The sequence below is a fragment of the Thunnus thynnus genome, chromosome 1 (assembly GCF_963924715.1).
Source record: "Thunnus thynnus chromosome 1, fThuThy2.1, whole genome shotgun sequence".
Taxonomy (NCBI): domain Eukaryota; kingdom Metazoa; phylum Chordata; class Actinopteri; order Scombriformes; family Scombridae; genus Thunnus; species Thunnus thynnus.
Genome location: NC_089517.1, coordinates 3,180,413 through 3,324,591, shown reverse-complemented (window position 1 = coordinate 3,324,591; position 144,179 = coordinate 3,180,413). Strand labels below are relative to the sequence as shown.

Sequence of the window (144,179 nt, the reverse complement as noted above, 5' to 3'; positions counted from 1 at the left end):
CTCTTTGAATTCCTTGCGCAGCTCAGACAGTTTCTTCCGTGAATGTGTGTTAAACTTGAGTTTCATCCACTTAAGGAAAAAATCTCTTTTCTCTTTGTCACTTGTGGATAAGGTTTTAATAAAACTCTTCATTCCTTTGGACAGTTTTTGTTTGCTTTGCTCCTCCCTAATCTTTTGTTTTTCTTCCTGTAGCTGGGTTTTATACTCTTCAAGGTCTGAGTCACCAGAGTTCAATCTACACTCCTCCTTCTCTAACTTCGATAATCTTTTCCACTTATCTCCCTGCAAAGGAAGTTGTTCTTTCTTGTAGTCTGGTATACTTCGCCCCTCAATGTCAACCATGATCTCCTCAACTGCTTTCTTTTGTTTTTCACTTGTGTTTTCATCCACAGATAGACCAAGTTCAACAGCTTTTCCAACCATATTGACAATGTTCAATGTGAGTGTTTCTTGTGGCAGTGAGGTCTTGATGGACACACAAAGTTTCTTTGAAAACTCTGCAACATTTACCTTTGGGTCTTTGATTTTCACGCTGCTTTTTGGTAGCTTTAACTCTTTCACTGTTGTCTGGACAGACATCATGTCGTCTCTAGAGTTGTCCTTGCGATTAACAACAAAGAAGAGTTTGGATTTCACATCTTGAAGAGAAGTCAGAATCTTGTGCTCATTTTCTTCAACTTTGTCCAGGAACACAAAGGTCGCAGTTGACTGTTGAAAAAGAAAATTGAATTGTGCGAGTGACTCACAAATGTCTCCTCTCAAATTGGCAAAGGCAACTGGTTCTGGAAATATGTCAAGATCTTTTTTGCCACAGGGAAGGTACCAGCAAACCTCGACCAAACCATTGGCTATTTCTCTTTTAAGTGTTCCTCCTTCCATATCTCTGTGTATGAAGGTGTTGTGATTCTGTTGGCCACGACTGAGAATATGATTCAAAACCTGTGACTTGGACAAACTGCAGTTTTTCAGCCTCACAAAGGTAAAGAATGGTATATTTGCTTGGACAATGTTGTCTTCAACAAATCCTTTTGATTCAGACAAATCATGTGGACACCACTCTTTGACGATGTCTCTCAGAGCCCACAGCATCAGGGAACACTGACTGTTATCACCATGAGGCAACAGCAGTGGGACAGAAAACTGGCACATTGACATCTTGAGAGCCATTTCCTGTTGCAAGAAGCTGTCAGCACAAAGAAAGAGTGCGACTATGAGGTCGAGAGGGTTAACCTTGTTGTCTGCAGAGTCATCTGTGTCTTTGTCAAAGTCACTGTTTCCCTCATCATCATCATCATCATCATCATCATCATCATCATCATCATTGTTTGATAATTGTGTACAGTTTCTGCATTCTGCGTTGATTTGAAAGAGTTTCCTGAGAAAGCACCATGGTATTTTCTCCAGTGATTCAACAGTTTCATCATAAATGCTGTTTTTGTTGATTTCCAGAAGAGACTGAAGAGTGAGCTTGTTGGGATAAAATTTCTTCAGTCCAAGTTTGGAGAGAAAGTTGAAAAAGACTATGAGAGAGAAAAAAAGACCACTTTAAAAATAAACAAAATACAAATCAGCAACCCTTTATAACTATATGTTTGACTCTCTCTCTCTGTGTGTGTGTGTGTGTGTGTGTGTGTGTGTGCGCGCGCGCGCGTGTGTGTGTCACTACCGCAATGTAAAGGATTTTGTTGACATTTTCCTAAAAAATATTTTCTGTTTTTAGCATTATAGGTCTCAAAGAATTCTGTTGGTGGTGTTAGTCTGTGATCTGTATTTTTTAATTAATTAATATTTTTAATTAAATTGTCAGGTCTTGTTGGTAGAACTGTAGCAAAAGTATTTTTGGTGACTTTTTATAGTGACTAAAACTGACTGTTGACACAGGACCAAAATACAGAGTGACTGTAAATATTCTCCCTGAGACTTTGTTAGTCTGAAATAATGTAAACAGTTTCAACCCGATATAATTACACACATGAAACCCTCTTTGTTCCCTCTGGACAACACATCCACTATGTTTTATTGTGTGTGTGTGTGTGTATGTGAGTGACTGATAGCACAGTGAGAGGACATGCACTCTAATGAGAGCACATTTTTTCCATACAGCAGCAAATATTTCTGAATTTTACAGTTAACTATTCAGCTGTAGAAACCAACTTATTTAGACTTCTAGACATAACTTAGTGTCAGTTTCAGTTTGAGTTGGATTTTATATTTAATTACTTTGAATAAGAGGATACATGGCTACATATAATTATCTCTGTAATGGTTAAGTGTATACTACATGACAGAGAATTCAGTTCTCTCCAGGAGAGATCTAGCAGGGGAAATCAGGTTTCTCTTGCCTAGCTCTGATTATGGAAACCAGGTTTCCCAGATTTCTGTGAAAATCAGATTGTAACCTGGTTACGTTAGTGTATGTCATATTACAAAATATTACAGTCTAAATAAGCAGTCTTCTTTTTTTATTTTACGTATTTGAAGAGTTTTGTCTGATGTCATGTATTCATGCACAGTTTATTGCATTTCATCAATGTCTATTCAATTATTTTATGGATTTTACATAAAATTACCATATTGTGATATTAATATTGTGATAAAATATTCAAATTAAAAGTATCAGTAAGTGTCAGGGAAAACTGAATGTAATCCTCTTGTCCTTAAAGGGTTAAACAATATCTTATCAATTTTATCTAATTTTTGCACATGCTAACACAATGGAGGAGAATGGAATTTAGTTTTTGGTGCTTACAGCATTGAAAAACTACTTTGAAATAATTCAGAAGTAACATTTCTTTCAAGAGACAAATATCTCAAAACCTGAACAATAAAACTAAAGTTTTCTGCACTGCTTGATACCACTAGTGGTGAGAAAATATGATGCTTTGGTCCTTTCAATTACTCAATGTAAAATGTTTTTGAAAATGAAAAAAAGAATTACATAAAAGTCATGTTTTGGGCAGATTGTATAAGCAAATGTTTCACAGAATGAAACTGTTTCTACTGTGTGTGTGTGAGAGAGAAGCAGATGCACACAGAGGGCCACATTTCCTGTGGCTTTTGTGTCTGTTTTTCATGTGCAGATGTGACGCATTTGGTCCTAAACATGTGTTGTATTTATCAGTCAGTCATACCAGACTGAAACTGCTGTTTGCAAGTCATTTGTGTGAGTGTTTGCAGTGTGTGCATCTCTCCTTATTGTATATGCATTTCAGGGAAGATTGTGTAAATAATAGGAGACATTTTGGCAGAGGTTGATTATGTATTCTGCTGGATTTAAGGTCATGTAATATGCGACTGTCAGTTATGTGGGGAAAATTCTGGCCTCTGAAGGCCAGTGCAAACACAACACAAATATTTAATTAAACATAGACTTGTATATCTAAAAAGCAACTATTACAAACAAAAATTAAGCAATTAGGCTTTTATTAATGAACACAATATAATTAATAGTTTTTTGTTCATTAAACTTGAATTTGAAATCGATCAAGAAACTGTAAAATCACTACATGCTGCACCTCCACCTGCTTCACTCTGAACTGATGCTGCTCCGTATTTCTCTCTCTCTCCACCTGTTGCAGTGACTTATGTTTATTTTTTGCGAATTTCATTTGTCTCATCACTTCATTTCCTTTTTGTTTCCCAGTGTTGCAAGCCATGCCTGCCTCCTTTAAGAAGGTGGCTTTGTGGGTAATGTGTGTGTGTGTGTAACGTAGTAGTGTAAACACTGTCAATCGGAAGTATGTGTGTGTCTAGCCGCAGCCACAGAGAATAGGTGTACGCCGGTAGAGGAGAAATAAGTTACCACTGTTAGTGAAGCAAGAGTCAAATGCATCACAGAGAGGCTATGTATTAAGTCTGCTGCAACGCTGGAATAAAGTGCCCCGTTCTCCACCGCAGAGTTGGTCCAGACTCTTTGTAAAGCTTGTTACCAGCTACGAGTTAGGCTAAGCTAAGTGAGCTAATGTCAGACCAGTGGCCGCCCAACTACGGTTCGGGGCCGTGAAACTGGATAGGTAACACCATGAACATGTTTATTTCATCCCAATTTATTAATAATTAGATTATGATAAAGATTATAATATCATAATTAAGATTTAATAATTGATCAAGAAAATGGCAAGTAAACTGAAAGTAATTTGTTTCTTTTATTACACGAGCTGAATGTTTCTCCGCACAATATACAAACAGTGAAACCTTTTTGTAAGTGTTTTAGGTCCAGACGGCATTTCGGCCAATGAGTATCACCTCTTATGCTCCCCACATGGACTGTTTACGGAAAACTAGGAACATAAATGGAAACCAGAAAGCTATCAAATAAGATATCAAATCTTGTCCCTTTCCTTCAGATTCTGCATTCGTATGCCGATATCCGTTTATAGAGATTAAGAGTTTGCTTACCTGGTTGCTGCTTGTGAAGAAAGGCATGGCCAAATTCCTGAGCAATGATCTGGAATGAGTAGAGAATAAATGTTTTATAACTGAACACAGTCTGCTTTATGTAAATTCAGGTTGTATCAAAGACAACTAACTGTGCTCTCCACCTGTGGTGTGAGGAACTTCTGTATCCTACAGGAGAGGAAAGGTTCTTCCAGTATGCTGCTGACTGAGGGCCTCTCTGTGGGGTCGGGTTTCAACAGCTGTTCCAAGAGAGAGCGCAGTTCATGGGAGTAGTGATCAGACACTGGAGGGTAGAGGCCACGGACAATCTTCACCTCTAGGTGCATGCTATTGTCAGCATTAAACTGAGAGGAAACACATTTAGTACACAGTTATAACCACTGCAGAAAAAATGAAGAAAGGAAAGACGACCCATTCTTGTTTGTCAACTATTAGACATACAGAGAAGAGATCTAAATCAGTATGTGAGCATTATAATGCTGTGTAAGATACATTAAATCTACATGAATTAGTAAACAGCTCACACACAGAATACTTACTGCAGGCTTAAGAGTGCACATTTCATACAGGACACAGCCGAGGGACCAAATATCACTGCAGAGGAGAGAAAGTCAGAGGAGAGAACAAACAAATAGACAAACTAGGATCAGTTCTGAGGGTAGATTTACATTTATTCAATAACAGTGGCTTCCAAACATATCAGACTGTATCAGCTATTCAGCAATAAAGTCCTAGACTTATTTTAATTTTTGTCCCTGAGTGTCTGCTTAATTTACTTCAGTTAACTAAATCAGGATCAGGTTACATTCATACTTAAAATAGTTTAAGAGGAAATCAATACTACAGTAGCTTCCTGTTGTAGATATGAACAAGCAGGTTCATTCAGTAAAGAGGAGACATGATACCTTCACATCTCCCAGAAACCTTCACCTAATCCTGCATGACTCACAGTCAGTTCAGTGGGGAGAGAACTTGTCTGCTGGATTACTATTAAATGTTAATTTACACCATAAATGAGACAAACACAACGTAGAGCATCAAGTTAGTACCTTTTGTTGTTGTATGGTTTCTTTTTGCAGATCTCTGGTGAAAGGTAAAGTGGTGTTCCTGCGAATGTTGTTGCCAGTTCTTTAGTGCTGGAAATAAGAAGAGAATAGAAAGCAGACTGTATTATGCTTTACTATTTCCATTTTAATCTTGGCTTTATAGAGATCTACAGATTCATTCAGATGACATTTTACAAACCTGTTCAGCACCCTTGAAACTCCAAAGTCCCCGAGCTGTACAGTCCCATCTTTTGTCAAAAATATGTTCTATGCAGACATCATGAAAAGACATGTAATGTCATTATCATGAGTTTATACAATACAAATAAAAAATGCATCATCACTGAGGCAAGATCATGTGCTGCATGAAGCAATACCTGTGGTTTAATGTCCCTGTGGAGGATTTTTCTATCATGGATGTGCTTTAGTGCCAGACAAATCTGCACAAACCAGTCCAGGATCTATGAAAGGCAGAGGAACGTAAAGATACACTTAAGAGTATCAACTTTCACTATATACATCATTTGTAATTCTAATGACAGAAAAAGCCCAAAAAAATAATATAAAAACATTAAAAATAGTCTAAATACATGTTAAAGAAGAGTACAGTGAAGTGGAATAGTGAGTGTTATATGATGAATTCTATCCACATGTTGCACAGTTTCATCCTAAAGATTAATAGTGTAGGAGAACCAGTTGATCTTTGTTTTTCTTGCAACCCCCAAGAGAGCCCAAAGAAGGTCTGGGCTCAATCAACAATAACCCCTGTTGGGCTTCAAACCATGAGGTCACACAGAGATAGCCTACATGTACCCGCTGAGGCCTGACCATGAAGTGCTTTTTTCCTTTGTTCTCCCTGAGACAAAGGAACAGCACAAAAAACGCTGCTCACAGACAATGGGAGTCTATTGCAAACTCCATTTCTAGTGATGCTTTGCAAATTTCACACCTTGACAGGAAACATGCAACATACAGTCTCTCATTGGCAGAGACGCTCCTGCGTAGCGGAGTCATGACATCAGCGCCCCTTTAAAGTCAGAGAACGCCCTGAAAAATACGCAATCCATGTTGAACTGAACTTGGGGGAACTCCTGTCCCCCCTGTGAGTCAGCTTGACTAACGGAGGCAACACCGTGCACGTGTTTTCCCCTCACCGAAGTCTTTCCCCTTGCAGGACGAGACGAGACGAGACTTTGCCTGTGTTCACCCAAACACCATCCCTGGATCCCAGAGAGACCGTAGCTGCAACCAGCGCTCTCAATTTCCCTCCAGAAGAAAGAAACGGAGATCCTTCAGGATGACGCGGAACTTCTCTGCCCTGCTCTTTTTCCACTGAGTCGACTGCTGTTTTCCTCTGCCACGCCGCCGAGGACCAGCTTGCTGTGAGATTTGCAACACCGCAAGGACAGGCACTGTCTGCATCCGAGCCGAGGACAGAGCCGGACAGAACCGGACAGAAAGACGGACTTCACACACGCCCTGCTCGCTTCATGAAGTGACCAAGTAAGAGGCTTAAGTCTGGGCAGAGACAGTGTTAGTGTGTGTTAGTTTCAGCATCAGTGTTGTTGTTTAGCTTTTAGCTTTTTAGCTTTATTGCTATTGATTGTTGTGTGGATTGACAGATCTCTTGATTTCATAATTTATAATTATCTATGTTGGGACTACATGTGGACCACAGTTTACCACATGTTTCAAGACTCCAAGAAACCTGAGCCCTGGGGGTTCGCACCCAAAGTGTGAAGCTCCACCCATGGATCCAGGTTATCAAAACTAGAGATTCCCCTCTTATCTCTCTTTTCTCCACGAGCTGCAGCAGGAGCAGCTCCTTGCTCTTTCACACCTCCAGAGCTGCTGGAGCAGCTCTCTGCTCTCTGGTGTGGCCTGCTCACAGCAGACACACACAGTCTTCTTTACGGCAGAAGACGCGAGAGCCTGCCTAAGACTCAGAAACTAAGTTTCCTTGTGCCAGCAGCTAATACACAAGTCTGCTGGCCAGTTTAACAAGTACAGGAGCCGCGAAATGGAGTTAGCTTGCCGCTAACTCTACACCAAGGAGTGACCTGGGCCCTCTGCACGACCGGAGTGCTCTCTCCCCAGCAACGCCTGCATCTTTCAGCTTCAGAGCCAAAGCCTCCTCAGCCTGACTCACCCACGGATTCACCGGCTACAAAGCAGGACACCACAAAGCATCTCTTCCTTCATGGACTGGTAACAACTGGGCATAGCCTAGCAACACAGTGAAGCATAGTACGGCTAAGCAAGAATGTTTAACTCAAACAATGTACTGTACGTGTATTGATTTGGTTAAGGTTATACATTGAACTGTTGTTGTGATGTCCTTGTTGCCTATAGTCAGGTTACTGCATAGCCACACCGTTAGGTTAATGTTAGCATGCTTAACACATGTTACATCCAGTAACTAGGCCTTGCATGCAACTAACCTTGTTTTAACCTAGCACCTTTAGCATACACCAATTGGCCTTGAATAGAGAACCACACAGTTAAGAGGTTAAAACCTAGTTTGGCAAACTTTGGTTCAGGCAGCACATGTGGTTCAAGACACCACATGGTCTGGCCTTTTATCTCTGTAGTTCCCTTTATCAGCCAAAGTGTCGGCATGCCATGTGCTCAGTCACCAGGTGACTACAGCCATCTTGCTATTGTCTTCCCTACACACACACACACACACACACACACACACTCACACACTCACACTTGTATATAGGTACACTTAGCTAGATTAGTATTGTGTGTTGCTTTTACCCTTTTGTTAAATAAATGCTTTTGGATATACCTGTTGTCTGTTTTAATGTTGCACAAGAATGAGTTTTGCCAACCTCTGCTCTGTAAAGAACTCCAAATCCTTCAACCTTTACTAGCTATTGATATGGTAATTTTGTTTATAGTTATTAAATTAATTATTAATCAAAGTCCCAAATTCATAGATTAGTACACTTTGAGACTGAATTGGCTATCTTTTTCCCTGAGTCCAGGGTGGTGCCCCGTTATTATTAATTCTTATTAATAATTTTATTGATTTTAATAATTAACGATTATCTTTGATAATCGTTAATTATTGCTGATAGCCAAACTTGTAGCCACGGCCCAACAAAATGGCGCCCCGCGTGAGGCAGAGTATTGTTGGCAATTATTCATAATTGTGCAATATTAATTTCAGCATAATTTTGGCCAGTACCAAAATTCTGGAATCTAAAACCTTTAGACTATCCAAAAGTCTTTATATTTAACACGACCAGTCTGCCACAGGAGAAGATATCTAGCTGTACTTACAAACAAGTGAAGTGTTGGGAGAATTGATTTTTTTTTTCAAATCAATTTTAGCAAAAGCAATTGGTAACCCAAATCTTGAGTTGTTGATAACTACCACCTTAAGCCCTCGTAGTGTTAAACTAAGAGATTGCTGTTGCTGCTAGCCACTCAGGTTGAACCTACTCTGTAGAAAGTGTAAGAATTTTGGTTCAGCATTCGAATAGCACACATTCAATGCCATCCAGTCAAGCTGTCAGAATTAGTTGTTAATTCAAGTGCTCCCCTTGTTAATTAAACCACAGTGTGCCACCGGCCCTGTGACACATAGAGAGTTTGTACCTGGCTGTTACTGCCATGCATTCCAGCCTGAGTAAGAAATAGAGCCTGTGAGATAGAGCCACAGTGTGCTACCTGCCCTGTGAAACTTAGAAGTTATCCTCTAGCTGTTACTGCCATGCATTCCAGCCTGAGTCAACTTTAAGAAACAATCCTCTAGCTGTTACTGCGCTGCATCTCAGTTAGTGCATGTTGAAATCTGTTGTGCCCACTAGAGCCACTAGACGGTGTCGTAGCTACCCCTCCTCCACAGGAAGTTACTCCCCATAGTGTAAGCCACAACATTGTTTGGTTAGGCTAGTGTACTGCCCAAACTACACTACAAAGTGTCTGCCACGCAACACCATAGCCAACCACATTGTTTTGTTGTACTAGTCAACTGCTAATCTAATCCTCCGTACCGGATACAACAATGGAGAACCCCTGTGTAGAACAGTTTATTTCTTCCCTAGCACAGAGCCTAGAACCTGGCTACCCAGAATTCATCAGCAGGTTGAATTTCAGTGAGTGCAGGAAAGAGATAGACTCGCTACTCAAGGACAGGAATGATGCACAGACCTCATCCAAAGATCCATTGTTATGCTTGCTTCTGAACTTCCACAGGCAAACCAGCCTTGCCTGTCAGAGCAGAGCAGCCCTAGAAAAGGAGGTAGATTTCCTTAGAGCGCAAAATGCTTGCCTCCTCCATGAGGTTCAGACGGCCAATAAGAAAGCCATGCGCTATTTAGAAGACCTGTACTCAGCAGAGTTAAATCTCTGCTCACACAAGGAGGAATTGTTAAGGCTTAGGTCAGAATGTCCTGCCCCACTACAGTCATTCAGCCAATGTGATTCCGGTTATTCCGATTCACACTCCTCCCATAGTGAAAGGTTAACTCCCTCTCCACTCAGAAGATTGGAACAATTCCCAACTGACCCTAAGTTCTTGGGAATGAAGTCAGCTTCTCAACCTCCACTGAGAGACAGAGCTAACAGCTACCTGAGTTCCCATCTCTCTGAAACAGACACTGAAGAGACATGTAGTTTATCCTCTAGAAGATATTCTGCCCAGTGTTTTTCTCAGCCACTGATACATGACACATTCATCCGTGCTCATCCTTCCGAAGGGGGGACTAGATCATCCCAGAACTGTTCAGCCTCTCCTCAGCACTATCAGGAAAGTGATAATAGTTGTTCAGCCCCTGCCCTTCAACCAGAGAGAACTGTAGCACGTGATGCACATGTCCATGATAGTGCTAGTTTAGTCTTGTCTTCACCAGAAATGACTTCACAGTGTCCCCGCCTTAAAGTGCTTGAGCTCATAGCTAAGGACATTGATCATTTTGACCCAGACAGCTGTAATCACCACATTGAAGATTACTTTAGAGAACTAGAATACAATCTAGTTGACCTGCCCCATGCAACCCAAAGTGAGAAAGTTAAACTTGTGTGGAAAACCAGCTCTAAAGCTGTACACAAGTTTATACAATCACAACCTTCCAGAGTCAGAAATGACTACCAAGAGCTCCGTCAAGCACTAGTAGAAGAATTCTCTTTTACTGCTGACGAGACCACATCAATGGTTGCAGCCCTCCAAGTTAAACATTCCCGTCGTGAGCATCCCAGGGATTATTACCAACGTTTGAGGCATGCGTACTTCCAGGGCAAGAATGCACCAGGCTTAGAAGAAAACCCCACCTTCAAGTCCTTATTCTTGCAGAACCTTCATCCATGCGTACGCACTCACGTTGTACTTATGACGCACCAAGGTAACCCTTCACTGCGTGAGATAAGAAAGATGACACAGGTGGCTTGGGAAACTGCTGTCACTTCCAAAGCAGGAGGGAAAACAATTGAGCCTGCCAGCTCAAACACTGAAGCGTCATACAGGTCTGCTGCCTCAAAAGATCACCCTCAGAACAGTCCAAAGGGGGGTGACAAAAGGCAGCATAGGGACACTGAGCGTAAGCGCCATGTCCACCAACTGCGTCGAGATAGGCATTCACAGAGTAGAAGCTTTAGAAGGCCATACGCAGAGATTCTGGCCCAGAAGTGTGACCAGACAATGGACAGATCAGATGATGACCACAGCATCTCTGACCACAGTTCAGTACATGGTCACCATCTATCAGACAGTGACAGTGCCTCTGAATGTCTCTCTCCCTCTGGCTACACGGAGCGTTACAGCCCTGAGCCACAAGTTAGAAACTTAAGGCACAAGAGCTCTAGAGTTCGCTTCTCACAATTCTAGACAGCAACACAGTCCACCCCTGTACTGACAGTAAGACAGATACCAGTGCCTTACCTTTCCTGCAGTTACATAGGTAAACTTGGGTTCGTTAGCAACAGTAGCAACCTGAGTTATTCTAAACTCAGTAATAGCCAGACAGCCTGCTATTAGTTGAGGAAGGCCTAAATTCTGATTCAGCTCAGACACCACTGTCCTACTTTGCAAGTACAATTGGATCAACTCTTTGGTAGTATTTTGTCAATAGGATCACGTTGCAAAACACTAGCTTAGGACACTCCATTATGTACTTTCAGAAGTATTTATACACATGTCTTCATCCATCACAAGTTTAGGACATAGTGCCAAACAAACAATGATACAGCCATTAGGACTTTGGGATTTTTGGAAATATGATGACATCCTTCTGCAGCTACACTTGCCTGAAGGACAAAATTGTAAAGTCTGCCAAGATCAGACTGAGTACTACATTGAGTAGTCAGTATTGTCATCAGATCCAATGAGTGAAACAACAAACACTCTTGGACACTCCAGAATTGGCTTTATCATTTTAGGTGCCACTCTCTCTGCATCTCACCTTAACAAAGTTACACCACTAACATTCCTGTTCTCACTAACCCAAAGACTAATGAGAAATCCAGGTTATGTTATTTAGGACTATGCCTTTGTTGTTGTCTATCATGCTGTTGTTTTGTAATTCTGACTGTTCTTGCTTAGCCAAGATAGATAGTGTTAACCACTGCCCAGATGTTACAAACTTGAATGAACTGACAAATGAACTCTTGAACTCAACTGTGGACCATACAGTACATGTATGTTTGTGCTCCCAGGATCACACATCAGGTGCAATCCTAGGACCAAAGGGGGGATGTTGGGACTACATGTGGACCACAGTTTACCACATGTTTCAAGACTCCAAGAAACCTGAGCCCTGGGGGTTCGCACCCAAAGTGTGAAGCTCCACCCATGGATCCAGGTTATCAAAACTAGAGATTCCCCTCTTATCTCTCTTTTCTCCACGAGCTGCAGCAGGAGCAGCTCCTTGCTCTTTCACACCTCCAGAGCTGCTGGAGCAGCTCTCTGCTCTCTGGTGTGGCCTGCTCACAGCAGACACACACAGTCTTCTTTACGGCAGAAGACGCGAGAGCCTGCCTAAGACTCAGAAACTAAGTTTCCTTGTGCCAGCAGCTAATACACAAGTCTGCTGGCCAGTTTAACAAGTACAGGAGCCGCGAAATGGAGTTAGCTTGCCGCTAACTCTACACCAAGGAGTGACCTGGGCCCTCTGCACGACCGGAGTGCTCTCTCCCCAGCAACGCCTGCATCTTTCAGCTTCAGAGCCAAAGCCTCCTCAGCCTGACTCACCCACGGATTCACCGGCTACAAAGCAGGACACCACAAAGCATCTCTTCCTTCATGGACTGGTAACAACTGGGCATAGCCTAGCAACACAGTGAAGCATAGTACGGCTAAGCAAGAATGTTTAACTCAAACAATGTACTGTACGTGTATTGATTTGGTTAAGGTTATACATTGAACTGTTGTTGTGATGTCCTTGTTGCCTATAGTCAGGTTACTGCATAGCCACACCGTTAGGTTAATGTTAGCATGCTTAACACATGTTACATCCAGTAACTAGGCCTTGCATGCAACTAACCTTGTTTTAACCTAGCACCTTTAGCATACACCAATTGGCCTTGAATAGAGAACCACACAGTTAAGAGGTTAAAACCTAGTTTGGCAAACTTTGGTTCAGGCAGCACATGTGGTTCAAGACACCACATGGTCTGGCCTTTTATCTCTGTAGATCCCTTTATCAGCCAAAGTGTCGGCATGCCATGTGCTCAGTCACCAGGTGACTACAGCCATCTTGCTATTGTCTTCCCTACACACACACACACACACACACACACACACACACTCACACTTGTATATAGGTACACTTAGCTAGATTAGTATTGTGTGTTGCTTTTACCCTTTTGTTAAATAAATGCTTTTGGATATACCTGTTGTCTGTTTTAATGTTGCACAAGAATGAGTTTTGCCAACCTCTGCTCTGTAAAGAACTCCAAATCCTTCAACCTTTACTAGCTATTGATATGGTAATTTTGTTTATAGTTATTAAATTAATTATTAATCAAAGTCCCAAATTCATAGATTAGTACACTTTGAGACTGAATTGGCTATCTTTTTCCCTGAGTCCAGGGTGGTGCCCCGTTATTATTAATTCTTATTAATAATTTTATTGATTTTAATAATTAACAATTATCTTTGATAATCATTAATTATTGCTGATAGCCAAACTTGTAGCCACGGCCCAACATCTATGATAATTATGAATTATTATACTAATAACCAAATGCACTCCTACCCGTCCCAACACCCCTAACCTCAACAGACATAGATGTATATTCAACTTCGTCTGGATGTGCCCTCAGGTAAACTGAGAACCCTTCCTTCACATTAAAGTGTCAGTTTTGACTCCTCACAGAACCATCTCCTCACCCCAAACTCTCTATAAACTGTGTGGGACAATCCCAAGTGGAATTTATGACACCAATGCTGCTACATGCTTTATCAACCCAAGTTTCAGAGGATACCAGATTAAAGGACCTTCCCTTGGACAAATACAGAGAGACTGTTTATCATAGTGAAACCTCATCGATTTGTTTGATGAGTTTGGACAACTCTATCTACATTTTATGTTTTCTTTTCACCTTCTGAATATTGAAGTAAGACCTAAATATAGACCATATATTATATGATGTTTTCTTATTGTGATATATTAAATTATCATTATACTCTACATAACTTAGTAGGATATATCATACGTATGAAGGGTTACTTTGATAAGCAAAGAATTAACACTAATAGTTATAATGTATGTTAGCTAGTAGGAAGAATAAGTTTGTTAAATAACTATAGTATGTTTTAATTAAGCTGCACTGATGATTGTTAACTGTGTAAGGCCCTGTTAATGGTTGTATGGCCAAAGAAGATTGGCCATACATCATTTTAACCAAATCAAAGGATCTAACTCAGGTGTTGTGACAGTGGTTATATCATAGAGGTGTGTCTCTGAACATTTGAGTAAAGTATCGTGCATATGCAATTCATATTTAAATGTGGATGTCCATGGTGAGATGTTTAGTTGAAATTTAATCAACTCAGAGAAGATCACGTGTTTTCTCTTAGACAAAGGATTTTCTGTTTTGAGCGGGAGAACATCTATCTCCACCCACACACGCCCATTTTAGCGCCAGCCAAATAGAAACAGTGTACTTGCTACACTCATTCTGCTTTTTCCTTTTCAGCTCCAAGGAGACGCACATCGCATCCCGAAGACTTCCGCCATTTTAATTTCCTCCGTACTTTACTTTTGTATCACGTGATCTTCTAAGTTAACTTTCTCTTTTTCTTTAAGCTATGTGCAGTATTGTTACTTCAATAAAACAAATTTCATGTTGAAATTCTTTCACGCTTTTTATTTTGAAGTATAGTTTCATTCGGCCAGCAAGATTATTTTCGAGTTATTTAGTAAGAAAGTCAGACGGTCAGAGACTTCAATTAAAACGACCTGCTCTCTACGGATCAAGACCTCTTCAAGAATGTGTATCAGAAACAACCACTAAGACCAGCCTTTATCCTTCTTTGACATCACTGTTCCTTAAAGGCTCCTGCAATGCTCACGAGAAGAAACTCCGCTGGGAAACCCGCAGCAGAACAGCTGATTTTCTGACCTGACGATATGGACAACAGCTGAGCCCGCTGAGACATTTGAGAACAACACTACGCAAAGTAGGCTGAACAACGTTACTCCATCTACCTCATGATTAAGAGTTGCTGTCGTTTAAATTGAACTCTCTGGTTAATTCTTTGGAGAAGTTGGTCAGTTAAATTACCTCTACCTTAGTTAATTCTCTGTTAATTACGCTATTGTAAACAGTTCACCATCACTCATTCATAACTTCTAACATGCCATTTTGAACATTTATCCTGGTTGATTTTTTTTTATCTGTTTGCACTGACATTTCATTTATTCACTGTTCATCAGTTAGTTCAATAAATATATCTTTATTAGCATGTTGTTGTCTGTGACTTCAATCTGAGCAGAGAATTAGATCACTGTATTGTAACACACTACATCAGACGTGAGACTGATAAAGTTATTTCTGTGTTTCTTCCCGACACAGTTAATTAGACTAATAATGGGAAGTGGTGCCACTTTTCAAAGGAGGATTTTGTGTTAACAAAGGTGATGTTCCTACAACAGGTTTATCCTAAACATTCATGATTGTCTTGAAGAGTCAGTAGCTTACTTGATCTTCTGAGAAAAGTTCTCCTTTCTGAGATTTGATCTTCTCTAAGAGGTCTCCTCCCTCACAGTAGCCCATCACAATACACAGACAGTCCTTCACTAAAAAGATTTTTATACAGCATAAGGAACATGCATGAAAACACGTGTATGCATCAGGATATCATTGCAGTAGATGATCTCTGTGATTCTTTGAGGTTACAGTTAAGATCTTGGATCATTTATACCTTCAAAAGACTCTTTATACTGGACAATGTTGGGATGACTCATCTTGGCGAGGACTTCAACTTCTTTTTGAGCTTTCTGCCTCTCTTCAGGTGACATCTGTCAAAGTGAGAGGGACAGATAATGTGAAAGAGCAACGTAGTAAAGAGGAGCTCAAATGAACACTGATACTGTGGAACATTATGCAAAGGGTTCTTACTCTAGATATGCCAATCTCCTTGATGACATATTGGTGTCCATCCTCTTTGGATTTGACAAGGATGGCCGTTCCAAATCCACCTTTCCCAATTCTCTTCACCTTTTTGTACTTCTCCATGTTAGTGGAATGACTGCCACCTCATGCTGGTTTTGCAGAGATGAAGGAGCATATTGTAAAGCTATGCTTGAGCTGATCAGGCTTTGATAACAAGAACTTAGGAGACTGTAAAAATGTAATTTAATACACTGCTGTTAACTCCAATCATTTGGACTGTGTATCATCCTGTAACCTATCTTTGGGTTGGCTAGAGTCCAATGTCACAAAGATGGTTCACTTTAAACTGGCATAGATAACCACAGTCATGTTAGCACATGAAAAAGCAAGGAAAACGTTGTTTCCTTCACAACTAACTTTATTTGTCACAACAGCAGCACCATAGCGTGACAGTTTTTACAACACTTTCTGTCTAACTGGGCACTCACACCAAGAGATTCATCAGTTTGGTTATGACCAATATAAAGTTTGTAGTAGAGCTGTTCAGCAGACCGGCCATGAATTTGACAAGGATAATAAAATATACAATTTTTCATGTTTCAGTTGTGTATTATTTAGTAAGAAAAATGTGACTAGTCTATATTTCTGTCATTTAAAAAATAAAAATGCCATTTTATGTTAAAAATCACATTATTGGCCAAGTAGCCTATGGAATAAAGCATTATAGGCTAGTTATGGAATACATCTAGAACAATAATTGTACAAGTAGCCTACTATTAATGCAGTAGTAACAGATGTTTGCTAGGATGTTTAGTACAGCGGTTGCTGCAGGAAAAAAATCAAATCCCAATCTGCAATTGGTTGCTGCGTCAGCGGTGTCACTGCTAATTTGCATAAAGTTAAAGCTCTGCTCAACTTCAACTCGTCACTCTTGGTGCTGGCATCATGCTGCTCACTGCTGCCAAGGCCTCTGCCAGCTTTTGTTGAAAATTAATGACTGCCGGTTGCTTTTGTCACTTATGAATCTTGGGTGTGAGTGCATGGTGAGAGGGAGGGAGGAAGGCCATCACAGAATTACTAAATAGATCAGCTGCAGCAGCAGCACTGGCTGTGACACACTGCTCATGGAGGCAATTAAGGTTCCTGAAATAGCAAAATAAAATGATTTATTGATACAGGACTATTGTAGCCTGAAACTATGGGGGATAAGCCAAAACATTGAAAACATGATGAACGGTAATTTGAGCTGAGTTTACTCACGGGAGCAAACAAGAGAGAATGGTGGGCGAGCGAGCTAGAGAGAGAATGAGAGAGAGGGACAAGAAAACTAAGTGAGTAAATAAGAGAAATATAACATAATTTGCTGATAGTTTCACAGTAGTTTTGTTTTCAAAGAAGAAACAAAGAAACATCAAACACATCAGATTATTCACTGCAGAGACAGATACTCCAGAGTTTTATGTCTCCTACTTCTGCAGGTCTCCTTCTTCATTCATTACATGCAAGTCCAACATTAGTCACACACTTAAGACTGTATAAAAGAAGTTGACATGGACACCATGACGTTGCCCATTGGTTTGCATTAGAGCTGGTTTTCTAGCCCAGAGTTGCTGCTTATGGTGAGAGCATTTTAACGGTGTATATGAGCACATTTTACTAGTATGTATGAAAGCTTTTCAATAGTTAATATAAACTGTTTTCACAATACTATATGGGAGCATTTCAACTGTGTTCATGTGCACACTTTAGTAGTATGAGTGAAAGCTTTTCAGTAGTTTTAATGAGAGAGTTTCAGTCTTGTATGTAATGTACATTTATGTATGTGTGTGTGGTTTTCAGTATAGTATGTGAATGAGTGTGGTTTCATATATGTATGTGACAGGAAAAGTACATGTTTATCCACGGTAATTCTGAATAATGTTCCTAACGACCACTCATACCTCACAGCTTGAAAATGTCTGGTGTAAACTAGTGTAAACTTTGATTTACTGTTCCTTTTTATTTAGAATTCAAAGTTTTGTTTGAATGTGGGGAAAAGTTAAATATTTGAACTGTATTCATATCAAAAATTCAGCTTAATATTGCTACTAAGTAAATTTATTTATATAGCACCTATTTTAACATTGGCACACAAAGAAAAGAGGACAAGAAAACCATAAAAGACATATTCAAGAACACATAGAGACATCACACACAAATGAACACAGAAAGTATACAGGCAGCAAATGTAGTGAGGCTAAAAACAGGAGTGATGTGAGATCTGCAGTCCGTCCAAGTTAACAGCCTAGAATAGAAAGCTGCATTTTGTACAAGCTGAAGACATGACAGGGCAGCTTGGCTAAGGCAAGTGAAAAGGGAATTGCAGTAATTGAGGCGGGAAAAAACTAAGTCAGAAACCGACAATAATGGTCTCATTTCTGCAATGTTCCTGAGTTGAAAAAAAACCAGGATTGAGACAATTTATTGACATGGTGTTCAAATTTCAATTTGCGGTCAAATATAATGCCACTATTACTGCTGTTAGTTTTGACATATGGGGCAAGTGGGCCAATACGCTGAATGATGCCTTTAGCAGTATTTTCAGGGCCAAAAATGAGAAGCTCAGTTTTGTCCGAATTCAGTTGAAGAAAGTTGACAGACATCCAGTCCTTTATTTCAGCTAAACGGTCGTGGAGAGTTTCTGGTTTTACTGAAAAATATAGCTGAGTGTCGTCCGCATAGCAATGGTAGGATACACAACCAAAGTGACTCATTATCTGGCCCAAGGGAAGCATATACAAAGAGAAGGGAATAGGACCGAGGATTGACCCCTGGGGCACCCCATATAGCAGAGGAGTGAATGAGGACACATAGTTACCCATGAAGACAGAAAAACTTCTATTTGACAGATTTGACATGAACCATTCTAGAGCTTTCCCTGAGATACCAACACATGTATTTAGTCGATTAATGAGGATGGAGTGATCAATGGTATCAAAAGCAGCGCTCAACTCAAGAAAGACCAAGATGGAGAGTTCCCCCTTATCAGCCTGCACAAGGATGTCATTCATGACTCGTAACAAAGCAGTTTCAGTACTGTGGTTTTGACGAAAATCAGATTGAAATTTATCAAAGATATTATTCCCTTCAACAACTTGAGGAAGCTGCTAAGCAACAAGTTTTTGCAGTATTTTGGAAATTAAAGGTAATTTTGAGATTGGTCTGAAATTGTTTAAAACAGCTGGATCAAGGCCACGTTTTTTTAGAAGGGACTGGACACTGGCTGTCTTAAACTGATCAGGGACATAAGCAGAGGTGAGGGACATGTTTATAATAGTGAGTACAGCCAATGACAGGAAGGACCTCTGAGAAGAGTTTGTCGGGTAAGATATCAAGATTGCAGGAAGACAGGCGCAGATGAGAAATTGTCTATGGGGTTTTGCATGGTAATGGGGGCAAAATGAATTGATACATTTAAAACACTAGTAGGTGGATCAAAAGCGGTGGATGGGAGCACAATGTTGGATCTAATTCTATTGATCTTGTTGACAAAAAAATTATAAATGCAATTCAGTCTTCAGTTGAGGTGGTAGAGATAGTGACGAGAGTGGGTTGTACAAGCCAATTGATTGTGCTAAACAGAGCTCGGGGATTGTGTTTATTAGCAATAATTAAATCTGAGAAATAAGCCGTTCTTGCATCCTTGATTTTTTGATTGAGCAAAGTTAAAAGTTCTCTCATGTATAGAAAGTGAACACTGAGTTTTTAACATTGAAAATATGACTTTGCTGGGAAGAAAACAGCATAGCAGAAATTATAACATTGCAAACAACACAACCTTACAGAAGACACTCAATTGCAGAAAATATGACATTACTGAACATGTAACGTTGCACCAAACAAAACCTTTGTGTTTTCTGGAATTGTTGTATTGTCTGCAATGTTAAGTCTTTTGTGATCTTTTGTTGTGCTTTCTGTTTTTATAAGTGTCTTGTTTACTAGACACTTATAAAACAGACATTTCTAATGTTGTGCATTGCTCCTCAGAGTTTATACTAATTTGTATAGAAAATCAGCTGCAATGGCCCGATGCAGTTTAATGGAAAATTATTATTCCTCAGAAAACCATTCTGTCTGTCTGCCTTTCTGTCTTTTTTATTCTCTACCCTGTGTTTTTATCACTGAGCCTGATAGCATCTTGCTACACAACACAAGAGCAACAGACTCTGAACAACAACCTAAATTAAATTTCCTGCTAAAATCTCCTCTTATCTAGCTTACAAACATGAACACACGTCTTGTCCTGCAGTTTAGCTTGTTGAACGAGCCACCAAACAAACATTTACCGCAGAAAAGTGTGTTAATTAGCAGTTTATTACATTACATCAACATGAATTTAATTACATTATGTAATTTTGCATAGAACTGCCATATTTTGATATTAATTTCTGAAAAAATGATTTGTATTAAATACCACAATGTTGACTGAAGCTACATCACACAGACCTAGTATGCAGTGTAACAGCCCTCTGACTTTGCCATGACCCTCAGGTTTGTGTCTTGTGTGCTGTGTGTGTGTTTTATCTCTCTTCAGGTCCAAGTAGGCAGAGACTATATTAATGCAACTGGGTGCTGCTGGTACCTCTCCATCCAGAATGCATTCAGGATCAGTCATCCTCATTCCTTTCCCTCTCACCTCATCACTGGCTCTCCCCCTGCACCACACCTTTTCTTTTCTTTTGTTTCACTTCTCTTTAGTTTACACCACACAACATTACACATTCACACATCCACTCACCAACACCACTGATATACTGACTGACTATTTCATACATTTGATTAATATATTTTGATGCAGTTTCTAAAACATAAATGTAAAAGATCCATTTTTCAGTACAAACGTGTATTTCTCTTCATTAGTCATGGCCTAAGAGCCGGGTCATGACAGCAGGAGAAACTGAATGTAATCCTCTTGTCTTTAAAGGGTTAAAACAATGTCTCATCCATATCTCATCTCATTTTATTCATGCCAATACAATGCAGGAGAATGGAGTTTTGTATGTGGTGCTCACAGGTGCATCACTAGTTTCCCAGAAATGGTGTCCACAGACCTCACTGTCACTGATGATATGCAAACTGTTAACTTTGAGGTCTGTGTGTGTGTGTGTGTGTGTGTTGGTGAGAGAAAGAGAGAGGGAGAGAGAGCACGAGAGCAGCAGCACAACAAAGGGTCAAAAGTACCTTAAATGTAGGTAATGTGAGTGGAAGCGTACCTGTTGACGCTCATCTATCTGGGTCCGTTATTGTCATCTTTTCTCTTCATTCCCCCGCACAGTAAAACCTAGAGACACAATATCATCTCTTATGTTTGATAGAACCAGATTTATTCAAAAATATAAATACTTAGCAAGCTATTAGTCAGTCACAACTACACATATTCTCTCATTAACTGGATACATTCATGTGCAGCTTCAAATTATATTTCAAAAACTTTATGCAACATTTCAAGTCCAACACAGAAGAGTTAAATGGTTCCAGCATACTAAAGTTCACTGTAACTTACCTGACATCAGGTTGCAGGAGACTCTCAGACTGTCTGCATCTGCTTCTGTATTTATACTTGATATAGAAATCGAAAGCATTTTATACACATGACCAACTGGTTTCTGTTGACCATTTCTTATCTTGATTTGCTTTTGTAATCAGTAAATTCCAGACTGGGATGTACTCAACTCTTTCAACCATATCGATTTGATGATAGAATTCTAAATTATTATTGTTTTCTGGCACGTCATTGACGATACATTCAGATTTTATTTGTTTATGAAGGTAAAATCAGTTTGTCTAAAAAATAAGGTTAAGATTAACAAAATATGGGGGTGAGTAAGTTTTTAAAACACCAAAGAGCCATATATTATCATCTAAACACAATAACTGTCATCAGCAATGTAAGTTATGTTAAGGGGTTAGTCTATCCCACTATATACCTGTGGAAAAATTCACAAGCAGTTTTGCTGTAAACAATTAATTTATCAGAAATCGCTGAAACATTTCTTCTTCACTTCCTTGTAGTTGACCAGAATCCTTCTCAGTGTACAGACAGATTGACTGATATGAAATATTTTTACATGCTGTTGAAAATCACCACCCATACACTGGAATGTAAAGGGAGATAACAGTGTTTTGGATGTTTTTGTGACAAGCAGGTTTGTCTGGTTTTATGTTTCAGACTCAACAGTGTAGTGAGTCACGCAAGACGCCTGTATGAGCCACATTACACATTAAAAACGGTTCATGTCTGTGGCTTAAATCTCATCATCTCATTCCTCAAGGTAACTAATGACCTCCTTTTAGCAGCTGACAGGGGGAAGAGCGCAATTTTAATTCTTTTAGATCTAAGTGCAGCTTTTGACACAGTAGACCACACTATTTTAGTTGACCATCTTAAGACCTGGGTGGGCATCAAGGACACTGCACTTGATTGGTTTTATTCTTACATTTAGAAAGAACCTTCTTGATCACCAATTTTATTTTCCATCTACATTCTTCCACTTGGCCAAATCATTCAACAACACTACGTTTCTTTTCATTGCTATGCAGACGACACACAGATATACCTTCCCCTGAGACCCGGTGACCCAAGAAGCCTAGCTGCTGCTGTAGACTGTCTCAGCGATGTCAACTGTTGGATGGCACAAAATTTCCTTCAACTCAACAATTCAAAAACAGAAGTCATACTGTTCAGTCCCCCTAATCCAAATAACCCCATCAGTCTTGGTCCCCCATCCACCTACATGAAGCCCACCACCAGAAATCTCAGAGTACTGTTCGATTCAGGTCTCAAACCACACATTAACAAAGTTGTCCAGTCCTGCTTCCTCCAAATCAGAACCATTTCCAGAATTAAGCCAATGCTCCACCACTCTGACCTTGAAAAAATCATCCACGCTTTCATTTTCTCCAGATTAGATTACTGCAACTCCCTCGGCCTCTTACTGGTTTTAACAGACAACATCACATCACCCCGAGTCTGGCTTCTCTCCATTGGCTCCCTGTTCATTTTAGAATTAATTTTAAGATTTTACTGATCACTTTTAAAGCACGTCTGGTTCTGAAGCTCCAAGCTACATAACAGATATGCTGACCCGGTACGAGCCAGCCCTTAGATCCTCAGGTGGGGCCCTTCTGGGCGGTCCAAAGTCGAGGCTTAAATCTAAAGGTGACTGTGCTTTTTCCATCAGGACCCCTCGAATTTGGAACGACCTGCCTGAGGAGATAAGGTTCGCAGAATCACTTCTTTTAAATCACTTCTTAAAACCCATTTTTGCAGACTTGCTTTTATGTAATGTTGTCTTTCGATCATCTTTGTATTGTCTTTTAATCTTTTTATCATCTCTCTATTGTTTTTCTTTGTCTTCTGCTGCCGTCTTCTTGAGGTCAGACCTGTTATTGTTTTCCGTGTCATGTCTTTGCTTTGCATTGTACTGCTTTTGCTTTGTCTGTCAAAGCACTTTGTAAACTCTGTTTTTAAAGTTGCTATATAAATAAAAATATTATCAGTCACTTTTCTGAACACTGATGGCACTTGGGATGAGGCTCTTCTTAAATACATGTTTAGTTGCCAGAGGGACTCTATAGCGCCTCACAGAGCTCAAAGGCTCAAACTGGCTGAATAGGATAGTAGCTCTCTGCCAGGATATTCCTTGCTTTCTTCCTTGTCCTTTCCATTAAGAATTGAATCAAGGAATTTTGGGGTTTAACAACTATTCTGCTGGCCCTAAGAACAATCCTGGATATTCTGAGAACTACAACTGAAGTGACTGTACCAGCCCAACACCCTCAAGAAAAATTCTGTACACTAGTTTTTACATTTACTATATTATATCAGTCTCTCTTCCTAATTTTTTCTCATTAGAAATTTTACAAACACAAAAGTCATGTGCAGGTGATATTCATGGGTGGTGGCCTGTGATGACATCACTGCAGTCATGTCAAGTCTAGATTCGTCTCATGAATTGCTTACAGTATCTTAAGTGACTGACCAAGGAGAATGTTACAGTGGATTTGATGGAGACAAAAATCTATGACTTGATGTAAATGACAGGACAGATATGAAGCAGTTAACAAACTGCCAGTTTTGTTAACTGCAGGTTTGAACTTATGATTTGATGCACTGTGTCAAAAAAGATTATATGTCATTATGCTGTCTGAAGTGAGTCTTTTGTTCCACTTTTCTTTTTTAAACACCACTATGTCCTTTTCATGATTGTATGAAGAGTTCTTAGAACACAACAGCTTTTGGGACGTGCATTTGCTGTTGTGCAAATGGACACAGATTTTTGGTGTAGCAACGCAGAAAAAGTATCTTCTGCCTTGCTATTTGCGGCCATTACCAAAAAGCAAGAGGTGCATTACTACCAACCTCCAGACTGGAGTAGAGCCTGGGAAAACCAACAGGAGAAGCATATAAATAAGGGTAAATGAAAGTTTATTAAATCAAGTACAATTTGAGGTTCTAGTATTTTAAGCTTAATTTATACTTCTGAATTAAGGTGTACCAAGGGCGGCTACATGTGTTGACTCTGTTGCTTCCTGCAGCTAACATGTCTCTTCTAAAATATAACTATAGGTTGAGCCTCCAGCGGCTACAGTGTGGAGATACCACAAGAACTGTGATTGCTCAGCATGAGTTGTTTGTGCTTTCTCCTACAAGCGTCTGACACCTGAAGTGATTGTAGAGAGTAAAGACAATATAAAGCAAGCTGGAAAAAAGGCTTAGTTATCTTCTTCTTTTTCTCTGTCTTCATCACAGTCAAAAAAGTAGTTTGGAAACATTAGTCTGCTCCGTAGACTGTATCTGTTTGTGATATTAAATGTAATATCATTCAGTGTGCTCGAGTCATTTCTCTGACGTTTGCTGTTCCTGGTCTTAGAATCACCTGATTCTGCTGCATATTGCTGGGAGATCTGCAGAGAACTCCTTTTCACTAAAATATCAGTGGTAATGCTTGTTGTTATTCAGACAGATACAGACACTGATTAACAGACCTGTCAGTCTGGGTCGACTCACCTCAGTTCAGCTTGGACTTTGTCCTGATTATCACTTAAGTATCACTTTTGGGAGACTTTCTTCTTTTCCTCCACTACATCCCAGAGGTTCTTGCTCACTTTATTACACTGCGTTTATTGAAGGGCCGGAGTTATTTAGCAGGTCCCTTTAATGTAAATCATTCATTTTAGGGTGAAGACTTGGTTTAAAGTTAAGGTAAGTTTAGGGTTATGTTAAGGTTATTGTCAGGCATGTGTTGGTTAGGATTAAGGTTAGGATAAGTCTCCAGGAAATGAATGTAAGTCAATGTAATGTCCTCTGAAGTGATGGAAAGATAACATGTCTGTGTGTGTGTGTGTGTGTATGTGTGTGTGTGTGTGTGAACACATATCTCAGCGGAGCTGGTTTTGCTTGTCCTTGAATCACAGCAACAAAAAAAGACAAGCACACACACACACACACACACACACACACACACACACACACACACAAAGACAGAAAGAAGTGAGGAGAGATGACAGCCTTCCTGCTCCCCAGCAGCAGATGTCACTGTGCTTAACATAAATGTTGTTCTGCAGTGGAACCACTGGATGGCAGCGTCTGACATGCAAAATGTGCAGCAATGAAATGAACTTTATATCAAAGTTTCCACCTCTCAGGTTTAGCTGTTAATTTGTCTTGCTCACATTCAAAATCCAACTGAGAATCAGATCCAGTGGAGTTAGTAAGTTAAAATAGGTGTGGGTATTATTCGAATATTTCAACTATTATAGTGAACATTACACCTCAAACAAAAAGCTACTTTTAAACATTACTTATGTTACATGTGTGGAATTCATATTTACTGCTGGTGTTTTTAAAATCTTTTTAAGTCAGATGATGATGAATTGTTTTTATTTTTAAAATATACGGAAGTTTCCCCTATGACACCTGTACATTTAGCATAAGTGGTGCTCAAAAAACTGCAGCATTTATTTCTCTGTCTGTGTTGCATGTGTCCCACTGCATGGACTCATTTATGGTGGTGCTACTAAAAATATCAGTTGCCAGTTTACTACGTCCACCTGGGTAAAATAAAAAAAGTAATTGCATCTCTGATGAAAGTTATAATGTTGAGTTTTTGTTGAAACTGTTTAGAGAGGTGATGATTTGTCTTTATGGTCATGTTGAGACTGCATTAGTACTGATGTTGGCTTGTATTGTCTTTAGAGGAGTTTCTACATTTTTGTCTACCTTATTGTTCTAAATGGAGAAGAAAAAATATTTGAAACAGAAAAACTCAACATTATAACAGTAATAAAGGTGGATTTATTGCAGGACTGTTGAATTAGCTGCATTAGTTTTAGCAGGTGTGTAAATTGTAGACAGCAGTATTTTTCTCACCTGAAAGAGTGAACAAGTTAACAGGATGTATAGTTAAAAAGTCAAAGAGAAGATTCCATGTTTTCATTGGAGATATGGAGGCATAATGACTACATGTGCAATACAGCACAATATATGCAACATGCAGCACTGTTATAGACACTGTATAAAACAATGTGATGAGACAGGACTGACTGGAGAGACTCTGACATGCAGAGTCATGTTATATAATATTTGAAAATGTATATACATGTTTATTTTTTAAACACACAAGTTGTTTGTACTTACAGCCTGTTGCAAATAGTTAATTGGTAAATATTTGTTTATTTTAGGGCTGCAACTAGTGCATTGTTTCATTATTGATTAATCTGTTGATTATTTTCTTCATTAATCATTTAGTTGTTTTGTCCATAAAATGTTAGAAAATGGTGAAAAATGTTGAAAAAAGTCCAAATTGACGCCCACAAATGTCTTCTTTTGTCTCAACCAACAGTCCATGATGGAGGTGATGGAGTTTCTTCTTCCTCAACATTTTTTCAAATAACATATTAAAAATGTTGTTTAGTCATTGTTGTAGCGTTAATGTTACATCACCTGAAAAGCCAGAGAGCTGGCTGAAGGCAGCTCAGGAAGGTCTGCATGTCAGAACCAGAGGAACTAATTACATTCCAGAGACTTCCTGCAACTTATTTCAACAGTTCTGTTTTAATCAGACGACTAATTCAACACACGTCAAATCAACAATAAATCAAGTTTATATTCATTTATTTCCTTATATATATTTTTTATATTTATTATCACAAAATGTATTTTGATCAGACTTGGCTGTGAGGGTCGGTGAGTGATTCAGATTCAGATTCAGATCAACTTTATTATCCCACACAGAGAAATTCATTTGGTCCAGTGCTCCAGACATAAAAACACCAAAGAATCCACAATAAAAACAATAGATACCCAATAAGACCTCAATATAATCATAATGAAACACATCTGATCACACTGAGACACAATAAAATCAAATAAAAACAGTCAATCCCAAATCATTAAAATCACATTTGATATAAAAGTGTAAGTAATATGATAATGTTGGTGGGTCAGTGCTGCTCAGACCCATTACTGTCTACACACCTGGTTGAGATTGAACACATTAGTCTATAAGTGACAGAGACTGACAGGCAGAGAGGTGAAGGAGTCAGTTAAACTGTCCCTCAGATTATTTGTCATGTTTTCATCTTGTTGGATCAAACACAGACAGGAGTTATTAATATATGAATAAGACTGTGCAGTTTCTGATTTCAGACACTCTTAATTTTCCATTTAGAAAGCTGCAATAAAGTGTAGACTCCACACAAGGTGGACTTATCACTACTTCACTACTTCTCTCTTGTTCTCAATATTTGCTCTTTGAACTGTGATTCAGTGTTTCACTGTGTATTCATACAACAGATAGACTTTAATCCTCTTCAGATTTCATGAAGAACTTACTCCAGTGCCAAATTAACAGCATCTACTGGTGTCTAGTGGTTCTATTTGTTAAAGGACCAGTTCACCCAAAACTGCAGAAAAACATTTTGTGAGTAACCTCTTGTGATATGTGTAGTCATGGAGATAGTTTTGGTTTTATTTGTCCAGTGTTTGAGATGTCTGTCATCACACCAGTTCAATGGAGTTTCATTTGTGGTTCTCACAGCACTGAAAGGTTACATTAAATTAAAATCAACAGCAGTGTGTTTTTCTAGAAAGTGTGACTGTTACTGTGGAGAATCCACAGAAAATACTGTAAAAAGATATCAGATTAGTTTAGTAGAAAGTCTTTCCACGCAGAATTGTTGAGAATGTGTCCTGTGGATTGTCCAGAGTAAGTGGGGACATTGTTTTTAGAAAGATGTGATACTGTTGAAGTCTTTTAAATGTCACTTTTTAATGCACCTCCATTGTATTGGGATGGTGGCAGAAAACTCAGAGACAGATATCTCAAAAACTGTGAAGATAAAACCAACAATAGAGAATAATCCTCAAAATACCTGTAAACCACTCTGTGAATCATATTTTATAACAATGGGTCATAATTTTATACAATTTGAATCTAAACATGTTCTGAGTCTGTAGTGTTGATTAATAATTGATAACTGCTGTTGATAGACACTGTTGTCCCATAATGCAATGCACAATTGAAATAAAGGAACTACTAATAGCTGGTAAAGAGTGACACCATTGTTGTCAGTAGTGCAGCAGCTTTGATTACAGCTTTAAAAACATAAAACTAAAGTAATACATTTGTAGAAGAAAACTTTATACCCAATATTTGTGAACTTATCAATTTTGAAATTGTCAATATTGATCTCAAGTTGTAGTTTGGTATCAAATGTTGGAGATAAAGATATTTAGCCACATGATCTTTGTGCATACAGTATATTATCACCATCACTTATCATTATACACATAAGTATACTTTATGTCAACCTGTAAAAATGAAGAAAAAAACACTGACAAAGCAAAACTTGTTTGTATCTTGTTTAATTCATTGTGTCAGAAGTTGAACATGATCAACAGAGCAGAAGATGCCACATTATTCCCACAGTTGGCTTGTTTAGACAATATTTAAACATGAGCTAAAAGGTCAGTTACAACAACATAAAGACTCTTATTCACTGACTTTTATCAAACACACATCAAAAGATCAAATGTTTTACATGTTCCTATTAGAGATGAAACTGTAAAAATATTAAAGAATAGTGATGACATGTTAGAAAACATCTGTTTCACATGAGCTTTGTTCTCCATCATCATCATCATCATCATCACCATCATTATCAACAACAGCATCAGCATCATCATCTTTAGCTCATGTCATTACGTATATAGTTGTGTTACAAGATGAATAAAACAAAAACTTTTGTACTTATTAAAAAGTAAAATGCAAAAATAAAAGAATACAAAAAATAATGTTTTTAAAAGATAACAAAACTGTTTTCTAGTCTAGTTCAACACATAATATCTAAAAGAAAAAAGTTACATTAACAACACATGAAAGGACGTCTCAGTATTTGTTCATGAATCAAAAAGTAATTTGCATCAACATGCAAACATTTGAACTGATGACAATTTATTTACTTTAATCTCCAAGAAAACATTAATAACTATTTTCATTGTAACATGTCACATTTTGCAAGAAATGTTGAAGAATAAAACTAAAAAAATGTAAAAAGTAGTAAAACATGTTACAAAACAGCATCTCATTATATGACCATTGAACTACGTAGGCCTTCATCATCATCATCATCATCATCATCATCACATTATATTTAAAATAATAAAATAAAGAAGAAAAAAAGGTAAATATTTAAAAGTCTGAGTGATTGTTTCTGTGCTTTCTGCCTCTTTGTTTCATGTTCAGCTTCAGAAAGGCGCCAAAAGTCAGTTGTATCAATATTTGTTATTGATTGACTGGTAGTAACCATTAGAAAGCCAACTGCAAACACTGAATGAACCATGCTGACATCTTCATCATCATTATCATCATTATCTTGCACACTGGTTACTATTCACATAATCATATATCAATATGAGCAAAGAAGAAAAAAAAAAAGAACAAAAACAAAAAAACTAATATTATAAATCATGACCTTTTTTTCATGTGGTCTTTGTAGAACATTATAATTGTCATCATCAGCATCATAATTGTGTATTTACATGTATGCAAATGAAACTTGAAAAAAGAAAACTAACTAAACATTTGTAATGATCACAAACCAAAATATAAAGATAAAAACATAAAACATCATCTCTCTTTTACATGATCTTTGTTGTCCGTCATCATTTTCTTTATCATTATCATGAACACCAGTCATTAATCATGAGAGAAGAAAACAAAACATCTGTAATCTCCAAAAAAATAAAAACACAAAATAAAAAGTAAAAGGAATATTATAGAAAAAGTTGAACAGTCTAACAACTATTTCCAGCTTTTCAACTTCTCAGCAACTTGTTCAACTCATCATTTGTTCATCATGTTCACCAAAGGACGCCACAGTTTTCACTGTCAGCAGCTGCTTCAGTCTGTTTGAAAGTCATTTACATTAAAAACAAAACAATATACATTAAAACAGTATTGATATATTTTGAATTTAACTAATTGAATTTGACTGATCTGATCTGCTGAAAGCTCTCATGTGTTTAGTCCTCGTGTCCTTTTGCCCCTCTCCAGTGTTCGTTTTTGTTAGAAAAAAACTTGCAACTTTAAAATTTGGTTTTGTTTAAACCATTTGTACGTTGTACACTTTATGTTGAAGGCATCTTTTAACCCCTTCAGTGCTTGTTCCTTTGTGATTCTCCTCCAGGCCTCTGGAACATCAGCTGGCTTGGCCTCGTATTCTTGAGCAAATCTGTCATTGTATTTTACCAGTACAAACTTCCAGTAGTCAGATGCCTCTATGCTGGGATCTGGAGGAATGTGCCAGTCTGGATAGTACTTGGTGTAGTCTTTGTAAGGATGAGGCTCCCAGTTAGTATCTGTGTTTTTGAATGTAGTTTCACTTTGCACATCAGTTGTACACAGTGTTGCAACCAGCTTCTGAGTTTGTTCATTCCTGTATCCACCAAGACCTTGTGGTCGATGAACAGCTGCATGATGCTGCTTGTGATCTTTGCCTCCAGCCTCACAGGGAACTTTACAAAATGGACATTGTTTTCCACAACCAAACACTCGCTTGAAAAGCTCATCCTGTGGTTTGATTGGAAGTTTGTTCAGAGTCTCAGTGATGTTTTCAGACTTTGAGAATTCCTCCTGAAGCTGTTCTTTCAAGTCTCCTATTGACATTTTGAGGCTGTTGATAAATGGATGACATGTGCTTTGGATTTGAAACAAGGTTCTTTTTTCATCCTCCACTGAAATTGAGATGTCTTTAATCAAATACTTCCGCATGTTGCTGATGAGCTCTGTGATGCTTTTATTGTTGTCTGGCAGTTGAAAACCACCTGGTCCTTTTGTGGCCTGCTCTAAGGCTGCTGTGATTTTGTCAACTATCACCTTCAGATTCTTTTGTTTCAGTTTGCACAAAGTTTTGTTCTTTGACATTTGTTGCTGGATTTGCTGAAATATCCAATCTTTAACATATATTTCATAATTCCGAATGTACTTGACAAAACTGGCAAAGTCATCCTTTTGCAGCAACTCCTCCTGAATGTTATACTGGAAAGAGGAGCGGGAACTGAACTCTGCTGAATGACAACCTGTCAAAATTTCATCCACAATGTTTATCCCCAGAGATCTGTTGATGTACTCTTCCACAGCAGGTTTGATACAAAACTGGACAAAATCATTTGCTTTGCGCTGACAATCATCTCTCTGTTTGTATAAATCAAGAAAATCTGTCAAGTACTGAGTCTTGTGCTTCTGCAGCTGAATTTGAGGATCATTATCTGACAAGAATTTTTGGTGCATTTTGAGGAATTCCCTCAAGGCAATGCCACACATGTGAAGTTTCAGGTCAAACTCAAACTGTGTATTTGTTTTGTGATGCTTATAGCTTTGTTGAAGGTATTCATCCATTTTTTCAAGAAGCTCCCTTGTAAAAGACTCGTGGTAATCTGTGTATGTCTTTGCTTTATCAAACACAAACCGTGTGCAAGACTCAATGACGCTGTCAGCAAAGTTCTGCAGATCTCCTAGTCGAATCACATGTTTAAGCTTCTCCATATAGGAGTCTGTATGTTCATGTCTGGCTTTAAATGGATCCTTCCCAATCTCCTTTAGGTCTTTAATGTTTTGGAATTTCTCATTAACATTCTGATTTGAGAAACTTTTTCTCAACTGTTTCAGGACACATGCTGCGATATCTCGGTCTTTCAGGCCAGACACATTTTTAGTGGCTTCAGTCCACATCTTTTCAAACTTATCTCTAAGCTGTTCATCAGACAGTTTATCAGAGTTTTTACAGGCACTCAGGAGCTTCATGACCTCGTCTTCAACCCCACCTCTGTATTTTTTCTGAATGTCTTGAACTTTTTTTGAACTTATTTTCAGCTCAAGTGCACAATCCAATTTATTGTTCACTGAATGTTTGATTTCCTTTGCGAGACTACTGATGCTGTTGAAAAAGTCAGTTTTGTATTTTTCTATCAGATTTACATTCTGGCCTTTCTTTTCATAGTAGTTTGTAAGTTTCTCCTTCATTTTTCTTCCTTCAGATGCTATTTTTTTTGACACCTCTGATTTTTTTGATTCAACCAAAATGCTCCAAATTCGAATATCAGCTTCATTGTCAGAATTTGAGATTTCCATCTCTGCTTCTGTTTGCCAGGAGAGGATTTCTTTTCTGAACTGCCATTCCCATTGACTGAACTCTTTGCAAAGGTTGTCGTAGGCCTGAGCCACAAGAGTGTTTCTGAAGCTAAAGATGAAGTTCTCATATTTCACTGCTTTCCAGAGACTTCTCATCCATTCTAGAAACTCTGGGATCTGTGAGACGTCATTGATTCGGTCTGTTTTCACTCTTGCCAAAAGATTTTTCTTTAAACCTGCTACAGCTTCACTGTAACCTGTGTTCACTGGTGCCATCGGAGGTGTTCCATGCCAGAGTCCTGGGATGTTCCAGTTGTTTTTGTCCATGTCATAGTCCAGGATATTTATGAAAGCTGTAATAGAAGGCTTCTTTTCCATTTTAGCTGCAATTTGTGTCATTTCATTGAGCTGGTCCAAGAGATGTTTTCTGTCTGTCATGGTCTTTGCATGAGCTGAAACTCCAGAAACATTTTGATGCACAAAATGACAAACTGGCTTTTTCCCAATATGTCTCATTCTCAAGAAGGCGTGAACTGCAATTTGCAGGATGTCTTTCATTTCTGTTGCATTTTCCATTGCAAGGTTGATAATGGTGACATCACTTAAACCAATCACAAAGGTTGCCAGCTGGTTGTCATGCTCATAACTTTCCTCTAGGTCTGCCAAATCAGGAGATTTTAGACCCTCTGTGTCAATGAGAACTATATATTCATAATTCAACTCATGTTTCATGTCCTCTCCAACTTTGAGGAAAAGCATATAAGCTCCTCTTGTGCATCTGCCGCTGCTGACAGGAAACTGCACACCAAACATGGTGTTGAGGAGTGTTGACTTCCCTGTACTTTGAACACCCAGCACAGTCAGTACTAACAGTCTGCTCTTCCCTCCAACCTTCTTGTGAAGCTCCATCAGCACATCTGTCACCCATTTCTCTGGGATGTTGGAAGCATCTCCATCCAAGAGCTCTAAAGGATATCCATCCAACAGCATTTCAGCTGCCAAACCAGGGAGACGAGATATTTCATCAGCAGTGTTTCTGGAGCCAGAAATTGAGAACTCATGGATGAGTCCCATCTCTCTCATGTAATGCTCTACTCCTAAAGAGCTCTCCATCAAAGCCTGTTGTGACTCTGCAGTGAGATTTTTATCTTTCTTCTCACATTGCTCTTTGAATTCCTTGCACAGCTCAGACAGTTTCTTCCGTGAATGTGTGTTAAACTTGAGTTTCATCCACTTAAGAAAAAAATCTCTTTTCTCTTTGTCACTTGTGGATAAAGTTTTAATGAAACTCTCCATTCCTTTGGACAGTTTTTGTTTGCTTTGCTCCTCCCTAATCTTTTGTTTTTCTTCCTGTAGCTGGGTTTTATACTCTTCAAGGTCTGAGTCACCAGAGTTCAATCTACACTCCTCCTTCTCTATCTTCGATAATCTTTTCCACTTATCTCCCTGCAAAGGAAGTTGTTGTTTCTTGTAGTCTGGTATACTTCGCCCCTTAATGTCAATCATGATCTCCTCAACTGCTTTCTTTTGTTTTTCACTTGTGTTTTCATCCACAGATAGACCAAGTTCAACAGCTTTTCCAACCATATTGACAATGTTCAATGTGAGTGTTTCTTGTGGCAGTGAGGTCTTGATGGCTGCACAAAGTTTCTTTGAAAACTCTGCAACATTTACCTTTGGGTCTTTGATTTTCACGCTGCTTTTTGGTAGCTTTAACTCTTTCTGTGTTGTCTGGACAGACATCATGTCCTCTCTAGAGTTGTTCTTTCGATTAACAACAAAGAAGAGTTTGGATTTCACATCTTGAAGAGAAGTCAGAATCTTGTGCTCATTTTCTTCAACTTTGTCCAGGAACACAAAGGTCGCAGTTGACACTTGAAAAAGAAACTTGAATTGTGTGAGTGACTCACAAATGTCTCCTCTCAAATTGGCAAAGGCAACTGGTTCTGGAAATATGTCAAGATCTTTTTTGCCACAGGGAAGGTACCAGCAAACCTCGACCAAACCATTGGCTATTTCTCTTTTAAGTGTTCCTCCTTCCATATCTCTGTGTATGAAGGTGTTGTGATTCTGTTGGCCACGACTGAGAACATGATTCAAAACCTGTGACTTGGACAAACTGCAGTTTTTCAGCCTCACAAAGGTAAAGAATGGTATATTTGCTTGGACAATGTTGTCTTCAACAAATCCTTTTGATTCAGACAAATCATGTGGACACCACTCTTTGACGATGTCTCTCAGAGCCCACAGCATCAGGGAACACTGACTGTTATCACCATGAGGCAACAGCAGTGGGACAGAAAACTGGCACATTGACATCTTGAGGGCCATTTCCTGTTGCAAGAAGCTGTCAGCACAAAGAAAGAGTGCGACTATGAGGTCGAGAGGGTTAACCTTGTTGTCTGCAGAGTCATATGTGTCTTTGTCAAAGTCACTGTTTCCCTCATCATCATCATCATCATCATCATCATCATCATCATCATCATTGTTTGATAATTGTGTACAGTTTCTGCATTCTGCGTTGATTTGAAAGAGTTTCCTGAGAAAGCACCATGGTATTTTCTCCAGTGATTCAACAGTTTCATCATAAATGCTGTTTTTGTTGATTTCCAGAAGAGACTGAAGAGTGAGCTTGTTGGGATAAAATTTCTTCAGTCCAAGTTTGGAGAGAAAGTTGAAAAAGACTATGAGAGAGAAAAAAAATCACTTTAAAAATAAACAACATACAAATCAGCAACCCTCTATAACTATATGTTTGACTCTCTCTCTCTCTGTGTGTGTGTGTGTGTGTGTGTGTGTGTGTGTGTGTGTGTGTGTGCGCGCGTGTGTGTGTGTGTCACTACCGCAATGTAAAAGATTTTGTTGACATTTTCCCAAAAAATATTTTCTGTTTTTAGCATTATAGGTCTCAAAGAATTCTGGTGGTGGTGTTAGTCTGTGATCTGTATTTTTTAATTAATTAATATTTTTAATTAAATTGTCAGGTCTTGTTGGTAGAACTGTAGCAAAAGTATTTTTGGTGACTTTTTATAGTGACTAAAACTGACTGTTGACACAGGACCAAAATACAGAGTGACTGTAAATATTCTCCCTGAGACTTTGTCAGTCCGAAATAATGTAAACAGTTTTCATTGGAATTACCTCTCAGTGGTCAACTTCCAACCCGATATAATTACACACATGAAACCCTCTTTGTTCCCTCTGGACAACCCATCCACTATGTTTTATTGTGTGTCTGTGTGTGTATGTGAGTGACTGATAGCACAGTGAGAGAACATGCACTCTAATGAGAGCACATTTTTTCCATACAGCAGCAAATATTTCTGAATTTTACAGTTAACTATTCAGCTGTAGAAACCAACTTATTCAAACCTCTAGACATAACTTAGTGTCAGTTTCAGTTTGAGTTGGATTTTATATTTAATTACTTTGAATAAGAGGATACATGGCTACATATAATTATCTCTGTAATGGTTAAGTGTATACTACATGACAGAGAATTTAGTTCTCTCCAGGAGAGATCTAGCAGGGGAAATCAGGTTTCTCTTGCCCAGCTCCGATTATGGAAACCAGGTTTCCCAGATTTCTGTGAAAATCAGATTATAACCTGGTTACGTTAGTGTATGTCATATTACAAAATATTACAGTCTAAATAAGCAGTCTTCTTTTTTTATTTTACGTATTTGAAGAGTTTTGTCTGATGTCATGTATTCATGCACAGTTTATTGCATTTCATCAATGTCTATTCAATTATTTTATGGATTTTACATAAAATTACCATATTGTGATATTAATATTGTGATAAAATATTCAAATTAAAAGTATCAGTAAGTGTCAGGGAAAACTGAATGTAATCCTCTTGTCCTTAAAGGGTTAAACAATATCTTATCAATTTTATCTAATTTTTGCCTCCATGCTAACACAATGGAGGAAAATGGAATTTAGTTTTTGGTGCTTACAGCATTGAAAAACTACTTTGAAATAATTCAGAAGTAACATTTCTTTCAAGAGACAAATATCTCAAAACCTGAACAATAAAACTAAAGTTTTCTGCACTGCTTGATACCACTAGTGGTGAGAAAATATGATGCTTTAGTCCTTTCAATTACTCAATGTAAAATGTTTTTGAAAATGAAAAAAAGAATTACATAAAAGTCATGTTTTGGGCAGATTTTATAAGCAAATGTTTCACAGAATGAAACTGTTTCTACTGTGTGTGTGTGAGAGAGAAGCAGATGCACACAGAGGGCCACATTTCCTGTGGCTTTTGTGTCTGTTTTTCATGTGCAGATGTGACGCATTTGGTCCTAAACATGTGTTGTATTTATCAGTCAGTCATACCAGACTGAAACTGCTGTTTGCAAGTCATTTGTGTGAGTGTTTGCAGTGTGTGCATCTCTCCTTATTGTATATGCATTTCAGGGAAGATTGTGTAAATAATAGGAGACATTTTGGCAGAGGTTGATTATGTATTCTGCTGGATTTAAGGTCATGTAATATGCGACTGTCAGTTATGTGGGGAAAATTCTGGCCTCTGAAGGCTAGTGCAAACACAACACAAATATTTAATTAAACATAGACTTGTATATCTAAAAAGCAACTATTACAAACAAAAATTAAGTAATTAGGCTTTTATTAATGAACACAATATAATTAATAGTTTTTTGTTCATTAAACTTGAATTTGAAATTGATCATCAAGAAACTGTAAAATCACTACATGCTGCACCTCCACCTGCTTCACTCTGAACTGATGCTGCTCCGTATTTCTCTCTCTCTCCACCTGTTGCAGTGACTTATGTTTATTTTTTGCGAATTTCATTTGTCTCATCACTTCATTTCCTTTTTGTTTCCCAGTGTTGCAAGCCATGCCTGCCTCCATTAAGAAGGTGGCTTTGTGGGTAATGTGTGTGCGTGTAACGTAGTAGTGTAAACACCGTCAATCGGAAGTATGTGTGTGTCTAGCCGCAGCCACAGAGAATAGGTGTACGTCGGTAGAGGAGAAATAAGTTACCACTGTTAGTGAAGCAAGAGTCAAATGCATCACAGAGAGGCTATGTATTAAGTCTGCTGCAACGCTGGAATAAAGTGCCCCGTTCTCCACCGCAGAGTTGGTCCAGACTCTTTGTAAAGCTTGTTACCAGCTGCGAGTTAGGCTAAGCTAAGTGAGCTAGTGTCAGACCAGTGGCCGCCCAACTACGGTTCGGGCCGTGAAACTGGATAGGTAACACCATGAACATGTTTATTTCATCCCAATTTATTAATAATTAGATTATGATAAAGATTATAATATCATAATTAAGATTTAATAATTGATCAAGAAAATGGCAAGTAAACTGAAAGTAATTTGTTTCTTTTATTACACAAGCTGAATGTTTCTCCGCACAATATACAAACACTGAAACCTTTTTGTAAGTGTTTTAGGTCCAGACGGCATTTCGGCCAATGAGTATCACCTCTTACGCTCCCCACATGGACTGTTTACGGAAAACTAGGAACATAAATGGAAACCAGAAAGCTATCAAATAAGATATCAAGTCTTGTCCCTTTCCTTCAGATTCTGCATTCGTATGCTGATATCTGTTTATAGAGATTAAGAGTTTGCTTACCTGGTTGCTGCTTGTGGCCAAATTCCTGAGCAATGATCTGGAATGAGTAGAGAATAAATGTTTTATAACTGAACACAATCTGCTTTATGTAAATTCAGGCTGTATTAAAGACAACTAACTGTGCTCTCCACCTGTGGTGTGAGGAACTTCTGTATCCTACAGGAGAGGAAAGGTTCTTCCAGTATGCTGCTGACTGAGGGCCTCTCTGTGGGGTTGGGTTTCAACAGCTGTTCCAAGAGAGAACGCAGTTCTTGGGAGTAGTGATCAGACACACGAGGGTAGAAGCCATGGACGATCTTCACCTCTAGGTCCATGCTATTGTCAGCATTAAACTGAGAGGAAACACATTTAGTACACAGTTATAACCACTGCAGAAAAAATGAAGAAAGGAAAAATGACCCATTCTTGTTTGTCAACCATTAGACATACAGAGAAGAGATCTAAATCAGTATGTGAGCATTATAATGCTGTGTAAGATACATTAAATCCACATGAATTAGTAAACAGCTCACACACAGAATACTTACTGCAGGCTTAAGAGTGCACATTTCATACAGGACACAGCCGAGGGCCCAAATATCACTGCAGAGGAGAGAAAGTCAGAGGAGAGAACAAACAAATAGACAAACTGGGATCAGTTCTGAGGGTAGATTTACATTTATTCAATAACAGTGGCTTCCAAACATATCAGACTTTATCAGTTATTCAGCAATAAAGTCCTAGACTTATTTTAATTTTTGTCCCTGAGTGTCTGCTTAATTTACTTCATTCAGTTAACTAAATCAGGATCAGGTTACATTCATGCTTAAAATAGTTTAAGAGGAAATCAATACTACAGTAGCTTCCTGTTGTAGATATAAACAAGCAGGTTCACTCAGTAAAGAGGAGACATGATACCTTCACATCTCCCAGAAACCTCCATCTAATCCTGCATGACTCACAGTCAGTTCAGTGGGGAGAGAACTTGTCCACTGGATTACTATTAAATGTTAATTTACACAACAGATGAGACAAACACAACGTAGAGCATCAAGTTAGTACCTTTTGTTGTCGTATGGTTTCTTTTTGCAGATCTCTGGTGAAAGGTAAAGTGGTGTTCCTGTGAATGTTGTTGCCAGTTCTTTAGTGCTGGAAATAAGAAGAGAATAGAAAGCAAACTGTATTATGCTTTACTATTTCCATTTTAATCTTGGCTTTATAGAGATCTACAGATTCATTCAGATGACATTTTACATACCTGTTCAGCACCCTTGAAACTCCAAAGTCCCCGAGCTGTACAGTCTCATCTTTTGTCAAAAATATGTTCTATGCAGACATCATGAAAAGACATGTAATGTCATTATCATGAGTTTATACAATACAAATAAAAATGCATCATCACTGAGGCAAGATCATGTGGTGCATGAAGCAATACCTGTGGTTTAATGTCCCTGTGGAGGATTTTTCTATCATGGATGTGCTTTAGTGCCAGACAAATCTGCACAAACCAGTCCAGGATCTAAGAAAGGCAGAGGAACGTAAAGATACACTTAAGAGTATCAACTCGCACTATATACATCATTTGTAATTATAATGACAGAAAAAGCCAAAAAAATAATATAAAAACATTAAAAATAGTCTAAATACATGTTAAAGAAGAGTACAGTGAAGTGGAATAGTGAGTGTAGTGTAGGAGAACCAGTTGATCTTTGTTTTTCTTGCAACCCCCAAGAGAGCCCAAAGAAGGTCTGGGCTCAATCAACAATAACCCCTGTTGGGCTTCAAACCATGAGGTCACACAAAGAAGGCCTACATGTACCCGCTGAGGCCTGACTATGAGGTGCTTTTTTCTTTTGTTCCCCCTGAGACAAAGGAACAGCACAAAAAACGCTGCTCACAGACAATGGGAGTCTATTGCAAACTCCATTTCTAGTGATGCTTTGCAAATTTCACACCTTGACAGGAAACATGCAACATACAGTCTCTCATTGGCAGAGACGCTCCTGCACAGCGGAGTCATGACATCACCACCCCTTTAAAATCAGAGAACGCCCTGAAAAATACGCAATCCATGTTGAACTGAACTTGGGGGAACTCCTGTCCCCCCTGTGAGTCAGCTTGACTAACGGAGGCAACACCGTGCACGTGTTTTCCCCTCACCAAAGTCTTTCCCCTCGCAGGACGAGACGAGACTTCGCCTGTGTTCACCCAAACACCATCCCTGGATCCCAGAGAGACCGTAGCTGCAACCAGCGCTCTCAATTTCCCTCCAGAAGAAAGAAACGGAGATCCTTCAGGATGACGCGGAACTTCTCTGCCCCGCTTTTTCCACTGAGTCGACTGCTGTTTTCCTCTGCCACACCGCCGAGGACCAGCTTGCTGTGAGATTTGCAACACCGCAAGGACAGGCACTGTCTGCATCCGAGCCGAGGACAGAGCCGGACAGAGCCGGACAGAAAGACGGACTTCACACACACCCTGCTCGCTTCATGAAGTGACCAAGTAAGAGGCTTAAGTCTGGGCAGAGACAGTGTTAGTGTGTGTTAGTTTCAGCATCAGTGTTGTTGTTTAGCTTTTAGCTTTTTAGCTTTATTGCTATTGATTGTTGTGTGGATTGACAGATCTCTTGATTTCATAATTTATAATTATCTATGATAATTATGAATTATTATACTAATAACCAAATGCACTCCTACCCGTCCCAACACCCCTAACCTCAACAGACATAGATGTATATTCAACTTCATCTGGAAGTGCCCTCAGGTAAACTGAGAACCCTTCCTTCACATTATAGTGTCAATTTTGACTCCTCACAGAACCATCTCCTCACCCCAAACTCTCTATCAACTGTGTGGGACAATCCCAAGTGGAATTTATGACACCAATGCTGCTACATGCTTTATCAACCCCAGTTTCAGAGGATACCAGATTAAAGGACCTTCCCTTGGACAAATACAGAGAGACTGTTTATCATAGTGAAACCTCATCAATTCGTTTGATGAGTTTGGACAACTCTATCTACATTTTATGTTTTCTTTTCACCTTCTGAATATTGAAGTAAGACCTAAATATAGACCATATATTATATGATGTTTTCTTATTGTGATATATTAAATTATCATTATACTCTACATAACTTAGTAGGAATATCATACGTATGAAGGGTTACTTTGATAAGCAAAGAATTAACACTAATAGTTATAATGTATGTTAGCTAGTAGGAAGAATAAGTTTGTTAAATAACTATAGTTTGTTTTAATTAAGCTGCACTGATGATTGTTAACTGTGTAAGGCCCTGTTAATGGTTGTATGGCCAAAGAAGATTGGCCATACAACCATCATTTTAACCAAATCAAATGATCTAACTCAGGTGTTGTGACAGTGGTTATATCATAGAGGTGTGTCTCTGAACATTTGAGTAAAGTATCGTGCATATGCAATTATATGCACGTTTAAATGTGGATGTCCATGGTGAGATGTTTAGTTGAAATTTAATCAACTCAGAGAAGATGACGTGTTTTCTCTTAGACAAAGGATTTTCTGTTTTGAGCGGGAGAACATCTATCTCCACCCACACACGCCCATTTTAGCGCCAGCCAAATAGAAACAGTGTACTTGCTACACTCATTCTGCTTTTTCCTTTTCAGCTCCAAGGAGACGCACGTCGCATCCCGAAGACTTCCGCCATTTTAATTTCCTCCATACTTTACTTTTGTATCACGTGATCTTCTAAGTTAACTTTCTCTTTTTCTTTAAGCTATGTGCAGTATTGTTACTTCAATAAAACAAATTTCATGTTGAAATTCTTTCACGCTTTTTATTTTGAAGTATAGTTTCATTCGGCCAGCAAGATTATTTTCGAGTTATTTAGTAAGAAAGTCAGACGGTCAGAGACTTCAATTAAAACGACCTGCTCTCTACGGATCAAGACCTCTTCAAGAATGTGTATCAGAAACAACCACTAAGACCAGCCTTTATCCTTCTTTGACATCACTGTTCCTTAAAGGCTCCTGCAATGCTCACGAGAAGAAACTCTGCTGGGAAACCTGCAGCAGAACAGCTGATTTTCTGACCTGACGATATGGACAACAGCTGAGCCCGCTGAGACTTTTGAGAACAACACTACGCAAAGTAGGCTGAACAACGTTACTCCATCTACCTCATGATTAAGAGTTGCTGTCGTTTAAATTGAACTCTCTGGTTAATTCTTTGGAGAAGTTGGTCAGTTAAATTACCTCTACCTTAGTTAATTCTGTTAATTACACTATTGTAAACAATTCACCATCACTCATTCATAACTTCTAACATGCCATTTTGAACATTTATCCTGGTTGATTTTTTTTATCTGTTTGCACTGACATTTCATTTATTCACTGTTCATCAGTTAGTTCAATAAATATATCTTTATTAGCATGTTGTTGTCTGTGACTTCAATCTGAGCAGAGAATTAGATCACTGTATTGTAACACACTACATCAGACGTGAGACTGATAAAGTTATTTCTGTGTTTCTTCCCGACACAGTTAATTAGACTAATAATGGGAAGTGGTGCCACTTTTCAAAGGAGGATTTTGTGTTAACAAAGGTGATGTTCCTACAACAGGTTTATCCTCAACATTCATGATTGTCTTGAAGAGTTAGTAGCTTACTTGATCTTCTGAGAAAAGTTCTCCTTTCTGAGATTTGATCTTCTCTAAGAGGTCTCCTCCCTCACAGTAGTCCATCACAATACACAGACGGCCCCTCTCTAAAAAGATTTTTATACAGCATAAGGAACATGCATGAAAACACGTGTATGCATCAGGATATTATTGCAGTAGATGATCTCTGTGATTCTTTGAGGTTACAGTTAAGATCTTGGATCATTTATACCTTCAAAAGACTCTTTATACTGGACAATGTTGGGATGACTCATCTTGGCGAGGACTTCAACTTCTTTTTGAGCTTTCTGCCTCTCTTCAGGTGACATCTGTCAAAGTGAGAGGGACAGATAATGTGAAAGAGCAACGTAGTAAAGAGAAGCTCAAATCAACACTGATACTGTGGAATATTATACAAAGGGTTCTTACTCTAGATATGCCATATATCTCCTTGATGACATATTGGTGTCCATCCTCTTTGGATTTGACAAGGATGGCTTTTCCAAATCCACCTTTCCCAATTTCCTTCACCTTTTTGTACTTCTCCATGTTAGTGGAATGACTGCCACCTCATGCTGGTTCTGCAGAGATGAAGGAGCATATTGTAAAGCTATGCTCAAGCTGATCAGGCTTTGATAACAAGAACTTAGGAGACTGTATGTAATTTAATACACTGCTGTTAACTTCAATCATTTGGACTGTGTATCATCCTGTAACCTATCTATCTTTGGGTTGGCTAGAGTCACCAATGTCACAAAGATGGTTCACTTTAAACTGGCATAGATAACCACAGTCATGTTAGCACATGAAAAAGCAAGGCAAACGTCGTTTCCCTCACAACTAACTTTATTTGTTATAGCATAGCATGACAGTTTTTACAACACTTTCTGTCTAACTGGGCACTCACACCAAGAGATTCATGAGCAGCAGCAGGCACTCTGGTCAGTGGCTGCTCACTGCTAGTCCTCTAGCAGTTGTCTCCAGGGGGCAGGTCGTTCAAGCAGCTCTGCGGAGATCAGTTTGGTTGTGACCAATATAAAGTTTGTAGTAGAGCTGTTCAGCAGACTGGCCGTGAATTTGACAAGGATAATAAAATATACAATTTTTCATGTTTCAGTTGTGTATTATTTAGTAAGAAAAATGTGACTAGTCTATATTTCTGTCATTTAAAAAATAAAAATGCCATTTTATGTTAAAAATCACATTATTGGCCAAGTAGCCTATGGAATAAAGCATTATAGGCTAGTTATAGAATACATCTAGAACAATAATTGTACAAGTAGCCTACTATTAATGCAGTAGTAACAGATGTTTGCTAGGATGTTTAGTACAGCGGTTGCTGCAGGAAAAAAATCAAATCCCAATCTGCAATTGGTTGCTGCGTCAGCGGTGTCACTGCTAATTTGCATAAAGTTAAAGCTCTGCTCAACTTCAACTCGTCACTCTTGGTGCTGGCATCATGCTGCTCACTGCTGCCAAGGCCTCTGCCAGCTTTCGTTGAAAATTAATGACTGACTGAATCTTGGGTGTGAGTGCATGGTGAGAGGGAGGGGGGAAGGCCATCACAGAATTACTAAATAGACCAGCTGCAGCAGCAGCACTGGCTGTGACACACTGCTCATGGAGGCAATTAAGGTTCCTGAAATAGCAAAATAAAATGATTTATTGATACAGGACTATTGTAGCCTGAAACTATGGGGGATAAGCCAAAACACTGAAAACATGATGAACGGTAATTTGAGCTGAGTTTACTCACAGGAGCAAACAAGAGAGAATGGTGGGCGAGCGAGCTAGAGAGAGAATGAGAGAGAGGGACAAGAAAACTAAGTGAGTAAATAAGAGAAATAAAACATAATTTGCTGATAGTTTCACAGCAGTTTTGTTTTCAAAGAGGTAACAAAGAAACATCAAACACTCATCAGATTATTCACTGCAGAGACAGATACTCCAGAGTTTTAGGTCTCCTACTTCTGCAGGTCTCCTTCTTCATTCATTACATGCAAGTCCAACATTAGTCACACACTTAAGACTGTATAAAAGAAGTTGACATGGACACCATGACGTTGCCCATTGGTTTGCATTAGAGCTGGTTTTCTAGCCCAGAGTTGCTGCTTATGGTGAGAGCATTTTAACTGTGTATATGAGCACATTTTACTAGTATGTATGAAAGCTTTTCAATAGTTAATGTAAACTTTTTTCACAATACTATATGGGAGCATTTCAACTGTGTTCATGTGCACACTTTAGTAGTATGTGTGTGTTAGGACTACATGTGGACCACAGTTTACGACATGTTTCAAGACTCCAAGAAACCTGAGCCCTGGGGGTTCGCCCCCAAAGTATGAAGCTCCACTCATAGATCCAGGTTATCAAAACTAGAGATTCCTCTCTTATCTTTCTCTTTTCTCCACGAGCTGCAGCAGGAGCAGCTCCTTGCTCTCTTTCTCCTTCAGCTGGAGGAGCAGCTGCTTGGTCTTTCACACCTCCAGCAGCTGCAGGAGCAGCTCTCTGCTCTCTTATGTGGCCTGCTCACAGCAGACACACACTTTCTTCTTTACGGCAGAAGATGCAAGAGCCTGCCTAAGACTCAGAAACTAAGTTTCCTTGCGCCAGCAGCTAACACACAAGTCTGCTGGCCAGTTTAACAAGTACAGGAGCCGCGAAATTGAGTTAGCTTGCCGCTAACTCTACACCAAGGAGTGACCTGGGCCCTCTGCACGACTGGAGTGCTGTCTGCCCAGCAACGCCTGCATCTTTCAGCTTCAGAACCAAAGCCTTCTCAGCCTGACTCACCCACGGATTCACCGGCTACAAAGCAGAACACCACAAAGCATCTCTTCCTTCATGGACTGGTAACAACTGGGCATAGCCTAGCAACACAGTGAAGCATAGTACAGCTAAGCAAGAATGTTTAACTCAAACAATGTACTGTACGTGTATTGATTTGGTTAAGGTTATACATTGAACTGTTGTTGTGATGTCCTTGTTGCCTATAGTCAGGTTACTGCATAGCCACACCGCTAGGTTAATGTTAGCATGCTTAACACATGTTACATCCAGTAACTAGGCCTTGCATGCAACTAACCTCATTTTAACCTGGCACCTTTAGCCTACACCAATTGGCCTTGAATAGAGAACCACACAGTTAAGAGGTTAAAACCTAGTTTGGCAAACTTTGGTTCAGGCAGCACATGTGGTTCAAGACACCACATGGTCTGGCCTTTTATCTCTGTAGATCCCTTTATCAGCCAAAGTGTCGGCATGCCATGTGCTCAGTCACCAGGTGACTACAGCCATCTTGCTATTGTCTTCCCTACACACACACACACACACACACACACACACACACACACTCACACTTGTATATAGGTACACTTAGCTAGATTAGTATTGTGTGTTGCTTTTACCCTTTTGTTAAATAAATGCTCTTGGATATACCTGTTGTCTGTTTTAATGTTGCACAAGAATGAGTTTTGCCAACCTCTGCTCTGTAAAGAACTCCAAATCCTTCAACCTTAACTAGCTATTGCTATGGTGATTTTGTTTATAGTTATTAAATTAATTATTAATCAAAGTCCCAAATTCATAGATTAGTACACTTTGAGACTGAATTGGCTAACTTTTTCCCTGAGTCCAGGGTGGTGCCCCGTTATTATTAATTCTTATTAATAATTTTATTGATTTTAATAATTAACAATTATCTTTGATAATCATTAATTATTGCTGATAGCCAAACTTGTAGCCACAGCCCAACATGTGAAAGCTTTTCAGTAGTTTTAATGAGAGAGTTTCAGTCTTGTATGTAATGTACATTTGTGTATGTGTGTGTGGTTTTCAGTATAGTATGTGAATGAGTTTGGTTTCATATATGTATGTGACAGGAAAAGTACATGTTTATCCACGGTAATTCTGAATAATGTTCCTAACAACCACTCATACCTCACAGCTTGAAAATGTCTGGTATAGTGTAAACTTTGATTTAGGCCTACTGTTCCTTTTTATTCAGATTTCAAACTTTTGTTTGAATGTGGGGAAAAGTTAAATATTTGAACTGTATTCATATCAAAAATTCAGCTTAACCTATAGTAAACTAATCTCTATATAAAGCAAGGAATCTCTGTCTGTATGTAAGTATGTATGCATGAATGGGGGTTTGTCTAGTTCATACCTGGCAGGTGGATTGCTGGGGAAACAGGTAAGTATAGTGTCAATATGTAAAGTTGTTTAGAAGAGTGGTTCTCGGGAGATATATAAAAAAACCCTCAAAAATTACGTAGATTTGCTTCTTCCTCTGTCCGTAAAATCAACAAGCTTAAATACGGACAGCACCATTCTGCCATTGCAACCCACATTGTGGTCATAAATGGGATTACACCCATAGTCTTAATGACTTGAAAACATTTAAGAGACTTAAGCTCTACCATTGAACTGTACACTGTGAACAAAACTTGGCATGTACGTCCAAGACTCAGTGCTGGATGTCCCAGGCATGTTCAGAATTATATAAAAATACTACCTAAACAACGTTGCTTCTGCTTCTTCTTCTGCACATAGATTCAACAAGCAGAAATACGGACTGCGCCACTCTGCTATTGCAACGTATACTGTGTTTCAGGCACGTTTTGAACGGGCACTACGGTTCATCTGATCAACTTCAGCTCAACTCAAAATTGTAGTCTCCATGTGAGGCATTTAGCAAACATAGGTAAATTGTAGAGTCTACCAATAGTCTACATGAGAGGCGTTTAGGGGAGGGGCACAGCTCTCTCTAGGTATTGAAAAATCAGCCCATTCCGAACAGGCATGGGCACTACACTAGTCTCCCTCTATAAAGCAAGGATTCTCTGTATGTATGTCGGTTTGTCCTTTGCATATTTTGAGAACCGTTCACCCGATCTACTTCATACCTGACAGGTGGATTGCTGGGGAAACGAGGAAATGCAATGTCGACGTGAAATTGAGGACAACACAACACCATATTGTTTCAGGTTTCTCTACCAGTCAAATAACCTGATTGTAGTTATATCTCCTCTCCCCCCACTAAATCTTTGTACTTGCTTTTTCTTAACATAAAATCTACTCAATGTTCAATCATTGAGAGATAGTTATGATATAAAAGCATTAGAGTCAAAATTGAAGAACTGGAATCAGAAACTCTCCAACTCAGCAGATGTCATGTTGAGAATCTTAGTTTGTCTACCTAACCCTGTAAGGCCCACTGTTGCAATATTACAACAATCCCTTTTAGCTATCCTAAAAAAAAATCTGTAAATCCTTTTTTTAAAGACCACATTTACATAGTCAGTGGGTCCTATTGTTTATCCTTTCAATGCTATTGGATAGTAAATGTGTTTATAAGTCCGGCCATCTGGCCATGAACTCACACTACCTGCAAACTTTCCATAAAGCTTATCTTCTTGTTTTATTGGACCGGATTTGTCAAGAAATAAGTAAGTAACATGCCTTGGATATTTTTTTTGTGATGATCACAATGTCTAGAACATGAAGATACTTAGTTATTGTGGAATACATTCATCAAACTTGATTTTGAGCTTGTTATGTCTATGTTGTAATTCTACAACGCCGGGTCAGAGCGGTAGTCAAAATAGCATGTATACCTTACACATGACATGAGGACACTGCATTTCTCACATGTTCACATATGGAAAAAATACTTATAGAAATATAATGTCTTTGATGATTCACTATAACTAAGTTCTAAATTTGTTTTCTCTGTTAAAATTTTGAGTTTAGACAAGAATTGAACAAATGAATAAACTGTTCCTGGTTGCAGTATTTGAAGCTCTAACTGTATCAGAAACTGCATCTGTAACTTTTCAGTTAAAAAATACATTTATCTGATCCTGGGCTTTTTTCTGGGCTTTGTTTGTTTGCCCAAATAGTTGCCTGTTACATTAGTTAGAAATAGGTTCTGACTGTTCCGAATGTTTTGTGGGATGGTTGTTGCATTGTTCAGGGGCAGGTGTGAATGGTCATGGTGTAGGGATGTAAATGTTACGGGGGGATGGAAGTACTTCTTTAGGTATGATAAGTAGAGAGCATAATAGGCTAGTCAGACAGTATTGCGTGAATTTAGTGGAATGTGTAAATGAATTAGTATTAATTTGCACTGATATTATTCAGCCTGGAAAATACTTAGTTCTCAATCCTGAACACTTGGTCCACCACCCTATCTATTCCTTCAGGTTATCTCATACAATGTAATACTTATATGTATCATTAATACATATATTTATTATTTGTTTTTACTTTTTCCATTTCTGAATGCAACCAGCAAAGAGAGGTCTTGTATACAGTGTGCAGGAAGTGATTGTTACCAACCAAAATGAAGAGAGTGATTTTGAAATGGAATCAGACTGAACACTGATGCGAGTGACGAAGAGGCAGATAAAGTTGCCAGTAAAGTGGACAAAAAAACCAACAACCCACTGACTTCCCAGCCAGTGATTATCATCGAGCCCCAACCAAACAAACACACCAAGCCCCGTGACAAGGTATCACTTGCTGAAAAATCGCACATTTTCCAGTGAAGACGAAGAGAGGACGCTGCAGACACTGCAATAAAGGATAAACCAACAAGCTATGCAGCAAGTGTGATGTTCATCTTTACTCTTCAGAAGAAAAGAAGTGTCTTTGGGAACATCATTGCAAATGAACATGGCTGAGCATTTGGAATGGAGATTAAATTCAGTTTTGTAAATACAATTTTTTTCTGTTTTTTTAATCAATAAATGACTATTCATAAAAAATTTAAATATATTTGGGCTTTACAGGGGACAACAAAACGAGGACGACACAACACCGTATAGTTTCAGGTTTCTCTACCAGTCGAATAACCTGATTGTAGTTATTTCTCTTCTTCTCCCACTAAATCTTTGTACTTGCTGTTTCTTTACATAAAATTGACTCAAGAAAATGTTAAATCATTGAGAGACAGTTATGATGTAAAACGATTACAGTCAAAATATAAGAACTGGAATCAGAAACTTTCCAACTCAGCAGATGTCATGTTGAGAATCTTAAGGGTTTGTCGACCTCAACACACCTCCAAACCATAAATATTAAGTTCTCCAAATATTCCTAAAACAATATCTCTGCTCATCTAAATGTGTGTCATGTGAGTCAGAGGACATTTTTCCATATTTTCTTGTCTCACTGCTCATATATTTATTTACAATACTTACAAACAAAAAGCAGCTCTCACTACATCTCACAATACATTTCAGTTATATAAACTTTTCTTTTAGCATACATTGTGAATCATCTTTATACTTGTTTTAATTAATGTAGAAGCAAACAACACGTCAAAATGTCTGAAGTTCAATAATACAGCAACAAGTAAGAAATTGTTGCTATATTTTTTATATTCTATTTTTATCCTATAATTTTTGTACTTAAAACTGTACTGAAGAATAATGCTGATCTCAGAAACCTAACACAACTCTAAAAATATTGTTTTCAATATGTGGTAAGTATATATTCTTATTTATAAAATAAACTGATAAAATGGATTTTATAATAACAATCAACATTTATTATTATTTCAGTAGTGACAATGGAATGATACAATAAGTTGAAAAAGTGAATAATTATAAAATAATGTGTACATTTGAAACAAATGTTTGAAACAAATGAACCTTTTTCTAGGTCCTAGACAAAGGTTCTGTAAATAAAGATTGAAAACATTGAAGTTATATTTCTACTATATTGTATTTTGTAAAGTATTTGCATTCATTAATCAATGAGATAAACTAATTCACATAGTAGATGAACAGTTTTATGCATATTTTTGTTACAATCTTAGTTATAACTGGTATGCAAATACTTTGGCATCGTGTTTTTATAAATACTCGTCTGTATAATGTGTGTGTCTGTGGTTGTTAAGTGTTTGTTTGCTCAATTTTCTTCTCAATGAAAGTATTTCAGAAAATCTTGAAAAGCTCATACCTGATGATATGATTCTTTTACTTTGGTTGATCATAGTGAACCAAAGTAAAAGAATCAGGTTTGTCAAAAACATACAGAAAACAGTTGTAAGAAAAACATTTCCTCTGTGCATGATTCAGCACGTAAGGCTGAGGTTGTCACAAGGTTGAACAGACAAGTTTACAGTGGAGCCCTGAGTATCACATTAATTATAATTAATAATCTGTTGTATAAGTAGCTGTGCGTTGTTTGACTTGTAAATAACAGAAAAATCACTGACAAAACAAAAGTACAACCAACCTTTGCGGCAGAGACTCTCAGTTGTTAAGGCGTCTATCTGTCCTGCAGATGCAGTGCAGCATCTCCCTGCATGTGCCAAGGTGGTCCTGCATTACAGCCCTTTTATTCTGTTGGTGAAGCTACTTTCACTCTCAGTTTGCACGTAATAATCATGTGGTTTCTGGGAAACAGAACGTCCATTTACAGTAAATCACCTGATAAAACTTTAACCCATCTCAGTGCACAGAGTTGTTTTCTCTGCTGTGTTGCAGAATTAAGACAATTTAGGAAAACTATGTAGAGACCATGAGAATCACGCGATGCTGATTTCATCTCAGTTTCTCCATAAAATTAAGTTATGGTGCAGTGTAAGATATTAATCAAAAAACTCTTCAGACATTTTAAAATACATTTATTTTGCAGAAGACTACAACATAAATGAAAAAAAACATTCAGATTTATCCTGAATCCTTAAAAAGTGCTGTTTGGACATGAATGAATTTTTAAGTAATTAAGTCAAAATGAAATTGACTAATTAATATAGGCCACTCAGAATTTCGGGGCGGCTGCCTGTGTCAATTTCCAGGCCACCTCCATCAAAATCAGGGTCCCCACCTAAAAAGTCTTAGAACATTAAAATATTTTTTTCTAATTCAAGGTCCAAAAATGTCTTAAATGTCTTCATCTTTAAGAGGGGAGGCATTGAATTATAAGGATATAATTATGAGGATAAATACTGTGACGTTTCTAATTAATCTACTTAATGCTTTCAGACAGAAAATGAGTTTATGTTTGCATGGTTCTGTAACCATAGAAATAAAAGATTTAAATAAATATTGATTATATGTGAAGTACTACATAAAAAACTGCATTCTCACTCCCCAGAATATAATTGCATTATGTACATAATTTCCTGCCAATTTGCTACGTATGTAATGAATGACACTCAAACAGCCTCATTACAAGTGCCCTCTAAACTTCTAGAACAAACACCATTTCATTCTATAATACTAGGTACAGCATTGCTATATTGCATGAAATATAATTATTCCTGCATGCTTATTATTGCCATATACCTAAGCACCAGCTCATGCTCCCAGTAGATGCAGAGCTAACCCTGCTAACTAACATGAGCATGAATTACAGATGCTAAATGTAGCAACTTAGACTCATATCAGTAACCAGAACATGAAACTTACTTCTCAGTGGATGCACACAGACTCTCACTGCCCAAACTATGCAATGCTAACTACGTTTCAACTCAACTACAATAACAGATCACTATCCAGCAGTAGATTTCACTAGTGATGCACTCGCAGACATGCATCATTCTGAATCAACTGAAAAGGGATACAACTTAAATCTATCTTACATGTATGCATACATGTATCTTTTGTTGTCCCCCCCGCCCCCGCCCCTTTCTTTCTCTCTCAACTCAACTGGTCAAAGCTGATGGCCGCCAGGAGCCGGGTTCTGCTTGAGGTTTCTTCCCGTTAAAGGGGAGTTCTTCCTTACTGCTGTTGCCAAATGCTGCTCATGGGGGCAGGGCAGGCCCTAGGATTTTGGTGTTCCTAAACTAGATTTTGTTTGTGGCCCCAAAACACTCCTAGTGCAATCACTCAATCTCATAACTGAATGAACACAAACAAAACAATTTCTATTAAAATTATGTTAAAATTTGAGAAGTTAAGATACAATCAACAATTACAAAGTACTCTAAATAATAAAGTTAATATATTTAAACTATAAAAAGCAACAAACTTGCACATAACAAGGTCTATATAAAAAGACAATGACAAATGAACACAATAAAACCAAAAATATTTTGCCAAATAAAAATCAATATAAGAGTGCAAAAATATTCTAAATAAAGTGAACACTACAAAGGTCACTGGCAGGGTACAGGCAATCCTCAGGGATATAAAAAGATTTGGATACAATTCTGTCAGTTCCTTATTCTGGACAAAGTCCAGCAGTTCAAATGCAGTCATCCTGTTTGTAACTGAGGAAGGTCTCTGATTTCTTTGGCCAGCTCTCTCCCATAAATGTCAGCTTCCTCTCCGCTCCTCAATGTGTTCTCAAGTTCCTCACATTGTTTCTCCAGTGCTTCATCATCCAAGGTTGGGAAGTTTAGCAGTACTCCAAACTTGCTTTTAACTTTTCAAACACTGCAGACACAGTCTTGTCGGAGGTGGATGTAGAAGGCTGTGGTACGTCTGTTATGACCTCTGCAGCTGCAGTCACATCAGAAGAGGGAGTAGATGCCCCCGAAGTCTCTGATGATGTCCCCTCAGCAGCAGTCATGTCAGCTGATGATGTAGATGGTCCTGGTTTAGTGGAAGTTCCTCCAAAATATTTCAATAACTCCCCTGAAAAGATTATATATTAGATTATTAAGATTTTTTAAATGTAGGCTGTAAGACATTACATAGATATCTTACATGTATCTTCCAGGCCTATTTATTAACCATACAACAAACGCAATTTTATCCAATTATGCAAATTATCCAATTAATATATGTATGTCCAAATATGATCTACAAAGATACAATTTAACATAGCTAGAAAGCTAATGTTTAGTCTGAAACAATTTAGGATAATTTGGACACTTGATATTTTATATATTAAAATAATAAATAAAAAACACCAATTTAATGTTGCAAGAAAACATTGGTGGGTAGTTAACAAGGAAAGATGGCCTATAAATGATGCTTGCAATCCTACTCATGTTAGCTAGCAATAGCAAGAAATCAAGCTTGTTCTAATGAAAAACGTCTCAGCTAAAATTAATAATACTACTATATTCATTATTTTCTAGTCAGCTTGCCAAGTTAAATGTTCAGTTTAATCCCTTCAAGAACATGACTTTTATGTTGCATAGGCATGAATTGTTGGGTCTCTGTAAATTAAAGAGTATGGTCTAGACCTGCTCTATGTGAAAAGTGCCCTGAGATGACTTTTGTTGTGATTTGGCACTATGTAAATAAAATTGCATTGAATTGAATTGAATCTGTTACAAAGGACTGATTGACAGGCTATTTAACCAATAGAAATACACAGTTAGCGGGACTTAGCAAAATGATAGGCAAGGACATGAAACTAAGGGGTAGGATATGAAATCTTCTTTACAGTTGTAATAATGTGTGTTTGAAGCTGAAACTTTCTTTTCATTAATGGTGTGTGCTTCAATATAACAAACACACTGGACCGTTCACAACTAGCCTCATTTTCATGTTACACAGTCTCCTCTTTATTTGTTGGAGCCCTGTCTATAATCTCCCAAGTCATCAGCTTCACCTAACACCCATCTGAATGCTAACACACAGAAATGCTCACTTCACAAGAAATACACATTCTCTTAACCAAATTTATATTACAACTGTATTTTCACTTTTGTGCAGACTAGATTAAACCTGTATCACTAGATAAACTTGAATACTCTGTGAGCACATATTATTTCCCTTACTGTATTTATCCTGACGTACCTTTGTATGTGGTTTGCAGGGGCAGATTTTAGCATTAGGCAAGGTAGGACACTGTTGGGCCCCGACTGCTATAGATTTATTACGATGTTTTGATATGATAACATATACAATTATGTCACTATTCTTAGTCATTATATCCTGAAATTACTTACAAAAGGTCCCCAAAGCATATGGTCAATGTGCTTTTCATTCTACTACATTTATCTGACAGCTTGTTACTGGTTACTTTACAGATTCAGATTTTATGCACAAAATATATGATCATCAAATTAGGTATGTTGCATTTATTAAAGATGAAACTATCCATCAGTATGTATACATGTTTCCACTTGGCCAAATCATTCAACGGCATAACGTTTCTTTTCACTGCTATGCAGACGACACACAGATATACCTTCCCCTGAGACCCAGTGACCCAAAAAAGCCTAGCTGCTGTTGTAGATTGTCTCAGCGATGTCAACTGTTGGATGGCAGAAAACTTCCTTCAACTCAACGACTCAAAAACAGAAATCATACTGTTAGTCCCCCAAATCCGAAAAACCCCATCAGTCTTGCTCCCCTATCCACCAACGCGCTGGTGGAGGACCATTAGGATAATGAGAACACATTAAAAATACCAGGTGTAAACACAAAGGAAAGATGGGATCGTTTATCATCCAGATAACTTCTCTGGATACAGATTTTAATACCAGGTGTAAATGGGGTGTGTGTGTCTGCCTTGGTATTTCTACTTGATACAGAATCGAAAGCATTTCATACACCTGAACAGCAGATTTCTGTTTACCTTTTTCTTTGGCTCTGAGGAGGAGTGCAGTAAACCTCAAAACACAATAACTGTAATCAGTTATGTTGAGAATGTGGGGGATAGTCAACCCCAGTATATCCGAGAAATAATTCTCTAGCAGGTGTAAAGACCCATGATTAATCACTGCCAGTCTGTTCAATTCATTTCTCAGAAATCACTGATTCACTTTCTTGTAGGTATCAGGAGTTTTTTTTTCATTGTGCTGCCAGCTAGATAGATTAGAAGCGATTTTCCACATGCTGTTGAAAAACACCTTTACTACCTTGCTGAAGGGAGATAACAATGTTATCATAAGTCAAGAAGCCCTTGAGTTGAATCTCATTTTGTCTGTTGTCACTGAACCTTTTTTAATTTGCAGGATAACAGCATGGTAGAATATCAAGTTTTGCAAACTTGTCTCAAAATTACTTAACTGCAAAGCTAACTGTGATGGAAATGGAGATAGGTTTTTACATCGCAGATGATGATCAAAAGGCAAAATATGAGTCTTATAGGTAAAACACAACAATAGGTACGTAGTCTCTTATGGAATGTGAGTGTAGGGCAGCTGCTCTACAGGTGCACTGGACTGTATTGTAATCTGATGTCACCAGTGAACCTAGTGAGCGAGCCTGCTACCTGAGTTTAACTCTTAGATGGTTACATTCATCATAAAGGTTGCTCACATTTAACTGGAGCAGATAACCACAGTAAACTGTGCAAGGTCAGCTCTAGCCATTTTGGTGCCCCAGCCCCCCCCCCACCACATTCCACCCAAATTACCCCACCGGCACTGCCTCGTCACCACCTGCTCATTCTACAGTAAAAATATGGACAACAAACATCAGACACCACAATGGTTTCAAGACAAAAATATATTTTTTTATTTTTATGAATTAAAATTACTTCTCAAACAAACAAATCACATATCAAGAAGAATGAATAAATGGTTAAATATTACCAACTACCTGTTAGTAACATACAAGACACTGGCACTTCGTTATTCATAAATTAGGGTTAGAGATGACTCCTTCCACGATGTCATGTGCCTAAAATGTTCTGGACTCTTCTCATGGCTTTTGAGTATTTCACTGTGATTTTTCATGTCATGTCATGTCATTGAGTCCATTACTGATTCATTTGTAGTTTTTTGTGAGAACAGGTTGCAGCAGAAGCAGTAAAGACTATTTTTTTCTTGGAATATACCACCCAGCTTCTCTTGATTTTCTCTCTATTCACTAATTTTCTGTAAAGTGGTGGTGATGGGAACTTCTCCCATCCTGTCATTTTGTAAACGTAGAGTCTTATTTTACCTGATATGGCCTCTGCTGACTAACTCCGTCCTCACCATATCAGACAGGATCTATAGCTGCTGCCTTGATGGACTCACTTACTTCAGGATCTGTTCCAGTTGATGGTGTCTGCAGGCTGTAGAGTAACAGTGTATGTTGTGTCTGTAGTTCCTTCACCTGCAGGCAAATCTAAACATACATGCAAATATAGTTATTAATCCTTTTGTAAGAACACACAATGATTCATAAATTACAAAACATCAGGCAACAAACACATCTGAAGCATTAATTATAGATAACAGTTGACCAGAACTGTTCAATTACATGAGTGAAAAAAGAATCCAGGTTTAAATTATCTTTGATGGGAATAAGTTATTCCAGCTTTAATGTGTCCTGTAGACATCTTGAATAAATATAGATGGTTGCAGTCTAATATTGATTATTATTTAAGTTAGCTGTGTTCCCTTTCTTACTATAGAAATTATATTTATGATTCAATATATTTTATTGTGCTACTGTTGCCATGATAATGCAAGTATGTAAGAAACCATTTAATAATAGATAATAAAAATGAAAAAAAAAGAATAAATGAATGAAAATAAAAGAAATGAAATGTGTGTGTGCAAGATGCAGTTCCCATGGCTTTCTGTCATCGTTAAGGGTTAGAAAATGGTCAAAGGTTTGGCCAAAGTACTGACATAATAAAAATAGATTCCCCAGCATCCGTTTGTGGACAAAACATTCCAGATGTACAGGATGGGTTATGTATGTCCATAACTGATTGTGAATATTTGATAGAATTAGAGTAAAATGTGTTTGGAATTTGTCCATATTTACATTAGTTACATAACTGCAGCTGTAACATACAATGAACAGAACTCACCTACTGCAGGCTGTGTTTCACTGCAGGTAGCTGGAGTGTTTGATATGATGTTAGATGTTGTTGACCTGCAGCTGTATTCAAACATACAGAACATCCAGACTGTTACACCACTGCACCAAGTCCTTTGTGTCATTCTACTGCATATGAAGAAGCACTGTACAAATAAACTTTATTTAATTTGACTAAGACCTACATTTAATTAGTAACAATGTGTAATTGTAACATTGTACAACAACAATAGTGATAATAATGACAACGTAGCAGTGAATGATCAATTACACAGACCACATATAACATGGCTGAACTGTCCTGCTTCAGAGGGTGGTGTAGATGGGAGATCAGATGTAACTTCTCCAGCAGCTGGAGGTTCTGCAGATGTTTCCTGAGAGCATCTGGACAGTTATAGAGTAGATATTAGCCTGTTACAAGCAAACACATGTGGCTGCAGAGTAGACAAATAACTGCTGCAGCCTGTTGCACCAGCTGTGTGTAAATTCAAGCTTAGTTATAAGGTGAATTATTACTAAGTTGTAATTTATGCATTAAAAAATGTAAATCATAACATGTCACATGACTCACTGATGGTAAAACAGCAGTTTTTCTGCCACACATCATCATTTTCTCATCAATTGCTCCCATTTCACAACACAGTAATCCAGTAGAGATGTGTGTTTGTGTGGTTGTAAACTGCTTGTTTGCTAAATTTTCTTCTCAATAAAATTTCAGAGAATCTTGAGAAGCATGTGCTTTCTTTTTATTAAATAAATGTTGAGTGACTTACTGAGTTTTTATAGTTTGTCCTACAAATGATGCTCATAACATATTCAGGCAGTAAAACTTTATTTACATACAGTGCATCTAAACCAGATTCATCTTCAGACATATTCATACACTGTAGTTAATTTATAAAAAAGAAAGAAAGAAGGGATTAGGTAGATCAGTTTGTCAGTTGCTCCCAATTGTTGCTGATATGTAGTTTGGATACCGACCGCCCTCACTGCTCTCACATCTCATCCTACACTCAACATCATTTTTCCTACAGATAGTGTGAGGTATTTTTAGCAGCTCGCCGTTCTGCCTGTTTTCTGAGAAATCAACTATTTCTCACCTACATGTTAAAACACTTCAACTCAAGAAAAAAATCACAAGCTGGTCATAGCAAGATTTTCTAATGAGCAAAGTGAAAGATGACTAAAGTGTTCATTTCTGGTGACATTTACTTGATGAATTAAATTCAACTAATCTGAATTATAATGATATTTCTTTTTTAAATTATTGATTAAAGTGGGTTTAACTGAGTTGTATCTGTTTTTTCCACTTTGCACAACTGAGTATTACAGTTTATATTATCTTTATGAATAAAGTTCATCTTCCTTTAGGTTAAAGAGTGTGAGTCTACCACATAACAACAGGAAATCAACACTCTGTTCTCGACAAACTGGGGGTCTACGCCCTGCAGAGGAGTAGAGAGCGGCAGCAGAGGGGAGGATGTGATAACAGAGCAGTCTGTACATAATGTTCTGTGCTGAGAAAAGACAAAGGCGTAACCTTCCACTTTTAACGTCTTCATAAAGCTGAAAGTGTTCATTTATTATGTCCAGTTCATTTTGGTTCTTAGTTATAACAGTAACATCATCAGCATTTGCCAGAACAACCACCCACTCCCCACTACTGTTTCTGGTGCCACTCAACCTGTCATTATCCGTGATTCTCTTCAATAAAATATAGAGCTGATGAAGGACAAACTTGTTTGACATCTCTCTTAATTTAAGATTGTGCGTATGACAACTGAACTACATCAGTTAGCTTTTAACACCTCCCACACATATTCCTGAGATATCAAATCAAAGGCTTTCTTTTGGTTTAGACTTATGATGGAGAATTCATCCACTGCAGAATTACTGGTTATACATCTCAGTACGCCAAAGTTATTCCACATCAGCCTTCCCTTAATAGCACATGTCTGTTCTTTGCAATTATTTTTTCCAGGTCATCATTTAATCTTTTTAATAATCTACATTCATCAGTGTGATATGTCTCCAATTATCTATTTTATGAGTGTCTCCTTTCTTATAAATAAATGATATGACTCCATGATAAGAGGAGCTGTGTAGTTTGTCTATCTTGATTCCAGCATTAAACACAGAGGTTTGCGTGCACCTGCATCTGTGCACCAACCTGCCTGCACTGCACATCTCTGAACAAACTGAGCAACTGAAGCTACAGAATGAACATGAGAGTGTTGTAACACACAACAGATGTTCACTGTGATCTAGTGCAGAAATTTGAATTTAAAATTTTGAAGGTATGAATTTTATTGCATTCAGAGAGATCAAAACTGTATCAGGTTGACATAAACGTTTGCAACTTTGGGGTTGCTGGAGTCAGATTAACAGGAAGGCCCTGTTCACATCTGGTATTAACATGTGTCTCCACATCCACTTGTGATCCGATCTCACTTCCCTGCTCTATATGAAAATAAACACGGACATCATTTCCGTTTTCAAAGACCAAATTCGTTCGTTATTAACCGGACTGGGTGTCCGCCCTATCCAAAGCTGTGTTCAACAGAGAGAGAGAGAGAGAGCGAGAGAGAGCGAGATAGGGCGAGTGAGAGCAAGAGAGCGAGAGAGAGAGAGAGCGAGAGAGAGAGAGAGAGAGCGAGAAAGAGAGAGAACGAGAGAGAGCGAGAAAGAGAGCGGGAGAGAGAGAGCTAGAGAGAGAGCGAGAGAGAGAGAGATAGGGTGAGAGAGAGCAAGAGAGAGAGAGCGAGAGAGAGTGAGAGAGAGCGAGGGAGGGAGAGAGCAAGAGAGAGCGAGAGAGACAGAGAGAGAGCGAGAGAGACAGAGAGAGAGCGAGGGAGAGAGAGAGAGAAAGAGAATTTGAATTTTTAAAACACCTTTATTTATCTAGTCATCAGATCAACAATGCATTAAAAAACAACAACACCAGATTCAGCCCAGCATGCGTCCAAAGCAGAGCTCCTCCTCATCAATGGAGCACAGAACATTTCTATAACACCACACAGAGACAAAACAGTCCAGATCATTCATCAACCTGTAATAGTTGTGATCAATTTTCAGTCTGCTTGTTATCATTCTGGAACCATTTATCTTGTTCTTTCTGCTGATATAAATGGCCATCTTAGCTTGGCCCAACAGAAAGTTGAACAACTGGCACTTGTCACGAGTCCTCCTCGAGTATTTGTAACTCAGGATGAGTTACTGTTTGGAGAAAAATTCCCCAAACTCACCAAAGAGCCTCTCCAAAAACAGAAACAGAGGAGTTAACCTCACACATTCCAAAAAACAGTGAAAAACAGTTTCTCTCTGAGGACAGAAAGGACAACACTCAGAAACACTTGGATTTAAAACAGAAATAAAAGCATTTACAGGCAGGACACCATGTAAAACCCTCCACTGTAAGTCTCCCACCTTCCTGGTTAACAGGGTTTTATAAAGTGCTCTCCATTGAGGCCTCACCTCAGCACTCAGACCCCAGTGAGACCTCCATGGTGTGTCAGCACGCCCCCTCAACTTGGCTTTGTTCACCATCTTTACCAACAGCTGGTACATCATTTTTCCAGTTAAACCATTCAAGTTTACACCTCTGGGTACACCAGAGCAGTCTTTAAAATCAGGAGTCAGTGTGATTGCTGGAAAAGGATCAGAGTCGGTTGGTAAAACAGAGCTCTGGCAGTATGAGACCAGGAGGTTCTGTTCAGTCTGTGAGAGCTGGTCTCTCCACACTCTGAGCTGGTTGGTTAGGAGTCTCTCTGAAAAAACTCCCAGCTGAGAAGCCAGAGCAGAAACCATCTCTAGCTTAGGTCCACACAGTCTCACCAGCTGACCCAGTGTGACGACTCCGGAGGAGACAAACCTCTCCATCATTGAGGTTCCCAGTCCACAGAGTGTTTTAAAACGTAGTCCATAGACGACAGGTTCCTTTAAAATCCAGTACAATGAGCTTTCACTCAGCGGCCTGTGCTTCTTAAACATGCCCCACACCCTGAACAGCCCCTGATAAAAATCAGAAAGTCCACTCAGTCTGCGGTTTTGTAGATCCATTAAAAACAAATTCTCAGTCAACCCTTGACCTCCACCTTGGCCCAGGATCGCCCGAGCCACAGGCCTCCACACCAGATCAGCAGGGCCGGTCAGCAGTCTCTGAATGTGCTGGAGGCGGAAAACAGCACCCCTACTGGCCAGGTGAATCAGTCCTTGTCCTCCTTCGTCTTTAGATAAGAACAAGACACTCTGTGGGATCCAGTGGAGATGATCCCAGAAAAAGACCACGATCACCCTCTGGATGTTTGACAGAAGATTAGCTGGAGGATCAACACAGTACAAACGGTGCCACAACATAGAAGCAAACAGATTATTAATAACCAGAACACGACCTCTAAAAGACAACTTCGGTAAAATCCACTTCCATTTTTTCAGTTTGCCTTCAGCTTTCTCTAAAACATTTTCCCAGTTCTTAGAGACAGTGGTGGGATCTCCGAGGTATACCCTGAGGTATTTGATGCCTCCTTTTTTCCAGGTGAGCCTCCCAGGTAAGCTGAGCTGCTTTAAACCATCACCTATCATCAGAGCTTCACTTTTTTCCCAATTAACTTTTGAAGAAGAGATCAGACCAAAGTTTTCCACACTGTCAACTAAAGAGTCAATGTCACTCTGTTTTTGGACCAGCACTATGACATCATCAGCATAGGCAGAAAGCTTAACAAAAGAGTTGGAACCAGGGAGATTAAAACCAGAGAGTCGTGTTCTTAGTTTGTGTAAAAAAGGCTCTAAGGCCAGTGAGTACAACATGCCTGAGAGGGGGCAACCTTGTCTAACCCCCCTCCCCACCTTAAAAGGAGCACTTCAACCACCATTTATTTTAAGTACACTTTCAATGTCTCCATACAAAGTCTGGATCTGGGCTATCAGACCTGGATTGAAACCAAAAGCTCTGAGTGTTTGCCACAGGTACATATGTTCAACCCGGTCAAAAGCCTTTTGTTGATCTATGGATATCAGCCCAAGATCTAACCCCAAAGAACTGGAGAGGTCCACAACATCTCTAATTAAAGCTATGTTGTCTGTTACCAACCTGCCAGGTACACACTACGTCTGATCCACATGAATGACCTGCTCCATCACCTTCCTCATCCTGTTGACCAGAACCTTGGACAGAAGCTTATAGTCGGTGCAGAGGAGAGAAACAGGACGCCAGTTTTTAATATCCTGTAACTCTCCTTTTTTAGGGAGGAGAGTCAGGACTGCTCTTCTGCAACTTTGAGACAACTGGCCCTTCTTCAACTGTCATTGAGGACCATCAGGAGGTCCCCACCAAGCACCGACCAGAAAGTCTTATAGAAGTCGGCGGGCAGACCATCAATGCCCGGGGATGTTCCACCCTGCAAGCCCTGCAGTGCAGCATACAGTTCTTCAGACGATATCTCATTCGCCAGCTCTGCGTTGGCGTCCTCCGAGACCTTTGGCAGATCTGCATAGAAGAACTGAGACACCTCCGGATTGTCGGTGTACTCCGACCTGAACAAGTCACCATAAAAACTCGCTGCAAACCTGCGAATGTCAGCTGACTCCTGCAGCAGCTGCCCAGTATGTGAGCGTATTGACATCATCTGCCTCCTCTGCCCATTTTTCCGCTCCAACCCAACAAAAAAGTGAGAGGGAGCGTCCATCAAAGCCACATTTTGAAACCTACTGCGCACCACAGCGCCCCTTGCAGAGGTACCCAGCAAGTCACCCAAGACAGACCTTTTAGTCTTGAGGTTCTCAATGTGTCCTCTTTCTCCTGTGGAGTCTGCAAAAGCCTGCAGCTCCACCACTTCTCTCTCCAGAGCTCTTATAGACCTGGCCATGTTTTTGGAGACATTGAATGTGTACTGTAGACATAGTTTTTGGATCTGACTTTTCCCATTATCCCACCATTGTTGCAAGGAGCTGTAGAGGGATTTTGTTTCACTAAAATTTTTCCAAAAGAAATTAAAAACATCTTTAAAATTTCCATCTGATAAAAGCGATGTGTTAAAATGCCAATAAGCACTGCCAGATTGTATCTGCTTGATAAAAACAGAACACTGAACCAAAGAGTGGTCGGAAAAACCAACTGGACTTATAAAAGAACTTCTAAAAACATTTAAGTGATGTTTAAAGCAATAAAACCTATCAAGCCTGGCCATGGACAAAAGGTTGTCCTTAGTGTGGACCCAGGTGTACTGATGGTGGCTTTTATGAAAAAATCTCCACACGTCACTCAGCTCATGAGCTTCACTTAACTTTAAAATGCAATTCTTAGCAGCCACGTGTGGCTCTGGATGGTTCCTGTCCATTTTTGGGTTTTCCGTACAGTTAAAATCCCCTCCAAGGAACAGAAACTCATCAGGATGACATTGTTTAATTACATCACTTAAAACATCATAAAAGTCAAGTCTTTCAGACCCTACAGTTGGTGCATAAAGGTTGATAAATACCATTTTAACTTTTCCAAAATCAGCTCTTACTTTTAAAATTCTTCCTGCCACAACTTCCTCAACATCAATGTTAATGGGATTAAAACTTTGGTTAAATAAAGTTCCAACCCCACCACTCATGCTGCTTCTATGACCGAGAAAAACCTCCCCCGCCCACTCTCTCCTCCATTCAGCAGCAATTTCTTCAGTACTGTGAGTTTCCTGAACAAAAGTAACATTCAAATGTTTCATACCAATCAGACTAAACAGAGAGGCTCTCTTGGTGATATCCCTCGCTCCATTCAGATTTAAAGTGCCAATATTTAGTGCACATGTGCAAAATGGGCCAAACCTGGGATAAAAGCACACAAAATAGAAAACTTACAAACATATTGTTCATCAGTGCGTCACCTTCAGAACTATTTTTTTCAGTCTGAAGATCTCTTGATCAGAGAAAACAGGCTGCCTAAACTCTTCTGTGTTTTTCATGTAAACTTTTACTGAGTCTGGAAAAAGTTGCAAGTCTGGAAAATAATTGTCCACCTTGACTTGTCTCAGCCCCTTTGTGTCCTGTAAAAACTTTTGTATTCTAATGAAAGAATATCCACTCTCTAAGTTCTCAGAGGTCTCGTTTTCACAGTCAGAGTGGAACCTTTCCTCTGGTTGAGAGGATGGACACTCTGTCACTGACTTTGACACCTTTTTTACTCCGCCTTCAACTTGTTTGGTTTCTGTATTCTTCCGTTTCACTGATGATTTCACAACATCCTCATCCATGCACTCTTCCTCCTCCTCCTCTAGTACAGACTCTGCCACCCTGGCAGCAGTCTGTCCCACCCTGCTCACTTCCTTCCTGACAGTTTCCTCCTCCTGATTCCTGCTGTCATTTACCTGTTTGACACCTGTCTCAGCTTCCAAATTGGTTTGTGAATCAGGTGACCCCCCGTCAGCTTTCTCCTTTGTGCTTGTATCATCTTGTATGTCCTCATCCTGAGACGCTGCCCCGCTCGACGCAGCACGGACCGGCGACCCAGGCGGCTCCGCGCCAGGAGCCGGACCGGCCGTCCCTGCCCTCTCTGGGCATGAGCAAACGAATCAAAGTCATCTACCTTGAACTTGAAAGTCAGGTGTAAGTCTTCCTCATTTCTGTTGAGAATCATGAAACCCTGTCTGCGGAAAGACATGACATGTTTTAAATGAAGGGATTTACATCCCAGAGGAATCAGTTTTATGGGCGATACGAGTTCCCCGTGCCTGGACAACTCTTTCGCCAGCACTCCATTTCTGATGAAAGGTGGAACATTTGAAATGATGACTTTTTTAGCGAGGTTCACCAACGAAAACACCGGAGTGAAGGTGTCCTGAATAACCACGCCGCTCTCAACCACACGGTTTACTTTGTCCACGCTGTCCAGAAATACAACCACAGAGTTGTTCATCCGGGAGGCAGATTTAATGCTGCCATACCCAACAACCTCCCCAACAAGCCAGACTACACTCCTCCACACTGCATCTAACCGCCGGAGCCAGCTTAATGGCATGCTGGCGAGTTAGCTTCTCCAAGCCGGAGCCTCCACCTGCTGTCATGCTGACCAGCAGAGCTGGCAGCTGACGCCACCTACACCACCCAAACCTCACCCAGACACAGTGAAAGACTCACAAAACAACACAATCAACAGTGACTTTACATACACAAGAAAATACACCTAAAAAGATAGAAAAAACTCAGTCACTCACAGAGCAAACTCACCACCACACTCACCACGCTCACTACCAGCATGCACTCAGAGAGAGAGCGAGAGAGAGAGAGCGAGAGAGAGCGAGAGATAGCGAGAGAGAGCGAGATAGGGCGAGAGAGAGCAAGAGAGAGCGAGACAGAGAGAGCGAGAGAGACAGCAAGAGAGAGAGAGAGCGAGAAAGAGAAAGCGAGAGAGAGAGAGTGAGAGAAAGCGAGAGAGAGCGAGACAGAGCGAGAGAGACAGAGAGAGAGCGAGAGAGAGAGAGACAGCAAGAAAGAGAGAGAGCGAGAAAGAGAAAGCAAGAGAGAGAGAGTGAGCGAGAGATAGAGAACAAGAGAGAGAGCAAGAGAGAGAGCGAGAGAGAGCAAGAGAGAGAGAGCGAGCGAGAGCGAGAGAGACAGCAAGAGAGAGAGAGCAAGAGCTAGAGAGACATTCATTCAGCGATCTCCCTGCAGCTCTCCATTCAGAGACACTGTGCGCATTTACGCACAAGACACAGCAGCATAACTTCCCAGGTCATCATTTAATCTTTTTAATAATCTACATTCATCAGTGTGATATGTCTCCAATTATCTATTTTATGAGTGTCTCCTTTCTTATAAATAAATGATATGACTCCATGATAAGAGGAGCTGTGTAGTTTGTCTATCTTGATTCCAGCATTAAACATAGAGGTTTGTGTGCACCTACATACAAGACACTGGCACTTGGTTATTCATAAATTACACTTGATAGATGACTCCTTCCACGATGTCATGTGCCTAAAATGTTCTGGACTCTTCTCATGGCTTTTGAGTATTTCACTGCAATTTTTCATGTCATGTCATGTCATGTCATTGAGTCCATTACTGATTAATTTGTAGTTTTGCAGCTTGGAATATACCACCCAGCTTCTCTTGATTTTCTCTTCATTCACTAATTTTCTGTAAAAGTGGTGGTGATGGGAACTTAAGATGCAGAAAAACTAGTCCCTGCATTTGTTACTTCTAGGCTGGATTATTGTAATTCCTTATTATCAGGCTGCCCTAACAAGTCTCTAAAGACTCTCCAGCTGGTCCAGAATGCAGCTGCACGTGTATTGACTAAAACTAGGAAAAGAGACCACATTTCTCCCATTTTAGCTTCGTTACATTGGCTTCCTGTAAAATCTAGAGTAGAATTTAAAATCCTTCTCCTAACTTACAAAGTTCTTAATGGTCAGGCACCATCATATCTTGAAGAGCTCATAATACCGTATTATCCCACTAGAACACTGCGCTCCCAGAATGCAGGCTTACTGGTGGTTCCTACAGTCTTTAAAAGTAGAATGGGAGGCAGAGCCTTCAGCTATCAGGCTCCTCTCCTGGGGAACCATCTTCCAGATTCGGTCCGGGGTGCAGACACCCTCTCTATGTTTAAGAGTAGGCTTAAAACTTTCCTTTTTGATAAAGCTTATAGTTAGGGCCGACCAGGCTCGCCTTGGATCAGCCCTTAGTTATGCTGCAATAGGCCTAGACTACTGGGGGACTTCCCATGATGCACTGAGCTCCTCTCTCCTCCTCCTCCTCTCCATCTGTATGCATTCATGTAACATCAATGCATGTCACTAACTTTGCTTCTTCCCCGGAGTTTTTTGTGCTTTCTCATCTCGCAGGAAACCCTGAGATGCAGGCCGAGCCTTCGTGGTCCTTCGCAGTCCTGTTGGCATCCTTTCCTGGCTATTGCTACTTATACTTATTGTTATTGTTATGATTGTTGTTATTCTGTCCCCCTTTCCCTCTTTCCCTCTTTCTTTTTCTCTCTCAACCCAACCGGTCAAAGCAGATGGCCGCCCACCAAGAGCCGGGTTCTGCTTGAGGTTTCTTCCCATTAAAGGGGAGTTTTTCCTTACCGCTGTCGCCAAGTGCTGCTCATGGGGGAATTGTTGGGTCTCTGTAAATTAAAGAGTACGGTCTTGACCTGCTCTATGTGAAAAGTGCCCTGAGATGACTTTTGTTGTGATTTGGTGCTATATAAATAAAAATGGATTGATTGATTGATTGATTCTCCAGGCGCCAGAGTTGCTGGGTTGCGGAGGGGAGTTTGGTTGGCTGGCTGGAGGAGATTCTCAAAGAACGGTCAGTACAGAACATGTATATAGTTAAGGAGTTAAGGTTAAGTTAAAGCAGTTAAGACATATTATTAAACTATGTAGCTGTCCACAAATTATTTTGATTTTTGAAATGGCTGTTGTCTGCCGGTATTCCTGGTGGGAATCCCGTCTTTATGGGGGAGGGGTGTGACGACCCCTCCTCTCCACTAGGTGCTCCTGCGATCCGTTTGCTGGTTTCCTTTTGTCTTGCAGGCTCCAGTGCAGGGCAGAGGTTCATCATCGCCATCATGAGCCACACCTGGGCCTGGTGTGGTCGAGAGTATGAAGCTCGGCCTTCTACAGAGTTTCTCTCTCCTCCTTCATCTCACCTCTTCCTCTCCGAGCGCAGCACAGCACGGCTGTTTTGTCTTTTGTTTGCTGACACACACACACACATCCACACATGCCTACACCACTGATTACTGACTTCCACGTTTTTTCCGTTCTCATTTATTATTTTGTAAATAAACAAACTTATCCTAACTGGCAAACTCGTCTGGTCTCCCATATTTGTCGCAGCCTAGGAGCCTGGCTGTGAAAATGTTAACATAAGATGACATATCTCTATATTGGGCTTTCTTTCCTCCTCCTCTTTTGTCCGTTTTCTTCCTTGTGCACCTGAAGGTTTGGAGCTTTTCATAATGAAATAAAATGTGAATATCTGCCTCTTGACATCTGGTCACAGACTTGGTCTGTCTGTGATGCATCATCCCTCTTCTTCAGTGCGCACATTACAGGTGCAGGGCAGATGGAAAACTGTGAGGAACAGGGGTGCAAAGTGTATTTCTATCTTTCTTTGTGTATTTGTTCATATTTTATCCCAAGGCAGAAAATAGGGAGGGGCGCCCACTGGGGAATTTTTATTGATCTATCTTTTATTTATTTAATTCATTTTTTTCTTTGAGGGCAATCAGACAAGGTGGCGCCCTAGGCGACCGCCTATATGGCCTATACGTTGAGCCGGGGGGGGGGGGTATCTGTATGGTATCTATAAAGATACAAAATCAATATCATATTCATAAAATAATGTCACAATTGAGTGGGCAGATGCACATAATTATCCTATATATCACACAGGCATAACAACAAACTGAGATCTGAGCTGCAGCCGGAAAAAATGAACTTTCAGAGATTGATTCTGTTCATTTCTGTCAATAAAGATAGAAAACATTGAAGTTATATTTCCACCATGTTGTATGTTGCAAAGTATTTGCAGTCATTACTCAATGAGATGAACTAATTCTGCACAGCGTAGATGAACAGTTTTATGCATATTTGTGTTACAATCTTAATGTTATAACTGGCATGCAAATACTTTGACATCATGTTTTCATAAATACTTGTCTGTATGATGTGTGTTTGTGTGGTTGTAAACTGCTTGTTTGCTAAATTTTCTTCTCAATAAAATTTCAGAGAATCTTGAGAAGCATGTGCTTTCTTTTTATTAAATAAATGTTGAGTGACTTACTGGGTTTTTATAGTTTGTCCTACAAATGATGCTCATAACATATTCAGGCAGTAAAACTTTATTTACATACAGTGCATCTAAACCAGATTCATCTTCAGACATATTCATACACTGTAGTTAATTTATAAAAAAGAAAGAAAGAAGGGATTAGGTAGATCAGTTTGTCAGTTGCTCCCAATTGTTGCTCGTATGTAGTTTGGATACCGACCCCCCTCACTGCTCTCACATCTCATCCTACACTCAACATCATTTTTCCTACAGATAGTGTGAGGTATTTTTAGCAGTTCGCCGTTCTGCCTGTTTTCTGAGAAATCAACTATTTCTCACCTACATGTTAAAACACTTCAACTCAAGAAAAAAATCACAAGCTGGTCATAGCAAGATTTTCTAATGAGCAAAGTGAAAGATGACTAAAGTGTTCATTTCTGGTGACATTTACTTGATGAATTAAATTCAACTAATCTGAATTATAATGATATTTCTTTTTTAAATTATTGATTAAAGTGGGTTTAACTGAGTTGTATCTGTTTTTTCCACTTTGCACAACTGAGTATTACAGTTTATATTATCTTTATGAATAAAGTTCATCTTCCTTTAGGTTAAAGAGTGTGAGTCTACCACATAACAACAGGAAATCAACACTCTGTTCTTGACAAACTGGGGGTTTACACCCTGCAGAGGAGTAGAGAACGGCAGCAGAGGGGAGGATGTGATCACAGAGCAGTCTGTAGATAATGTTCTGTGCTGAGAAAAGACAAAGGTGCAACCTTCCACTTTTCCATTTCTGTACTTGCTATCTCAGTTTTTTCATAACAGCTTTTATTACTCATGTCATTTCTATCATGAACATTAATCACAGGTCCAAACCAGACTCCTTCTGTTTTGCTATGGTTTAATTTTACACCCGATACCTCTTCATAAAGCTGAAGGTGTTCATTTATTATGTCCAGTTCATTTTGGTTCTTAGTTATAACAGTAACATCATCAGCATTTGCCAAAACAACCACCCACTCCCCACTACTGTTTCTGGTGCCACTCAACCTGTCATCATCTGTGATTCTCTTCAATAAAATATAGAGCTGATGAAGGACAAACTTGTTTGACATCTCTCTTAATTTAAGTTTGTGCGTATAACAACTGAACTACATCAGTTAGCTTTTAACACCTCCCACACATATTCCTCAGATATCAAATCAAAGGCTTTCTTTTGGTTTAGACTTATGATGGAGAATTCATCCACTGCAGAATTACTGGTTATACATCTCAGTACGCCAAAGTTATTCCACATCAGCCTTCCCTTAATAGCACATGTCTGTTCTTTGCAATTATTTTTTCCAGGTCATCATTTAATCTTTTTAATAATCTACATTCATCAGTGTGATATGTCTCCAATGATCTATTTTATGAGTGTCTCCTTTCTTATAAATAAATGATATGACTCCATGATAAGAGGAGCTGTGTAGTTTGTCTATCTTGATTCCAGCATTAAACACAGAGGTTTGTGTGCATCTGCATCTCTGCACCAACCTGCCTGCACTGCGCATCTCTGAACAAACTGAGCAACTGAAGCTACAGAATGAACATGAGAGTGTTGTAACACACAACAGATGTTCACTGTGATCTAGTGCAGAAATTTGAATTTAAAAATTTTAAGGTATGAATTTTATTGCAGTCGGATCAAAACTGTATCAGGTGGACATAAGACTACTATCAACAGTTAATTTAAAAAGAGTGGAAGCGTTTGAATTTAATAGTAGTCTCATTATCTTCATGTGAAGCGCTGTATGGGATACTGTAAGCTATGTGACTATATTTGAAGTATGAAGCTTTTTCAAATTATTAAATGCTTCTGTCCCAACAGTCCCTCATAAAACTAAAAATATTTTTTTACAGTGGAAATAAAAACATTTGTTTGCTTACAGAGGGGTGTTCCATCAACGCAGCTAAAGAAAGCTGCGCTTACTAGAAAAAGCCTGGCTAGAATTAACGTCAACTTTCACTTGAGGCTCAAGTCGTTCCACTAACGCAGTTTGTCTGCCTCTGGTCAGCACTAAGTCTAGCCAGACTGGAATAAGCTTGAAGTGTGCACATGCACAGAGTATATAAGCAGCCCAGAACAGTCGATTGTAGAAAAGACGATACTATGTCACAAAAAGAAGAGAAAACTAGAGCGGCGTTCTTCTCCGCAGCAGAACAAACCTGCTGATGAAAGTATATAAAGAATATGAAGGGGTTTTCACCATAAAGGCCAATACTGCTACAATTAACAAAGTGAAGGAGATGGCTTGGTACAAAATTGATGACAGTTTAAATGCGTACCTGTAGGTAGGTAGTGATGGCCTAAAGGTTAGAGGAGTGCTATTTTTTTTATTTCTATCTTTCTTTGTGTATTTGTTCATATTTTATCCCAAGGCAGAAAATAGGGAGGGGCGCCCACTGGGGAATTTTTATTGATCTATCTTTTATTTATTTAATTCATTTTTTTCTTTGAGGGCAATCAGACAAGGTGGCGCCCTAGGCGACCGCCTATATGGCCTATACGTTGAGCCGGGGGGGGGGGGTATCTGTATGGTATCTATAAAGATACAAAATCAATATCATATTCATAAAATAATGTCACAATTGAGTGGGCAGATGCACATAATTATCCTATATATCACACAGGCATAACAACAAACTGAGATCTGAGCTGCAGCCGGAAAAAATGAACTTTCAGAGATTGATTCTGTTCATTTCTGTCAATAAAGATAGAAAACATTGAAGTTATATTTCCACCATGTTGTATGTTGCAAAGTATTTGCAGTCATTACTCAATGAGATGAACTAATTCTGCACAGCGTAGATGAACAGTTTTATGCATATTTGTGTTACAATCTTAATGTTATAACTGGCATGCAAATACTTTGACATCATGTTTTCATAAATACTTGTCTGTATGATGTGTGTTTGTGTGGTTGTAAACTGCTTGTTTGCTAAATTTTCTTCTCAATAAAATTTCAGAGAATCTTGAGAAGCATGTGCTTTCTTTTTATTAAATAAATGTTGAGTGACTTACTGGGTTTTTATAGTTTGTCCTACAAATGATGCTCATAACATATTCAGGCAGTAAAACTTTATTTACATACAGTGCATCTAAACCAGATTCATCTTCAGACATATTCATACACTGTAGTTAATTTATAAAAAAGAAAGAAAGAAGGGATTAGGTAGATCAGTTTGTCAGTTGCTCCCAATTGTTGCTCGTATGTAGTTTGGATACCGACCCCCCTCACTGCTCTCACATCTCATCCTACACTCAACATCATTTTTCCTACAGATAGTGTGAGGTATTTTTAGCAGTTCGCCGTTCTGCCTGTTTTCTGAGAAATCAACTATTTCTCACCTACATGTTAAAACACTTCAACTCAAGAAAAAAATCACAAGCTGGTCATAGCAAGATTTTCTAATGAGCAAAGTGAAAGATGACTAAAGTGTTCATTTCTGGTGACATTTACTTGATGAATTAAATTCAACTAATCTGAATTATAATGATATTTCTTTTTTAAATTATTGATTAAAGTGGGTTTAACTGAGTTGTATCTGTTTTTTCCACTTTGCACAACTGAGTATTACAGTTTATATTATCTTTATGAATAAAGTTCATCTTCCTTTAGGTTAAAGAGTGTGAGTCTACCACATAACAACAGGAAATCAACACTCTGTTCTTGACAAACTGGGGGTTTACACCCTGCAGAGGAGTAGAGAACGGCAGCAGAGGGGAGGATGTGATCACAGAGCAGTCTGTAGATAATGTTCTGTGCTGAGAAAAGACAAAGGTGCAACCTTCCACTTTTCCATTTCTGTACTTGCTATCTCAGTTTTTTCATAACAGCTTTTATTACTCATGTCATTTCTATCATGAACATTAATCACAGGTCCAAACCAGACTCCTTCTGTTTTGCTATGGTTTAATTTTACACCCGATACCTCTTCATAAAGCTGAAGGTGTTCATTTATTATGTCCAGTTCATTTTGGTTCTTAGTTATAACAGTAACATCATCAGCATTTGCCAAAACAACCACCCACTCCCCACTACTGTTTCTGGTGCCACTCAACCTGTCATCATCTGTGATTCTCTTCAATAAAATATAGAGCTGATGAAGGACAAACTTGTTTGACATCTCTCTTAATTTAAGTTTGTGCGTATAACAACTGAACTACATCAGTTAGCTTTTAACACCTCCCACACATATTCCTCAGATATCAAATCAAAGGCTTTCTTTTGGTTTAGACTTATGATGGAGAATTCATCCACTGCAGAATTACTGGTTATACATCTCAGTACGCCAAAGTTATTCCACATCAGCCTTCCCTTAATAGCACATGTCTGTTCTTTGCAATTATTTTTTCCAGGTCATCATTTAATCTTTTTAATAATCTATATTCATCAGTGTGATATGTCTCCAATGATCTATTTTATGAGTGTCTCCTTTCTTATAAATAAATGATATGACTCCATGATAAGAGGAGCTGTGTAGTTTGTCTATCTTGATTCCAGCATTAAACACAGAGGTTTGTGTGCATCTGCATCTCTGCACCAACCTGCCTGCACTGCACATCTCTGAACAAACTGAGCAACTGAAGCTACAGAATGAACATGAGAGTGTTGTAACACACAACAGATGTTCACTGTGATCTAGTGCAGAAATTTGAATTTAAAAATTTTAAGGTATGAATTTTATTGCAGTCGGATCAAAACTGTATCAGGTGGACATAAGACTACTATCAACAGTTAATTTAAAAAGAGTGGAAGCGTTTGAATTTAATAGTAGTCTCATTATCTTCATGTGAAGCGCTGTATGGGATACTGTAAGCTATGTGACTATATTTGAAGTATGAAGCTTTTTCAAATTATTAAATGCTTCTGTCCCAACAGTCCCTCATAAAACTAAAAATATTTTTTTACAGTGGAAATAAAAACATTTGTTTGCTTACAGAGGGGTGTTCCATCAACGCAGCTAAAGAAAGCTGCGCTTACTAGAAAAAGCCTGACTAGAATTAACGTCAACTTTCACTTGAGGCTCAAGTCGTTCCACTAACGCAGTTTGTTTGCCTCTGTTCAGCGCTAAGTCTAGCCAGACTGGAATAAGCTTGAAGTGTGCACATGCACAGAGTACATAAGCAGCCCAGAACAGTCGATTGTAGAAAAGACGATACTATGTCACAAAAAGAAGAGAAAACTAGAGCGGCGTTCTTCTCCGCAGCAGAACAAACCTGCTGATGAAAGTATATAAAGAATATGAAGGGGTTTTCACCATAAAGGCCAATACTGCTACAATTAACAAAGTGAAGGAGATGGCTTGGTACAAAATTGATGACAGATTAAATGCGTACCTGTAGGTAGGTAGTGATGGCCTAAAGGTTAGAGGAGTGAATTTATTACCAGAAGGTTGACGGTTCAATCCTCGCATCCGGCTGGATGAGTCTGGGTGGAGAATGTGAAGAGCAGCACTTGCCCCTGTTCATGGTTTTATCTTTATTTGTTCATAAATGAGCATTCAGTAGTATTGCCCTTCAGATCAGTGTGGTTATATTATCACTAGGTTAGATAATATCAGATGTATAATTAAAATTACAGTGTCGGCAACTTAAGAGAATCAACTTACCAACATTATCGTACTCTTTGACACATTTTCTCTTTCACAAAATGTCCATTAACAAGCGTCAATGAAAGTTAAAAATTAAGTTGCAGTTGGAGATAAAGAAACTGGAAAAGGATATAAGTACAGTGGAAACTGCTTATTGATCACGTCTGTCCAGGTCAAATATCACTATAATATCATAACCTTTTTTTTTCTTTATTTCTCATGCAGAATACCATCTAACTGTGACAACGCTGAGAGATCTGCAGAAATCTCCTCGTTAAGATACAACAGTGATAGAAAGAACATAATGGCATTTGTTTGTGTGCACGTGTTCACTCCAAGCTCCTTCTGTCTGCTTCCACGAGCTACCTGTCCACTACAGACATGGAGTTGAACCGTAATGAATGAATGAAAAAGGAGAGATGCAGAGGAGAAAAATGACACAGAAACTAAGAGTTTAACAGTTCTAACTGAGGTTACAGGTTCTCTAATTATTCAGAGGAAGCATTTGAAACTAAAATCATCATTCAGTCCAGCAGGTGTCATTGTGTTGAGTGTCGAAATCCAGTAAATCTCTCTCTGAGAGAGTGTTTTGGTAGATTGCCTCCTCTGGCTGAAGGAGTTACATGTTCAAGTCCAATTAAAGCTGCGAGCAGCGTTGAACGGGCCTTCGCACCCTTGCGCATGTCGGGGTGCGGTGCAGTTCAAGGGCTTCTGTCACGGGCATGCAGATGTCTCCAGACCTGGGCTGACAGGTCTGACTTTACAAACATGTGAAGTTTGGTGCAGACTGGAGCATTTACAATAAAGTTATAGCAACTTCCTCTGTCATGGCGAAACATCAAAACTCAACGTTGTGAGGATGACAATTTTCTGCAGGGTGAGACATGTCTGTCTTGCTCACACCTGTGGCATCAAAATTATGCAAGTTTTGGGCCATTTCACTGTAATTTCAATTAATAATTTGAAAACTTTTGATGAGTTTGTGTGTAAAAGAAATTCCTAATTTTCATCAAGTCTATTTTTTAGAAAAGTAAAGACTTTTAACCCACATGACCTGGTCAAAGTTTGATTGACATGTGTACTGTCAGGTGTGTAGAGACAATAAGAAACTGCAGCTGGACACAGAAAAATACTCATATATTTGAATGGAGAGTGTGAGCGAACCTCTAGGTGCTCGGGCCCTAATAAAGGAAGAACTGCAGTACAGAGCTACAAATTTTAGTTTTGATTTTATTTTTCTGCAGCACTTTATCACTAAACTGTCACTCTCACTGCATTTTTCCCTTCTCCTCATAGATCATCCCCACTACTGAATTATACATATAAGACTCATGATTATTGTAAAATAAATGATAATAACACCAAACTTCATACAAAGTTTGTATATAATGTACTGTATGTATATAGACCTTTCTGCTGTATCCTACAAAAATGAGCTGCATTCAGACCCATTACTGTCTACACACCTGGTTGAGATTGAACACGTTAGTCAATTAGTGACAGAGACTGACAGGCAGAGAGGTGAAGGAGTCACTTAAACTGTCCCTCAGATTATTTGTCATGTTTTCATCTTGTTGGATCAAACACAGACAGGAGTTATTAATATATGAATAAGACTGTGCAGTTTCTGATTTCAGACACTCTTAATTTTCCATTTAGAAACCTGCAATAGAGTGTAGACTCCACACAAGGTGGACTTGACTCTTGTGCCCTCAAGTGGTAGAAGACTGAACTTATCACTACTTCACTACTTCTCTCTTGTTCTCAATATTTGCTCTTTGAACTGTGATTCAGTGTTTCACTGTGTATTCATACAACAGATAGACTTTAATCCTCTTCAGATTTCATGAAGAACTTACTCCAGTGCCAAATTAACAGCATCTACTGGTATCTAGTGGTTCTATTTGTTAAAGGACCAGTTCACTCAAAATTGCAGAAAAACATTTTGTGAGTAACCTCTTGTGATATGTGTAGTCATGGAGATAGTTTTGGTTTTATTTGCCCAGTGTTTGAGATGTTCAATGGAGTTTCATTTGTGGTTCTCACAGCACTGAAAAGTTACATTAAATTAAAATCAACAGCAGTGTGTTTTTCTAGAAAGTGTGACTGTTACTGTGGAGAATCCACAGAAAATACAAAAGATATTTAGCCACATGATCTTTGTGCATACAGTATATTATCACCATCACTTATCATTATACACATAACTATACTGTATGTCAACCTGTAAAAATGAAGAAAAAAACACTGACAAAGCAAAACTTGTTTGTATCTTGTTTAATTCATTGTGTCAGAAGTTGAACATGATCAACAGAGCAGAAGATGCCACATTATTCCCACAGCTGGCTTGTTTAGACAATATTTAAACATGAGCTAAAAGGTCAGTTACAACAACATAAAGACTCTTATTCACTGACTTTTATCAAACACACATCAAAAGATTAAATGTTTTACATGTTCCTATTAGAAATGAAACTGTAAAAATATTAAAGAATAGTGATGACATGTTAGAAAACATCTGTTTCACATGAGCTTTGTTCTTCATCATCATCATCATCAACAGCATCATTATCTGTAACTCATGTCATTATGTATATAGTTGTGTTACAAGATGAATAAAACGAAAACTTCTGTACTCATTAAAAAGTAAAATGCAAAAATAAAAGAATACAAAAAATAATGTTTTTAAAAGATAACAAAACTGTTTTCTAGTCTTTAACTTGACTTGTTCAACACATAATATCTAAAAGAAAAAAGTTACATTAACAACACATGAAAGGACGTCTCAGTATTTGTTCATGAATCAAAAAGTAATTTGCATCAACATGCAAACATTTGAACTGATGACAATTTATTTACTTTAATCTCCAAGAAAATATTAATAACTATTTTATTTTAACATGTTGTGTTTTACAAGTAATGTTAAAGAATAAAACTATAAGAAATGTAAAAAGCAGTAAAACATGTTACAAAACAGCATCTCATTAGATGACCTTTCAACTACATAGACCTTCATCATCATCATCATCACATTGTATTTAAGATAATAAAATAAGAAGAAAAAAAGGTAAATATTTAAAAGTCTGAGTGATTGTTTCTGTGCACCAAAAGTTATTGATTGACTGGTAGTAACCATTAGAAAGCCAACTGAAAACACTGAATGAACCATGCTGACATCTTCATCATCTTCATCATCGTCATCATTATCTTATCTATTCACATAGTCACATATCAATATGAAGAAAGAAGAAAAAAAAAGAACAAAAACAAAAAAACTAATATTATAAATCATGACCTTTTTTTCATGTGGTCTTTGTAGAACATTATAATTGTCATCGTCAGCATCATAATTGTGTATTTACATGTATGCAAATGAAACTTGAAAAAAGAAAAAAACTAAACATTTGTAATGATCACAAACCAAAATATAAAGATAAAACCATAAAACATCATCTCTTTTTTACATGATCTTTGTTGTACGTCATCATTTTCTTTATCATTATCATGAACACCAGTCATTAATCATGAGAGAAGAAAACAAAACATCTGTAATCTCCAAAAAATAAAAACACATAATAAAAAGTAAAAGAAATATTATAGAAAAAGTTGAACAGTCTAACAACTATTTCCAGCTTTTCAACTTCTCAACAACTTGTTCAACTCATCATTTGTTCATCATGTTCACGCGACCAAAGGAAGCCACAGTATTCACTGTCAGCAGCTGCTTTAGTCTGTTTGAAAGTCATTTACATTAAAAACAATATACATTAAAACAGTATTGATATATTTTGAATTTAACTAATTGAATTTGACTGATCTGATCTGCTGAAAGCTCTCATGTGTTTAGTCCTCGTGTCCTTTTGCTCCTCTCCAGTGTTCATTTTTATTTGAAAAAAACTTGCATGTTTAAAATTTGGTTTTGTTTAAAGACATTTGTATGTTGTTCACTTCATGTTGAAGGCATCTTTTAACCCCTTCAGTGCTTGTTCCTTTGTGATTTTCCTCCAGGCCTCTGGAACATCAGCTGGCTTGGCCTTATATTCTTGAGCAAATCTGTCATTGTATTTTACCAGTACAAACTTCCAGTAGTCAGATGCCTCTATGCTGGGATCTGGAGGAATGTGCCAGTCTGGATAGTACGTGGTGTAGTCTTTGTAAGGATGCCACTCTCCTTTAGTGTCTGCATTTTTAAATCTACGTTCACTTTGTATATCAGTTGTACACAGCGTTGCAACCAGCTTATCACTGCTATCATAACTGTACCTACCAAGACCTTGTGGTCGATGAACAGCTGCATGATGCTGCTTGTGATCTTTGCCTCCAGCCTCACAGGGAACTTCACAAAATGGACATTGTTTTCCACAACCAAACACTCGCTTGAAAAGCTTCTCCTGTGGTTTGATTGGAAGTTTGTTCAGAGTCTCAGTGATGTTTTCAGACTTTGAGAATTCCTCCTGAAGCTGTTTGTTCAAGTCTTTTATTGACATTTTGAGGCTGTTGATAAATGGATGACATGTGCTTTGAATTTGAAACAAGGTGGTTTTTTCATCCTCCTCTGAAATTGAGATGTCTTTAATCAAATACTTCCGCATGTTGCTGATGAGCTCTGTGATGCTTTCATTGTTGTCTGGCAGTTGAACACCATCTGGTCCTTTTGTGGCCTGCTCTAAGGCTGCTGTGATTTTGTGAACTATCACCTTCAGATTCTCTTGTTTCAGTTTGGACAAAGTTTTGTCCTCTAACATTTGTTGCTGGATTTGCTGAAATATCCAATCTTTCATATATATTTCATAGTTACAAATGAACTTGACAAAACTGGCAAAGTCATCCTTTTGGAGCAACTCTTCCTGAATGTTGTACTGGAAAAAGGAGCGGGAACTGAACTCTGCTGAATGACAACCTCTCAAAATTTCATCCACGATGTTTATTCCCAGAGATCCGTTGATGGACTCTTCCACAGCAGGTTTGATACAAAACTGGACATAACCCTTTGCTTTGCGCTGACAATCATCTCTCTCTTTGTATAAGTCAAGAAAATCTGACAAGTACTGATTCTTGTACTTCTGCAGCTGAATTTGAGGATCATTATCTGACAAGAATTTTTGGTGCATTTTGATGAATTCCCTTGAGGCAATGCCACACATGTGAAGTTTCAGGTCAATCACAAACTGTGTATTTATTTTGCGATTACTTTTATCAAGGGATTCATCCATTATTTCAAGAAGCTCCCTTGTAAAAGAGTCATTGTAATCTTTGTTTGTCTTTGCTTTATCAAACACAAACTGTGTGCAAGACTCAATGACACTGTCAGCAAACTTCTGCAGATCTTCTAGTCCCCGAAACAGATTTCCAACCTTCTTCATCCAGGAGTCTGTATGTTCACGTCTGGTTTTAAATCGATCCTTCCCAATCTCCTTTAAATTTTTAATGTTCTGCAATTCCTCATTTACATTCTGATTTGAGAAATTTCCTCTCAACTGATTCAGGACATATGCTGCGATATCTCGCTCTTTCAGGCCAGACACATTTTTAGTGGCTTCAGTCCACATCTTTTCAAACTTCTGTGTCAGCTGTTCATCAGACAGTTTATCAGAGTTTTTACAGTCACTCAGGAGCTTCATGACCTCGTCTTCAACCCCGCCTCTGTATTTCTTCTGAATGTCTTGAACATTTTTTGAACTTTTTCTCAGCTCAAGTGCACAATCCAGTTTATTGTTCACTGAATGTTTGATTTCCTTTGCAAGACTACTGACGCTGTTGAAAAAGACAGTTTTGTATTTTTCCATCAGATTTACATTCTGGTCTTTCTTTTTGTAGTAGTTTGTAAGTTTCTCCTTCATTTTTCCTTCTTCAGATGCTATTTTTTCTGACGCCTCTGATTTTTTTGATTCAACCAAAGTGCTCCAAGTTTGAATATTAGATTCATTGTCAGAATTTAAGATTTCCATCTCTGCATCTGTTTGCCAGGAGAGGATTTCTTTTCTGAACTGCCATTCCCATTGATTGAACTCTTTGCAAAGGTTGTCGTAGGCCTGAGCCACAAGAGTGTTTCTGAAACTGAAGATGAAGTTCTCATATTTCACAGCTTTCCAGAGACTTCTTATCCATTCTAGAAACTCTGGGATCTGTGAGACGTCATTGCCTTGGTCTGTTTTCACTTTCGTCAAAAGATTTCTCTTTAAATCTGCTACAGCTTCACTGTAACCTGTGTTCACTGCTGCCATCGGAGGGGTTCCTTGCCAGAGTCCTGGGATGTTCCAGTGGTTTTTGTCCATGTCATAGTCCAGCACATCTGTGAATGCTGTAATAGAAGGCTTCTTTTCCATTTCAGCTGCAATTTGTGTCATTTTATTGAGCTGCTCCAAGAGCTTCTTTCTATCTGTTATGGTATTTTCATGAGCTGAAACTCCAGAAACATTTTGATGCACAAAATGACAAACTGGCTTTTTACCAATTTCCTTCATTCTCAAGAAGGCGTGAACTGCAATTTGCAGGATGTCTTTCATCTCTGTTGAGTTCTCCATGGCGAGGTTGATAATGGTGACATCACTTAAACCAATCACAAAGGTTGCCAGCTGGTTGTCATGCTTATAACTTTCATCTAGTTCTGCCAAATCAGGAGATTTTAGACCCTCTGTGTCAATGAGAACTATGAATTCATAATTCAACTCATGTTTCATGTCCTCTCCAACTTTGAGGAAAAGCATATAAGCTCCTCTTGTGCATCTGCCGCTGCTGACAGGAAACTGCACACCAAACATGGTGTTGAGGAGTGTTGACTTCCCTGTACTTTGAACACCCAGCACACTCAGTACTAACAGTCTGCTCTTCCCTCCAACCTTCTTGTGAAGCTCCATTAGCACATCTGTCACCCATCTCTCTGGGATGTTGGAAGCATCTCCATCCAAGAGCTCTAAAGGATATCCATCCAACAGCATTTCAGCTGCCAAACCAGGGAGACGAGATATTTCATCAGCAGTGTTTCTTGAGCCAGAAATTGAGAACTCATAGATGAGTCCCATCTCTCTCATGTAATGCTCTACTCCTAAAGAGCTCTCCATCAAAACCTGTTGTGACTCTGCAGTGAGATTTTTATCTTTCTTCTCACATTGCTCTTTGAATTTTTTGCGCAGCTCAGACAGTTTCCTCCGTGAATGTGTGTTAAACGTGAGTTTCATCCACTTAAGGAAAAAATCTCTTTCTTCTTTGTCACTTGTGGATAAAGTTTTAATAAAACTCTTCATTCCTTTGGACAGTTTTTGTTTGCTTTGCTCCTCCCTAATTTTTTGTTTTTCTGCCTGTCGCTGGGATTTATACTCTTCAGGGCTTGAGTCACCAGATTTCAGTTTACACTCCTCCTTCTCTAACTGTGATAATCTTTTCCACTTAACTCCCTGAAAAGGAAGTTGTTGTTTCTTGTAGTCTGGTATACTTCGCCCCTCAATGTCAACCATGATCTCCTCAACTGCTTTCTTTTGTTTTTCACTTGAGTTTTCATCCACAGATAGACCAAGTTCAACAGCTATTTCAACCATATTGACAATGTTCAATGTGGGAGTTTCATCTGGCAGTGAGGTCTTGATGGCTGCACAAAGTTTCTTTGAAAACTCTGCAACATTTACCTTTGGGTCTTTGATTTTCACGCTGCTTTTTGGTAGCTCTAACTCTTCCAGTGTTGTCTGGACAGACATCATGTCCTCTCTAGAGCTGTCCTTGCGATTAACATTCAAGAAGAGTTTGGATTTCACATCTTGAAGAGAAGTCAGAATCTTGTGCTCATTTTCTTCAACTTTGTCCAGGAACACAAAGGTAGCAGTTGACACTTGATAAAGAAACTTGAATTGTGCGAGTGACTCACAAATGTCTCCTCTCAAATTGGCAAAGGCAACTGGTCCTGGAAATATGTCAAGAGTTTTTTTGCCACAGGGAAGGTACCAGCAAACCTCGACTAAACCATTGGCTATTTCTCTTTTAAGTTCTCCTCCTTCCATATCTCTGTGTATGAAGATGTTGTGATTCTGCTGGCCACTGCTGAGAACATGATTCAAAACTTGTGACTTGGACAAACTACAGTTTTTCAGCCCCACAAAGGTAAAGAATGGTATATTTGCTTGGACAATGTTGTCTTCAACAAATCCTTTTGATTCAGACAAATCATGTGGACGCCACTCTTTGACGATGTCTCTCAGAGCCCACAGCATCAGGGAACACTGACTGTTATCACCATGAGGCAACAGCAGTGGGACAGAAAACTGGCACATTGACATCTTGAGGGCCATTTCCTGTTGCAAGAAGCTGTCAGCACAAAGAAAGAGTGCAACTATGAGGTCGAGAGGGTTAACCTTGTTGTCTGCAGAGTCATCTGCAGTGAACAGGCCAAAGTCAAACGCATCATTGTTTTTTTCCTCCTTCTTATTGTCAGCATCATTGTTTGATAATTGTGTGCAGTTTCTGCATTCTGCGTTGATTTGAAAGAGTTTCCTGAGAAAGCACCATGGTATTTTCTCCAGTGATTCAACAGTTTCATCATAAATGCTGTTTTTGTTGATTTCCAGAAGAGACTGAAGAGTGAGCTTGTTGGGATAAAATTTCTTCAGTCCAAGTTTGGAGAGAAAGTTGAAAAAGACTATGAAAGAGAAAAAAAGATCACTTGTAAAAACAAGAAAAATTAACAGAAAAATGAGTAACCCTCTATGACTTAGCATGTTATATAACATTAATTTTATTTGTATGCTATTTTTAAAAGTGTTTTCAGTATTGTATTGGCATCTATGGAGGACCTGATTTGATTCAGTTCTGCCTTGTGATTAGCTTGTGGAAAACAGGCCCAAGATTGTGTTTTTTGTGAAATATCTTGTTTTCTGAATCATTGATGTCTTTAATTAACATGTGTTATGAAATGCAGTTGTGTTTCTGGTTTGTAACTGTGTTTTGTTCAATGTTGCTCTTCAGGGTTTATTCTTATTACAGTACAGAAAATCAGTTGCATTGGCCTGTGTCAATTTAATGTAAAATTATTGTTCTTTAGAAAACCTCTTTCTTTCTTTTTCTTTCTTTCTGTATTCTCTACCATGTTTTCAATTTGTTATGTGAAGGATTACTTCAGGCTATAGCACTCACATATCTGTTTCACTTCTTCATGCAAACTCTCAGTGTGCTGTGTATTGAAGCACTTACTTGGATTTAAAATATAGTGCAATGTTGTGTTGCATCATTACAAATTCACTGATATATATTCATTTCAGTCAATATATGATTATATTTTGAATAATTTCTTATTGAATGAATTGAAATTTTATTCAAACACCACATGATTGGACACTTTATGGTGACAAAATGTGCTTAAATCAAAAAAAAATCAAACAGAATCTGGAAAACATTAAAACGGAGCTCATAAGGCCCTACATGACCTCTACTGAGAACACTTTTTTTTTCCATCCAGTGGAAAACAACTTATTTAGACTTCCAGACATTACTTAGTGTAATGATAGTGTTTCAATTTGAGTCTGATTTTATATTTAATTATTTTGAATATGAGGATGCATTGTGCATGTATGTAATTTATTCATGTATTAATTTATTTATTTGACTCTCTTTAAGCTCAAGTCTATATAAAATATTTAATTAAAAATAAACTTGTATATCTAAAAACTGATTATTACAAACAAAAAGTAAGCAATTAGGCTTTTATTAATGAACACAATCTGATTATTAGTTTTTTTGTTTATTAAACTTGAATTTGAAATTGACCATCAAGAAACTGTAAAACATGACATTTTGTCTCAAGTGGGTGTTTGTTTGAATTTATCTCAGTATTAACATCTATATCAACACCATCTTCACCTCCACCTGCTTCACTCTGAACTGATGCTGCTCCGTCTTTCTCTCTCTCTCCACTTGTTGCAGTGACTTGTGTTTATTTTTTGCAAATTTGATTTGTCTCATTACTTCATCTCCTTTTGTTTCCTTTGAACATTTTTGTTTCATACTAAAGTATCAATAATTACATTACACTGAAGATCATGGTATCATAATTCTACGATAATTACATTAATATTTTGAGTTTATCTCAAACATTGGAGTTGAACTGTGGCCAAAGTAAATATTTTATGATAGAGTTCATGTTATCGTTTCTTTTCTGGTGATTTCACATAAATCCCATTGTTGAACTGCATCTATGAGTTCTCCTTCCTGGTTCAGACCTTCATAAATGTCTCTTGGTTAAAACTAAATCTACTTCAATAAATGTAGGTAATGTGAGTGGGAGTGTACCTGTAGGCTCTCGTCCATCTGTATCCATTGTAGTCGAGGTCAGTGTTTTCTCTTCATTCCCCTGCTCTTCAACATCTAGACACACAATTATATATCATTTTGTTTGACAGAACCAGTCCATCTTAAAAAATATATAAAATGCAATCCATTAGTGCGTTAAAATACTGCACATATTTCAATCATCACTAACTAGATACAGTTATGATCAACTTCAAATTATATTGTGAAAAAATGCTTTGTGTCACATTTCAATACAAAACAGTCAAATGGTTCCAGCATACTGAGGTTCACTGACACCTGACATCAGACTGCAGGAGACTCTGGGACGGTTTCATGCATCTGTTGTATTTATACTTGATGTAGAAATCAAAAGTATTTGATACAACTGAACAACAGGTTTCTATTTACCTTTATCTCGGGTTCTGAGGAGGAGTGCAGTGAAGAGATATCTCAAAACACATTAACTGTGATAAGTTATGTAACAAGTTATGTTGAGAATGTGGGGGATAGTCAACTCCAGCATATCTGTAAATTCATTCTTAAGCAGGTGTAAACAGCCATGATTAATCATCTGTCTGTTTAATCACTGCTTCACTTCTTCATAGTTATCAGGACTTTTTTTCATTGTACTGTCAGCTACATTCATTAGAAGTGATTTTCAACTTGCTGTTGATAAACACCTTTACTACCCTGCTGAAAGGAGATAATAATGTTATCATGAGTCAAGAAGCCCTTGAGTCGAATCTCATTTTGTCAGTTGTCACTGAACTTTTTCTAGTTACAGGACAACAGCATGGTAGACTATCAAGTCTTGCAAACTCTCTCTTGTTTCAAAATTACCTAACTACAAAACTAATGTAATGGAAACTGAGATAGATCATAGGTTTTTACATCACAGATGATGATCAAAAGGCTGTAAAATACGAGTCTTAAAGGTAAAACATAACGTTTGGCATGTAGGCTGTAATGGGAGGTGAGTGTAGGGCAGCTGCTCTGCAGGTGAACTGGAATGTTCTGTAATCTGATGTGAGTACAGCTCTACTCAACAGTGTAGTGAGTAATGCAAAGGGTCTCTACCACAAAGTGAACCTAGTGAGCTAGCCTGCTGCTAACATTGGAGCTAATATTGGAGTTGAACTGTGGCCAAAGTAAATATTTTATAACAGAGTTCATGTTATCATTTCTTTTCTGGTGATTTCACATAAATCCCATTGTTGAACTACATCTATGAGTTCTCCTTCCTGGTTCAGACCTTCATAAATGTCTCTTGGTTAAAACTAAATCTACTTCAATAAATGTAGGTAATGTGAGTGGGAGTGTACCCATAGGCTCTCGTCCATCTGTGTCCATTGTAATCGAGGTCGGTGTTTTCTCTTCATTCCCCTGCTCTTCAGAATCTAGACACACAATTATATATCATCTTTTTGTTTGACAGAACCAGTCCATCTTAAAAAATATGTAAAATACAATCCATTAGTGCGTCAAAATACTGCACATATTTCAAATCATCACTAACTAGATACAGTTATGATCAACTTCAAATTATATTGTTAAAAAATGCTTTGTGTCACATTTCAATACAAAACAGTCAAATGGTTCCAGCATACTGAGGTTCACTGACACCTGACATCAGACTGCAGGAGACTCTGGGACGGTTTCATGCATCTGTTGTATTTATACTTGATGTAGAAATCAAAAGTATTTGATACAACTGAACAACAGGTTTCTATTTACCTTTATCTCGGGTTCTGAGGAGGAGTGCAGTGAAGAGATATCTCAAAACACATTAACTGTGATAAGTTATGTAACAAGTTATGTTGAGAATGTGGGGGACAGTCAACTCCAGCATATCTGTAAATTCATTCTTAAGCAGGTGTAAACAGCCATGATTAATCATCAGTCTGTTTAATCACTGCTTCACTTCTTCATAGCTTTCAGGACTTTTTTTCATTGTACTGTCAGCTACATTCATTAGAAGTGATTTTCAACTTGCTGTTGATAAACACCTTTACTACCCTGCTGAAAGGAGATAATAATGTTATCATGAGTCAAGAAGCCCTTGAGTCGAATCTCATTTTGTCAGTTGTCACTGAACTTTTTCTAGTTACAGGACAACAGCATGGTAGACTATCAAGTCTTGCAAACTCTCTCTTGTTTCAAAATTACCTAACTACAAAACTAATGTAATGGAAACAGAGATAGATCATAGGTTTTTACATCACAGATGATGATCAAAAGGCTGTAAAATACGAGTCTTAAAGGTAAAACATAACGTTTGGTATGTAGGCTGTAATGGGAGGTGAGTGTAGGGCAGCTGCTCTGCAGGTGAACTGGAATGTTCTGTAATCTGATGTGAGTACAGCTCTACTCAACAGTGTAGTGAGTAATGCAAAGGGTCTCTACCACAAAGTGAACCTAGTGAGCTAGCCTGCTGCTAACATCGGAGCTAATATTGGAGTTGAACTGTGGCCAAAGTAAATATTTTATAACAGAGTTCATGTTATCGTTTCTTTTCTGGTGATTTCACATAAATCCCATTGTTGAACTGCATCTATGAGTTCTCCTTCCTGGTTCAGACCTTCATAAATGTCTCTTGGTTAAAACTAAATCTACTTCAATAAATGTAGGTAATGTGAGTGGGAGTGTACCTGTAGGCTCTCGTCCATCTGTGTCCATCGTAGTCGAGGTCGGTGTTTTCTCTTCATTCCCCTGCTCTTCAGAATCTAGACACACAATTATGTATCATCTTTTTGTTTGACAGAACCAGTCCATCTTAAAAAATATATAAAATGCAATCCATTAGTGCGTCAAAATACTGCACATATTTCAATCATCACTAACTAGATACAGTTATGATCAACTTCAAATTATATTGTGAAAAAATGCTTTGTGTCACATTTCAATACAAAACAGTCAAATGGTTCCAGCATACTGAGGTTCACTGACACCTGACATCAGACTGCAGGAGACTCTGGGACGGTTTCATGCATCTGTTGTATTTATACTTGATGTAGAAATCAAAAGTATTTGATACAACTGAACAACAGGTTTCTATTTACCTTTATCTCGGGTTCTGAGGAGGAGTGCAGTGAAGAGATATCTCAAAACACATTAACTGTGATAAGTTATGTAACAAGTTATGTTGAGAATGTGGGGGATAGTCAACTCCTGCATATCTGTATATTCATTCTTAAGCAGGTGTAAACAGCTATGATTAATCATCAGTCTGTTTAATCACTGCTTCGCTTCTTCATAGTTATCAGGACTTTTTTTCATTGTACTGTCAGCTACATTCATTAGAAGTGATTTTCAACTTGCTGTTGATAAACACCTTTACTACCCTGCTGAAAGGAGATAATAATGTTATCATGAGTCAAGAAGCCCTTGAGTCGAATCTCATTTTGTCACTTGTCACTGAACTTTTTCTAGTTACAGGACAACAGCATGGTAGACTATCAAGTCTTGCAAACTCTCTCTTGTTTCAAAATTACCTAACTACAAAACTAATGTAATGGAAACAGAGATAGATCATAGGTTTTTACATCACAGATGATGATCAAAAGGCTGTAAAATACGAGTCTTAAAGGTAAAACATAACGTTTGGTATGTAGGCTGTAATGGGAGGTGAGTGTAGGGCAGCTGCTCTGCAGGTGAACTGGAATGTTCTGTAATCTGATGTGAGTACAGCTCTACTCAACAGTGTAGTGAGTAATGCAAAGGGTCTCTACCACAAAGTGAACCTAGTGAGCTAGCCTGCTGCTAACATCGGAGCTAATATTGGAGTTGAACTGTGGCCAAAGTAAATATTTTATAACAGAGTTCATGTTATCGTTTCTTTTCTGGTGATTTCACATAAATCCCATTGTTGAACTACATCGATGAGTTCTCCTTCCTGGTTCAGACCTTCATAAATGTCTCTTGGTTAAAACTAAATCTACTTCAATAAATGTAGGTAATGTGAGTGGGAGTGTACCTGTAGGCTCTCGTCCATCTGTGTCCATCGTAGTCGAGTGTTTTCTCTTCATTCCCCTGCTCTTCAACATCTAGACACACAACTATGTATCATCTTTTTGTTTGACAGAACCAGTCCATCTTAAAAAATATGTAAAATACAACCCATTAGTGCGTCAAAATACTGCACATATTTCAAATCATCACTAACTAGATACAGTTATGATCAACTTCAAATTATATTGTGAAAAAATGCTTTGTGACACATTTCAATACAAAACAGTCAAATGGTTCCAGCATATTGAGGTTCACTGACACCTGACATCAGACTGCAGGAGACTCTGGGACGGTTTCATGCATCTGTTGTATTTATACTTGATGTAGAAATCAAAAGTATTTGATACAACTGAACAACAGGTTTCTATTTACCTTTATCTCGGGTTCTGAGGAGGAGTGCAGTGAAGAGATATCTCAAAACACATTAACTGTGATAAGTTATGTAACAAGTTATGTTGAGAATGTGGGGGATAGTCAACTCCAGCATATCTGTAAATTCATTCTTAAGCAGGTGTAAACAGCCATGATTAATCATCAGTCTGTTTAATCACTGCTTCACTTCTTCATAGTTATCAGGACTTTTTTTCATAGTACTGTCAGCTACATTCATTAGAAGTGATTTTCAACTTGCTGTTGATAAACACCTTTACTACCCTGCTGAAAGGAGATAATAATGTTATCATGAGTCAAGAAGCCCTTGAGTCGAATCTCATTTTGTCAGTTGTCACTGAACTTTTTCTAGTTATAGGACAACAGCATGGTAGACTATCAAGTCTTGCAAACTCTCTCTTGTTTCAAAATTGCCTAACTACAAAACTAATGTAATGGAAACAGAGATAGATCATATGTTTTTACATCACAGATGATGATCAAAAGGCTGTAAAATACGAGTCTTAAAGGTAAAACATAACGTTTGGTATGTAGGCTGTAATGGGAGGTGAGTGTAGGGCAGCTGCTCTGCAGGTGAACTGGAATGTTCTGTAATCTGATGTGAGTACAGCTCTACTCAACAGTGTAGTGAGTAATGCAAAGGGTCTCTACCACAAAGTGAACCTAGTGAGCTAGCATGCTGCTAACATTGGAGCTAATATTGGAGTTGAACTGTGGCCAAAGTAAATATTTTATAACAGAGTTCATGTTATCGTTTCTTTTCTGGTGATTTCACATAAATCCCAATTGTTGAACTGCATCTATGAGTTCTCCTTCCTGGTTCAGATCTTCATAAATGTCCCTTGGTTAAAACTAAATCTACTTCAATAAATGTAGGTAATGTGAGTGGGAGTGTACCTGTAGGCTCTCGTCCATCTGTGTCCGTCGAGGTCGGTGTTTTCTCTTCATTCCCCTGCTCTTCAGAATCTAGACACACAATTATGTATCATCTTTTTGTTTGACAGAACCAGTCCATCTTAAAAAATATATAAAATGCAATCCATTAGTGCGTCAAAATACTGCACATATTTCAAATCATCACTAACTAGATACAGTTATGATCAACTTCAAATTATATTGTGATAAAATGCTTTGTGACACATTTCAATACAAAACAGTCAAATGGTTCCAGCATACTGAGGTTCACTGACACCTGACATCAGACTGCAGGAGACTCTGGGACTGTCTCATGCATCTGTCATATTTATTTTTGATATAGAAATCAGAAGCATTTCATACACCTGAACAACAGGTTTCTGTTTATAAATTAATGGCAACTCTGCTGCCAGTTCTTTACCGTTTTTGTTGGAAAAATCTATAACAGTATAGGCTGGCTGCTTACTAATCCACAACAGTTTGTTTTCTACGTCACATATTAAAATAAAATTCTGGGTGTTGGGTAGTTGCCAAGTTTCTCTGGAAGTAGATCCTTATGCAGTTAGCTACAATAGCTAATGCAGGGACATCATTTCTGTCATTATTTTCAGTCACACTGAGATAAACATTTGAAATAATTTGAATCATGAATCATAACATCTAATGATTAAAACTCTAACTTTTCAAATACTGTGCTGTGAGTCCGGCCTGTCAATCAAACATGCCATTAAAGGCACAAGTCCCAATGAAACGAATGTGGCAGCAGTAAATAAGCCCATAATTAATTAATGACATTGCGACATCTAGTGGTGAAAGCTAGACGTCAACCTAAAGACCTTAAAATAAAAAGGTTGGAGTTGCATTTAATTTATATGGAGGCTCTTTTTTGGACTCTTTTTTGTGGCATAGCAAAAAATGTGAAAAGCAGAGTTTTAACTGAGCTAAACATCCCTGTATTAAACCGTTTTCATGTCCTAACAGTCCTATGCAGGTTTTGACCCCAGTAATTTCTTACAATATAGTGACATTAAATTGGGTCATATTGTCATGGACCACCGCCATGTGACATGCACACAATTTCAAACCAAGATGGAACAAAAGAGAAAAGGTCTCAACTACCAAATAATTATTTATTTTTCACATAGAGGTGTTTGCTTTTGCCCACATTATTCCTAGTCAGGGGGGAAATGTGCGTCCATCTGTACTCAGGGATGACCTAACCTTGAACTAAACAACCATGAAAAACTATTATCTTCACAGGGGGGCTGGGCTCTAAGAACACAGCAATAATAATAATGTTGATAATAAAACTACTTTGAGACTGCACAGCATACAGTGCATTTTCTGCTGAATGATAGATTGTTTAAAGCTGACCTTTACCACTTGCATCATTCTATTGACACTCACCCTTGCAGCCAGACTGTGGTGTTGGTGGAGTGTCCTCTACTTCTGCACTGTGTAGATCAACAAATGAATCTTCATCACTGACGTCCTTAACAAACAAGAATAAGAATATGCATGTTCAGGTGTGTTAAATGAACCCATCCACTAATGAACTATTTTGTAATTTTATTTAAATTTATCTTCTGAAGATGTACAAGGAGCAATTTACCTCCATTGTTGATTTTATTACCAAAGTATTATAAATATCCCACAAAGTTTAAAATACAATGCTGCCTGCTTGACTATGGACCAAAACCAGAAAATCCTAGCACAAACCCGACCCAGAACCACTGCACACATGGACATATATGGACCATTTATACCACTGGTGGACTCGGGAAGGGGGCAGGGGGTCAACCACCCACTCCCCCCACCCCGACCCCCACCACCAACCCACCCCAGTGCCCCTGAGGACAAAAAAGTATCACAAAAGTGCCCTCTAAGATGATCCTACTGTAAAGCAAACCATATAAAATGCCCCCTAAGGTGCCCACGCAGGAGGAAACATACCAAAGGGTAAATCAGGATTAAGTGCCCTATAGAGTGTCTCTCTATATGTGACAATCTGGAATTAAGTGCCCTGTAAAGAACAGCCACAAGATGTAATGCAGTGTCCTATAAGTTGCCATTATAATAGGGGTGAGCTGGGGCCTCTCCCGACTCCTTGCCCTCCGGAGGTAGCTGGCTGTGGTACCTCCACCCCTACCCCTCTTATAGTAAAAAAAAATCTATGGTCACCTTCCACTGGACAAACTCTCTCCCAAAGGCTCTGAGAGTGGTCCAGCTGGACTAGGTTTGGACCGTCTCCAAAACAGACAAGCAAACAAACAAACAAATACTACAGGAGGAATACCCCTTAGCTGGTCTCAGCTGGTCTGGTCCCTGGGCTGTGGCTGTGTTGCTGTGTGGGGGCGGCTGTCGTGTGGGAGGGTGATGGTGTCCTCCCCTCCTTGGGCTCTGTGTGTTTGGCTCCACCCCCCATATCCATATTAATTTAATTTAATTGATATAAACTCAAATAGATATAAATTGATATAAATTAATATAAATATCTAATTATTTAACCCATTTTGTATTATTATTGTGGCTGCCTCTGCCACTACCGCCGCCACAGTATACTATCAAACAAGACTATTATCATTATTACATTATATTGTTGTATTGTTATTATTATCATTATTATTATAATAATTATTCACGCTCTCACTTTTTCTTTCTCCCCCTCCCTTTCTCCCCTCCTCTCTCTCTCTCTTCTTTTCTCACTTTCATTCACTCACCCCCCCCCCTTCCCTTTTCCCACAATCAATCCATATTGCTTAGTTGTTTTCTACATTTACTATCTTTTTCATTGTAATATGATGTTGTCATTGCTGTTGTTTGTCATTGTTTTTGAAGCTTGAAGCTAACCCTAAACCTAAAAAGCCTTCTTTAAGTGTGTTTTATTTGGATCTAGACTGTTCTGTCTAAAAAAGAAAATAGAGAAAAAAAATCAATATCTGATCATCTGAGAAAGAATTGGGATCGATAATAGTGAACCAAAGTAAAATCAGGTTTGTCAATAAAAATACTGAAAACAGTTTCAGAAAAACATTTTCTCTGTGCATGATTCAGCAAATGCTAGGCTGAGGTTGTCACAACATGCCAAGGTTGAACAGGAGGAGCCCTCCATATCACATTAATGATGATTAATAATCTATTGTACAAATAGCTGTGCATTGTTCAACTTGTTTTTCAGGCACATAACAGAAAAAACACTGACAAAATAAAAGTATAACCCACCTTTGTAGAAGAGATTCTCCCATGTTAAAAATACATTCTTCTATCCAGGAGTTGGTTTCAGTCATGCAGTCTTCAGTTGTTAAGGCGTCTATCTGTCCTGCAGATGGAGTGCAGCATCTCCCTGCATGTGCCAAGGTGGTCCTGCATCACAGCCCTTTTATTCTGTTGTGAAGCTACTTTCACTTTTGGTTTGCACATAATGATCATCTGGTTTCTTGGAAACAGAACGTCCATTTACAGTAAATCACCTGATAAAACTTAAAGCCGTCTTAGTGGACAAAGTTGTTTTCCCTGCTGTGTTGCAGAATTAAGAAAATTTAGGAAAACCATGTAGAGACCATGAGAATCACAATCATCTCAGTTTCTCCATAAAATTAAGGAATTTAAAGTATCAAGGTAAAATAAATTCAGGGTTACATTTTGTTTTATTTGCCTTATATGTTGACATAAACCTCCAGTAACTACTAGCGGTGTGCCCAAATACAAATACGTTATTTGGCAAAGCACAAAGAGTGGATGTTTTTACAAATATTTGTTTCATACAAATATTTTAAAAATCATTTGTTTTCAGGGAGAAAAAAAAGACATGTCAAATACCAGCGCACAGGTTGATTAGATCGCTATCTCAGTCTCTCTCCTCTGCTCCCTGTTACATCTATCAGCAGGTCTCAACGAAGGGAGTCACATCCACCTGCTACATGACGCACATTTCCTTATTTGGACATCACTCCCAGAGATGGGGGTGTTCCCCAGAGATAAAGCTGAACTACTGACACACGCAAAGTGCTCCCAAGGGACTCTCCATAACTCATTGTTCCACGTCTCCTTTCCCCAAAGTTCGGTTGTAAAAAATAGAAAATAAATGAAAAGTGCAAAGCAATAATCGCCTTTGAAGTTCTTCCCTACACGTTACACGCTGTGCTGTCTCTGTGTTATGGGTGTATAAATAGGTAGAGGTCTGTCTGCAATGAGGCGATGAGTAAAGTTTTAGATCAGTAGTCAGCGCAGTCGTCTATGATCTGGGAGACTCCAGTTCAATACTCGGTGTGGGGACCTCCTTCATAAGGTAGTTTATTCATGAACACTTATTGTAACACTTTAATTTTCTAAAATTAATTAATTTTGCTGCCTCAACAAATACAAATACAAATACTAATACTGGGCCCTCTGGACATCCCCAGTAACTACAACAAGTTTTTGGTGATGATGTTGGGTGGGTGTAATTTGTAACAACTTATTGAGCCAGTTATCAGCGATCTTGCTAGCTCAATATTAGCTCGTAGCTAATGCTTGTGGTACAGCTGGCAGCAGCAGCGAGTAATTAATTTTGTTTTGTGTCAATGTATATTTTCTGCAACTTCTGCTGTGAGAGTTGGCTGTGGAGAATGCCACTGTGTTTGTTACCAGGCCAGAATAAATTTAGATCAGAGCCAAAAAGTGACAGTGTGCGTATTGTCCTTAACACAAAGCAAGAGAGAGAGTACACCACTGCTACACACAGATACACCCATTGTCTTTCCCAACCCAATCACCAGAACAAAACATTTCCATTGTACGTTTCTGCAAAACCACAGATACATTGAATGTCTTCGTTTCAATGTTGGCCATTATCTGTTGAACAATGATGTTTTATGATGTGACAACACAGTGGTAAAGGTCTGGTTAGATTAGACACAAAAACCACTTGGTTAGGGTTAGGGAAAGATCATGCTTTGGTTTAAAATAAAAAAACTAAATAAATAAAAATGGCTGCAAATGCCCTGGCATCTCACTAAAAACACCTAGTTTTGTCAGTTGAAACGGGCAGCAGGCATCGGTTTTGAGGTGGTCTTGAAACGTGCTCTCTGCTGATTTCCAACTTTCTGCCAACAAACTTCCTAATCATCCACCGACCCCTCCTCCTCCTCATAAGAAAGTCGGGTCATATAGATCTCATGTGAATAAGTCACTTTAGAAATGTTGATATGACATGTATTCTGGAAATGTTAAAATGTTGATAGAATACGTATTGTTGAAATGTTAATATCCTACGTATTATATGTGTTGAAACGTATATATTTAATGTATCTGTGGTTTGCAGAAATATACAATGCCAACATTTTATTCTGGCGACCAGGCTGGTCTTTCCATTGTAACTGTGCCGCAGGAAGTTCTGCTTTTCCCATGAGCCAGTTTACTGAAGGAGGTAACCAGCTTTCCGTACACGTGTATTTTCCCCTTGCCAAGTTTGAAGATCCTCCCCTCGCAGAACGAGCTGTGACTTTTCCCTGTGTTCAGCCGAGCATAATTACTGGATCTGAAGAGGAGACCGCTGTTGCAACGCAGCGCTCTCCTATTTGCCTTCTTGAAGAAAAGGATTTCTTCAAGAAGACACGGATAACTTCTGTGCCCCACTGCCTTCCGACTGAGTCGACTCTCCTGTGTTTTCTCGCTGCCCACCGAGAAACCAGCTGCTGTTAACCCTCAAGGAAACGAGGAATGGCACTGCCAGGACCCACGCATCGGAGGACCCGAGCTGGACCCCACTGATGGACACATATCTGATCACCTTCTGAAGCGACCTAAGTAAGAGGCTTACGTCTAGGCAGAGACAGTGTTGCATTGTGTGTTTTGTTAGCTTTATAGCTTGTTAAGCTTTATTGCTACAGTTGTTGTGAACTGACAGAACAGCGAGTCCTTCCTTCTGCTAAGCTCCAAGGAGCATTGATGTTTGCTGCTTGTTTAGTTGTGTTCACAACGCTTAGCTAATTTGTGTTGTCCCTGCTGTTATATTGTGCCACTGCAAGCAAGACAGCAGGTTGGTTTGTTGGTCCAAAGTCCAGACAACATGTGTTACAGACTACCATCCATACGCGTGCTTTTCTGTGTGACAAAGCAACTACTGCTCTCTCCCCACGGTCGTGGGACTCCACCATGAGCTGGCGTTTCTTTCTCTTTTCTCTCTCTTGTTCCTAACCCTGTTTACATGCACATAAACACTCACGCCTCTTTGCACATCTGGTGGGCAGATAACGTGGGACACAGTGGCGCTCTGCTGATAGCACACACGGCAAATTGGGTGATTGCAGAGTTGCCGACCTCCGGCTGGTGCCATCGTGCAACTAGAGACCTGTGCTGAGTAGGCGCCACCATCTTAGCCACTGACTCTAACCAAAACACTGTGGTCACATCCGCCATTTGATTCTCCCATGACATGACTTCCTCCTATAGTCACGTACACCATCTTGTCTCTCACGTGACGTCCTCATCCCAGATTACGTCCGCCATCTTGTCACCCACACACACACTCACTCACATACACAAAAACACACACACATGCATTCACCTGCATGTGTGTTTAACCGTGTACAGCTGTTGTTTTATGTATGTTTTGCTCCGGTAGCGCTAGTTGTACAGTAATTTGATCACTAAAGGATTTGTTGATTGCATTTATTCTTCCTGAGGTTAATAAATTCTATTGTACATTTGTCTGTTGTGATTATTGTGTTTACTTGTTGTGATAAGAGGCTGGTTGAGAGAGTCAGAGCTCGGATTCAAACCTTCTCCATTGGTCCTGGTTTCCGGGTGGTGCCTCGTTATTAATTTGTATTCACAAATTTATTGATTTAATAATTAATAACTACCTTTGATGATTATTAATTATTGCTAATAATCAAACATGCTCCTCTCAGCCCCGACAAAGGTATCAAGACTAAATGTAAAAGCAACATAAGGCAATATAAAAACATTAAATAGAAATGAAAGTGTTAAATAGAAAACAAAAATAAGTTTAAATAGAATAAGACCGGAGAAACAGGAGAATAAAAATTATAGTGCAGTCTAAGATATTAATCAAAAGCCTCAAATTTGATTTAATAAAAAACATCAGCAAACAGAAGTCTTCAGCCTTTTTTTTTTTTAATAAGTTTATTTTGCGGAAGACTACAACACAAATCGAAGAAAATTCCACCTGGATTTATTCAAAATTTTAAAATAAAGCGCTGTTTAGACATGAATGACTTTTTAAATTACTAAGACAAAATTTAATTGACTAATTAATATAAGCCACTGTAGAGATGCCTTCCATTATTCATGTTTTCTACCTTCAGATTTATGTTCATACTTTACCTACATGGATCTGGTTGCCCTGCTTCAGGCATCAGTTCAGAATTGCCTCCAGAAAGACTGTTGTTAGTGACTCATATCTAAACCCAAACTTTTTTTTTTTTTTTACAGATTTCAGCGGTGATCCGGAATGAAAATCTACAGAATTTAGCAGAATGTTTTTTGCTTGTCATGTGATAGACAATATTCATTTAAGATAAGAAAGACTGTTTTTGAGCAAAAATAAGCATACACAATGCATTAAACAACCTAAATTTACCTCAAGCAAGCTGAAAGAAATATTTAGTAGATTTTGGTAGAACCTTTGAATTTCAGATTTTATTTCATCACAAACAGTTCAAAACAAAACATGAACATTTGTTGGAAAAGTCGACCAGCATAAAATGCAGGAAACATGGCCACTAAATGTTCAATGTGGAGCAGAGAGAGCAAAAATGAATTTATATAATATAATTAATTAATCAACTCCCATTAACACTTCAACACATACTCAAACAAATACATGAATAAATAACTGGTAAGGTGCTTGACCTCAACTTCACCAAATATCTTTTGAGAACCTTTAAAAACGGCACAGAAAACTTTCTTTGATACTCTAAAATAATGCATCTGCGTAAAATTTAAAACTCTTTGGATACTCATAATATCCACATATCCAAATTGTCCAACAAAATTAATTTTGTCAAGTAAGTGAACAAATCAACAGTACAGTAACGGAACAAATGACTCAGTGAGTGATATGACTGAGTTAACAGGTTTTGACTCGTGGTGGAGATTAGTCTTGGGGTCTGCATGCAATCAGCATCATCATAATGTTGTTTTCAGTCAGGCTCCTTCTGTTCTGTGTCAGCAGCATCGTGTAGTAGGGGAAAAGTCTCTCTACATCCACTGAGGTAGTAGGGAGGTGGAGGTGGAGGAACAAAGCTGCTATCAAGGCTAGAGTGTCCTCCCTGGAGGCCCAACACTGCACAGGACTGATCTCCACAGTGTCACTCTTGTTCATGTGAATGTAGTGGTGCCATTCCTCAGCTGACAGTTGGATTAGGGCAGGTATGGCCTGAACATAATCATCCATGTTCTTTCTAAGCCCAGTCGCCTTTGCTGGCTCAAACACTGGAAGGGATTTGAAAAGCTCCATGCAGGGATGCCTTTCCATCACAGCCTGCAGCTTTGCAGAACATTCAGCCATGGTCCGCTGGAAAAGCTGAGAGCAGGCAACCTTCTCCCCTTCATCCAGCACCCTAGCTGCTCTCTAGTCTCAGGACGCCAGTCTTCAGCACCTGCAGTGCTTCTGTACTCAAACAACATATACAGGTCATCCAACTCTCCATGGATGATGGCAGAGGACAGTCTGAATGTGTCTTGCAGTTTGGTGAGGGTGGCCAAGATCTCAGTGGTGTGTTCAACAATGAAGATGGCCTGGGCTTTTAACACGTGTATTTTTTTTCCGCTGGGAGTGCTATTAGGTCCCGATCAACCTTGGAAGACAGTGGTAAGGTGGATATAAAGTCATATAAAATGTCAAGGTTCTCCTTCAGGAATCGCACAGCATCAATCCAGGAGCCCCATCTAGTCAGGACAGCAAACACTGGCATGACAGGAGCCAAGCCTAGAGCCTGCATGTAGGCCCGCAGCTCCAGGCGACGCTGGGGGGCCTTACAAAACACCCTCTTCACAAGGCTACACACTCGATTAAGGTCCTCAAAGGTGTCAGGAAAGACCTCGAGCACCAAGTTGAGCAGATGTGCCAGGCATGTGATGTTTGGCGTTGGGAAAGAGGCTTTGAAGAACTGTGTTGAAGGCTTTCTCCATGTAGCTTGTTGAATCTGTGACAAAAGTCCAGACATCGCTGAAATTGATGTTGTAAGTGTAAAGGCAAGGGATGACTGCCTGAGACACAGTGGAGAAGTTAACTCTCTCAAGGAGAACACGATCTGCAGCTAGAGGAAGTCTGTCCACAGACTGCAGAAGAATGGCAAGGACACAGCGACCACAGACATCTGTTGTCTCATCCAGTATAACACAGACAGCTTTTCCCTTCACTGCACGCTGGATGTCCTCCACATACTGAGGGAACAGCCCTGGCAGGTAGTCATATCGGAGATGAGATGGAGCTGGACTAGATCCTCTTTGCTTGCAGTATTTTTGCAAAAAAGGAGCCAGTTTGGGAGATTTCTCCAGGGGAATATCTGCCTCAATAAAGTCCAGAAGAAACTCCTTCCTCTCAGCTGTAGATGGGGTTTTAGAGAGGCAAGAACCCAAAGTTTGATTCCTAGATTGTACTGAAAGTAAAGGAAAAAGACAGATATTCACTGTACATTGAAAATACATTTTACATACCATACATAACATATATTTACTTGAAAAACATTTATTTTGCAATTTTTTATTTTTTCAATTATCTAATCTACACAGTTTAACAATGTTTCCCACAAATGTCAGTAAAAACACATAGACTATGTTTGGAACTGCATACTGACATACTATCCATACTAAATATGTCAAATTGAGTGTGTAGTGCATTCTAACTGCACAGTATGTGGATTTTGTGTACTCAAAAAATGCCTCTATGTATACTAGATTAGCAAGAATTTCTGAGTATGCAGCATTATTTGGATAAACTGACCACATATTGGGAATCTATATGGTTACTTTCTCATCTAAAAAAAAAACTTAAATAAAAAAATAAAACTTAATAAAGTGACATATTAAGAGTTCTAAAGTGAAAATTACAAAAGCTTTTAGCCTGGTTTAAAATCTCTGCCATCACTGCCAGTTGGTGTGAAATGCATTCTGGGATACTTGGACTGTCTTGCCTGAGTATACTTCAGTGTGAACAGTCTGCTTGTAATGGCATACTTAATTGATCATTAAGTAGGCAGACTTAATTGATCATTAAGTAGGCAGTATGCAGTAGGCTATATACTGATTGAGTATGTAGCAGGCAGTATGTCAGTACGTGATTTCAAACACAGCCATGGCCTACATGGAACAATTCAATGAGGTTGACATGTAAGTATTGAATGTGTAAAATCCACACTGTTGTCATCCTGACACACACACACACACACACACACACACACACACACACACACACACACACACACACACACACACACACACACAGGTCTAAAAGTCAAATCCTCACAGAGACAGACATCACAGAGCCGAAGCGCAAATCTGAGTTTTGCTATCTGAAAAGTCTATTCTGATTCATTCTCCCTTTCCCACTGTCACCATCATAACTAGAGTTGTTACCAGTGGAAATGGACACTGGACTGGAAATGGAGCATTGATGGAAGAAGTATTCAGATCCTTTACTTAAGTAAAAGCACCAATACAGCAGATTCCATTTCTGAATGACTGCTGAGTCATTGTTGCTATTAGCAGATTCTATTTTCGTCCTGTAACTGCTGAGTCATTGGCTGCTGTGGCAACAGGGGGAGGGCATGAAATTGACAAACCTGACTGTGGTTGGCCAATTCTAGGCTTTTACTGGGTGGAAATGGAATCTGATAATAGCTATTGGCTAGTCAGACTCCTTGTCTGTTCTGGACACACACACACACACACACACACACACACACAGGGATACAGAGACAAAGAAACTTGTCCATTACCTTCTCTAGTAATTTTTATATGAAGGCATTCTAATATCTTTCCAAAAAGGCCACAAAACTTTATCCACACACTACCCCATAAGGCAATGATTTATAGAGGTTTCCAAAACTGCCAGTACCCAAATGCTAGCCTGATTTCAGCTAGCTAGCTTTGCTCTATTGGTAGAGGATTATAAGTATCATCTTGATGAGAATATTAGCTAGCTGTTAGCTAGGGCAGCTCATAAACATTGCTATTTGAATTGGTAAATTGGTAACATTTTGAGAAGAATTTCAAATGTTAGAAAGCTAGTTAACAACTTGCTTTTCTGTTTTTATGCCTTAGGGACTTCAGATGCTCCAGCATGGTCTGCCTCCTCAGGTAGACCACTGAGTGCTGACACACTTTACAAAACAACACTCCTTCGTCCGCATAAAAGTCACTGGAGAATTCATTCGCCCGATCCCTCGCAGTTATCCATGTTGACGATGGCGCCTCCCCAGCTCTTCAACAGTAAATTTAACCACTAAGTTTGATCTTACAGTCCCAGTGAAATTTAATATTTGGGTGGTGTACAAGCAATCCAATCAAATCCTTTGCATTTGATTGGATTGCTAAAAAAGCGGTTAGGCTTAGACACTTAGATAAACACACACACAAACAAACAAATGCACACACACACACACATACGTACATGGGTCTAAAAGTCACATCCTCACAAAGATAGACTTCATGGAGCCAAAAAGCAAATCAGAGTTCTGCTATCGGAGGAGTATTGACACTATTGATACAGATGAATCGGTTCACATAGATAATCACTCTGAATGTCAATATAGTTATAATTAGTAATTAATTCTCTCTCAGATCAGCTATAAATTAATATTTACAGGTTTCCATTAACAGTCACACACTCACCTGGAGGATACAAGCCCGGTCTGACTTGTTCCCACGGTGATGCTTTATAGCTGCATCATTACCTTGGATACTGTGTAGCCAAGTATTAAATATGAAATTTAAATGAAATATACAGCAAAGAAATATGAAAATAATACAAATATGTACACCTTACAACTATTAAATAAAGGTAAAATTTCTGACAAAATTATATTCTATATTACAAGATTTTCAACTGATGTATTTAATGTAACATGCAAGAGGCATATGTTACATGCACCCTCACACACACACACACACACACACACACACACAAATACATGCATAGCATGTACTGTATATATAAAATGTATACATATCAAACTTAATGTTGTGTTAATGTTCATATTACTGTTATTTTGAAATGTCAAAATATTTGGACAAATTGTACTTTGATGTGTTGGCAACATTGCTCTTGAAACTTTCATCAAATAAAGCCCATTGAATTGAATTGAATTGAATTGAATTGAATTGAATTGAATTGTATTGAATTGAATTGAATTGCATTGATCGGCTCCACACACACTTCCTCACTTGTTGTTAGATCAGGAGGACGAGGGAGAGATGAATGAATTAGACCTCAGCCACATTGTTTTGGAAATGAAAACAAAGTTTTTGCCCACTGATATCCAACTTAGATACATCTCTTCCTATCTCTCTCCATATTGTTCTGTTAGCTATTAGACCCACAAACAGTGAAGCGTGGTTTTATATGTCCGGTGTGATTAGCCCCTCTTCACATTTGATTGGGTGAATTTTTGTAAACGTCTTTGAGTGCAGGACGAGCAAACATTTGAAACTACTTTACAGGAAGAGAAAAGACTTGGATTTTGATGTAAAAATACGCTAATACTGATTTAATGACACATATTTGGCATGGAATGTAAGAAATAAATTAACATTAACACAGGGACACAGGATTAAAACTGGGAAAATGTATTTTTAATTTCACTGGGTCTTAATGGAAAACAACACACGACTGTCCCACAAATGCACAAAGGGATGGAGATGTGTTAACATTCTGAGTTTTACAAGCAGCATCTCTATTGAATACTCTATGAGCACATATTCTTTCCCTTACTGTATTTATCCTGACATACCTTTGTATGTGGTTTGCAGGGGCAGAATTTACCATTATGAAAGGTAGACCACTGCCAGGCCCAGACTGCTATAGATTTATCATGATGTTTAGATATGAAACATATAAAATCATGTTATTATTCTTACTCATTATACCCTGAAATTACTCACTTTGTTTGTTACTGGTTACTTTACAGATTAAGATTTTATACACAAATATATGATCAGCAAATAAAGTATGACGCTTTTATATAGATTAAACTATCCATCGGTATATATAGAAGTTAACATGAGCTTCACCTTGAACAGACGTTAAGTAAATGTAAGTTCATTGTGCTAATAATACTTCTGCACTTTTGCGTAAGTACATTGTTGAATGCAAGACATTACTTTACTTTTAACAGACTATGTTTAGTGTGGCATTAATATTAAAGTTTATTAAAGTTTTGAGTAGACTACTTCTTCTACCACATTCTCAATTAGATCCATGACTGAGTTTGCCCAGGGCCCCCAAATCACTAAATCCACCCCTGGTCAACTCCAGCATATCCGAAGCCCTTGAGTTGAATATACAGCTGGATACATTGATATAAAATATTTATCACAGGTTGTTGAAAAGCATTTCAAAAGCGTTTGAGCATTGGACATTTTTAGAACAAGCAGGTTTGTCTGGTTTTATGTTTTTTTTAACCAACAGTGTAATGAGTCACACAAGGGGCCTGTACCATGAAGCAAGCCTAGTGAGCTACCTATCTATCTTTGGGTTAGCTAGAGTTACCAATGTCACAAAGATGATTCACTGTTATCGAGTGTAGATAACCACAGTATCCTGGGCTACACTGCCAACCTGCTCTGGACCAGGTTCAGTCCGGAGAAACATATCGTGGCTATCGTAAGCTTTTGCATTTTAAATTTCACTATTTTCATCATCACGTCACATTTTCAAATGATCATTTTACATTTTAAATTTGATTTTTTAATTTCCTTTTTCTTTATAAGTTTAATTATGGCTTGATTATTCCTAATAGTGTAATAAAATCATAATCTTTTTAATTTGATCTCTTTTAATTTTCTATTTGGACTTTTAATTTTCATTTTGACCAAAAATATCCTCCACATTTACAGATCAAAACACAACTAAATATTTCAGCAACATTTTTTTCAAGTATTTTCAAAATGACCACATTCACAAACTCTGTTCCTTGATCTGTCAGTATCCTTTTCAGAGCCTCCAACTGATGGAAAAATGTAATTATGCATTCAGTCACCTCAGCTGCTGTTTTGGTACAGAGATTATAAGCTTGTGGCCATTTTGTCAAGTCGTCCACCAAGACATAGATGGACTGATTCAGTTTACCTATCAGGTCCATGTCAAGTAGCTCAAATGGATGTGTAACCTGAAAAAGGCAGTACAACATAAAAATATACATGTCATTCTGGATATAATGTGTCTGAACATGTTTAAAGAAAATTAAGCTTTCTTCCTTTCCACAGGCTCTGCTGAGAAGTATGTAAAGATTTTATGTATTTATATCTGTAAGGTAAATATGTTCTCTGGTAAAACAACAGACATTAATTGTGAGAACGTGTCAACAACAGCTACCTTTATGGGGGTATACTCCACCTTTAATAATATGACCAGCTGACTGGCACACTGCACATTCTTACACTTGTTTAAAATACATATACATGAAGAAGTTAACTATCTGCTGGCATTTAACACTGAAGTCAACCATGTAGAACAGGTTTAATTACTGTAATTTAATGAAAATATACATATACATACCAGTAAAGTATAATATACATTATACCTCCACACCTGTGGAGCTGTCATGAAAATCCCTAAAAATGGCATCAGCCTCCTCTGTGCCTCTGACCACTTTGGTTTTGATGACCTTACCAGGACCTTTCAAGTAGTACAGTGTTCCATCTAGGAAATAGACTGTAACACATTTACATCAGCAAACACAGCACAGCTGGAATATTAGTTCATTAGCGGATGAATCAATATTAGTTTATTGTTTCACAAGGCACACAAACTGAACTCTTTGACTGAAGTTAAATAAAATGGTAATTCACTCAGTCTACAGGCTATAGGGTGAGTTTCTTATACATTGTTTACAATATAGCTTTATTTTAATAAAAATAATAAAATTCAATGCAATACAAATACAACAGCTCTGCAATAAATTCAACCTTTACAAAGATAATGTTCAGTTGTGATTGACACTGTCAGAGATTGTTAATTAAACTATATATTTATTATTGAGGTTGTAGTGGACTGCTATATATTTAGAGAAGCTTCTAATATTTTACTCCACAGAGAGGAAGAAGAATATTAGAAACACATTTCAATATAATGCTGTCCAGTTCAACATCACCACTATGACCTCAGTAATAAACATAGAGATCTAGTTGAATTATCACTTCTGACAGTCTCACCTACAACTGAACAGTATTATCTTCCTAAATGTAGAATTTATGGCAGATTTGTTGCGTTGGACTGAATTAAATTGTATAGATGGACCAAATAAAAGTTGCCAATGAGTGTATATGAAAGGTGGCAATAGCTGTTTTTGACAGTTAACAGTGTAAAAATAATAACAATAATCATTATTTATTCATATAGAAATATTTAGGCCTATTGGTACACATGTCTGAAATAAATTGTAACATACATTTACATCAGCAAATATATTTAACATTACAGCTCATGTACATTAATGAGTGGACAAAATATTAGGAACACCATTCAATATAATGCACTCCAGTACACAACCAACCACTACGACCTCAATAATAAACATAAAGTAGAATTATCATCTTTCTGACAATGTCAACAACAACTGAAAATGTAAAAGCTTCATAAATGTAGAATTTATAGCAGAGCTGTTGTATTAGTTTGCATTAGATTTCACAGGTGTTCCTAATAAAGTGGCTGATGAGAGTATTTGTAGCTCCGGGGAGGGTAAAGATAAAAAAAAGAAACAAAGTCACACCTCAGCCACCCCTCTCCCTCTGATAAATAACCAACAGTATCATATAAATCTTTAAAATGTTTTAGCTATATGTAATATAGTATAACTCTTCACTCTGACCCTGAGGCTGGAACACATAACAGGAAGTCAAAAGCAACTTTAAAGTCTTGTTTTGTTTTTACAAAAAGCTTTTTTCAGTTGCTTATTTTTGAAAGACATGTGTAGAGTTTTTAGAGATTTTAGAGATTTGAGGCATTTCTGCCAACTGTGATCCAAAACTGTCAAAGCAATAATGAAGAAATGCATTGTCTTCATTTTTTTAATAACACACAAATTTTGCAAAATATTGAACACAAGCACAGAGACTGACTGCAGATTTCATATGAAAGTCTTCTGAACAATATTTTCAGTCTTGTTCCTAATAAAGAGAAATCTGTTGTGTCAGTTCATTCAATGTGAGAATATACAGACAAAACTTGACTATAATCAGTATGACATCACATGTAAAGAGACACATTAGGTTGGTTACCTGGTGTTTGATTTTAAAATGTAGAAAAAATAACTGTGTTGTGAGTGTGTGAATGTAAGGTGGGGAAATCTTTTAAGGGACAACAGTCGACCTCTCTTCCTCAAATCCTAAATCTCATGAGAAAGAGAGAGAGAGCTGGAGAGAGAGAGAGTATATGTGTTGGTGCTGATGATGAACAACTCTGCAAACTCTGATGCAAAAAACATACAAAGACAGAAAGAAGTGAGGAGAGATGACGGCCTTCCTGCTCCCCAGCAGCAGATGTCACTGTGCTTAACGTGAATGTTGTTCTGCAGTGGAACCACTGGATGGCAGCGTCTGACATGCAAAATGTGCAGAAATGAAATGAACTTTACATCAAAGTCTCCACCTCTCAGTTTTAACTGTTAACTTTGTTCACATTCAAACTCCAATCAGTTAGTTAGTTAAAATAAAGGATTCTGAATATTTACTATTACACTGCAAACAAAAAAGAACAAATAATAGACACATAAACACTTAATTATGTTTTATTTTATTGTCTTTTGGCTAATTTATACAGTGGCTTTTGATTTTAAATGTAAAGCAGTATGTTAAACATTACTCATGTTTTATGTGTGGAATTCATATTTACTGCTGGTGTTTTGAAAATCTCTTTAAGCCTGATGATGATGATGATGATGATGATGATGATGATGATGATGATGATGATGATGATGATGATGATGATGATTGTGACATTCACAAAACTGTTTTTATTTCTACAACATAAGGATGAAGTTTCCCTCATGACTCCTGTTCATTGAGCAGAACTGCAGCATTTATTTCTCTGTCTGTGTTGCATGTGTCCCACTGCATGGACTCATTTATGGTGGTGCTACTAAAAATATCAGTTGCCAGTTTATTACATCCACCTGGGTAAAATAAAAAAGTAATTGCTCCTCTGATGAAGGTTATAATGCTGAGTTTTTGTTGAAACTGTTTAGAGAGGTGATGATTCGTCTTTATGGTCATGTTGAGACTGCATTAGTGCTGATGTTGACTTGTATTGTCTTTAGAGGAGTTTCTACATTTTTGTCTACCTCATTGTTCTAAATGGAGAAGAAAACAATATTTGAAACACAAAAACTCAACATTATAACAGTCATAAAGGTGGATTTATTGCAGGACTGTTGAATTATCTGCATTAGTTTTAGCAGGTGTGTAAATTGTAGACAGCAGTATTTTTCTCACCTGAAAGAGTGAACAAGTTAACAGGATGTATAGTTAAAAAGTCAAAGAGAAGATTCCATGTTTTCATTGGAGATATGGAGGCATAATGACTGCATGTGCAATCCAGCACAATATATGCAACATGCAGCACTGTTATAGACACTGTATAAAACAATGTGATGAGACAGGACTGACTGGAGAGACTCTGACATGCAGAATTAAATTATATACTATTGAAATTTTATATATATGTTGATTTTTTAAGCACACAAGTTGCTTGTACTTACAGCCTGTTGCAAATAGTTAATTGGTAAATATTTGTTTATTTTAGGGCTGCAACTAATGCATTGTTTCATTATTGATTAATCTGTTAATTATTTTCTTGATTAATCATTTAGTTGTTTTGTCCATAAAATGTTAGAAAATGTTGAAAAATGTTGAAAAAAGTCCAAGTTGACGCCCACAAATGTCTTCTTTCATCTCATCCAACAGTCCATGATGGAGGTGATGGAGTTTCTTCTTCCTCAACTTTTTTTCAAATAACACATTAAAAACGTTGTTTAGTCATTGTTGTAGCGTTAATGTTACATCACCTGAAAAGCCAGAGAGCTGGCTGAAGGCAGCTCAGGAAGGTCTGCGTGTCAGAACCAGAGGAACTAATTACATTCCAGAGACTTCCTACAACTTATTTCAACAGTTCTGTTTTAATCAGACGACAAATTCAACACACACATCAAGTCAACAATAAATCAAGTTTATAGTCATTTTTTTCTTTATATGTGTATTTTATGTTTAGTGTTACAAAATGTATTTTGATCAGACTTGGCTGTGAGGGTCGGTAAGTGATTCAGATTCAGATCAACTTTATTATCCCACACAGAGAAATCCATTTGGTCCAGTGCTCCAGACATAAAAGCACCAAAGGATCCACAATAAAAACAGTAGATACCCAATAAGACCTCAACATAATCATAATAAAACACATTTGATCACACTGAGACACAATAAAATCAAATAAAAACAGTCAATCCAAAATCATTGAAATCACATAATTACATCACATAATATGATAATGTTGGTGGGTCAGTGCTGCTCAGACACATTACTGTCTACACACCTGGTTGAGATTGAACACATTAGTCTATAAGTGACAGAGACTGACAGGCAGAGAGGTGAAGGAGTCAGTTAAACTGTCCCTCAGATTATTTGTCATGTTTTCATCTTGTTGGATAAAACACAGACAGGAGTTATTAATATATGAATAAGACTGTGCAGTTTCTGATTTCAGACACTAATTTTCCATTTAGAAAGCTGCAATAGAGTGCAGACTCCACACAAGGTGGACTTGACTCTTGTGTCCTCAAGTGGTAGAAGACTGAACTTATCACTACTTCACTACTTCTCTCTTGTTCTCAATATTTGCTCTTTGAACTGTGATTCAGTGTTTCACTGTGTATTCATACAACAGATAGACTTGAATCCTCTTCAGATTTCATGGAGAACTTACTCCAGTGCCAAATGAACAGCATCTACTGGTGTTTAGTGGTTCTACTTGTTAAAGGACCAGTTCACCCAAAACTGCAGAAAAACATTTTGTGAGTAACCTCTTGTGATATGTGTAGTCATGGAGATAGTTTTGGTTTTATTTGTCCAGTGTTTGAGATGTCTGTCACCACACCAGTTCAATGGAGTTTCATTTGTGGTTCTCACAGCACTGAAAAGTTACATTAAATTAAAATCAACAGCAGTGTGTTTTTCTAGAAAGTGTGACTGTTACTGTGGATAATCCACAGAAAATACTGTAAAAAGATGTCAGATTAGTTTAGTAGAAAGTCTTTCCACTCAGAATTGTTGAGAATGTGTCCTGTGGATTGTCCAGAGTAAGTGGGGACATTGTTTTTAGAAAGACATGATACTGTTGAAGTCTTTTAAATGTCACTTTTTAATGCTCCTCCATTGTATTGGGATGGTGGCAGAAAACTCAGAGACAGATATCTCAAAAACTGTGAAGATAAAACCAAAAATAGAGAATAATCCTCCAAATACCTGTAAACTTCTCTGTGAGTCATATTTTATAACATTGTGTCATAATTTTATACAATTTAAATCTAAACATGTTCTGAGTCTGTTGTGTTGATTAATAATTGATAACTGCTGTTGATAGACACTGTTGTCCCACAATGCAATGCACAATGGAAATAAAGGAAGTACTGACAGCTGGTAAAGAGTGACACCATTGTTGTCAGTAGAGCAGCAGCTTTGATTACAGCTTTAAAAACATAAAACTAAAGTCACACATTTGTAGAAGAAAACTTTATACCCAATATTTGTGAACTTATCAATTTTGAAATCAGCAATATTGATCTAAAGTTGTTGTTATATTTATTACAAAAGATACTTTGTCACATGATCTTTGTACATACAGTATATTATCACCATCACTTATCATTATACACATAACTATACTGTATATCAACCTGTAAAAAAGAAGAAAAAAAAAACACTGATAAAGCAAAAACTTGTTTGTATCTTGTTTAATTCATTGTGTCAGAAGTTGAACATGATCAACAGAGCAGAAGATGCCACATTATTCCCACAGTTGGCTTGTTTAGACAATATTTAAACATGAGCTAAAAGGTCAGTTACAACAACATAAAGACTCTTATTCACTGACTTTTATCAAACACACATCAAAAGATCAAATGTTTTACATGTTCCTATTAGAAATAAACTGTAAAAATATTAAAGAATAGTGATGACATGTTAGAAAACATCTGTTTCACATGGCCTTTGTTCTTCTTCATCTTCATCATCATCATCAACATCATCATCATTATATTTAGCACTTTATATTTGTCATTATGTACATATTTGTGTTAAAAGATGAATAAAACCAAAACTTTTGTACTCATTAATAAGTAAAATGCAAAATCTAAAATAATACAAAAAACAATAATATGTTTTTAAAAGATAACAAAACTGTTTTCTGGTCTTTAACTTGACTTGTTCAACATCATCATCTGTCAAAAATAATGAAAAAAGTTACATCAACAACACGTCTCAATATTTGTACATGAATCAAAAATTAATTTGCATCAACATGCAAACATTTCGACTAATGACAATTTATTTACTTTAATCTCCAAGAAAATATTAATAACTATTTTCATTGTATCATGTTACAATTTGTGAGTAATGTTAAAGAATAAAACCATAAAAAATGTAAAAAGTAGTAAAACATGTTACAAAACAGCATCTCAATATATGACCTTTGAACTACATAGGTCTTCATCATCATCATCATTACATTTTTATTTAAAAGAATAAAATAAACAAGAAAAAATATGATAAATATTTAAAAGTCTGAGTAATTGTTTCTGTGCTTTCTGCCTGTTTGTTTCATGTTCAGCTTCAGAAAGGCGCCAAAAGTCAGTTGTATCAATATTTGTTATTGATTGACTGGTAGTAACCATTAGAAAGCCAACTGCAAACACTGAATGAACCATGCTGACATCTTCATCATCATCATCATCATCATTATCCTGCACACTGGTTACTATTCATATAGTCATATATCAATATGAACAAAGAAGAAAACAAACAAACTGTTATAATCATAAAATAAAAATAACAACAAAATACAAACATTGTAAATCATGACCTGGTGGTCTTTGTAGAACATCATTATAATTGTCATCATCAGCATCATAATTGTGTATTCACACAATTCACAAATAGAAACTTGAAAATCAAAAAAACCAAAACATCGCTAATAATCATAAACCACAAAATAAAGATAAAAACAAAAAACATTGTCTCTTTTTTACATGACTTTTGTTGTACATCATCATATTCTTTATTATTATCATTGTCAACATCATTATTATGAACACCAGTCATTAATCATGAGAGAAGAAAACAAAACATCTGTAATCTTCAAAAAATAAAAACACAAAATAAAAAAGTAAAAGAAATAGTAAAGAAAAAGTTGAGTAGTCTAATATAACTATCTGCAGCTTTTCAACTTAAAAAGTCAGTTACATAAAAAAAGGAGTTCATTTTTGTTTGAAAAAATCTTGCATGTTTTAAATTTGGTTTTGTTTAAAGACATTTGTATGTTGTTCACTTTATGTTGAAGGCATCTTTTAACCCCTTCAGTGCTTGTTTCTTTGTGATTCTCCTCCAGGCCTCTGGAACATCAGCTGGCTTGGCCTTATATTCTTGAGCAAATTTCTCATTGTATTTTACCAGTACATACTTCCAGTAGTCAGATGCCTCTATGCTGGGATCTGGAGGAATCAACCAGTCTGGATAGTACTTGGTGTAGTCTTTGTAAGGATGCCACTCTCCTTTAGTGTCTGCATTTTTAAATCTATGTTCACTTTGTACATCAGTTGTACACAGTGTTTCAACCAGCTTCTGAGTGTCTTCATACCTGAATCCAGCTAGACCTTGTGGTCGATGAACAGCTGCATGATGCTGCTTGTGATCTTTGCCTCCAGCCTCACAGGGAACTTTACAAAATGGACATTGTTTTCCACAACCAAACACTCGCTTGAAAAGCTCATCCTGTGGTTTGATCGGAAGTTTGTTCAGAGTCTCAGTGATGTTTTCAGACTTTGAGAATTCCTCCTGAAGCTGTTCTTTCAAGTCTTCTATTGACATTTTGAGGCTGTTGATAAATGGATGACATGTGCTTTTGATTTGAAACAGGGTGGTTTTTTCATCCTCCTCTGAAATTGAGATGTCTTTAATCAAATTCTTCCGCATTTTGCTGATGAGCTCTGTGATGCTTTCTTTGTTATCTGGCAGTTGAACACCATCTGGTCCTTTTGTGGCCTGCTCTAAGGCTGCTGTGATCTTGTCAACTATCACCTTCAGATTCTCTTGTTTCAGTTTGCACAAAGTTTTGTTCTTTGACATTTGTTCCTGGATTTGCTGAAATATCCAATCCTTCACATATATTTCATAGTTACGAATGTACTTGACCAAACTGTCAAAGTCATCCTTTTGCAGCAACTCTTTCTGAATGTTGTACTGGAAAAAGGAGCGGGAACAGAACTCTGCTGAATGACAACCTGTCAAAATTTCATCCACAATGTTTATCCCCAGAGATCTGTTGATGTACTCTTCCACAGCAGGTTTGATACAAAACTGGACAAAACCCTTTGCTTTGCGCTGACAATCATCTCTCTCTTTGTATAAATCAAGAAAATCTGTCAAGTACTGATTCTTGTACTTCTGCAGCTGAATTCGAGGATCATTATCTGACAAGAATTTTTGGTGCATTTTGAGGAATTCTCTTGAGGCAATGCCACACATGTGAAGTTTCAGGTCAATCACAAACTTTGCATTTATTTTGTGACTACTTTTATCAAGGTATTCATCTATTGTTTCAAGAAGCTCCCTTGTAAAAGAGTCCTGGTAATCTGTGTTTGTCTTTGCTTTATCAAGCACAAACCGTGTGCAAGACTCAATGACGCTGTCAGCAAACTTCTGCAGATCTCCTGGTCGAATCAGATGTTTAAACATCTCCATATAGGAGTCTGTATGTTCACGTCTGGCTTTGAATCGATCCTTACCAATCTCCTTTAAATTTTTAATGTTCTGCAATTCCTCATTAACATTCTGATTTGAGAAATTTCCTCTCAACTGATTCAGGACACATGCTGCGATATCTCGCTCTTTCAGGCCAGACACATTTTTAGTGGCTTCAGTCCACATCTTTTCAAACTTCTGTGTCAGCTGTTCATCAGACAGTTTATCAGAGTGTTTACAGTCACTCAGGAGCTTCATGACCTCGTCTTCAACCCCACCTCTGTATTTTTTCTGAATGTCTTGAACTTTTTTTGAACTTATTTTCAGCTCAAGTGCACAATCCAATTTATTGTTCACTGAATGTTTGATTTCCTTTGCGAGACTACTGACGCTTTTGAAAAAGTCAGTTTTGTATTTTTCTATCAGATTTACATTCTGGTCTTTCTTTTTGTAGTAGTTTGTAAGTTTCTCCTTCATTTTTCTTTCTTCAGTTGCTATTTTTTCTGACATCTGTGATTTTTTTGAATTAACCAATTTGCTCCAAATTCGAATATCAGCTTCATTGTCAGAATTTAAGATTTCCATCTCTGCTTCTGTTTGCCAAGAGAGGATTTCTTTTCTGAACTGCCATTCCCATTGATTGAACTCTTTGCAAAGGTTGTCGTAGGCACGAGCCACAAGAGTGTTTCTGAAACTAAAGATGAAGTTCTCATATTTCACTGCTTTCCAGAGACTTCTCATCCATTCTAGAAACTCTGGGATCTGTGAGACGTCATTGCTTTGGTCTGTTTTCACTGTTGCCAAAAGATTTTTCTTGAAATCTGCTACAGCTTCACTGTAACCTGTGTTCACTGCTGCCATCGGAGGGGTTCCATGCCAGAGTCCTGGGATGTTCCAGTGGTTTTTGTCCATGTCATAGTCCAGCACATCTGTGAATGCTGTAATAGAAGGCTTCTTTTCCATTTCAGCTGCGATTTGTGTTATTTCATTGAGCTGCTCCAAGAGATGTTTTCTGTCTGTTATGGTCTTTGCATGAGCTGAAACTCCAGAAACATTTTGATGCACGAAATGACAAACTGGCTTTTTACCAATATGTCTCATTCTCAAGAAGGCGTGAACTGCAATTTGCAGGATGTCTTTCATTTCTGTTGAGTTCTCCATGGCGAGGTTGATAATGGTGACATCACTTAAACCAATCACAAAGGTTGCCATCTGGTTGTCATGCTCATAACTTTCATCTAGTTCTGCCAAATCAGGAGATTTTAGACCCTCTGTGTCGATGAGAACTATAAATTCATAATTCAACTCATGTTTCATGTCCTCTCCAACTTTGAGGAAAAGCATATAAGCTCCTCTTGTGCATCTGCCACTGCTGACAGGAAACTGCACACCAAACATGGTGTTGAGGAGTGTTGACTTCCCTGTACTTTGAACACCCAGCACAGTCAGTACTAACAGTCTGCTCTTCCCTCCAACCTTCTTGTGAAGCTCCGTCAGCACATCTGTCACCCATCTCTCTGGGATGTTGGAAGCCTCTCCATCCAAGAGCTCTAAAGGATATCCATCCAACAGCATTTCAGCAGCCAAACCAGGGAGACAAGATATTTCATTAGCAGTGTTTCTTGAGCCAGAAATTGAGAACTCATAGATGAGTCCCATCTCTCTTATGTAATGCTCTACTCCTAAAGAGCTCTCCATCAAAGCCTTATCTAACGCTGCAGTGAGATTTTTATCTTTCTTCTTGCATTGCTCTTTGAATTTGTTGCGCAGCTCAGACAGTTTCCTCCGTGAATGTGTGTTAAACTTGAGTTTCATCCACTTAAGAAAAAAATCTCTTTTCTCTTTGTCACTTGTGGATAAAGTTTTAATAAAACTCTCCATTCCTTTCGACAGTCTTTGTTTGCTTTGTTCCTCCATAATTTTTTGTTTTTCTTCCTGTAGCTGGCATTTATACCCTTCAGGGTCTGAGTCACATTTCAATTTACACTCCTCCTTCTCTAACTGTGATAATCTTTTCCAGTTATCTCCCTGCAAAGGAAGTTGTTGTTTCTTGTAGTCTGGTATACTTCGCCCCTCAATGTCAACCATGATCTCCTCAACTGCTTTCTTTTGTTTTTCACTTGAGTTTTCATCCACAGATAGACCAAGTTCAACAGCTTTTCCAACCATATTGACAATGTTCAATGTGGGAGTTTCTTCTGGCAGTGAAGTCTTGATGGCTGCACAAAGTTTGTTTGAAAACTCTGCAACATTTACCTTTGAGTCTTTAATTTTCACACTGCTGTTTGGTAGCTCTAACTCTTTCACTGTTGTCTGGACAGACATCATGTCCTCTCTGGCGTTGTCCTTGCGATTAACAACCAAGAAGAGTTTGGATTTCACATCTTGAAGAGAAGTCAGAATCTTGTGCTCATTTTCTTCAACTTTGTCCAGGAACACAAAGGTCGCAGTTGACACTTGAAAAAGAAAATTGAATTGTGCGAGTGACTCACAAATGTCTCCTCTCAAATTGGCAAAGGCAACTGGTCCTGGAAATATGTCAAGATCTTTTTTGCCACAGGGAAGGTACCAGCAAACCTCGACCAAACCATTGGCTATTTCTCTTTTAAGTGTTCCTCCTTCCATATCTCCGTGTATGAAGATGTTGTGATTCTGTTGGCCACGACTGAGAACATGATTCAAAACCTGTGACTTGGACAAACTACAGTTTTTCAACCTCACAAAGGTAAAGAATGGTATATTTGCATGGACAATGTTGTCTTCAACAAACCCTCTTGATTTAGACAAATCATGTGGACACCACTCTTTGATGATGTCTCTCAGAGCCCACAGCATCAGGGAACACTGACTGTTATCACCATGAGGCAACAGCAGTGGGACAGAAAACTGGCACATTGTCATCTTGAGGGCCATTTCCTGTTGCAAGAAGCTGTCAGCACAAAGAAAGAGTGCGACTATGAGGTCGAGAGGGTTAACCTTGTTGTCTGCAGAGTCATCTGCAGTGACCAGGTCAAAGTCAAATGGATCACTGTTTTCGTCCTCCTCATCATCATTGTTTGATAATTGTGTGCAGTTTCTGCATTCTGTGTTGATTTGAAAGAGTTTCCTGAGAAAGCACCATGGTATTTTCTCCAGTGATTCAACAGTTTCATCATAAATCCTGTTTTTGTTGATTTCCAGAAGAGACTGAAGAGTGAGCTTGTTGGGATAAAATTTCTTCAGTCCAAGTTTGGAGAGAAAGTTGGAAAAGACTATGAAAGAGAAAAAAAGATCACTTGTAAAAACAATCAAAATTAACAGAAAAATGAGTAACCCTCTATGACTTAACATGTTATATAAAATTAATTTTATTTGTATGCTATTTTTAAATGTGTTTTCAGTATTGTATTGGCATCTATGGAGGACCTGATTTGATTCAGTTCAGACCCAAGATTGTGTTTTTTGTGAAATATCTTGTTTTCTGAATCATTGATGTCTTTAATTAACGTGCGTTATGAAATGCAGTTGTGTTTCTGGTTTGTAACTGTGTTTTGTGCAATGTTGCTCTTCAGGGTTTATTCTTATTACAGTACAGAAAATCAGTTGCATTGGCCAGTGTCAATTTAATGTAAAATTACTGTTCTTAAGAAAACCTCTTTCTTTCTTTCTTTTTCTTTCTTTCTTTTCCTCCTTCCTTCATTGTTTCTTTCTTTCTTTTTCTTTCTTTCTGTATTCTCTACCATGTTTTCAAAATACACTTACACAACACGTTGTTCCAACCAAGCAATCTGATTGGTCAACTAGACATTTAGAACGTGCTCAAATCAGCATAACAGCAACACCTAGCCATGCTCAAATGAAAAAAGCCTCATCACTAAAAATATTACTCCGCCATTCATTAGAACTACAGACCGTGACGTCACGCTAACAACAACAGTCACTTCTGGGTAGACGACTGGTGGTTGATTTGAATTGCTGAGATATGTGAACTTGGCAAACTTGTTTTTTTCTGTTGTCATTTTCAGCCGTAACTGTAACGTTTAAAGATATTTAGTTAAACATGATGGTCTGACATATATAACAGTGTTGCTTTGCTAGTGTCTTTGGTTTGTTTTGTTTTGTGAGGGGATCTGCGGTGAAAACCCGGAGCAGACTTTTGAGTTGTTTTTCTTTTATGTTTGTGAAACCAGATTGAACTGAACTGATTAGGACTTGTGGGGAAAACAAAACGGACCCTTTACTGAGAGGATTGAACTCTGAGACTGTGGGACGAGTTACACACACACACCGATGTCGCTTTGCTTGCTTGATTTAATCATCTATTGAACACTGAACTGAGTTGTACTGGTTTTTGATGATGTGTTTTTCATTGCTACTTGGTATTTATTATTTATTTATTTATATTTATTGTATTTATTGTTTTGTGTGGTTTGACTGAGCTATTTCCAACTATTTTCTATGAAGTAACAAACCCGTTACAACACACACACACAGTCATGTCGATGAGGCCCTCTGACACGGCTAAGTCATCCAAAAAACTGAGGAATTCAATACTAACAGATAAATTTAGAGCAGAGCAATATCCAAACTGTAAGACTCGCTTTACCAATGTTATTTTGTGATTATTATTTGTTATGTGAAGGATTACTTCAGGCCATAGCGCTCACATATCTGTTTCACTTCTTCATGCAAACTCTCAGTGTGCTGTGTATTGAAGCACTTACTTGGATTTAAAATATAGTGCAATGTTGTGTTGCATCATTACAAATTCACTGATATATATTCATTTCAGTCAATATATGATTATATTTTGAATAATTTCTTATTGAATTAATTGAAATTTTATTCAAACACCACATGATTGGACACTTTTTGGTGACAAAATGTGCTTAAATCATAAAACACAGAATTTGTGAAAAAATCAAACAGAATCTGGAAAACATTAAAACGGAGCTCATAAGGCCCTACATGACCTCTACTGAGAACACTTTTTTTCCCATTCAGTGGAAAACAACTTATTTAGACTTCCAGACATTACTTAGTGTAATGATAGTGTTTCAATTTGAGCCTGATTTTATATTTATTTATTTTGAATATGAGGATGCATTGTGCATGTATGTAATTTATTCATGTATTAATTTATTTATTTGACTCTCTTTAAGCTCAAGTCTATATAAAATATTTAATTAAAAATAAACTTGTATATCTAAAAACTGATTATTACAAACAAAAATTAAGCAATTAGGCTTTTATTAATGAACACAATCTGATTATTAGTTTTTTTGTTTATTAAACTTGAATTTGAAATTGACCATCAAGAAACTGTAAAATCACTACAGGCTGCTATGAAACGTTTCCTTTTGTTGAGACATTTAGTCTCAAGTGGGTGTTTGTTTGAATTTATCTCAGTATTAACATCTATATCAACACCATCTTCACCTCCACCTGCTTCACTCTGAACTGATGCTGCTCCGTCTTTCTCTCTCTCTCCACTTGTTGCAGTGACTTGTGTTTATTTTTTGCAACTTTGATTTGTCTCATCACTTCATCTCCTTTTTGTTTCCTTTGAACATTTTTGTTTCATACTAATGTATCAATAATTACATTACACTGAAGATCATGGTATCATAATTCTACGATAATTACATTAATATTTTGAGTTTATCTCAAACATTGGAGTTGAACTGTGGCCAAAGTAAATATTTTATAACAGAGTTCATGTTATCATTTCTTTTCTGGTGATTTCACATAAATCCCATTGTTGAACTGCATCTATGAGTTCTCCTTCCTGGTTCAGACCTTCATAAATGTCTCTTGGTTAAAACTAAATCTACTTCAATAAATGTAGGTAATGTGAGTGGGAGTGTACCTGTAGGCTCTCGTCCATCTGTGTCCATCGTAGTCGAGGTCAGTGTTTTCTCTTCATTCCCCTGCTCTTCAACATCTAGACACACAATTATATAGCATCTTTTTGTTTGACAGAACCAGTCCATCTTAAAAAATATATAAAATGCAATCCATTAGAGCGTTAAAATACTGCACATATTTCAAATCATCACTAACTAGATACAGTTATGATCAACTTCAAATTATATTGTGAAAAAATGCTTTGTGTCACATTTCAATACAAAACAGTCAAATGGTTCAAGCATACTGAGGTTCACTGACACCTGACATCAGACTGCAGGAGACTCTGGGACGGTTTCATGCATCTGTTGTATTTATACTTGATGTAGAAATCAAAAGTATTTGATACAACTGAACAACAGGTTTCTATTTACCTTTATCTCGGGTTCTGAGGAGGAGTGCAGTGAAGAGATATCTCAAAACACATTAAGTGTGATAAGTTATGTAACAAGTTATGTTGAGAATGTGGGGGATAGTCAACTCCAGCATATCTGTAAATTCATTCTTAAGCAGGTGTAAACAGCCATGATTAATCATCAGTCTGTTTAATCACTGCTTCACTTCTTCATAGTTATCAGGACTTTTTTTCATTGTACTGTCAGCTACATTCATTAGAAGTGATTTTCAACTTGCTGTTGATAAACACCTTTATTACCCTGCTGAAAGGAGATAATAATGTTATCATGAGTCAAGAAGCCCTTGAGTCGAATCTCATTTTGTCAGTTGTCACTGAACTTTTTCTAGTTACAGGACAACAGCATGGTAGACTATCAAGTCTTGCAAACTCTCTCTTGTTTCAAAATTACCTAACTACAAAACTAATGTAATGGAAACAGAGATAGATCATAGGTTTTTACATCACAGATGATGATCAAAAGGCTGTAAAATACGAGTCTTAAAGGTAAAACATAACGTTTGGTATGTAGGCTGTAATGGGAGGTGAGTGTAGGGCAGCTGCTCTGAAGGTGAACTGGAATGTTCTGTAATCTGATGTGAGTACAGCTCTACTCAACAGTGTAGTGAGTAATGCAAAGGGTCTCTACCACAAAGTGAACCTAGTGAGCTAGCCTGCTGCTAACATTGGAGCTAATATTGGAGTTGAACTGTGGCCAAAGTAAATATTTTATAACAGAGTTCATGTTATCATTTCCTTTCTGGTGATTTCACATAAATCCCATTGTTGAACTGCATCTATGAGTTCTCCTTCCTGGTTCAGACCTTCATAAATGTCTCTTGGTTAAAACTAAATCTACTTCAATAAATGTAGGTAATGTGAGTGGGACTGTACCCATAGGCTCTCGTCCATCTGTGTCAATCGTAGTCGAGGTCGGTGTTTTCTCTTCATTCCCCTGCTCTTCAGAATCTAGACACACAATTATGTATCATCTTTTTGTTTGACAGAACCAGTCCATCTTAAAAAATATGTAAAATACAATCCATTAGTGCGTCAAAATACTGCACATATTTCAATCATCACTAACTAGATACAGTTATGATCAACTTCAAATTATATTGTTAAAAAATGCTTTGTGTCACATTTCAATACAAAACAGTCAAATGGTTCCAGCATACTGAGGTTCACTGACACCTGACATCAGACTGCAGGAGACTCTGGGACGGTTTCATGCATCTGTTGTATTTATACTTGATGTAGAAATCAAAAGTATTTGATACAACTGAACAACAGGTTTCTATTTACCTTTATCTCGGGTTCTGAGGAGGAGTGCAGTGAAGAGATATCTCAAAACACATTAACTGTGATAAGTTATGTAACAAGTTATGTTGAGAATGTGGGGGATAGTCAACTCCAGCATATCTGTAAATTCATTCTTAAGCAGGTGTAAACAGCCATGATTAATCATCAGTCTGTTTAATCACTGCTTCACTTCTTCATAGTTATCAGGACTTTTTTTCATTGTACTGTCAGCTACATTCATTAGAAGTGATTTTCAACTTGCTGTTGATAAACACCTTTACTACCCTGCTGAAAGGAGATAATAATGTTATCATGAGTCAAGAAGCCCTTGAGTCGAATCTCATTTTGTCACTTGTCACTGAACTTTTTCTAGTTACAGGACAACAGCATGGTAGACTATCAAGTCTTGCAAACTCTCTCTTGTTTCAAAATTACCTAACTACAAAACTAATGTAATGGAAACAGAGATAGATCATAGGTTTTTACATCACAGATGATGATCAAAAGGCTGTAAAATACGAGTCTTAAAGGTAAAACATAACGTTTGGTATGTAGGCTGTAATGGGAGGTGAGTGTAGGGCAGCTGCTCTGCAGGTGAACTGGAATGTTCTGTAATCTGATGTGAGTACAGCTCTACTCAACAGTGTAGTGAGTAATGCAAAGGGTCTCTACCACAAAGTGAACCTAGTGAGCTAGCCTGCTGCTAACATTGGAGCTAATATTGGAGTTGAACTGTGGCCAAAGTAAATATTTTATAACAGAGTTCATGTTATCGTTTCTTTTCTGGTGATTTCACATAAATCCCATTGTTGAACTGCATCTATGAGTTCTCCTTCCTGGTTCAGACCTTCATAAATGTCTCTTGGTTAAAACTAAATCTACTTCAATAAATGTAGGTAATGTGAGTGGGAATGTACCTGTAGGCTCTCGTCCATCTGTGTCCATCGTAGTCGAGTGTTTTCTCTTCATTCCCCTGCTCTTCAACATCTAGACACACAATTATGTATCATCTTTTTGTTTGACAGAACCAGTCCATCTTAAAAAATATATAAAATGCAATCCATTAGTGCGTCAAAATACTGCACATTTTTCAAATCATCACTAACTAGATACAGTTATGATCAACTTCAAATTATATTGTGAAAAAATGCTTTGTGACACATTTCAATACAAAACAGTCAAATGGTTCCAGCATACTGAGGTTCACTGACACCTGACATCAGACTGCAGGAGACTCTGGGACTGTTTCATGCATCTGTTGTATTTATACTTGATGTAGAAATCAAAAGTATTTGATACAACTGAACAACAGGTTTCTATTTACCTTTATCTCGGGTTCTGAGGAGGAGTGCAGTGAAGAGATATCTCAAAACACATTAAGTGTGATAAGTTATGTAACAAGATATGTTGAGAATGTGGGGGATAGTCAACTCCAGCATATCTGTAAAATTATTCTTCAGTAGGTGTAAACAGCCATGATTAATCATCGTCTGTTTAATCACTGCTTCACTTCTTTGTAGTTATCAGGACTTTTTTCACATATTTCAAATCATCACTAACTAGATACAGTTATGTTCAACTTCAGATTATATTGTGAAAAAATGCTTTCTGTCACATTACAAGTTCAATACAAAACAGTCAAATGGTTCCAGCATACTGAGGTTCACTGACACTTGACAACAGGCTGCAGGAGACTCTGGGACTGTCTCATGCATCTGTCATATTTATTATTGATATAGAAATCAGAAGCATTTCATACACCTGAACAACAGGTTTCTGTTTATAAATTAATGGCAACTCTGCTGCCAGTTCTTTACCGTTTTTGTTGGAAAAATCTATAACAGTGTAGGCTGGCTGCTTACTAATCCACAACAGTTTGTTTTCTACGTCACATATTTAAATAAAATTCTGGGTGTTGGGTAATTGCCAAGTTTCCCTGGAAGTAGATCCTTATGCAGTTAGCTACAATAGCTAATGCAGGGACATCATTTCTGTCATTATTTTCAGTCACACTGAGATAAACATTTGAAATATTGAATCATGAATCATAACATCTAATGATTAAAACTCTAACTTTTCAAATACTGTGCTGTGAGTCCGGCCTGTCAATCAAACATGCCATTAAAGGCACAAGTCCCAACGAAACGAATGTGGCAGCAGTAAATAAGCCCATAATTAATTAATGACATTGCGACATCTAGTGGTGAAAGCTAGACGTCAACCTAAAGACCTTAAAATATAAAGGTTGGAGTTGCATTTAATTTATATGGAGGCTCTTTTTTGGACTCTTTTTTGTGGCATAGCAAAAAATGTGAAAAGCAGAGTTTTAACTGAGCTAAACATCCCTGTATTAAACCGTTTTCATGTCCTAACAGTCCTATGCAGGTTTTGACCCCAGTAATTTCTTACAATATAGTGATATTAAATTGGGTCATATTGTCATGGACCACCGCCATGTGACATGCACACAATTTCAAACCAAGATGAAACAAAAGAGAAAAGGTCTCAACTACCAAATAATTATTTATTTTTCACATAGAGGTGTTTGCTTTTGCCCACATTATTCCTAGTCAGGGAGGAAATGTGCGTCCATCTGTACTCAGGGATGACCTAACCTTGAACTAAATAACCATGAAAAACTATTATCTTCACAGGGGGGCTGGGCTCTAAGAACACAGCAATAATAATAATGTTGATAATAAAACTACTTTGAGACTGCACAGCATACAGTGCATTTTCTGCTGAATGATAGATTGTTTAAAGCTGACCTTTACCACTTGCATCATTCTATTGACACTCACCCTTGCAGCCAGACTGTGGTGTTGGTGGAGTGTCCTCTACTTCTGCACCGTGTAGATCAACAAATGAATCTTCATCACTGATGTCCTTAACAAACAAGAATAAGAATATGCATGTTCAGGTGTGTTAAATGAACCCATCCACTAATGAACTATTTTGTAATTTTATTTAAATTTATCTTCTGAAGATGTACAAGGAGCAATTTACCTCCATTGTTGATTTTATTACCAAAGTATTATAAATATCCCACAAAGTTTAAAATACAATGCTGCCTGCTTGACTATGGACCAAAACCAGAAAATCCTAGCACAAACCCGACCCAGAACCACTGCACACATGGACATATATGGACCATTTATACCACTGGCGGACTCGGTAGGGGGGCAGGGGGTCAACCACCCACTCCCCCCACCCCGACCCCCACCACCAACCCACCCCAGTGCCCCTGAGGACAACAAAGTATCACAAAAGTGCCCTCTAAGATGATCCTACTGTAAAGCAAACCATATAAAATGCCCCCTAAGGTGCCCACGCAAAGGAGGAAACATACCAAAGGGTAAATCAGGATTAAGTGCCCTATAGAGTGTCTCTCTGTGTGACAATCTGGAATTAAGTGCCCTGTAAAGAACAGCCACAAGATGTAATGCAGTGTCCTATAAGTTGCCATTATAATAGGGGTGAGCTGGAGCTTCTGTACGGGTGCCCTTCTAGTTCCCATAAGTCTAACATACTCAAGTGCAGAACTGGGTGCCCTTTCACTGAAAAAAAGGTATTTAGTCCCCTGTAGGGTGCCACCAAGTGTGAGAAAACATGATGCCATGATGAGTGCCCTTTTAATGAACAATTAAAATGGTGAATGTGCCGTATAGGGTGTACTATATATGAGAAAAACATTGTGAAGTTCCTTTCCACTGAAGAACATGAGGTACTGTGCTCTTTAAGACGCCCTTATGATCAAGCAAACTGGCCATTAACTGGCTGACATTATTCCATTCAGTTGATTTTGGTACAGTACTACTCAGTAGTTTGCTCAGTCACACCCCCTTTAGATTGTTCCATTGCCTTTGGGTCAGTACAGTCTGAGCTGCCAGCAACAACTGCATCAGTCCAGTGATCATTCTCCAATCTGAAGGTGATCAAAACCCAGTTTAGAAACAGATGTGGAGAAAGAAGGTTCTCAGATCTTCTGTTGTTCATTGAGAGGAACATCACAACTGACCATAACGAGGTCATTAACATTAACAAACTCATGGCCAAAAGAATTCTCCTTTGATTTCACCAATCTAGCGGCTGAAAACAGCTAATTCTCAAAATGTTAATAGTTCCATGTTTTTATTACAGATGTGTCTGTAATTACACTATTATTATTGTTGTTGCTGTTGATGTTATAATAATAATAATAATAATAATAATAATAATTATTATTATTATTATTATTATTATTATTATTATTATTATTATTATTATTATTATTATTATTATTACGTCATATTTGCAGGGCGGTGGGGGGTGGAGCCATGCGGGGCGTGGGGCGGGGGGGGGGCGCCCGCCTCTCCCGACTCCTTGCCCTCCGGAGGTAGCTGGCTGTGGTACCTCCACCCCTACCCCTCTTATAGTAAAAAAAAATCTATGGTCACCTTCCACTGGACAAACTCTCTCCCAAAGGGTCTGAGAGTGGTCCAGCTGGACTAGGTTTGGACCGTCTCCAAAACAGACAAGCAAACAAACAAACAAATACTACAGGAGGAATACCCCTTAGCTGGTCACAGCTGGTCTGGTCCCTGGGCTGTGGCTGTGATGTGATGGTGTCCTCCCCTCCTTGGGCTCTGTGTGTTTGGCTCCACCCCCCATATCCATATTAATTTAATTTAATTGATATAAACTCAAATAGATATAAATTGATATAAATTAATATAAATATCTAATTATTTAACCCATTTTGTATTATTATTGTGGCTGCCTCTGCCACTACCGCCGCCACAGTATACTATCAAACAAGACTATTATCATTATTACATTATATTGTTGTATTGTTATTATTATCATTATTATTATAATAATTATTGACGCTCTCACTTTTTCTTTCTCCCCCTCCCTTTCTCCCCTCCTCTCTCTCTCTCTTCTTTTCTCACTTTCATTCACTCACCCCCCCCCCCCCCTTCCCTTTTCCCACAATCAATCCATATTGCTTAGTTGTTTTCTACATTTACTGTCTTTTTCATTGTAATATGATGTTGTCATTGCTGTTGTTTGTCATTGTTTTTGAAGCTTGAAGCTAACCCTAAACCTAAAAAGCCTTCTTTAAGTGTGTTTTATTTGGATCTAGACTGTTCTGTCTAAAAAAGAAAATAGAGAGAAGGAAAAAAATCAATATCTGATCATCTGAGAAAGAATTGGGATCGATAATAGTGAACCAAAGTAAAATCAGGTTTGTCAATAAAAATACTGAAAACAGTTTCAGAAAAACATTTTCTCTGTGCATGATTCAGCAAATGCTAGGCTGAGGTTGTCACAACATGCCAAGGTTGAACAGGAAGAGCCCTCCATATCACATTAATGATGATTAATAATCTATTGTACAAATAGCTGTGCATTGTTCAACTTGTTTTTCAGGCACATAACAGAAAAAACACTGACAAAATAAAAGTATAACCCACCTTTGTAGAAGAGATTCTCCCATGTTAAAAATACATTCTTCTATCCAGGAGTTGGTTTCAGTCATGCAGTCTTCAGTTGTTAAGGCGTCTATCTGTCCTGTGGATGGAGTCAGCATCTCCCTGCATGTGCCAAGGTGGTCCTGCATCACAGCCCTTTTATTCTGTTGTGAAGCTACTTTCACTTTTGGTTTGCACATAATGATCATCTGGTTTCTTGGAAACAGAACGTCCATTTACAGTAAATCACCTGATAAAACTTAAAGCCATCTTAGTGGACAAATTTGTTTTCCCTGCTGTGTTGCAGAATTAAGAAAATTTAGGAAAACCATGTAGAGACCATGAGAATCACAATCATCTCAGTTTCTCCATAAAATTAAGGAATTTAAAGTATCAAGGTAAAATAAATTCAGGGTTACATTTTGTTTTATTTGCCTTATATGTTGACATAAACCTCCAGTAACTACTAGCGGTGTGCCCAAATACAAATACGTTATTTGGCAAAGCACAAAGAGTGGATGTTTTTACAAATATTTGTTTCATACAAATATTTTAAAAATCATTTGTTTTCAGGGAGAAAAAAAAGACATGTCAAATACCAGCGCACAGGTTGATTAGATCGCTATCTCAGTCTCTCTCCTCTGCTCCCTGTTACATCTATCAGCAGGTCTCAACGAAGGGAGTCACATCCACCTGCTACATGACGCACATTTCCTTATTTGGACATCACTCCCAGAGATGGGGGTGTTCCCCAGAGATAAAGCTGAACTACTGACACACGCAAAGTGCTCCCAAGGGACTCTCCATAACTCATTGTTCCACGTCTCCTTTCCCCAAAGTTAGGTTGTAAAAAATAGAAAATAAATGAAAAGTGCAAAGCAATAATCGCCTTTGAAGTTCCTCCCTACATGTTACACGCTGTGCTGTCTCTGTGTTATGGGTGTATAAATAGGTAGAGGTCTGTCTGCAATGAGGCGATGAGTAAAGTTTTAGATCAGTAGTCAGCGCAGTCGTCTATGATCTGGGAGACTCCAGTTCAATACTCGGTGTGGGGACCTCCTTCATAAGGTAGTTTATTCATGAACACTTATTGTAACACTTTAATTTTCTAAAATTAAATGCGTAATAAAAACAAAAACATGATTTTTAAGCCTCTTCCCACTTATATTCGAATACAAATACAAATAATTTTGCTGCCTCAACAAATACAGATACAAATACAAATACTAATACTGGGCCCTCTGGACATCCCCAGTAACTACAACAAGTTTTTGGTGATGATGTTAGGTGGGTGTAATTTATAACAACTTATTGAGCCAGTTATCAGCGATCTTGCTAGCTCAATGTTAGCTCGTAGCTAATGCTCGTGGTGCAGCTGGCAGCAGCAGCGAGTAATTAATTTTGTTTTGTGTCAATGTATATTTTCTGCAGCTTCTGCTGTGAGAGTTGGCTGTGGAGAATGCCACTGTGTTTGTCACCAGGCCAGAATAAATTTAGATCAGAGCCGAAAAGTGACAGTGTGCGTATTGTCCTTAACACAAAGCAAGAGAGAGAGTACACCACTGCTACACACAGATACACCCATTGTCTTTCCCAACCCAATCACCAGAACAAAACGTTGGCATTGTACGTTTCTGCAAAACCACAGATACATTGAATGTCTTCGTTTCAATGTTGGCCATTATCTGTTGAACAATGATGTTTTATGATGTGACAACACAGTGGTAAAGGTCTGGTTAGATTAGACACAAAAACCACTTGGTTAGGGTTAGGGAAAGATCATGCTTTGGTTTAAAATAAAAAAACGAAATAAATAAAAACGGCTGCAAATGTCCCGACATCTCACTAAAAACACCTAGTTTTGTCAGTTGAAACGGGCAGCAGGTATCGGTTTTGAGGTGGTCTTGAAACGTGCTCTCTGCTGATTTTCAACTTTCTGCCAACAAACTTCCTAACCATCCACCGACCCCTCTTTCTCCTCATAAGAAAGTCGGGTCATATAGATCTCATGTGAATAAGTCACTTTAGAAATGTTGATATGACATGTATTCTGGAAATGTTAAAATGTTGATAGAATACAAAACACTGTGGTCACATCCGCCATTTGATTCTCCCATGACATGACTTCCTCCTATAGTCACGTACACCATCTTGTCTCTCGCGTGACGTCCTCATCCCAGATCACGTCCGCCATCTTGTCACCCACACACACACTCACTCACATACACAAAAACCCACACACATGCATTCACCTGCATGTGTGTTTAACCGTGTACAGCTGTTGTTTTATGTATGTTTTGCTCAGGTAGCGCTAGTTGTACAGTAATTGATCACTAAAGCATTTGTTAATTGCATTTATTCTTCCTGAGGTTAATAAATTCTATTTTACATTTAAAGAGAAGTCTGTTGTGATTATTGTGTTTACTTGTTGTGATAAGAGGCTGGTTGAGAGAGTCAGAGCTCGGATTCAAACCTTCTCCATTGGTCCTGGTTTCTGGGTGGTGCCCCGTTATTAATTTGTATTCACAATTTTATTGATTTAATAATTAATAACTACCTTTGATGATTATTAATTATTGCTAATAATCAAACATGCTCCTCTCAGCCCCGACAAAGGCATCTGGACTAAATGTAAAAGCAACATAAGGCAATATAAAAACATTAAATAGAAATGAAAGTGTTAAATAGAAAACAAAAATAAGTTTAAATAGAATAAGTCCGGACAAACAGGAGAATAAAAATTATAGTGCAGTCTAAGATATTAATCAAAAGCCTCAAATTTGATTTAATAAAAAACATCAGCAAACAGAAGTCTTCAGCCTTTTTTAAAAAAAAAAAAATTTATTTTGCAGAAGACTACAACACAAATCAAAGAAAATTCCACCTGGATTTATTCAAAATTTTAAAATAAAGCGCTGTTTAGACATGAATGACTTTTTAAGTTACTAAACAAAATTTAATTGACTAATTAATATAAGCCACTGTAGAGATGCCTTCCATTATTCATGTTTTCTACCTTCAGATTTATGTTCATACTTTACCTACATGGATCTGGTTGCCCTGCTTCAGGCATCAGTTCAGAATTGCCTCCAGAAAGACTGTTGTTAGTGACTCATATCTAAACCCAAACTTTTTTTTTTTTACAGTTTTCAGCGGTGATGCAGAATGAAAATCTACAGAATTTAGCAGAATGTTTTTTGCTTGTCATGTGATAGACAATATTCATTTAAGATAAGAAAGACTGTTTTTGAGCAAAAATAAGCATACACAATGCATTAAACAACCTAATATTACCTCAAGCAGGCTGAAAGAAATATTTAGTAGATTTTGGTAGAACCTTTGAATTTCAGATTTTATTTCATCACAAACAGTTCAAAACAAAATGTGAACATTTGTTGGAAAAGTCGACCAGCATAAAATGCAGGAAACATGGCCACTAAATGTTCAATGTGGAGCAGAGAGAGCAAAAATGAATTTATATAATATAATTAATTAATCAACTCCCAACAATTAACACTTCAACACATAATCAGACAAATACATAAATAAATAACTGGTAAGGTGCTTGACCTCAGCTTCACCAAATATCTTTTGAGAACCTTTAAAAACGGCACAGAAAACTTTCTTAGATACTCTAAAATAATGCATCTGCGTAAAATTTAAAACTCTTTGGATACTCATAATATCCACATATCCAAGTGCAAATTGTCCTACAAAATTAATTTTGTCAAGTCAGTGAACAAATCAACAGTACAGTAACAGAACAAATGACTCAGTGAGTGATATGACTGAGTTAACGGGTTTTGACTCGTGGTGGAGATTAGTCTTGGGGTCTGCATGCAATCAGCATCATCATAATGTTGTTTTCAGTCAGGCTCCTTCTGTTCTGTGTCAGCAGCATCGTGTAGTAGGGGAAAAGTCTCTCTACATCCACTGAGGTAGTAGGGAGGTGGAGGTGGAGGAACAAAACTGCTATCAAGGCTAGAGTGTCCTCCCTGGAGGCCCAACACTGCACAGGACTGATCTCCACAGTGTCACTCTTGTCCATGTGAATGTAGTGGTGCCATTCCTCAGCTGACAGTTGGATTAGGGCAGGTATGGCCTGAACATAATCATCCATGTTCTTTCTAAGCCCAGTCACCTTTGCTGGCTCAAACACTGGAAGGGATTTGAAAAGCTCCATGCAGGGATGCCTTTCCATCACAGCCTGCAGCTTTGCAGAACATTCAGCCATGGTCCGCTGGAAAAGCTGAGAGCAGGCAACCTTCTCCCCTTCTTCCAGCACCCTAGCTGCTCTCTAGTCTCAGGACGCCAGTCTTCAGCACCTGCAGTGCTTCTGTACTCAAACAACATATACAGGTCATCCAACTCTCCATGGATGATGGCAGAGGACAGTCTGAATGTGTCTTGCAGTTTGGTGAGGGTGGCCAAGATCTCAGTGGTGTGTTCAACAATGAAGATAGCCTGGGCTTTTAACACGTGTATTTTTTTTCCGCTAGGAGTGCTATTAGGTCCCGAACAACCTTGGAAGACAGTGGTAAGGTGGATATAAAGTCATATAAAATGTCAAGGTTCTCCTTCAGGAATCGCACAGCATCAATCCAGGAGCCCCATCTAGTCAGGACAGCAAACACTGGCATGACAGGAGCCAAGCCTAGAGCCTGCATGTAGGCCTGCAGCTCCAGGCAACGCTGGGGGGCCTTACAAAACACCCTCTTCACAAGGCTACACACTCGATTAAGGTCCTCAAAGGTGTCAGGAAAGACCTCGAGCACCAAGTTGAGCAGATGTGCCAGGCATGTGATGTTTGGCGTTGGGAAAGAGGCCTTGAAGAACTGTGTTGAAGGCTTTCTTCATGTAGCTTGTTGAATCTGTGACAAAAGTCCAGACATCGCTGAAGTTGATGTTGTAAGTGTAAAGGCAAGCGATGACTGCCTGAGACACAGTGGAGAAGTTAACTCTCTCAAGGAGAACACGATCTGTAGCTAGAGGAAGTCTGTCCACAGACTGCAGAAGAATGGCAAGGACACAGCGATCACAGACATCTGTTGTCTCATCCAGTATAACACAGACAGCTTTTCCCTTCACTGCACGCTGGATGTCCTCCACATACTGAGGGAACAGCCCGGCAGGTAGTCATATCGGAGATGAGATGGAGCTGGAATAGATCCTCCTTGCTTGCAGTATTTTTGCGAAAAAGGAGCCAGCTTGGGAGATTTCTCCAGGGGAATATCTGCCTCAATAAAGTCCAGAAGAAACTCCTTCCTCTCAGCTGTAGATGGGGTTTTAGAGAGGCAAGAACCCAAAGTTTGATTCCTAGATTGTACTGAAAGTAAAGGAAAAAGACAGATATTCACTGTACATTGAAAATACATTTTACATACCATACATAACATATATTTACTTGAAAAACATTTATTTTGCAATTTTTTATTTTTTCAATGATCTAATCTACACAGTTTAACAATGTTTCCCACAAATGTCAGTAAAAACACATAGGCTATGTTTGGAACTGCATACTGACATACTATCCATACTAAATATGTCAAATTGAGTGTGTAGTGCATTCTAACTGCACAGTATGTAGATTTTGTGTACTCAAAAAATGCCTCTACGTATACTAGATTAGCAAGAATTTCTGAGTATGCGGCATTATTTGGATAAACTGACCACATATTGGGAATCTATATGGTTACTTTCTCATCTAAAAAATATTAAAACTTAATAAAGTGACATATTAAGAGTTCTAGAGTGAAAATTACAAAAGCTTTTAGCCTGGTTTAAAATCTCTGCCATCACTGCCAGTTGGTGTGAAATGCATTCTGGGATACTTGGACTGTCTTGCCTGAGTATACTTCAGTGTGAACAGTCTGCTTGTAATGGCATACTTAATTGATCATTAAGTAGGCAGACTTAATTGATCATTAAGTAGGCAGTATGCAGTAGGCTATATACTGATTGAGTATGTAGCAGGCAGTATGTCAGTACGTGATTTCAAACACAGCCATGGCCTACATGGAACAATTCAATGAGGTTGACATGTAAGTATTGAATGTGTAAAATCCACACTGTTGTCATCCTGACACACACACACACACACACACACAGGTCTAAAAGTCAAATCCTCACAGAGACAGACATCACAGAGCCGAAGCGCAAATCTGAGTTTTGCTATCTGAAAAGTCTATTCTGATTCATTCTCCCTTTCCCACTGTCACCATCATAACTAGAGTTGTTACCAGTGGAAATGGACACTGGACTGGAAATGGAGCATTGATGGAAGAAGTATTCAGATCCTTTACTTAAGTAAAAGCACCAATACAGCAGATTCCATTTCTGAATGACTGCTGAGTCATTGTTGCTATTAGCAGATTCTATTTTCGTCCTGTAACTGCTGAGTCATTGGCTGTTGTGGCAACAGGGGGAGGGCATGAAATTGACAAACCTGACTGTGATTGGCCAATTCTAGGCTTTTACTGGGTGGAAATGGAATCTGATAATGGCTATTGGCTAGTCAGACTCCTTGTCTGTTCTGGACACACACACACACACACACACACACACACACACAGGGATACAGAGACAAAGAAACTTGTCCATTACCTTCTCTAGTAATTTTTATATGAAGGCATTCTAATATCTTTCCAAAAAGGCCACAAAACTTTATCCACACACTACCCCATAAGGCAATGATTTATAGAGGTTTCCAAAACTGCCAGTACCCAAATGCTAGCCTGATTTCAGCTAGCTAGCTTTGCTCTATTGGTAGAGGATTATAAGTATCATCTTGATGAGAATATTAGCTAGCTGTTAGCTAGGGCAGCTCATAAACATTGCTATTTGAATTGGTAAATTGGTAACATTTTGAGAAGAATTTCAAATGTTAGAAAGCTAGTTAACAACTTGCTTTTCTGTTTTTATGCCTTAGGGACTTCAGATGCTCCAGCATGGTCTGCCTCCTCAGGTAGACCACTGAGTGCTGACACACTTTACAAAACAACACTCCTTCGTCCGCATAAAAGTCACTGGAGAATTCATTCGCCCGATCCCTCGCAGTTATCCATGTTGACGATGGCGCCTCCCCAGCTCTTCAACAGTAAATTTAACCACTAAGTTTGATCTTACAGTCCCAGTGAAATTTAATATTTGGGTGGTGTACAAGCAATCCAATCAAATCCTTTGCATTTGATTGGATTGCTAAAAAAGCGGTTAGGCTTAGACACTTAGATAAACACACACACAAACAAACAAATGCACACACACACACACATACGTACATGGGTCTAAAAGTCACATCCTCACAAAGATAGACTTCATGGAGCCAAAAAGCAAATCAGAGTTCTGCTATCGGAGGAGTATTGACACTATTGATACAGATGAATCGGTTCACATAGATAATCACTCTGAATGTCAATATAGTTATAATTAGTAATTAATTCTCTCTCAGATCAGCTATAAATTAATATTTACAGGTTTCCATTAACAGTCACACACTCACCTGGAGGATACAAGCCCGGTCTGACTTGTTCCCACGGTGATGCTTTATAGCTGCATCATTACCTTGGATACTGTGTAGCCAAGTATTAAATATGAAATTTAAATGAAATATACAGCAAAGAAATATGAAAATAATACAAATATGTACACCTTACAACTATTAAATAAAGGTAAAATTTCTGACAAAATTATATTCTATATTACAAGATTTTCAACTGATGTATTTAATGTAACATGCAAGAGGCATATGTTACATGCACCCTCACACACACACACACACAAACACACACACACAAATACATGCATAGCATGTACTGTATATATAAAATGTATACATATCAAACTTAATGTTGTGTTAATGTTCATATTACTGTTATTTTGAAATGTCAAAATATTTGGACAAATTGTACTTTGATGTGTTGGCAACATTGCTCTTGAAACTTTCATCAAATAAAGCCCATTGAATTGAATTGAATTGAATTGAATTGAACTGAACTGAATTGAATTGAATTGAATTGATCGGCTCCACACACACTTCCTCACCTGTTGTTAGATCAGGAGGACGAGGGAGAGATGAATGAATTAGACCTCAGCCACATTGTTTTGGAAATGAAAACAAAGTTTTTGCCCACTGATATCCAACTTACATACATCTCTTCCGATCTCTCTCCATATTGTTCTGTTAGCTATTAGACCCACAAACAGTGAAGCGTGGTTTTATATGTCCGGTGTGGTTAGCCCCTCTTCACATTTGATTGGGTGAATTTTTGTAAACGTCTTTGAGTGCAGGACGAGCAAACATTTGAAACTACTTTACAGTAGTTTACAGCCACCCCCCTCCCTCTGATAAATAACCAACAGTATCATATAAATCTTTAAAATGTTTTAGCTATATGTAATATAGTATAACTCTTCACTCTGACCCTGAGGCTGGAACACATAACAGGAAGTCAAAAGCAACTTTAAAGTCTTGTTTTGTTTTTACAAAAAGCTTTTTTCAGTTGCTTATTTTTGAAAGACATGTGTAGAGTTTTTAGAGATTTTAGAGATTTGAGGCATTTCTGCCAACTGTGATCCAAAACTGTCAAAGCAATAATGAAGAAATGCATTGTCTTCATTTTTTTAATAACACACAAATTTTGCAAAACATTGAACACAAGTACAGAGACTGACTGCAGATTTCAGATGAAAGTCTTCTGAACAATATTTTCAGTCTTGTTCCTAATAAAGAGAAATCTGTTGTGTCAGTTCATTCAATGTGAGAATATACAGACAAAACTTGACTATAATCAGTATGACATCACATGTAAAGAGACACATTAGGTTGGTTACCTGGTGTTTGATTTATAAAAGAGTAGAAAAAACAACTGTGTTGTGAGTGTGTGAATGTAAGGTGGGAAAATCTTCTAAGGGACAACAGTCGACCTCTCTTCCTCAAATCCTAAATCTCATGAGAAAGAGAGAGAGAGCTGGAGAGAGAGAGAGTATATGTGTTGGTGCTGATGATGAACAACTCTGCAAACTCTGATGCAAAAAACATACAAAGACAGAAAGAAGTGAGGAGAGATGACGGCCTTCCTGCTCCCCAGCAGCAGATGTCACTGTGCTTAACATGAATGTTGTTCTGCAGTGGAACCACTGGATGGCAGCGTCTGACATGCAAAATGTGCAGCAATGAAATGAACTTTACATCAAAGTCTCCACCTCTCAGTTTTAACTGTTAACTGTGTTCACATTCAAACTTAAGAGAACTGAATCAGTTGGAGTTAGTTAGTTAAAATAAAGGATTCTGAATATTTACTATTACACTGCAAACAAAAAAGAACAAATAATAGACACATAAACACTTAATTATGTTTTATTTTATTGTCTTTTGGCTAATTTATACAGTGGCTTTTGATTTTAAATGTAAAGCAGTATATTAAACATTACTTACGTTTCATGTGTGGAATTCATATTTACTGCTGGTGTTTTGAAAATCTCTTTAAGCCTGATGATGATGATGATGATGATGATGATGATGATGATGATGATGATGATGATGATGATTGTGACATTCACAAAACTGTTTTTATTTCTACAACATAAGGATGAAGTTCCCCTCATGACTCCTGTTCATTGAGCAGAACTGCATCATTTATTTCTCTGTCTGTGTTGCATGTGTCCCACTGCATGGACTCATTTATGGTGGTGCTACTAAAAATATCAGTTGCCAGTTTATTACATCCACCTGGGTAAAATAAAAAAGTAATTGCTCCTCTGATGAAGGTTATAATGTTGAGTTTTTGTTGAAACTGTTTAGAGAGGTGATGATTCGTCTTTATGGTCATGTTGAGACTGCATTAGTGCTGATGTTGACTTGTATTGTCTTTAGAGGGGTTTCTACATTTTTGTCTACCTCATTGTTCTAAATGGAGAAGAAAAGAATATTTGAAACACAAAAACTCAACATTATAACAGTCATAAAGGTGGATTTATTGCAGGACTGTTGAATTATCTGCATTAGTTTTAGCAGGTGTGTAAATTGTAGACAGCAGTATTTTTCTCACCTGAAAGAGTGAACAAGTTAACAGGATGTATAGTTAAAAAGTCAAAGAGAAGATCACATGTTTTCATTGGAGATATGGAGGCATAATGACTGTATGTGTAATCCAGCACAATATATGCAACATGCAGCACTGTTATAGACACTGTATAAAACAATGTGATGAGACAGGACTGACTGGAGAGACTCTGACATGCAGAATTAAATTATATACTATTGAAATTTTATATATATGTTGATTTTTTTAAACACACAAGTTGTTTGTACTTACAATGGCTTTACTTACAGCCTGTTGCAAATAGTTAATTGGTAAATATTTGTTTATTTTAGGGCTGCAACTAATGCATTGTTTCATTATTGATTAATCTGTTAATTATTTTCTTGATTAATCATTTAGTTGTTTTGTCCATAAAATGTTAGAAAATGGTGAAAAATGTTGAAAAAAGTCCAAGTTGACGCCCACAAATGTCTTCTTTCATCTCATCCAACAGTCCATGATGGAGGTGATGGAGTTTCTTCTTCCTCAACATTTTTTTCAAATAACACACTAAAAACGTTGTTTAGTCATTGTTGTAGCGTTAATGTTACATCACCTGAAAAGCCAGAGAGCTGGCTGAAGGCAGCTCAGGAAGGTCTGCATGTCAGAACCAGAGGAACCAATTACATTCCAGAGACTTCCTACAACTTATTTCAACAGTTCTGTTTTAATCAGACGACTAATTCAACACACACGTCAAATCAACAATAAATAAAATTTATATTAATTTATTTCCTTACATATTTTTTTATATTTATTGTTACAAAATGTATATTGATCAGACTTGGCTGTGAGGGTCGGTGAGTGATTCAGATTCAGATTCAGATCAACTTTATTGTCCCACATGGAGAAATTCATTTGGTCCAGTGCTCCAGACATAAAAGCACCAAAGAATCCACAATAAAAACAATAGATACCCAATAAGACCTCAACATAATCATAATAAAACACATCTGATCACACTGAGACACAATAAAATCAAATAAAAACAGTCAATCCAAAATCATTAAAATCACATTTGATATAAAAGTGTAAGTAATATGATAATGTTGGTGGGTCAGTGCTGCTCAGACCCATTACTGTCTACACACCTGGTTGATATTGAACAAGTTAGTCAATAAGTGACAGAGACTGACAGGCAGAGAGGTGAAGGAGTCAGTTAAACTGTCCCTCAGATTATTTGTCATGTTTTCATCTTGTTGGATCAAACACAGACAGGAGTTATTAATATATGAATAAGACTGTGCAGTTTCTGATTTCAGACACTCTTAATTTTCCATTTAGAAAGCTGCAATAGAGTGTAGACTCCACACAAGGTGGACTCGACTCTTGTGCCCTCAAGTGGTAGAAGACTGAACTTATCACTACTTCACTACTTCTCTCTTGTTCTCAGTATTTGCTCTTTGAACTGTGATTCAGTGTTTCACTGTGTATTCATACAACAGATAGACTTTAATCCTCTTCAGATTTCATGAAGAACTTACTCCAGTTCCAAATTAACAGCATCTACTGGTGTCTAGTGGTTCTATTTGTTAAAGGACAAGTTCATCCAAAACTGCAGACAAACATTTTGTGATTAACCTCTTGTGATATGTGTAGTCATGGAGATAGTTTTGGTTTTATTTGTCCAGTGTTTGAGATGTCTGTCACCACACCAGTTCAATGGAGTTTCATTTGTGGTTCTCACAGCACTGAAAAGTTACATTAAATTAAAATCAACAGCAGTGTGTTTTCTAGAAAGTGTGACTGTTACTGTGGATAATCCACAGAACATACTGTAAAAAGATATCAGATTAGTTTAGTAGAAAGTCTTTCCACTCAGAATTGTTGAGAATTTGTCCTGTGGATTGTCCAGGGGTAAGTGGGGACATTGTTTTTAGAAAGACGTGATACTGTTGAAGTCTTTTAAATGTCACTTTTTAATGCACCTCCATTGTATTGGGATGGTGGCAGAAAACTCAGAGACAGATATCTCAAAAACTGTGAAGATAAAACCAAAAATAGAGAATAATCCTCCAAATACCTGTAAACCACTCTGTGAATCATATTTTATAACAATGTGTCCTAATTTTATACTATTTAAATCTAAACATGTTCTGAGTCTGTAGTGTTGATTAATAATTGATAACTGCTGTTGATAGACACTGTTGTCCCATAATGCAATGCACAATGGAAATAAAGGAGCTACTGACAGCTGGTAAAGAGTGACACCATTGTTGTCAGTAGTGCAGCAGCTTTGATTACAGCTTTAAAAACATAAAACTAAAGTCACACATTTGTAGAAGAAAACTTTATACCCAATATTTGTGAACTTATCAAATTTGAAATTGTCAATATTAATCTCAAGTTGTAGTTTGGTGTCAAATGTTGGAGATAAAGATATTTAGCCACATGATCTTTGTGCATACAGTATATTATCACCATCACTTATCATTATACACATAACTATACTGTATGTCAACCTGTAAAAATGAAGAAAAAAAACACAGTGATAAAGCAAAACTTGTTTGTATCTTGTTTAATTCATTGTGTCAGAAGTTGAACATGATCAACAGAGCAGAAGATGCCACATTATTCCCACAGTGTGCTTGTTTAGACAATATTTAAACATGAGCTAAAAGGTCAGTTACAACAACATAAAGGCTCTTATTCACTGACTTTTATCAAACACACATCAAAAGATCAAATGTTTTACATGTTCCTATTAGAAATGAAACTGTAAAAATATTAAAGAATAGTGATGACATGTTAGAAAACATCTGTTTCACATGGCCTTTGTTCTTAATCATCATCATCATCATCATCATCAACAACAGCATCAGCATCATTATATTTAGCTCATGTCATGTACATAGTTGTGTTACAAAGTGACTGAGGGAGAAAATGTTCTACTCATTAAAAAGTAAAATGCAAAAATCAAAAAATATGTTTTTAAAAGATAACTTGACTTGTTCAACACATAATATCTCAGAAAAAGTTAAACATCAACAACACATGAAAGGACGTCTCAGTATTTGTACATGAATCACAAAGTAATTTGCATCAACATGCAAACATTTCAACTGATGACAATTTATTTATTTTACTCTCCGAGAAAACATTAATAACTATTTTCATTGTATGTTTTGAAAGAAATGTTAAAGAATTAAATTATAAAAAATGTTAAAAGTAGCAAAACGTGTTACAAAACAGCATCTCAATATATGACCTTTGAACTACATAGGTCTTCATCATCATCATCATCATCATCATTACATTTTTATTTAAAAGAATAAAATAAACAAGAAAAAATATGATAAATATTTAAAAGTCTGAGTAATTGTTTCTGTGCTTTCTGCCTGTTTGTTTCATGTTCAGCTTCAGAAAGGCGCCAAAAGTCAGTTGTATCAATATTTGTTATTCATTGACTGGTAGTAACCATTAGAAAGCCAACTGCAAACACTGAATGAACCATGCTGACATCTTCATCATCATCGTCATCATTATCTTGCACACTGGTTACTGTTGACATAGTCTTATATCAATATGAACAAAGAAAAGAATAACAGTAATAATAATAATAATAAAAACTTGAAAAAATGAAAAACAAAACATTTGTAATGATCACAGACCAAAAAATAAAGATAAAAACATAACAAAACATTTTTTTTTTTTTTACAGGATCTTTGTTGTACATCATTTTCTTTGTCATTTTCATTGTCAACATCATTATCATGAACACCAGTCATTAATCATGAGAGAAGAAAACAAAATGTCTGTAATCCTCAAAAATTAAAAACACAAAACAAAAAAGTAAAATAAGCAGTACTGAAAAAGTTGATAACTATAACTATTTCTAGCTTTTCAACTTCTCAACAACTTGTTCAACTCATCATTTGTCATTCATCATGTTCACCAGACCAAAGGATGCCACAGTATTCACTGTCAGCAGCTGCTTTAGTCTGAATTTGAGTTTGAACCACAAAGTCAGTTACATAAAAAAACAACAAACATTAAAATTAAAACATGAAAAACAAAACAAATATATTTGGAAAGTTTTTCATTACACTGAATTAGACTGAAGACTTATAATGGTTCAGCCAAGCTGATAATTTTTTGAATGGTATTGATTTTGAATTTAACTCATTGAATGTGACTGATCTGATCCGGTGAATGTTCCTGGGTCTTAGTTTCTTTAAAGACATTTGTATGTTGTTCACTTTATGTTGAAGGCATCTTTTAACCCCTTCAGTGCTTGTTCCTTTGTGATTCCCCTCCAGGCCTCTGGAACATCAGCTTGCTTCGCCTCGTAATATTGAGCAAATTTCTCATTGTATTTTACCAGTACAAACTTCCAGTAGTCAGATGCCTCTATGCTGGGATCTGTAGGAATGCGCCAGTCTGGATAGTACTTGGTGTAGTCTTTGTAAGGATGAAACTCCCCTTTAGTGACTGTGTTTCTGAATGTAGCTTCACTTTGCACAGCAGTTGTACACAGTGTTGCATCCAGCTTCTGAGTCACTACATAACTGTATCCACCAAGACCTTGTGGTCGATGAACAGCTGCATGATGCTGTTTGTGATCTTTGCCTCCAGCTTCACAGGGAACTTTACAAAATGGACATTGGTTTCCACAACCAAACACTCGCTTGAAAAGCTCATCCTGCGGTTTGAGCCACCATAGTTTACAGCCACCCCCCTCCCTCTGATAAATAACCAACAGTATCATATAAATCTTTAAAATGTTTTAGCTATATGTAATATAGTATAACTCTTCACTCTGACCCTGAGGCTGGAACACATAACAGGAAGTCAAAAGCAACTTTAAAGTCTTGTTTTGTTTTTACAAAAAGCTTTTTTCAGTTGCTTATTTTTGAAAGACATGTGTAGAGTTTTTAGAGATTTTAGAGATTTGAGGCATTTCTGCCAACTGTGATCCAAAACTGTCAAAGCAATAATGAAGAAATGCATTGTCTTCATTTTTTTAATAACACACAAATTTTGCAAAACATTGAACACAAGTACAGAGACTGACTGCAGATTTCAGATGAAAGTCTTCTGAACAATATTTTCAGTCTTGTTCCTAATAAAGAGAAATCTGTTGTGTCAGTTCATTCAATGTGAGAATATACAGACAAAACTTGACTATAATCAGTATGACATCACATGTAAAGAGACACATTAGGTTGGTTACCTGGTGTTTGATTTATAAAAGAGTAGAAAAAACAACTGTGTTGTGAGTGTGTGAATGTAAGGTGGGAAAATCTTCTAAGGGACAACAGTCGACCTCTCTTCCTCAAATCCTAAATCTCATGAGAAAGAGAGAGAGAGCTGGAGAGAGAGAGAGAGAGTATATGTGTTGGTGCTGATGATGAACAACTCTGCAAACTCTGATGCAAAAAACATACAAAGACAGAAAGAAGTGAGGAGAGATGACGGCCTTCCTGCTCCCCAGCAGCAGATGTCACTGTGCTTAACATGAATGTTGTTCTGCAGTGGAACCACTGGATGGCAGCGTCTGACATGCAAAATGTGCAGCAATGAAATGAACTTTACATCAAAGTCTCCACCTCTCAGTTTTAACTGTTAACTGTGTTCACATTCAAACTTAAGAGAACTGAATCAGTTGGAGTTAGTTAGTTAAAATAAAGGATTCTGAATATTTACTATTACACTGCAAACAAAAAAGAACAAATAATAGACACATAAACACTTAATTATGTTTTATTTTATTGTCTTTTGGCTAATTTATACAGTGGCTTTTGATTTTAAATGTAAAGCAGTATATTAAACATTACTTATGTTTCATGTGTGGAATTCATATTTACTGCTGGTGTTTTGAAAATCTCTTTAAGCCTGATGATGATGATGATGATGATGATGATGATGATGATGATGATGATGATGATGATTGTGACATTCACAAAACTGTTTTTATTTCTACATAAGGATGAAGTTCCCCTCATGACTCCTGTTCATTGAGCAGAACTGCATCATTTATTTCTCTGTCTGTGTTGCATGTGTCCCACTGCATGGACTCATTTATGGTGGTGCTACTAAAAATATCAGTTGCCAGTTTATTACATCCACCTGGGTAAAATAAAAAAGTAATTGCTCCTCTGATGAAGGTTATAATGTTGAGTTTTTGTTGAAACTGTTTAGAGAGGTGATGATTCGTCTTTATGGTCATGTTGAGACTGCATTAGTGCTGATGTTGACTTGTATTGTCTTTAGAGGGGTTTCTACATTTTTGTCTACCTCATTGTTCTAAATGGAGAAGAAAAGAATATTTGAAACACAAAAACTCAACATTATAACAGTCATAAAGGTGGATTTATTGCAGGACTGTTGAATTATCTGCATTAGTTTTAGCAGGTGTGTAAATTGTAGACAGCAGTATTTTTCTCACCTGAAAGAGTGAACAAGTTAACAGGATGTATAGTTAAAAAGTCAAAGAGAAGATCACATGTTTTCATTGGAGATATGGAGGCATAATGACTGTATGTGTAATCCAGCACAATATATGCAACATGCAGCACTGTTATAGACACTGTATAAAACAATGTGATGAGACAGGACTGACTGGAGAGACTCTGACATGCAGAATTAAATTATATACTATTGAAATTTTATATATATGTTGATTTTTTTAAGCACACAAGTTGCTTGTACTTACAGCCTGTTGCAAATAGTTAATTGGTAAATATTTGTTTATTTTAGGGCTGCAACTAATGCATTGTTTCATTATTGATTAATCTGTTAATTATTTTCTTGATTAATCATTTAGTTGTTTTGTCCATAAAATGTTAGAAAATGGTGAAAAATGTTGAAAAAAGTCCAAGTTGACGCCCACAAATGTCTTCTTTCATCTCATCCAACAGTCCATGATGGAGGTGATGGAGTTTCTTCTTCCTCAACATTTTTTTCAAATAACACACTAAAAACGTTGTTTAGTCATTGTTGTAGCGTTAATGTTACATCACCTGAAAAGCCAGAGAGCTGGCTGAAGGCAGCTCAGGAAGGTCTGCATGTCAGAACCAGAGGAACCAATTACATTCCAGAGACTTCCTACAACTTATTTCAACAGTTCTGTTTTAATCAGACGACTAATTCAACACACACGTCAAATCAACAATAAATAAAATTTATATTAATTTATTTCCTTACATATTTTTTTATATTTATTGTTACAAAATGTATATTGATCAGACTTGGCTGTGAGGGTCGGTGAGTGATTCAGATTCAGATTCAGATCAACTTTATTATCCCACACAGAGAAATTCATTTGGTCCAGTGCTCCAGACATAAAAGCACCAAAGAATCCACAATAAAAACAAT

At 37.9% G+C, this 144,179-nt stretch overlaps 4 protein-coding genes and 2 long non-coding RNA genes across 8 annotated transcripts in view; all 6 read right to left on the bottom strand.

Annotated features, from left to right (window-relative positions):
• The window catches only part of LOC137186774 (up-regulator of cell proliferation-like), a 17,310-nt gene extending 1,126 nt beyond the window's left edge, over window positions 1–16,184 (bottom strand). The window contains exons 1-10 of the mRNA XM_067595847.1: window positions 16,017–16,184; window positions 15,820–15,916; window positions 15,597–15,694; window positions 5,822–5,905; window positions 5,644–5,711; window positions 5,448–5,534; window positions 4,938–4,992; window positions 4,530–4,742; window positions 4,399–4,447; window positions 1–1,520 (exon numbers count right to left, since the gene is read on the bottom strand). The exon at window positions 1–1,520 is cut by the window's left edge and continues 1,126 nt beyond it. Coding sequence (XP_067451948.1) covers window positions 1–1,520; window positions 4,399–4,447; window positions 4,530–4,742; window positions 4,938–4,992; window positions 5,448–5,534; window positions 5,644–5,711; window positions 5,822–5,905; window positions 15,597–15,694; window positions 15,820–15,916; window positions 16,017–16,133 — 2,388 coding nt within the window. The 5' untranslated portion in view covers window positions 16,134–16,184. The remainder of the gene's footprint in view (window positions 1,521–4,398; window positions 4,448–4,529; window positions 4,743–4,937; window positions 4,993–5,447; window positions 5,535–5,643; window positions 5,712–5,821; window positions 5,906–15,596; window positions 15,695–15,819; window positions 15,917–16,016) is intronic.
• Window positions 16,185–28,901: 12,717 nt separating this feature from the next.
• On the bottom strand, window positions 28,902–94,216 carry LOC137185978 (interferon-induced very large GTPase 1-like). Of its 3 annotated transcripts, none has more exons than XM_067594674.1 (11): window positions 93,796–94,216; window positions 43,340–43,491; window positions 43,143–43,239; window positions 42,920–43,017; window positions 39,706–39,789; window positions 39,529–39,596; window positions 39,333–39,419; window positions 38,819–38,873; window positions 38,423–38,623; window positions 38,292–38,328; window positions 28,902–35,367 (listed from the first exon to the last, which is right to left on the bottom strand). In XM_067594674.1, the coding sequence occupies exons 2-11, from the start codon at window positions 43,457–43,459 to the stop codon at window positions 30,620–30,622; spliced, it is 5,595 nt and encodes a 1,864-aa protein (XP_067450775.1). In that variant the 5' UTR covers window positions 43,460–43,491; window positions 93,796–94,216; the 3' UTR covers window positions 28,902–30,619. The 3 variants fall into 3 exon arrangements, with proteins under 3 accessions (XP_067450775.1, XP_067450859.1, XP_067450694.1); XM_067594758.1 differs by having other exon boundaries at window positions 43,340–43,485; XM_067594593.1 differs by lacking the exon at window positions 93,796–94,216 and adding an exon at window positions 51,158–51,262.
• Window positions 56,689–58,073, bottom strand: LOC137189081 (uncharacterized). The gene is made up of 3 exons (XR_010929585.1): window positions 57,866–58,073; window positions 57,581–57,651; window positions 56,689–56,886 (listed from the first exon to the last, which is right to left on the bottom strand). It is a non-coding gene; the product is annotated as an uncharacterized lncRNA (long non-coding RNA).
• LOC137186665 (up-regulator of cell proliferation-like) lies at window positions 78,113–86,667 on the bottom strand. The gene is made up of 2 exons (XM_067595758.1): window positions 86,583–86,667; window positions 78,113–83,614 (listed from the first exon to the last, which is right to left on the bottom strand). Exons 1-2 carry the CDS (start codon window positions 86,608–86,610, stop codon window positions 78,933–78,935), a joined length of 4,710 nt encoding a protein of 1,569 aa, XP_067451859.1. The 5' UTR covers window positions 86,611–86,667; the 3' UTR covers window positions 78,113–78,932.
• Window positions 94,217–110,729: 16,513 nt separating the features above from the next.
• Window positions 110,730–141,509, bottom strand: LOC137187642 (uncharacterized). The gene is made up of 2 exons (XR_010929252.1): window positions 140,719–141,509; window positions 110,730–112,226 (listed from the first exon to the last, which is right to left on the bottom strand). It is a non-coding gene; the product is annotated as an uncharacterized lncRNA (long non-coding RNA).
• On the bottom strand, window positions 112,265–117,809 carry LOC137186584 (up-regulator of cell proliferation-like). Its single transcript, XM_067595666.1, has one exon. It carries the CDS (start codon window positions 117,076–117,078, stop codon window positions 112,333–112,335), a length of 4,746 nt encoding a protein of 1,581 aa, XP_067451767.1. The 5' UTR covers window positions 117,079–117,809; the 3' UTR covers window positions 112,265–112,332.
• Window positions 141,510–144,179: the final 2,670 nt, after the last annotated feature.

Bases quoted from the DNA above. Each gene is read 5' to 3' on its own strand.
- LOC137186665 (XM_067595758.1), bottom strand. From the start codon at position 86,610: ATGGACACAGATGGACGAGAGCCTATGG. The intron at 83,615-86,582 runs GTACACTCCCAC...TCTCTTTCATAG, and splicing joins AGATGGACGAGAGCCTATGG to TCTTTTTCAACTTTCTCTCC.
- LOC137186584 (XM_067595666.1), bottom strand. From the start codon at position 117,078: ATGTTAAGTCATAGAGGGTTACTCATTTTTCTGTTAATTTTGATTGTT.
- LOC137185978 (XM_067594674.1), bottom strand. From the start codon at position 43,459: ATGGAGAAGTACAAAAAGGTGAAGGAAATTGGGAAAGGTGGATTTGGA. The intron at 39,790-42,919 runs GTAAGCTACTAA...TGCCTTTCTTAG, and splicing joins AACTTTTCTCAGAAGATCAA to ATCCTGGACTGGTTTGTGCA. The intron at 38,624-38,818 runs GTAAGTATTCTG...GTTTCCTCTCAG, and splicing joins TGTGCACTCTTAAGCCTGCA to TTTAATGCTGACAATAGCAT.